Source organism: Chelon labrosus, assembly GCF_963514085.1.
Source record: "Chelon labrosus genome assembly, chromosome: 10".
NCBI classification, from domain to species: Eukaryota; Metazoa; Chordata; class Actinopteri; order Mugiliformes; family Mugilidae; genus Chelon; species Chelon labrosus.
The window spans coordinates 12,246,794-12,365,123 of record NC_140360.1 but is presented as its reverse complement, the minus strand read 5'-3'; the positions used below and the strand labels follow the sequence as shown (position 1 = coordinate 12,365,123).

Genomic DNA, 118,330 nt, shown 5'->3' with positions numbered 1-118,330 from the left:
TTTGCGGTCAGTCACGTACTGAACTGTGAATGGTTTAATGATTTATTCTGTATTAACAAGAAAACGATTTGTATTTTAGTGAATTCTTTTGTTTTTTCTTGTAACTTAGATAACCCCAAGACCCCAAGATGTCTGCCTTTTGACATATTTTGCAATGACCACCATACACCCCTGCAGTGCATGGACAGTACTCCACAAACCCCCTGAGGGCCCCCTTCTGTCTACCCTATGACAGATTTCATTTGTTTGGACTTGGGGGTATGCACATGTACAGAACTTATCTTCTTATTTAACTAACCTGATAACAATCAGAAACTTTTCATAAACACATAAGGAACCAGTAATTCAGACTGATTTCAATTAATTCACACGTAAGGAAGCAGCAGAACGTACATCTCTGTAGTCTGAACCAGCTTAAAATGATTTATAGTGTACCTGCTCTGTCAGGAGAGGGTCAGATGATGCGCCATGAAACTGTTTTATGCCAATAACAAATATCCAACACCCTGCCATACACATTTAACACCTGTCATAGGCTCCTCCTGTTAATACGCTGCCATGTTTTGTTACTTACGTCCTCCATGTATAATGTTGTAGTATTTCTTTTGATGCATCTCCACTCCAGGTAGAAAATGTTTGAACAAATTCTAAAAAATCGTGCTGTGATTAAATGCATTCCGCTATCATCCCCTATATAATAAATCTGGATAGAGCTCGAATTAAGTTCATATTTAATAAAAAATGTGACTTTTTACTTTTTTTTCATATTGTGTCTCAAAAAAAACAGCGTGGGCAGACTGTAAATCCACCACACATAACATCGAAGGTTGTCAATTCACTGCTTCAAAAGAGTTAATTAGATTCACTTCTGCCATGGCCTGCGCTGCGTCAGTGCAGAAGGGCAATTTGACTTGACCGCCTACTCCCGCATAAAGGACTGCAGATCATCCTCTCACAACTGTGGCTTTTGTCTCGATGGGCTGCTATGCCAACACCATCGAGCTGCTGTACGCTCAGCCTTCAAACTGCTGAGGTGCCTTGTGTGAGGAACATGTTGGCTAGCTGTCATATTAGAGCTCTTCATGACGAGCCTTGTAGTTTCAAGGTTTGCTTCCATTGACTGCAAATGTCATCCCCTTGTATCCAGAGACTACCTGAGGGAGTGTTATTTTGTGTGACCCTGAGTAGCAGTTTAGTTATTGTGTGCATTGTGAAGAATGGACTTAATTTCCCTGTAGAGAACAGGATATTAGTCAGCTGACAGATCCCTCACATGCCCGTGGTGTGTCTGGTGGTTTTCTGATAAATGTTTGTAACAGCGGGATGTTGCCTGTGGTGCTAAGAACAACAGGCAAAGAACATGCATGAGACAACCGAGGTGGGCGTGATTCACTTGGGTAAAATGAAGAAGGGAAGTAAAGCCTTTAAAGCTAATGAGAAGCAGCTGTTTTCGTTGGACACGATGAGCCCACACCCGTTGCGTCATTTTTGAGCTAACTAGCTACACAAACACTGATAATGGCATCAAGCATTTGGAAGGAAAGACAAGAAGTCGAGCTGAAAAGGAACAAGAGCGACATTTGGTCTCAACACAATTTCACAACTGGTTAAGGAAATGAGATTATAGGCTCATTTGCTCCACTGTGTCTTCTCTCAGTCCTCCCAGATGATCTGCGGAGCCTGGACTAATTATCTGCTCAACTGTTGCACCTGAACCTGCCGTCTCATGTTTGTGGAGGCAAGACGATAGAGCATGCGGCGCTTGAATTAATCGACCCTGCGTTCTGATTGTTGTTTGTAGGTTTTGACAATTTGCGCTGACATCAAGATGACCGAGCTCGGACGTTGCTGCTTGCTGTTGAAATGCAGCTCAGACTGTGCAGCACACGGCCTGTGGCATCTGTTTGCTCAGAAAGCATCTCATAAAAATGAATGGCCGTCCTGACATTTATACTATTTATAGTCGCAGACTTGATGAGTGCCACTCATCTGATCCGTTTGAACCCTTCTTTATTTTTCTTCATTTAGATTACAAATTATTATCATTTAGTATTTTTTTGTGTAATGCTTGTGTCCATCTCTGTCTGCAAGTCAACGCCTATAGTACAACATTCTGTACAAGTGGTCAGTAGGAGGTGTTACGTTCTTTTTATTTTAAATATTCTGTAAGATCACTGCTAGTTTAATGTGTGAGTAAAAACAGAGATTCTTTTCTTCTGCTTTTTGATGAAAATGCCTCAATGCTTTATTTTAAATGGGCTGGAAATACAATTACAGCATACAATTCTACTATTATGTGTCAGGTATGAATTTGATCTGGATTACTTTGCCTCCTTCTCTCTCCTGTTTTTTCAGAGCCTGACAAAATCAATTTGAATCCTGCCGTCAAGCAACTGTAGAGAGAACTTTTACTACGACGAAAAAGATATCACTGCTTTCGCATCAGCACCAAAGATCAGTCTCACGCCTTCCCTTTCGCGTGCTGCACATGTGATGCAAAACTATATTAAAAAAAAAAAACTGCAAGGAAGAAAGAAAGTGAGATGGAAAAAAAAACATGCCCTCTCCTCTCGGGTGCAGACTTCCATTTAGAGAAAAGTGCGGCTACATCTCTACCTCTTCAGATCCCATTTGAAGACCCCTATCTGACCACTGCGCTGTGTTATTGGCACATCTCAATGCATGGGCCTCTTAAGGAAAGAGCTGCTGCGTCTGTCTCTCTTATAGCTACCCAGTGCAAAGCCGGCGAATGCCATTATGCTTTGACTTAAAAAAAAAAAAAACAAAGTGTTAAAACGAGGAACTAACAGAAACAGTGTGATGGCTCTGTGCTATCTCTGCGTAAAAGTAAACTAATTAATGGTGTACTTTTCTGCCCTAAGAAGGTTCAATTGTGGAGGCATTACAAATAAATATTAAAATGTATAATTTAATGATCTAAAATATAAAACATTTTCACCAAAATAGTTTGGTGCATTCCCACATTTGCACGAAAGTCAATTATGTGTTATGTGTCTCATCGAACTAAGAAAATTTTATGAGACTGCAGCTCCAGTTTTAAGTGTTTATTTTTTATCGTCAAGTTGCAGGAGAATCATTTAGTTTTACAATGTCGGGATGACACTAAAGACGGTATAGCATAGCGACCATCTGGCCAGTTTTCCCAAGGCCTTTTCTTTGCCATATGGCTATGTGTTGTCCCTTTACAGAACTGAAAAGGCCCCTGTATATAATGCCCTGCACGTATTCAGAACAATAGGTGCAATATATAATGTGCATTTAAGTAATGGATGCTCTTGGTCGTCAGCCTTCATTGTCATTTATGTGTCTAAAGCACTGTGGAGTTACACAAGCTGGACATGTAACTGCATTTGAGTGCTTCCACTTTGCAGAAAAATCTGCTCTTTTCCACTAGACTGCGCTGCTCAAGCGGACCTGCTTCAGTCATCACAGCAGGACCATCTAGTGGCTAAATCGTGCATTGATACAAGACGCAGAGAACTGCGGCCAAGCTGTCCGTCCGTTTAGGAATGCCCGAAAAACGTCTTTGGGGGGACAACACGAGGGCTGTTTATTACAGGGAATCTGCAACTCTCTGGTACAAAACTGCCCTTCATCAGACAGTACAATGCAGCACCAGTCAGCCACCCCCTCCTCCTTCTGACTGCTCCTGGCAAAGCAGATTCAGCAATGCCTGATAGCAGCTCAGATGAATGGCGCACTATAAGTTTTCACCCAAAAAACGCTGAGAAGACGGTTTGTTGCATTCAGAAAGGAACAACTGTTCAACAACTGTTCCTTTCTGATGCCTGTGTGTTGCATCAGTTCCTGTTTTAACAACACTCTGTAAGTTCACTAACAAGACCACACCTCAGTGGGTACAAACAAGACTATTTGAACCGGGTTAGGGGCAGGGAAAGGTAAGAGATGTTATGAGAGGGGGTCTAGGGGAAGGGATGAGAGGGGTCAAGGGGATGGGATAAAGGCAGATGTAGAGGCCGATGGTGGTCCTTCGATGTTCGGGTGGAGGAACCCCGGGGAGTGAGATTCAGGCTGGGGGCATATCTCTGGAAGCCCCGTGTCCCCCTGGTTCCTGCTATGAGACTGTAAAGAAGAAGAAAGAACAGAGGGGTACGTTAATAATGCATTGATTGTTTTTGCAGGGTGACAGGTCTTCACTGCAGGCAGTCCTACTATGAAGCCATACTGTTGTGATACGCTCAGAAAAAATAGGTGGGAAAAGTCTGAAATGCTTCACCACCACTATGACCTCCAGGTGTACCTAATAAAGTGGCCTCATATTTGTTTCTTTTTTGGAACAGGCAGATGATGGTGCTATCAAATATTGCACAGAAGAATTTATTTATTAATCTCATTGTACATGTGTGTAGTGACAATAAAGGCATTCTATTCTATTCTATTCTTTTCTATTATTTTCTGCATATAATTATACTTTCAGTCAGTTACTTTCAGTCAACGACCTTTGCTGGTCACTTGCTGCTCCTGCGTGAAATCTATACATGTTTCCATCTGAGGATTTCTGCCAATCTGCAATTGGACAAACATTTAAGAAAAGACAAAAATCTGAATAGCAGAACCATCTTGTCTCCTTTTGATGATGATCTTGTGACCCCTTGGAATTGTCTTGTGATGTTGCGGAGGGGTCACAAGACAAGGGAAACCTTTTTACCAGATCGTTGGTGTCATTTGATCAAATATGTCAGCGGCTGTGAGAAGGTTTGAGACTTACAGAAGGCACTGAACAACCGCAACTGATCCATAAAAACTCTGCAGACGGTATGATTTAATGATTTATTGACATTTACTTTTTTCCACCATGGTTTCTCTTGATACCAATAGTATTTACCATAAAGTTTCTTTTTCATTTAAATTACATTTATAATGTTTTACTCACATACACATTTATTGTTTCATTTTTCTTATTGCAATAAACAAGAGTAGCCAGAATGAGTCAGGTATTGCTACAATTCGCCATACAAACTCTTTGTCCCCTCCGATAATGAAATTCAAAAATAACTTTATTGGCAAGACAAAATCACACCACGGCCTCTCCAACTCTCTCTCTGTCTCTGCTCTGAGAGAGACTGGGGCAGAATAAGGCTAAGGCTAGTAGCCTAAACACAGCTAACATGAAATACCTGCCCAGAAAATAGGAATCTAACATTTATTTCCCGAATGTGAACGATGAGGGGTGACTCTCTGGGAGTTACCACTTTATGAACATATCAAGGACAATATGAACATGTCAGTGGTGTTGCTTGACTCACCTACCAGGGACCACACTGCAATACTTTGACTAGGCTGCGTTATCCATCAAGTCTCGGACAGAATCCAGGATGATTCACAACATGAGCAGCTTTTTATCTGCGCTAGGCCACTTTATAGCTCCAGGTTGCCTCTGTCTCTGATTGGTGGGAAGTGGGGAGAGAGCAGGTCCCAACGCACGCTAAAATACATATGGTACACACACCAACAGGAAGGAGAGCACAAATCCTGGAATAGTATCTCACTCACAAAATGAACTCGAAGATTACGTTCAGCAACAAAAAAGAGCACAATGGTGGAAACTGACACCAAGCCAGCTTCTTCTTTAAGTAATGGCATTGATAATGTTCCCCAGGATTTTTCACTTAGACACATTTCTCACACACAGAAATAAAATAATGCAACTCAGCAAGTCCAAATAATAATAATATTAATAAAAAAAAGGCCTGTTGAACAGATCTAGCTTTAATCCCTTGATACCTGGTGTTGTACCCTGTTCCCCAAGCAGAGATTTACCATAGTAAAAAGGCCCTTTAATATGAAGGGTCGGTCCCTGTGCCCAGATACACCGCCGTCCCTCGCCGTCCCTGTCTCAACCCCACCCACCCACCCACCCTTCCCCCGAGAACGTGAACTCCTCGCGGAAGAACAGAAAAGTCAAGTCAGCTGGCGTGCTCCCAGTTTACACATGACTCCAGACAACATGTCACAACATGTCACAATGATAACAAGTCACTCTGATAAAAATTGCTCATTGCATTGCAATATTCAGACAAAGGTAAGACATTAGAGCTCATTGCTTCTCAATGAAAGGGCACAGTGTACATCTCGTTCAGAATAGGGTGTTAGTTTCAAGCTGTTTAGGTCTGCTGCTGTCTAGCTAGCTTTTGTGGCTGCCCACTGTTGTTCTGCCTGTTTATCAGTCTGTCTGAACCACTCGTGTAACCCACTATCCATCCAACCATTTTCTTCCTTTCCCTTTATGGATGAAGTTATTAACATTTGCTACCTACAAAAATATTTTTGTTAAGTTTTCTGTTTTGCTCTTTTTTTTAATGTGTGATATAAATCCAGACCAACAGTCTAAACCAAAACCAAAAACAAAAAAATCAAAGTGCTCACCAGTCTTTGTAAAAGAAAACAAATCATGGTGCATTTCATGGCTTTCAGTAAGACAGGAAGTATCAATAGATGCCTTGGGCTGGATGTCTTGGCTCCCGCTCCAGGCGGCTTCCCTAGGCTTCTGGCTTGGTTGTCACTCCGGCTCAAGATCACTTATCCAAGTATGTATTTGGCTTTCATCTTCCTCTATTTAATTTGTTCCCTTTCAGTATTACGGTTGCCGTTGTCGATGTGCCTTTTAGACTCTTTTAGAACCTTTGGATGTCGGGTAGGTGAGGAGGACGAGGCGGAGGAGGAGGAGGAGGAGGAGGAGGAGGAGGAGGACAAGGCAGGAATCGTAGAGGTCAACCCAGTGATGCAAAAGTTGTCCCTGGTGGACCTTATTGTGAGGTTGCATGCACGAACAACATAAACACAGCAGTACACAGGGTCACAGCTAAGTCGTACATGCCCACCAACACAAAGGATCCGCCTCTCAGTGAAGACGGGGGGAGATGTGAGGATGTCAGTAACCTTTTTGAAAATCTGAACTGAAGTCTCATCATATGTAACCTATGCTCTCTCTAGTACCACATTTTTCATTACTGCACATAAAAGATTCCTTAAATAAAAGGCAAATCAAGCCAAGGTTATAATTATGTGTTAAACACAGCAGTACAGTATGTACCAATGTGCAACTTCTGCTACTCCTCCTATTCTCTCTCCCCGTTGGCGAGGCTCTTCTCTGACTGTTATGGAAGTTGGCAGATGTGCCCTAAAGCAGGTTTTGTTGGTACAATCTATTTTAAACGCAGATTTGTTCAGGCCTGTGTTTGCCTGCATGCTGCCTGGGGTCAATCCATCCACTGACCCGTGCCAGCCCTCCTCTCACCTCACCCTATCAGGAAATGACAGGGGAGCGCAATCCCCCACAGTCACTTTTCTGCTCTCCCTACCCCCCCTCGCCTCCTCCAAACCCTCAGACATGTTCAGATGTGGCTACCACCTGCCTGTCAGCCGAAGTCATGTTGTATCTAGCGAGGGCCTAAGTGTCATAAATTGAAGAGCTGCTGGCCTCCGGCACGGAGCAGGACATGTACAGTACCGTGGAGGCTGCCACAGCTACACGCGGCGCACACAGCAAAGATCGATGGAAGCAGCTACCCTACTGACATAACATTATTGTCTTAGTTTTTGAGGTGCATAGGATGAGAAGAACACGCTGAGCAGTGATGACAGGAGAAAACCAACCGGGCCCAGGATAATTATGTAACACTATGTGTGGTTTGATGTTTCTAGAAAGGTCTGCGTGTGTTTCTTCTGTAGCTATTGAGGCGGCCGTGAGAGGGCCACAGTGCAAGGGAGGGACCAGGGGAGGTGAGAAATGTACAAGGGAGTTCAATGCATAATGAACATCTCTCCTCTAACTCCATCTGCAGATCACTCAGGAGTCTTTTGAAATGGAAGGAGGGTGAGTGGAGAGTTTCAGGTAAAGGGAAAAAAGAGAGACTTGTACTCTTTTCCACTGTTCCATTCCCTTGCTATTGTCTCAGTCAGATACTTTAATGATTGTATTTTTTCCCCCCATCAATTGCTGTTTGTTGAGCTTGTTTGTAGTTTCACAGTGTGCTTTTGGAGATGATGTTCCTGACTGGCAGAAGTCAGAGGGTGATGTGTCAGTAAGGAGAGAAGAGGATTGGACCATGGGTGGTGCGGATGGGCCCCGGGGCTGGTCTCAGGATGGCGTGGCTGAGATGTGGGCCTTGCAAGAGGTGATGGTGTGGGTGAGGCGCAGGGGCAGCTGCACGCAGGGCCAGCTGGTTCGAGGACGCTGCAGCGGCCATTGCTGCGGCAACAGCCAAGGGGCTGGGCAAGAGGCCTGCACCCAAAGCTTTGGTGAGATCCTTGGAGAAGGTCAAAGAAGACTAAAAACAGAAGGGAGAGCAGAACAAGAGAGAGAAGAGTGACGGTTATTAGTTCCAGAAGGTCAACACATGCAAAGGAAACAGATTCAGACTTCCTCTCCAGACTTTTGATCTGTCGTTATGCTGAGTTTAGAAAAATTGACTATCTTTTGTAGGGATCAAATCAACATGCTCTAGCAGCTCCGAGGCTTTGCAGGCCCTGTGTTCTCAAGTATCTCTGTCTATCTGATCTGTGGATCTTAGGTTTTCTATTTGTGTCACAGGAGCCAGAATTTAGTAACAGTGAAAGGTTACCGTCAGATCAGCTCCCCTGTGCTTCTTGTGTCGGCTGAGCAGAGGGTTAGGCTTCCCGGCCATGCCGTCCCGGTGCCTTCGACTTGATATGTGCTGAAAAAAAAGACCACTTGTATTGATTGCATGTAAATTATATGACAAAATAAAAAAGGGCACTATCAAACCCAGATGATCTGTAATATTTTTGGTCACTAAAACAATTACAGGGATCTTCTTCCTACCTGTTTGAGTTGCAATTCAGAGTTGACCCGCACATTGCAGATCTCACAGTGGAAGGTTCGTTCCTGAGTGTTGGGGTCCACGGGACCCCCTCCCTGCTCTCCACTGGGCTTGGGACCCAGGCGAGGATATGCCTTGATAGGCCCCAGCCCGCTCCGTGCCTCCAGGATAGTTTTGTGTTTAGTACCTGCGTGCAGAAACACAAATTCAAAAAAAAATTAAAAAACATGGGTCAGCAATAATATTAACCAAGGTGAAATTACACATTTAGAAGCTGATAGAATAGAATTAAATAATACAGTGGAGATCAGTTTCTATTTTTAGCACATGAGTCATGTTGCTTCGACCTGTCTGAAGCCAAATGAGATTGGACAGCATTTCTCTGTTGCTCAAATTACAGCTGGAGAAACAATGACAGTGACAAATGTCAGAGCATGGCAAAAAAGAATATGCACCACATGCTTGATTCTCCAGTAAATAACCACATATGCGCAACATACTGAGCAAATTGCCGTGTCCTGTGAAGTTGTAGAGCTAAGGTTTCGCCACAAGAGGGCAGCAGTCAGACAGCTGTGCAGTCAGAGACCTTGAAAGTGAACTCAAAGCCCTATCTAATGTTAACATTATAAAAGGATGATTGATAATATTTGATTCAGCAGGGTGGGTAGGAAAAACTTCATACGGTGCGTACTCCACTATATTACAACCTCCACCCTCCATGTGCCAATATCAATGATGATACTGGCTCACCGAACCTTCACTTTCACAATCAATAATTTAGATCATAAACGTCAAAGTTTGGAAAATTTAAGGGCATGTTATTATGAGATGCAGGTTTCGTACGGGCTTAGGATGGATTTGCGGTCAGATATTTGCCGGGCACAAGAGCATGACGCCACACTTTTTACCGTTTCACTAAATATTTATGCGATGCAGTTTTACAAGCTCTTAAAAGAAGCACTAACTTTGTCTGTCAAACTGGGAACAAATAGAAATATGTGATTCTTAGTGAGGTTCATATTGTACAGGCATCATGGGCATGTCATTCTGTCAATCATTAATGTAGTGCAGAGTAATCACATCAGGGGAGGGGAGTGGGGGGCATGTTTTATTGCAGGTGGCTGTGTAACACAGACATAGCACGCACACACACCAATCTAAAAACTTGGACATAAAGCTATACCAAGAAAAAACAAAAACCCAGATAATTCTGAGTCTATGTCTAGTGTTTTCTAAATATTCCTAATTTGAAAAATGCACAGAAAGTTAAGACGTCCTCTCGTACACTGCATATTGAGAATGTGCCTGCAAAGTTTCTCATCGAATAAACACATATCTTGTTCTTGGCTTAAACATCCCTCTCCTCTCAACCCACTTAACTGCTATGACTCTCTGCACGCGCTCTACAAAGAAAAACATCTTATGTCACCGTCTCTGATTTTCAGATATGAATTTGAGGCACTCTCTAAAATCCCTTTGAACAGAGTTAAGGTTACAGGGGAGGGATAAGTCATTGGGTCGGGGTAGAGGCTGTGGGCTTCACTGGGGAGATAGGGTCTAGAATGACAGGTTTTGCTCGTGGCCAGAAATGCGGGTGTCTGCTTTTTGCCTTTGTTCTATTTCAGTCTGACAATGGACGGCCCGGTGGACTTTTCGTCTTTGTAAAGTCGGCTCGCCGTGTAAACCAAAACACAAGTAGACAACGGCACAAATCCAGTCAAAAGGCGCTGACAGGGAAACTGTTAATGCAGCGAGTGTTGCAGAAATATTACATCCAAATCTTTTTCTGACTTTTCTGCGGTTCATTGTGCCACGCACACTGTTTTCATGTCTCGGTGTCTGCGTGACACATGATTTTATTTTTGAACCCCGCTAACATGCACAGTATATTTTGAGAATGAGTGAGAGTGATTGCTTCCAGATTGCTTCCCTGATAGATTTTCAGCTGTCTCAAATTTTAGTAATCCAGGGGTTGAACATCGCAGCCAACGGTGACACTAAACTGTGACTCTGGATCATATTTAGGAGCTGTAATATACTTCGTTTAATCTTTTTTATATACTTACACATGTATGTATGTAGTAAACAGTGGGCTGGTATGCAACAAATATTTATTGACATGTTATTGCAAGAATGACAAGTAAAAGTGTTAATTCAAAAGACCTTGCAGACGTTAATCCAGCTACAACGATGATAATGATTGATTAATGCATTAAGAAGTATGTGTTGGCAGCTTTCATGTCTGACTGAGCTGACTGGGGCTCAAGTTACTATACTATGGAGTCATTCATTGTGCTTTGTGTAGTATACAGATCATGTATGTGTATATACACTGATCAAGCATAACATTATGACCACCTCCAAAACAGTTGTGACTCATCAGAGAATGGACATGGGCCTTCTGAGGGTGTGCTGTGGTGTCTGGCAACAGAATGCTGTTAATGGGGGCCTTTGGGTCCTATGGGTTGAGGAGAGGTTTCAGTACATCCCATAGATACGTGATCAGTTTGGGATCTAGTGAATTTGGAGGCCAGGTCAACACCTTTTCATGTTTTTTGAGTTGTTCCTGAACTGTTTTTGTGTGTGTGCCTGTGTCAGGCTGCTGCCATCAAGGAGTGTCATTGCTGTGTGGTATGGGTGCCTGGTCTGGTCTAGGTGGGTGGTACATGTCTAAGTAACATCCACATGAATGTAAGGTTCATAAGTTTCCCAGCAGAACATTGTACTGTCACAAGATGTGTCAACGTTATTCACTTTTCCTGTCAGTGGTTTTAATGTTGTGGCTGACCGGTGTACATTAATGTCAAAAACAGAACAGAGATCCAGCTGATTCAACTGTCCTCTGAGAGACTGAGGTCACAGAGAAGCACACTCTAAATTGGTGAGGCAGAAAACACAGTAGCAAGGCAGTGGGCACCTCAGGGGTAGCTGTAACAAACAGAGAGAGTGTTGTCATGTGTGGTAGCTGTCTGACAGAACGCTCCAGCCAGTGCTGTTGTTCGTCCACATAAAAGGCAATTCTTCTTTTATTTCCTTGCATAAATCCCTCATGCGGCGGTTACACGCCTAAACCATCCTCCTATGCAAATTTCTTTTTCAAATGGAAAGCTTCAGGGCACGTAAAACATTTTTTCAGAAGATGGAGGTGGGCTGGGGGGGTGGGTGTTAGCTGTAAAATAAGTCAACGCACACACACGCACGCACACAGGTGAGGCACCTTGACGGAGTGCATGAAAGCAGGAGAGCAGTGCTCAGTTACAGAGGTCAATCATGTCAGTGTCAAACAGATCATTTATCTGCTGATCAGTGTTAGTACCATCCACTGGCTCGAGTACCATCGAGTCTGTCTCCATCCGACACTCTTATTTTTCTTATGAGAGCACAACACTGAATCTAGTCAGGTTTCATCATACGTATGCACAGTATGTATCTTTGTACAATTCATGTACGACTGCAAGGAATAAGATAATAAACGAATCCACTCAGTCCCCTGTAAAATTATAATTTTTAAATTTGTATTCAGAAAGGATAATGCAATCATTCCTGGGACACGCTGTCCTATGAATAACTTGTAAGACAAACTTTAATAGCAAGTGCAATTTCATAGCTATAGTTAATGTGACAATATGCAGCATTATCTATGTTGCTGAATTCTGTTTTTATGATTTTTAAAGTGTTTAACCATTTCCGTTTTTACACTGCTTAAAGTCTGGGGTTTCAATAAACTTAAACTGACCCATATATTTGTTTTTGTTTTTTTTAATTAACTTGTTTCTTTCTTTGTCTTGGCATTATCTAGAAACACACAAATGTTTTGAACTTTTGGTCATTTTCCCATCTCATTTAGAAAGTAATACCAACCTTTCTAGAAGTGTCTGCGTGTCTCTCTCTTGGCAGAATTCCTCAAATACACAGGATGTTAAACACTTTGTTTCTAACAACACTGTGGTTTGAGTAAATAGAGAGGAATTCGGCTGAAAAAAGGCGAGGGAAATTTCCAGAAACCCAAGGATAATAAAATCACGGTCAGTTCCATGTGGTTTGTTTTTCTGCTAATGTCTAGAAAGTGCGCTAATTTCAGGAGATCAGAGCTCACAGATTACCCACCTTTGTTGTGGGCCTCCAGCTGTGATAAGGAATTGACAGCCACCTTGCACAATGAGCAGTAGAGCAGCTTCTTGGCCTTGTCTTCCTCCGTCTCTGGGTTGGAGGGGCTGGTGGAGGCCGGGGTGCCAGCGGCTCCTGAAACCGGGGGACCGGATCCCGGCTGCTCTGAGGCGACGCTGCCACTGCCGCAGCCTGGGGAGGAGGAGGTCGGTGGGATCAGGGGTGGAGTGGGGGTGGGAAGGAGAGGGCACATTGAGGGCATGGGGGAGTCCATGGGTGGGGTGGGTGGGGTCGGAAGAGGGGGAAGTGGTCCCGGGGCCAGTATGGGCCCGTTTAACTGCGACAGAGGCCGTGTTTCATCTGCGACAACAAAAAGAGAGACAAGGAAAGAAACAAAATAAATGTTAGAAATTATGTGTTTTTTATAGTACGCAAAAACGTTCACAACTCTGAATTAGTTGTCTTAAACAGAGGAGTAAATATCCCTTAAGCAAAACTGTGCCATGTCTAGCCACTAACCACTCCCAATTGGATATGGACCACATGGTCTGCTCTATAGATCAGACAAACCAACATAAAGCGCTTGCATTCAGAAGTGCTTTTTACTGCATATGCTGTCGACCATAAATGGTTAAAAAGCCCCCTTTAATTTTCATCGAGGCAGAAGACGTATTGTGACCCATGTGTATCAAGGGACAGGCTTGTGTTTAATATGTTTCTAGGCTTTTTGAAGTTTTCCAGCCATTCTTTCTCTGATGTGGTTTCCTCTCATTGAACTGTTTCTGAAGGGGGAAAAAGAGGAAACAGACACCTCGGCCCACGCTCGTGTGTCTTTGCAACACACACCTGTTGCTTTTGGCGGCGGTTGAAGCAGTAAAGGCACTTTGCTCGGACAACACGTGAAGTCCAAAGAAAACGTAACGGAGTGAGCTCTGCGCTCGCTCTTCGTCTAAATTCTTGTTGTTGCATGCGTGGGAGTGCATACTGCGCATAGAATGGCTACATGCTCTGTTTTCATCGCAGAACATGTTTATATATACGTTGCCAGACAGATGTTTTCAGTCAGCCACTCCCATACGCAAGGCCATCGGCATTCGCTAAGCAGTCAGGGTTGGCTGAAAAAAAAGGCCCCCTAAATGTGGATGGGGTTATTCTGAACTCCCCCTCATCAGCAGCGACTGGGAGGCTTTTCTTCAAACTCTGCAGGATGTAGCGTCAAAGCTAGTCAGCAGAAAAGCCTCTCTGGATTATGGCATTAAAGGGATAGCGTGCAGTATTTCTGGAAGAAAACAAATATTGACTTAATTTCCATTTAAAGATTACCGCATGCATTGTTATTCTGTCACGTGTATATTTATGCTTTTGCTCCACTCTGAGTCTTAAGTGACTATACAGTATGACAGTGTGTGTATTTTGGTCTCCATGCAACTCCATTGCATCATCTCGGATGAAGATGCCATAGTGAGTGCTTTCCATTCCACTGCTTTCCAAGACCAGAATTCCTTGTCTTTCCATACTGGAAGTTTCCAGCTGTTGAGCTTCAAGCTGCACAGAGCATTTGTCAAACAGATGTTTTGTTAAAAAAAGAAAAAAGAAAGAATATTTCTTATTTTAACTCTACATGCCACTGTGAAGTCCATAAAGAGGCCCTGGATCAAAGCGCTGTTTGATGGTATGTGGTCTCTGGAGAGGTTTACGGCTCATTATATGCCTGTTTGATGCGACTGAGCAGGTTTAGTTGAGCACAAAGCTTGTACCTGCAAGTGGAGCCGGATAGAAAAGTGGCATTCTGCAGTGTTGTTGATGAACTTTGCACGCACACACGTTCTCATGACATCTTTACAATGCAGACAAACGAGCCCTGAATGCACAAATTTCACAACACATGGTTTGAGTTCAAATCCAGGGGGAAAGAATAGAGAGGGTTGGCCAAATAGTAATGAGGGATTTCATGATCCATGGTGGCCTGGAGTCGGGCCACACCAAACCAACATCCAGGCTCTGTTTCACCTCCGACTACACCACTGACTTTCTTTTAACCTCCTCGCAATGTGCTCAGTTCAAGGCTGACCCCCCCCCCCCCCCCCCCCCGGTGTCTGCGACTCAAAATCACAGATTTCACACAAAGTATTTTTTCTTGGCATATTTCCCGACTAAAATGAAAAGCGTGAACGATTCATTCTACGCGAGGCCTCCTCTCTGAGTAGAAGAGACAGCAGAAGACACAAAAAATATCTTTTTCTTTCCCAGAGAATCCCACTGTCACTTGATTCCCCCCAAACTCAGGATATTTGGTAAGTCCAATTAAACATTGAGGAGGCAGTGAACTGACCCTCCTCTCTGCCAGCTGACCTCATAGTCCAACAGAAGAAGGTATTATTCATGGGGACAGGTCAGCAGAGAGAGCTAACGCAGTCCAGATGCTTTACACTTTAGCCTGGCGTTTCTGCACTGCTTTAATCCACTTCAGGAAATTACAGCCGCGTATCGGATGTTGTCTGTGGGGAAAGGTTTTGTTGACAAAGCTGTGGGATTTAATACAAAGTTCATCTCCGTTCATTACGTGTGAACCCATTGTGAAATATCGTGGAAGACAGTATATTAAGGAGTGTCTATGTGAGCAAATGTTCATCTTTGTACACATAATGTAAGTGATCCTGCAGGACTCGAAACCAAACAAAGAGCTTTGTTGTTTTATAAAATACAAAGAAGAAAGCAGAATAAGAAAGTAATTGCTGTAATAATGTCTGCATGTGGCTGGATCATTACACAGTGCTTATGCTTTGCTTATATTAAACTGTCGCATAAAACCGATGCTATTTAAACCGAAGTAAACTGATTATAATATTTTGAGTTACAAGTCATCATCCTCACGTCCAAGAAACAAATTCCAGGGGCTTTACCACGGGACTGTGGTGGTGACTAGGTGTGAGAATGGCAGCTTGAGGATGACTCCGTCTGCCACAAGTGAAACCACCGGGCCCAATCTCAATGATTAACGAGCTACGAAACCCAACGCCGGCCTAACAAGAGCCCAGCCACATTCATAATACATCTGTGTGCCTTTTCTCAGTCTGGCCCGCATCCAAACCCTGACTGACACGCACATGTGTGGGCATGCAAATTGTGTTTATCAGGTACTGTTATTTCAGCTAGATTTGATCAAATAGGCCAGTGGGGAGAAAAACAACAACTGGCAAATTCCATGAAAATCCAGACTCTGAGGCAAACAACAACTAGACAGAGTATGAATAGTACGTCAGCTGTGTGTAACTCGATACTACAGTCACCTCATAGACATGCAACCCGAGCCCCCGCATGAAAGTCATCTATTTAATTGACCTTGGGTGTGTGTGCTCGTCTGTGAGCGTGTGTGTGTGTGTGTTCTAAAGAGTGCTATAATACCACGGTGGTTTAAACAGGGCCCTTCATTAGAGTGGGAGTGTCACACAGCAGAGGGATAAAGAGGAGGGGAGAGCTGAGCTCCTCTCCAGTGTAACAGCTGCCTCTCCATCACCCACAGGGCCCAGCCAAACCCTCAGCTCACCACTCCAAGTCCCCCAAAGCCAAGGGCCTCCTCTTTGGGGGCAAGGCTAACCTCAACCCCTCTGAGGGGCTATAAAACTCATGACCTGCTTTGAGAGCTGTTGAAGGAGCAACAACGTTCAAACATTATGCCATAACCTTTCGCTGTTTTAGCCCTCAGCAAGGTCTCAACATGTCCTGTTTATGGTCATCACTGCTGACTGCATTTGACATGTTGATGAGAAATGATGTCGTATGAAAGTGAAGGTCATAATACTAATGGTGAACTGGGCTGCTACAGCATATCTTATCCAAATTTTTCAGGAGGCCGTGGCAGTGCGTAAAAAATCCAGTATTAACAATTAGCCAGTTTGCAGGAACAAACACTCAACAGCAACAACAAATGCTGCTTTATATTCTAAGGGATTTGCACTGTGGGAAATGATCTCCTCGTACTTTTATTTGTGCTTGCATTGGCCGGACCAGTTTGTTTGTGTAAGTGTGTGTGTATATAAGTGTGTGCATGAAATATGTGTCTGAAACAGCCCAAACCACACTATATGTCCCAGAGACACTGCTTTCCCAGTTGGGACAACATGCAGCTGCTCTGCCTCCCAGAGATCTGCCCCCCCACCCCCCTTCCCTTCCATGGACCAGAGGACCCCACTGAGGACACACACTCACACTCACAAGCAGAGAAGCATGCAGCACAATCAGGAAGAGACGGGGTTCCAGGGTCACGAGAAAGAGGCTTGGATGGAAAAAGGCATTCTTTCACATGTTGCTACTTTCAGATCTCAATCGTGGCCCGTTTGTTTTGGCTCCTCGTGCTCTTGGACTTCACCAGAGGAAGTCTCACTATTGGGGGCTGATCTCTCTCATGAGGGAAGAGACGAAAAAGGACGAGCCCACTTACTTCTTTGAGATGCGTAGTAAAACCTAACAGTTATTTAAGTGGGTGGAAAAAGAGAGAGATTTGCCTCTGCTCTAGCCGGCTGCATTTTTGGCCTTTATTGGACCCCAGTTTCATCTTTTCATTCATAGTGTTTGCTCTGTGTCCTCCCATCAATAAGGGGGAAATGTCTGGTAAACAGTCAGCTACAGAAACCTTTGTAAATGTCACCAAAAACATGCCCGGTCTATTCATTGCCTGGTGTTTGATCCAATGACAGAGCGGGGTCACTGAGGGAATGGAAAATGAAGGGTGTCGGAAGGAGAAGGGCACACGGTACCCAGCCCCTGAATTATAGCTTGAAATACGAAGATGAGCCAGACGGGGAGAGATGAAGTAAGACTGAGACAACAGGGACAAAGCTAAGGACACCGCGCTAACGGAAAAGCTAGAATGCTTTGATCCTGCAACATTACCAAGTAATAAATTAATCCGCCAACAGTGAATTACTTTTTTATTAAAGTCAGATCAGCTGCTGTCTCTGTCCTTTAAGAAGCTGGCTTAGGTTTCCAGTCACTCAGACTCATCCTCAGTGGTGTCATTTTTATCTTTCTCAATCAGTCTTAGCACTCATTACCGCGATGTGGGGGCTCACGCAGTGTGGTCTATTTTGATTCTGTGGCAAATGATGTGCTACCTCCCAGTAGCTCGATCTGGAACGCGCAAAGACACACATGGACGTTTGCACACACCACAGCGGGGTTCCTTGAAAAGATGCCAAGAAACTGCCACGCTGCTATTCCACGTTTCATGCCAACTCACTTGCTCGAGGTCTAAATTAATGGACGCCAAAACAGTTTTACATTGCTCAGCGGAAACAAAGTATGTCGGCGCTGCATGCTCCGACTTCAATCCAGCTGTCATTCAGAAACCCGATGTCTGATGTCTATGTTTGTAAATGTACTTCTCTCTGTGTTGTTACATAATGCACATACACTATTTTGGGTTAAGAGGATGCGTTTAATTCAATATTAAACTTCTGATTTATTAACCTCGTTGGAAAATGGCGTCAGATTTTCTATCAGCTTACTTCCCTTCAGTCGCGCGATCAAAGGCAGTTTTCATCAAACATTTTCCAGCTAACTGTAGCTACTTGCAGGCTGACACACTGCTTTGAAGTTAAGGCGCCTTTTAATTTAGTAATGTATTTTAATGCGTCCAGGGCAGTAAAAGGAGAGGGAACATGTAGCCTAAAACGTGTTCCACTTTTAGTAGTATTAAGTTGTCCGTGTTTCAATAAATTTGAAGCTTCATTATAATTCATGTGACTTATTTATTAGACTCCCTACTGTCTAGCAGTTGTCTCCCGCTATCCGTCTGAATTCACTTTTCATTTTCCCCACATAATGAGCAGTACTGTCGTTACGAACGTATGTAGTTTGTGGGGCTGTGTTGTCGGTCATGAGATATGCTGAAGCCAAATCCGACCACACACGGAGCCTAGATACTCGCAAGAACTGCAATAAAATGCGAAGCCGCTGCGATTAGATGTCTTTGTTATTCTTGCATATTTTCTCTTTCATTTTCTGGAAAAACCATAAGCCTCTAAACATCCTGTGTGGATTAAAATGTTTATTTCTACAACAAGATGCACACAGACCCATTTTTTATTTATTTTTTTTTACTTTCTGTTTGTACACCTCGTAGCATTTTTCTGTTTTCTCACCGGCTTTGCTGGGCTCACTGTCTGAGGCAGTGCCGGGGGCTCCAGGCGGAGATGGGGAGGAGGTGGGGGGCAGAGGTTGAGGCTTTTCCCCCTCCTGAGGACGACTCTTAGATGTCTCAATGCCTTTGACTCTCCTGGCATGGCGGTTCCCTTTGTAATGGGCTTCTGCTTGACTCTGTAGAAGGACACGGAGAAAGAAAAAACGGATGGTTTATATTGCAAGTAAACACCACTGCCAAAAGAGCAGACGACAGGTTGGCTTAGAATCACCGTGACACCTGCACATGCATGCCTCATCGTGATAGCACGTTATTCAATATGCTCAGGGGACTGGAGTCTTGATGGGCAGCAGGCGGGTTTACAGTGGATAGATGGATTACAAGTCAGACAACGAAAAGGATGCAATGAGGCGGAGATGTGGACATGTGAGACAAAGACCAGGCTACTCCCCCCGTGTCCTTTAATTATCTTTCCGTCAAGTTTTCAAAATAACAACAAGTTATGACTGACTACACTCAGACAGTGCATCTGTTTGGGGATCATCAGCTTGTCTCCATAGGACATAACTGCCGGGCTCATAGTTTTGACATACATCCTCTGCAGCCTAAACCTCACACCACACATGCAGTATGACAGCACTTGGCTCCAGCTTTCATTACTGCAGCCATTGTGACAGACATGCCAAGGGGAGTTGAACCCGGGGTCAGTGGGATGTCACATCTGCCTGAAGGCCCCATTAGTCCATTCCCAACACCCTTCCTCCTGGAACACACAGACTTTATTATAGTATACACATTATCAGCGTGAAGCTGGAATAACGTAGGTTCCTATAACATAAATACAGCTGCTGCCTGGATAGGGTCGGGCACAATCTCCAGCGTAATTCCTCGCCTGTAAAGTGGTCAAAATCTAAATATACATGCTAGGAGGCGGCAAAATCCGTGCCTCTAATACCTGACCGTGAAGATAAAATGGGGATCTTTGTGTCCGGAGGTTTTCAGGCACTGAAGATCATCCTGCTGAAGCTAGTGCGGCTAATCTCCTGATGAAAGGATAGCTACTAGCTAATGTGTTTGTTCAGAGAGTAAATAACAGTGAGTCATCTATCAGGAGACCACTGGGACATCAGGGGAGTCTGTCTCCAGCCTCTGCGTGTCTGCACAGAGGTATGTGAGTCAGTGACAACATGGCAGACGAGGTGCTCGGTTGCTATACTGAGCCGTCGCCAAAAGTCTGGGTTCGCAGTGTGGTGATTATAAAAGAGAAAGCAAACATCAGTTCACCCGCACATGCACGGACGTGGGAGCGGCAGGAGAAACATGCAACTCTATCTGTTGATTCCGTCCTTGTGTCCCCTCTATCACAGTATATACATCCCTCTAGGAGAAGCACAAACAGGATGATACTGTAGCTGATACAAACACAATATGCTTAGTTTTGCAATTGACTCCACAGGAGTGAGTCGATGTGCCATGACATGGCCGTGTCGGTCAAATAATTGCATCAAGCGGTCAATGATATTTATTAAGTGGCTGGATTATAGTTGGGTGCCAGAGAGAGACTTTGTCTTTAATGAGTGGCTGACAGCTGCCATAGGTGCTGAAAGGAGGATTTGACTGACATTTAGGACATTGCAAAGACCAAAGGCTCAAGTGTGGAGATAGACTGGCTTGGCAAAGCGGGCAGGGGGTAACGAGTATTGAGGAAACTGAGTTCAGTTTGTATGTTTCCATTGTGTGTAAGTCTAAATCTCTATTAGATTGCATGTTTCCTGTAAATCACGATGACACACCAGGCTGCAAGTGCACCTAGTCAAACGGGGGTTAAGGTGCTGCTCCTGCAAAGCCTGCACATCAAGGTGGAGAGAGGTGCGGGGGGAAAGAGGGGTGGGAAGACATGGAATGCGGGGAGATAGAAAGGCATATGGTGGTGCATGGCAAAGCAGCCACAGAAGCTTTAACTTCTCCCACCAAGCCAAAGGGATCAACTGCCAAGCAGCTGAGTGTCAGGGTGGATGGAGACGAGTGAAAGGGAATGAAACAGACATGGTGCAAAGCCAGGGAACTTCAAGAAGGTGATGTAAAGAGCTGCACAGCGAATGGGAGTGACATGAAAGAGACTAAAATCTCAGACAGAGGAAAGGCTGCACTACATCAGACTGTGGTGCCTTTGCTGTATTATGCAGGGGGTTCGAACTGAACAAAAGCTTTATAGCATGATAATCATTCTGAGAGGAAAGCTATAACGTTAAAACATAGCTACTGTGCCGCTGGAGCTTCATGTGAAACAAAGAGAATTAAAAGAGAATAGGGGACAATAAACCAGCAGGAATCAGAGTGAAGGGGGTTGAAAAGAGAGCAGAGCAGAGGAGGCAGAGGAAAATAAGAGATTCATATCTGCCTACTTCTGCTGCAGCAGCTGTGACGTTGGTCAATGCAGCGCCACAGAGCCTGTGATGTCAGTAATGCAGCATGCCACCAAGGTTATTCTGCATGAACCACCGTTTAGCACCTCACTCACCACACAATGCAGGGACAATGGGGCACAAACCCTCCCCCCATCCTTTCCCCCTGTCCTTCCCCTCCAAGTCTCCTTCCTACTACTTTCCCAAGATGCACTGGGGCTGTCAGAGGCAGACACTAATCCATGCCCTTGACGAATGCATCTTATAATAAGTAGTGGCAGGCAATTTTTGGCATTTTCACTGTAAATAATGCAGCATGAGGGAGGGAGACAGACGAAAAGGGGGGGGGAGAAGTATTGCTGAGAGAGAGAGAGAGAGAGAGAGAGAGAGAGAGACAGGCAGAGAAAGAGAGAGAGAGAGACGGGCAGAGAAAGAGAGAGGCACAGTATAGAAAGATCAAATGGGATGTGTGAAATGAGGGCGATGAGGGGTGGGAGCAGGAAGGCGTAGCTGGATCTTTAGAAGACAAATGCAATGATCATGACATTACATGATAAGCCCCTCCACTGCTGCCTTTGACCTAAGCAGCCCAGTCAGCTCACAGATGGCAGATAAAGACAGGGAATGTCAACATCAAGGGCAGAGCCTCGGAAAACGAGGCTGCAATGCAGCACAGACTTTCAAAGCGTTTCCCGCTGTATTATTTTCAACATGAAATATTCATCCTCACTTGACATTGTGTAAAAGAAAGCAGTGTGGGTAGGGAGCCATTCGATGGCAGCGAGGAGGACAATCCTCAAGCCGGGCTTAGAAGGAGAGCACAAACAACACACAGCTGCAGGTTTGACATTGCCGAAGCACTGCAGTGTGTTTGTTTTTCTTGTGTGTATGGGACGTGACAGCTAGAGCGAGAGCTGGTGTAGTCCTGCTCGTCACAATCCTGATCATACACAGGTTTGAGCATATAAATAATGAGCATGCACGAGGAGGCTGAATTCTGTATGTCTGTATGTTTTGATTTGACTTCATTTTAGACGGTGTATGCATCTTATAGCAACTGATTCTCTCGTCTGGCTGTTGTAGCTCAAATCACTTGCCAAATCCAGTGATACAGCACAGCAAGGAAGAGTCCCCGTTCTCCAGGGGGACCAGGTCGGGGCCAGATATCATTCTCAGGTTCATGTCAGCGAATGACAGCTGAAGGAAATCATTTTTTGACAGGCATCCTGCTGCTGTACACAATATTCCTCACCCCGCTCTGCACATGAGGTAGAAATACTCTCCCTTGTACCACAATGCACAGTTACAACTCCAGGTCTTTTCGATTTAGCCGTCTTCATTAAAGGAGCACTCTAAATAAATATTTCAAGAAATCCCACGCCGGTATACTGTCCTAACTTAATTCAACAGGACACGTCTCAAGTGAAGAAGCCAGCATTTAATCGCTCAGCCGTGCGTCCCAAAGTATTTCATTATATAAACATCTCTGTCTGACTGTTTCCTGTTGCCTGTGAAGATATATAACAGAATTCTGCAAAGAGAAGTCCCAAGATTATAGCCCTGCAGCTCCCTGACCACATGGAAACCATGATTGTAGATCTGAGGAGTATATATAGCGCCGATCCGCTCCTTAATGTTGTGTATTGTGGATGGATGTACGCCCTGGCCCTGAAGTCTGCGCCACGGAATCAGGAGAATCACAGCCAAATTATACACTGCGCCCATAACGTTTGGATCGGATGTTGTCATGCGTCCATCCTGTTTGTTAGGAATAGTTTGAGATCACCACTTTGAAAGTGCTACCACGTGATTTTGGCTTTCATTAATTTGTCATCAGTCATGTATGCAAGCTGCCCGTGGGTATGACGTGCCATTAAACTCCAGTTATGAGTTTGGACTGACTGCACCATATGGGCAAACAGATGAAAAAGCGAACTGAGGGTTCTGCACAAAGTTATTCTGCATTTAATTTTAATGAGGCCTTTATTTCATAGCTTCACAGCATTGATGTCATGAGTTCCCATATGTTGAAGATCTCAGACAAACTGATCTTTGATGAGAAAGAGAAGATAAAAATCAGCAGCTCTATTTGTTGCTTTCAGCTACAGCAACAACCTTTTGCACTGCAGCGACTGTTGCACTGTCGCAAAACAAATCACATTCCAGGGCGGCCGCACGTGCCAAGACGTAGCCCAAACAAATGCACGGCGTCTTCTGTGTCAATATCTGCTTTTGGACGAGCAAACCACATTACAGAGAGCTCTCCAGCACATTCCAAGGGAAAATACTAAGTACAACATTACACATTTAATGCCAAGTGGGAAATGAAGACAATATGAGCGTTGGAGAGATTGATGCTGTGTATGAGTTTATGTTTATGTTCCTGTACCTCTGAGTTGAAGCGGATCTGGCAGACGTTGCAGGAGATGATTGGCCGCTTGGTCTTGACCAGAGGAACGCCAAAGGTGTGGTTGATCACAGCCTTCTGCACTGGGTCCATCTGCCAGAGGGAATGACAGGGGAGCAGACAAAGAGGGATAAGAGAGAGAAGAGACGACATCTGAGAGCTGTACTTTGTGCTGTTATTTGTGTGCGGGTGTGTGTTCCTGAAATCCGTGTGCACTACGAGTCGATATGCCAGTCTATCATAATGATAAAAGGGGAGAATTTACTGTGACTTCTCGCTCTGATGGTAGAAGTCTGGGGAGTAGTTTCTTTTCAACCCGAGAGATTAAACCTAAATGTCTGCAGAGTGGATAAATTACACAGACCAGAGTGTTAACACTGTCCGTCCAGTGTTTACTATATGTCTGTGTTGTCTTCAGCAAACAATAACCAACACTGTTGACAGCATGTTGCTACAACCCAGACACCTGTTGTATCCCAAAGCTCAGGCATTTGAGTGTTCTGACCCCGAGGGTTGCAGCATCAAACGGTCACTGTGCTAATTGTTTCAGCTGGGACATCCATCATCTGTGTGGTGTTAAGCACCTTGTATAAATTTAACTAACTCACTTAGCAGCCATTCAGCGTATCAGCGGCTAAAGCTCCTTGTTCCAGACACAGAAGAGCCTCCCTGCGCTGATCTAAAAAAGATTCTATTCCAATTGTTTATCTGTGTTTGAAGCTGAATTTATCCAGGAATCGCTGCTGGTTTACCTTAGCATTAGTGTGGACCCAGTGTCTGGTGCAGATTTCCACCACGGATAATTATCTGGCGCATGTCTGCAGCTACATCAGACATGACAATGAATGCACGCAATGGACACAAATAGACTAACAAGAAACACAAATCACGGCCTGAAAGCTGTTACGACTTGCGTTCTGAATTCACAAGGAAGTGAGGGAATGTTCCAGTGCGTCCTCCAAGTCTAATGCAAGCCTGTCAGTTTGGAGAGCCCAGCGGATTTGAAATGAGTTTGGTTCATCACTCGGTTTGATTGGGCTAATCACCAAGCTTTCCCTTAGGCTAATTTACACCAAAAGCCTGGGTCTGATCTTGGATCAGGGGACCGAGGGGAGAATGAGTATTCTCATAAATCGTGCACAAACAACCATAATTTTTTTTTTTTTTTTTTTTTTTTGCACAGTGCTTGTTGCTCGGCAAATGCAAAAGCAAAAAAAAAAAAAAAAAAAAGTCTGGGTAATAAAACAAGACCCAAGACATTTAGCTGTGAGGCAGGATGATACAAAAAGAACACCATCTGAGAGGAGAGGAAGATGAATTGGGACAGATAGAGAAGGAAAATGAGGGAGAACACAAAGAGGCAAACAGAGCGAGAGAGAGAGAGAGGGGCCCAGGCCGGACATCCTCACATCACACATTCTTATCTCATTTGGCTCTCTTTGCCATACTCCACGTTCCATGACTCCCCCTGTTTCTCTCCCCAGAAACTGCCGAAAGCAACTCTCTGCTGCTGGTGCTGCCATGAATTCAGATGGATACACAACAACAATATAGCTCGGCCTGTCGTCGTACGCTCCAGCCAGCTGAAACCGCCGAAAACAACTTGAGCACAAGGGCTGCAATAAACCATATCATCAATCAACCCACTGTTTGATCAGACCCTTCCATCGTCCATCAACCTCGACTCCACGCTCTGGCTGCCCACTAAATGACCCATTTTTCCCTTTTTTCTGAGGAAAGTTTAACCAGAGGTTGAACATGTCTGGAGGAGGAACTGCGCTCATGACTCATCGGCTTCACCCCAGCCTGTCGGTCCAGTAATCTGGGTGTGGGTCAGCCGTGATCCATCGAGTGGATTCAGCTGTTAAAAACGCGTTCCAGCTGCCAACAAGGCTTTTTGGAAGGCAGCTCACATGGCCTCTTACCCAAATTCTCCCCAAAACATGCACTCATGAAATAGGAGCAGAGCCCTGTGATGTAACTGGAGTGGGGTTTTCCAAAACTCACTCACACAATTTTGGCAAAATGAGCCCATGTGTTTCAGATGGGTCTTGTTTCCTCCATTAATGTCTCTAAAATTGAGTTAATGAGTGATACACATGCAGTCATCTTGAGGAATAATGGAGTGTTCATGTCGGTTTGTAGTGGTTTGAATGGAGTGACACTTCTGGCTTTAGCATCGCCGGGCGGCCATGTCAACAGCTTCACGGGGCTTTGAAACTTCTGAGCATCACAACATAATGGCATACACTTAAACTCATCGACATCCTCTTTTATGGTTTTTATATCACTTCCTTTTCCCCTACACTTTACTGTCTCTCAGTTCCTTTGATCAATGAAACAACATGTGTGGAAATCCAACAATAAAACCACTGCACCGTATAAAAACAGCCTTTGAAGCACTACTTCTACACTTCTTTTGAGTTGTGCTATGAAGACACGGCCGGGTGGAAACTCCCAAAAAGCTCCAAGAGCTTAGGTACTCACCATCCTCTCCTCTGTTTCTGTAGAAGCCTGAAGCTGCATTGCTCCTCCTGAGTGTGTGCTGCCGGCCGAGGCGTGTGTTTGTGCCTCAGCATGTGCGAGACTGTTTGGTGCACCTTCCTCACCCATTCAGCCTGCTGGTGGGTTGTCAATGCTGAATACTCACAAAAAAACAACAGGGCTTGTGCCTAGTGGTGCATAGCCACGTTAGATTTCTTCAGTTTCTCCTCTTCTCAGCACACTAACTGCCTTTCTTTCAGATGCTGCGAGAGAAATCTTTCCTTTTAGTCTTTTTTCCAACACATGAGCTAACAAGTGCCTGTCCCCTTTGTTCAGCCTCCTCCTCTCCTCTCAACTACTTTTGCTCTTCTTGCCTCATGCTTCCCTCAAGTGCATTACCCTCTCTTGGCTTTCCAGTTTTCCCCTCCCCTTTTCACTCTGTCTCTCCCTCTCCGTCTGTCTCTCTCTCTCTCTCTCTCTCTCCGTCTTTCTGTCGCTTTCTCCCCCTTTCTTCATGCAGTCTGCCCAGATGGAGACAGGATTGTGTGTCCTACTGTCCTCCTCCCGGACTCAACCCCGAGTTCACGACATCTATCAAATGTCATCATCAGCCACCAGAGCTTTTTCACTGCACACCAGTCCCCTTGCCAGTCATACAGGAATAACACTCTCTGGTTAATTGCTACAGTGTTTGCAGTCATAACTGCACAAAAAAAGGTGACATGACCACACAAAGAGCAGGACAAAACATATTCTAAACGGTTGCTGTTTGGATTGCTACTCTGCAACCTGCAGAAGGGAAGATTTACAATGACGAAGTGCTGCACTACAGGTGCTTTGAAGCCGGCTTTTTGAAATTCTATAAGAGCTGAGTGCACACAGCTTTACACGGTTAGGCTGCGAGGAAATTCCTGATTTTGTACCCTCAGCATGCCTACATAAGGTCAGCCCAGATGTGTGCGAGCATATGTCTGTAGCAGGAACCAACTGCACAAGCGCATGAAAAATGATTCAGTCTCGTCCCTGTCTGCATGCACACCGAGCGAGACAGGCAGGTAGAGGGCAAATCACATTAGAGGTACATTAAAGCTCCATATGGCTTTAGGAGAGGCCATTTCTCTGCTATGGGGCTAATAACCCTCATCGTGAAGTAGAGTCTCATTAAGACTGTACAAACTCAGCACAGATCACTTATTAAGACAGAATGTTAGAATAACTAGCTGTCGGCTCGGTGCAGGGGCATTTCTCCGCGTTATTGCTGCCATTATGTTGTGTCTTCATTGAAATATTATGCACATCCTAATTTGTCACAGTGGGCTGGCGCAGACGGGCACCAGGAAGCATCTAAGACGCTGGAAATGGTACGTGAAATAATCCTAGCTCTTCCCAGGCTCAACCTAACAAGCAATAAAACAAACAGTCAGAAATGTAAACGGAGCTGCACTCTCTTACCCCATGTCTTCCTGCACAAATTCACCCAACACTAAGTTAAACACAGAACAACTCTGGGAATGCTGAGGGCTGTGACGACCTCCATGGCAAAACAACAAGACAGAGCATTCGCTTGCAGAAACCTATCTTTTTGTCTACGTTTATACGGCATGCTATACATGCCACAGATCACAAAAAAAAAAAACTGAGACAGTGTGATTCACCTCAGGCTCCAAAAGCTCTTCTCCTAGACCTTTAAATCAAATACCAAATGTGCCAGCAGGGTGAGTGTGCCAGTCAGTCATTTCTCAGTTGTTTTTAATATAGTGCAGTAAAACAACTGAGTCCTACCAATGTGTACGTATAAAGTATGGAGTAAAAACTAAAAGGTCAGAATGTCCTCCAAGCCTCTCCTATGGCCCCATCTCCTGGCCACAGAGCTGTAAAACACCACTCGCTCAGGGCCGCCTCACAGTCATCAGCTGCAACGACTATTAACATTCCCAACGTCCCCGTGGACATTCAGACGCAGTTAACGTTCTGAAGAGGAGAACGAGGAGACGGTACAGCACGAGCGAGAGAGAGAGATTGTAGAGGCGGCGAGTCGGAATAAAGGACAAGCAAGCTAGAGTGATTTCAGGGGCCGTCCTAACAGAGGCAAGAGTGGAAAGCGAGTGCCTGCATAATTTCAGTATCTCCATTAATCCATGTCTGCTGGGTGTAGCGCAGTTCGGTGGTGAGAATGTTTCCATTGTCATGGTCCGTTGAGGCCTATTAAAATCACTTTATTGTAAAAATGTGTTTAACAGTGTCTGGACTCCTGTAACTATCCCTCTAGTACCATGCACGGTCAGAGCACATGCCAGATATTTCCAATTAGTGAAAGGAGTTTTGCTTATGTTGGCCCTTTGTAAACTGCAGCCAAATACACCAGGCTGACAGATGCGGAGAATATAACTCCGTCGCAGACAAGGTCAAATAAAGGACCAGAAATAGCACGGCCTCACATTGAATACATATAAAGTTCAATGATTTTACATATTGCTGACAAGAAATGTACTGTTCAACTGAGTCTAGAGGAGCACATTATGCTGAGCGGGTGAAATGGTAAATGTCTGCACAGTCCAATCTAAATGATAAGATGTTAGCTAGGGCCCGGGGAAGAAGGAACGGGAAGATCCTGCTCTGTTGAAATAAGTACCACATCAAATAAACTGTAGTGTTTGAAGTAAACAGCCATAAGGACGGCGTTAGAATTGCTCTTTAAATTCTCAGGGCTTTGATTTAAGGAACGGGGCCGAGTGTGAGTACATGACAGTCTTGGGAATGCCCTGCTTCTCTAATATGCAGGTCTGTCTGGATCACCATGCATTTTTAATGCAGATGCAGCAGCAGAGCTGGACAATTTAAAGGCACACTTTAAAGCCAGTAATGCGTTTAAAACTATGGAGCACACGGTTAACAATAACACTGACAGTATAATGGAGGCAGTCACAACATGACCTCCTGCAGACAGTTCTCAGTTTTCTCTCTTGCGTGTTTTCGACGCCGCAATGGATGAGTTAAAAGACTGCAGTGTGTGTGTGTGTGTGCAGGTGTGTGCATGCATGTGTGTGTCGACATCAACTCTCACCGTGTTGAAGTTGTGAAAGAGGCTCATGCTGTGCGGAGGAGGGGCTGTCTCCATGGGGAACTGCAGGAAGGGCTTCATGTCCAGGTGGGGCTGTATCATTGCGGGGGTCCGTAGGAAAGTCGGCACTGCCGCCCCGGCCCGGTTAATGCCTCCTACGCACAGAAAAAGACAGAGATACACAATCATACACACAATTCGTATGTATAAAATAGAATGAAAACACTTTCTATGCCATGTGCTGGCAATGCAAGGTTATATACTTACAGTATAAAAATAATTTTTAAATGTTTGGTGTACGGCGGATCGTCTGCTGCTATTTTCTGGAATGTGCAGCTGAATTCCAAAGGCACAATGAACCATAATTGCACTGCGAAAGCAATTATTTCCCTTTGGACAGAGCAAAGCTACGTGGCACCCTAGAGAAACGTGCAATTTCTAAACTGTGAGGGGGGAAAAAGGCCGGCATTTAGGCTTCAGTGGCTGGTCTGGACAGATATTCTGGTTTTCCTGACAAGTTGTCAAGAGCGAAGCGTGGAAGTGAGGCATTTCTATGCACAGAAAAGGTTTGATATATTTTTTTTTTTTGTAGAATTTACCTCAGTAAAGCATTTCATTGTACTAAAACATTCACATCAAATGAAGCAGGAATGCCACGGAGAAGGAAAAAGAATGCCAGAGAGGTGTTAGGGATTCCTCTTATCCACCCGCCTGCCAGGCTGCTCTCCTCTCCTCTCTTCTCCTGAGAGACATCTGCAGCTTGATGATAATGAGTTTCATCTCGGCATGTGTTGCTTTATGTCGCCCTGACTTGTGCACTACAGTTGAATCGCTTAGTTGTGTCTAATTATAGTATGAATGAATAATAGACTCTGATTCTACTCACACCTGACACATGCTCCCTGGCTTTGACTGTGGTTTCAGAAGAGCTAATAAAACTAATTATGAACATTTGCTGCAAGCGTATACACACACACACACACACCCACACACACAAACACAGATAAAAGACACACACACACATAAATGTGCTCCATACCAATGTTTAATTCTCCTATGAAAGCTCGCGTGGCTGTCTTATTGATACACAGCTCCCTATTTTCGTTAATGCCCCCATGTGCCTTCTCTTCCACTCCTCCTTATCCTCCCTCGTCTCCTCTCTAACCTCTGTCAAGGATGATAGTGATGGGGCCCACACAGCAAAACTCAGCCTCAGCAAGCTCTTAGATTAAGCCTCTTAATATCCGCAACTGGATTTCTGTGGCTTTCAAATTCCTCCGAGACTTAAAGCTCTGCCGCTCTCCTTTTTTTGGGATTTCTCTAAGCTACTCCCTCGCTCTGTTACTTGCTGTCCCTCGGTCCGCTTCCTACTGTAATGCATTTCCACCTGCCGCAACACTTTCACATGGTAATTTGGCATTATTTGACACCCCTGCATTTTCCGCGAGCTTTGTGTCAAGCGAATGTGATCACAGAAAATAATATGACTGCTGCATGGAAGAATAGGATGTTACCAGATGGAGCCTCCGAAGTTTGGATTAGAGAAAGCGAGAGAGAGAGAGAGAGAAAGAGAGAGAGAGAGAAATAGATGGGGGGGTTGACTTTGTCAAACTGGAGTGAAAGTGCTGTCTCAGCTGAAGCTCAGCTGCCTTCTGCTGCGCATCTGTAGGCCTCGAGGTGGAGAAGACTGCCTCATTACCTCTAGTTAGCATGTACGTTTCCTCCACTGAACAAACCGCAAATATATACATGCAAACACATGTTCAAGCGCACAAACTCACGCTCACACACAAGTATCTTACACTTACAACACGTCAAACAAGTCTGAGGTCTTGTGCCTGTTGGGTTTTTGCTGCCCACGTATTGTACTTGTCTCAGCAACACAGGCTGAGTCAGCAAACCTCAATCTGAAATCTCTGCAGTGCATCATACAGCAGTTTGTGTTCACATTTAGATTTTAAACAGAAGTGATTTGGGAGTTGTGCGCCGTCACAAATTCCTCAGAATTGCAAACATGCAGTTTGCCATCTTTTAATCTGGGCTCCTCCTGAATGTTGTTTGTTATGATGAGAGAGGTAGCTGTTCTCTCCTCCACCTCTGCCTCCCTGACTGATGAAGACAGCTCGTCCTGTGGGGCTGCGCCACTGAAAACACGACTAATACACTACTTCTTTACTGCATTCATCAGGACGCGGTGCCGTGTCTTGAGACATGTTCTGCGTTCACACCTTTGTGCATATGTGAGTGTGTGTTTTGCTTGCATTGACACTCTGTTAGCTGAAAGTGCACAGCAGTAATGTTTGCAGCTCCCCAGTGAGTCTGTACTTGAACATGGAGGCCGTTACTGGCAGTGGGTCAGGCAGTGTCTGGCAGGCAGACAGAGAGACTGGCCGACCGGAGAGGAGAACGTGTCTTTGCAGCAGCAGTAGGAGAGAGCCGAGGACCAGACAGAATTCAGAGGAGCGTTCGTCCTTTGAGCAAAGACAGACTCCGTCCTATCAGGGACGCGCACATGTGTGTGTCAGCGTACATAAATCAGAGTGCGGCTGCAGTGTATGATTACCCCATTCATTTAATTTCTCTTTGGGGATCTTCTTACACTGTAAATCAAACAAATCTCTGTATGGTGCAGGAGGGAGACTGTGAACCTGGACAAGTTTTTGTGCATTGATTGTGCAGTGTGTAAATAACTGCACGCTTGTGAGTCCTCTCACTTGGCCGTATTGTGTGTAATGAGAAAACCTTGCATTACAGTAGGACCTAATAAAAAAGATACATTGTAGAAGTTTCCCAGTTATGAAAACTGCTGCGCAACAGCAGAACAAGACAAGCACAGGACGCAATAAACCACAGCCAGAAACCACAATGTTGCTTCTATGCACACGTACACAACCACACGTACAGCTTCTTTAGAAAAAACATTCAATTAACAGCCAGAAGCAAAACATCCACTTGTTCCTGCTCTTCAAATGTGAGCATGGATGCTTTTCTCTATTTTGAAACAGATTAATGAGCTGCAGACTGTTGGACAAACAGAGCGAGCAATTTAGAGACATAACCTTTAGCTTCAGAAAATCGTAATGGATATTTTACACCACTTCTTGGCGTTTCAAGGTCTAAGTCAAACTCAATCAGAGAGGGGGCCAAAATTAAGAACTGACTCCAAATCACGGCAAACCAGAAGGGATATTTTTGTAAAATGAGACACAATTTGTCTTTTCAGATGTCTTAGCAAAAAGCATTCATACAGAAATATGACTATAACTTTTTCCAAGCCATAATAAAGAATTTAGAATAAAACCAAGCTCACTGATTAAACAAGTAATGAGAACAAATTTCACATAAAAGTCACATATGTGGCCTTTTTTGTGTGTTACTCTGGAGATTTCCACTGACTTATTTCAAATGAATTTTTTTATTTTTTTCTCTCTCACATATTCAGCAGATTTAAAGGAGACATGAAGGGGGACAAAGTGGATGAAAATCTCACTTTTTGAGCGTTTTCTACATTTAGTAGGGCGTGTGGCATGTCTGCCAGCTCAGAAAAGACGATAAAAAGCCATGCATTCTGTTTGTTATTTTTCACAAGACATCGTGGATTAACAGTCCACAGTATGAATGTTGTATGAATTTGCTATTAACGACGCTTTGAATTGACGAGAGAATAAATGAGACTAGCGGGGCTAACGTGGTGATTACTATACAGTGGAGAGCAGAGCTAACCACGGGCTAAGTTAGCATGCTAAGGCCGTGTTAAACACATAGACCGTATATAAAAGATATATAAAAGGTTAAACATGCTGCTGTTATTTGGACACGTTCAGTGTGTCTGTGTGTTAGTATGTATGTTACTGACTGGTGTTTAGCTATAGTGGTGTTGTCATTTATATTTTAGTAAGTTTTCTGTTTGCCGTGTGTGCCACCGTAGAACAGTAGACTAACCGATTTAGCCCTTGTCTGCTAACTTGAACTGCGTTACTACGTCTTTGTGTAAGAATCTCTGTTAATATATTTTAGTATTAAGTGCTCTAATGCTCGTGGCTTGAGCTTATATGGGTCAACCACATGGACCATAGATGGTATGGACTGATGTAGCTTCAGAGCCCCGCACTGCCGTCGGCCTACTCTACCAATATGCTGAACGGTTGCCGAGGATAGATATAAAATATTATCTTGCGGGCCAGATACAATTGTCCTGCAGGCCACATCCTGCCCGCGGGCCTTGAGTTTGACATGTCTGATCTAAGTGATGACTGATGCACTGATAAACCGAAGCTACTGAAGAACAGACATCGGTGAAAATCCGTAATGAAATAACTGTTTGCCGCTGTCCCACGTACACTGCTACATAAATGAAGACAAAACTGTATATTTTCTCTGTGTATTTTGATATTCCTTCCCTCTGTTCTCTCTACCGGCTGTGAGAGCTGGATCTGTGTGAACGTCAGTGTGAGACAAATTGACAGACAGGGAGGTCTGGAAGAGCTGTGAGTATTCAGACAGTGATTTGGATGCTGTTAAACCCTCTGACACGCCAGGAATCCTACCAGACACACAGGGGGCAGAAGCAGAGCTCTTAAACAGCCTGTGGGACACAGCCAGAAGGCTCGGAGTTGCAGCCAGTGGCTTGTCTAAAATCTGTGTGAGCTTTTGTGGGTCAATCTTTGTTGGGATCATAATGAGTTTTGGAACTTGATTAGAGTTTTGATTTAGGCTGAGATTATGTTTGGCACTGAGGACCAGTGAGTGCTTGTTGATAAGGGGTCTCTCCAAGCATGGAAGTGTTTACTGTATGCTTAGACCTTGTGTTTATGCATCTAAATTAATGTCCTTAGAGATAGGAGAAAGAAATATAAACACTAAACAGAACATGTTATGTGCAGGTGGAGGCAGAGCAGAAATAGTTAAAAATGAAAGCCGCAGCAGGATAGACAGGGTGTAGAGGGGTACAGGGGGAGGGTTAAAATTAGAGAGTCGGCAGACGAGAGATCAAAGGAGAAAGCGACTGATTCTTCTATTTGGAATAATTCGCCAGCCTGCGTGGCCCTGATAAATCTGCTACTGGCCACTTTCCCACCTCCACTTGGGAAATACATAGGCTCTACATACACGGCCGCGTACACACAAGTAAACGCTCCCCAATCCTATTTCTCCATGTGACACATTTAATTTCCTTACTTTATGTGTGTGTGTGTCTGTGTTTGGGTTTTAAAGAAGTGGAGGCAACATATAAATATGAGTAAAGTGCAAATAACAGACAGAGCAAAGCATCTTCATGTAGTCATATATAGAACTAATCAATAATCAGTGAATCAAAGTAATCCATCAGTCCATCAGAAGACATAACAACATATGGTTTAATTAGGTTTTCACTCGATAATTTTCAGATGAGATGCGTAGGCTATATGTATTATTTACTGCAGGTTATTATGCTCATGCGGGGTTTGTTCACTCCAGTTAATGTGAACTCTTGCAAAAGCTGATGTAGGACGAATCTTATGAGAAAACACCATCGGGTGTTTTCCTTTCCTTTGCTGCAAGACAAAAGGCTGTTTCTAGAATCTAGGCTAAGAGAATCTTTTCATGTCTCGAGATTATCTAACAGGCTGTGTAGGTTGTGCCACACTGTGTTCAGCCTTCTTTCCCATGGGCGTTGGGTGCATTCAGGGGAGAACAATGGGAGCAGGGTAGCTGGCACCAGCCACGCTGGACAGGCACAGATGTGCCAGGGCTGTTGGCAGCGGAGGCCGGGAGAAGGAGGTGGTAACGGTGAGGCTGCCAACTTGCCTTTCTGCCGGGCTGTGAAGCAGGCACCTGTCCTCCTCGTGGCCCACGGGGAAGAAAGACATCAGGACTACATACTTGATTTATAGTCAGCGCTGTTGATATGTTTGATGTTGGAATATTACCAACAGACGCGCTGATAAGAGTCAATATATACTGTAGCACCTGTGTGGGATTAACATAATGAAACGACAACTGAGAAATATTTTTTGGCATCTCAAACGTTTGCGCCAAGCAGTGGCTTTAGTGATTAACTGTGTAGCGTTCATAATTTACTTTATGGACCTAGTGCGTGTGGCGCGTTGAGATTTCAGACTAACTGCAGGCCCTAAATCCTGTGAAAACCTGCCGTCGGCTTATGTATACATTATTGAGAGAACTCTGACTCAGTGAGATGATTTAAAGAGACCGGGGGCTGCTCTAGGAGTTTCCTCAACATAACCTCCGACATAGTTTCTCATCAAACTTCCTTTTTCACTCTCTCTCTCTCTCTCTCACACATACAGAGCCGTTCTGTAGAAGCACCATTAGCAGCTCCTCAGTCTCAGTCTGACAGTTCAGAGGATGGCTAGTGCCTGCACGCTGACTAACTCATGCCAGATATACATACTGGATTCGTCAGACTATTGCATAAGTAGCGAAGCGGAGAGTTCTGGCTACCTGAACAGACTGCCTTATTTTAATTTCAGTATTTGCAGTCAGGCAAATCTGTTATTTCCATCCTGGTAAGTTGTTTCATGGGTTGTAGTGGGAAACCAGCAGCTGACCATATGTTTGTCTCCATTTCTCTTACCTTCTCTCTGCTTCATCTCTCACTATGATTCCTCCCTTGTCTCCCTCATGATCAGCTCAGTGGGGAATCTGTGCTGTACACAGCTGTGCCCAGGTCTAAAGGAATAGCCAATTTATTACAGCTGTGGAGGGAGCATGATGGTGTGGACATAGGGTAGCAAAAAAGGGGGCGAGAGAAAATGAAAATTTGACCCTTTTCCATTCAGTATTCTCTTGCAGTCTGATGCCCAGCAGGACACTCTGGCTCCTTTCACCTGTTCACAAGTGCAATCAACGGGAGCGCAGGCTTGGCCAAAAGCCCTGCACAAGTGCACAAAGAAAACAGCGCATGCACGCTGAGGTTGGATGAATCATACACACACTGCAGCTAAATGCTTAGGCATCAAAGACACAAGTATGTGTGTACACACACAATGTTCCAAAAGGCTGAATTTACTCTCTCTCTAACACTTTCAACTCAGTGAACTCCCTTTTACACATATATAGAGGATTATCCAGTCAGGCCCACGAAAGACAACAATCCCCTGAGTCACATGTCTCTTTGGTTTTATGGCTGAGTCCATCATAAAGCAGGTGACTCTGCTTCAAATTCACATCTGCACAACCACACACACACACACTCATTCACACACATTCGTTTAAAGCGCAGGATTAACCTGATGTTTCACCTCAAGATCGTCCAGTACAAAGCACCGTGCAAGTTGTTAGCCCCAAGTGTTTTACTGCTGGCTGCATCCTGAGCCGCTCTCCTTCCTGGATGCTCCATCCTAAAACAGCTGTGACAGAAGCATCCTCCGTACAGATGGCTGCCTCGGCCTCTGCTAGAAATGAATTATGGACGCACAGTCTCTGACTCACAAGCAACAAGGCTCACATAGTGCCGCAAGACACACAGTGAAGTTTTCCACCTTTAAACCAAGTATGCAAAACAATCCAAAGTATGCAGCTTTAACCGTATGTGACCACAAGGGTGTGCTGTTAAACCCCTGTGAATTTAAAAGCGGTCCCTTTAGGTTCTTAAATTAGCCTTTCAGAAGATTATAAAACCTAAAAACTGCAAGTTCCTATATCACACTTTATCTTCCGCATCTTTTCTAATCATGGTATGCTAATTTCTAGCTTGCTATGAAGGTTAATAGATGCACACAAGGTATGTGGAAGGAGATAATGATCTGTTTGATTTGCTGCCTGGAACTGCTGGTGTTATGCTTTAATGGGAGGATTATGCAGGGGAAAGCTGGGTAAGCTCAAACTTGCTTTATTGCCACGAACCACAGTTGTGGGCTTCTGTGTTTTGATTCGTGTTGCGTGTAAGGTATGTGTGTGTTTATCTTTGTGACTGTAGACTAGTGTGTGTTAGGTGGTGCAAAAAGCCTACGAGACTCAAGTTAACTCGACTGACACAGTGGTCCCAGACTTTAGTACAATATTAGTCAGAACATGCCTGAGCCCTTTATCCAGACAGACATAAGAACACACACATGCAGACACATAGAAATCTGAAAATAACTCAAGTGGAAATTTGAAAAACTGAATAGTTAAATAAACTGTTGTTGTTTCTAAATTCTTTGGCTGGCACCAGTGCAGACTAACTGCACAGTGTTTGCGTCGGGGTAAATTTTTCTGCATGTGTGGCGGGGGTTAAACTTTCTCTAATTGCAGGTCTTTTGGATTTTACAAAACCTACCAATTTGGAGAACAGCTATTTGACTACTTTATTGTACTGTAAAGTATGAGCAAAGTACAGGCTGCGGCATGTACGGCATTATTCTAAGTGGCTAGAATAAAACAAATTAAATAAAATCACGCCTGCAACGTGAAGGTCAAACAAAGTTAAAGCACGAACAAAGCTTTCGCAGTAACAAAGACGCGGGCACACGCGGCTTCCACTTTTAGGTGAAAGTACAAACAAACGTGAGGTCATCATCCCCATCTTAAACAGACGTGCTTATACGTGCACACACAGACAATACACCCAGTCCATTGTCTTTTGCAATCTGATCAATGAATGAGAGATTTTCTTTCAAAATATCACATATAACAGATGACACCTGACACACTTTAGCTACTCAGAAATAAAGGCTACAAGCACTACACACAGTTCATATTAGGGTAAACCTTCTGTCTCGACTAAAGGTGAATACTGTGCTTAATGACAGACTGGCTGGGGTGGTAATGACACCCTAGTGAGATAATATGACAGTGGCAGGGCCTTAAAAACTCCCGAAAAGATCCTACCTTGATCTCTCTTAAGTAGCTGAATCAAGGCTGGGAGGATTTAATTGCCAGTCTGTCTCTTTGGTAGACACAGAGGGGTTGACTGGGGATTCCAAGAAACATGGAGAGAAGAAAGATGGGGGCCGGGGAAGGGGGTATAATGCAAAAATAATGGGATGAAATGAGGAGAAGAAAGACCGCCTTTGATAGCCCTGCCTGCCTACCTACCCATGGCTGTCACCCTGCAACTCTACAATACACACTGTCCAGAATAGTCAGAAATACACAAAAGGGCCGGAGCACGTGCTTGAGCCGCAGAAGCAGATGCACGCCACTTTAATCCTTCGGATAAATCTCCTGCTGGCTCCTCGTCAAGCAGCAGCTGAACTTTCAGAAGCTGTTGGCTTTCGTTACTTGTGGGGCGAAGGACCGCGTCCCGGTGCAGCGCACAAAACAAAGAGGGTCGCTCACATCCTGGCATGCACACACATGCACATGGATGTGGTGCGCTTATCTCTGCAGGCTATCAGCTTCCTGTTTCATACCGTAAATGTGATGCAGAGCTCTGAGCGTCTTTGCATAGTCAAATACTGAAACACAGATTTCTCCTTTTACTTTTTGCACTTCATCTGTATTATCTTTCCATCCAGAGGCGGTAAAGGTGGTTGGATAAAATGATATATCTCTATTACTTCCCACATAATTGATGTATGGCTTGTCTTCGGGTTCCACCTTAAATCAATGACAGCGCTGATAATGATGCTCTGCTGGAGTAGCTGTGTGCTTGGCTTCATGTTACAACTTGCACCATTCAGGACAGGATTAATAGACTTAATGAAAATACGAGTGGATTGGCATTATGACTCATTCTGAGGTGATGTTCATCTCCATAGCAGCTAGAGTGATAACAGCATACCATGTAAATGACTCGGAACTACAGCGGAGATGCAAAATTATTTTGCAGGGCAAGACTAAGCAAGTGTGCAGCCTGCGTACACGTCTGCATGCCTGCACGGTGACAGTGAGTGTTTGTGCTGTTTTGAGGTCAGTAATGACAGACAAATAACCGTCAGGGTTAATGGGAGGGGACAGCCAGGGATGATGAGGACACACAGAGAGCAGAGCTGCACAGCTCAGCACAGGCAGAAGCTGGAGACGAGGCATACAGCATCGCTACAGCGCTCACACAGAGAGAGGAAAAAACAAACGCAGATAGGAGCAAACATACTGCACTAACTCTGACCCACATGGTTACATAGCTCAACATTTATGTAACCTTATGTTTATGTATTTATATACACCGATCAGCCACAACATTAAAACCACAATAACATTCACAATATTGTGACAATAAAATGTTGATGGGGAAACATTTGGCATTTGTGTGGGTGTTACTTAGACATGTACCACCCACCTAGACCAGACCAGGCACCCCCACCCCATAACAATGACACACCTTGATGGCTGGCAGCAGCCATCCCCAGCAGGATGCAGCCTGACACAGGCACACACACAAAAACGGTTTAGGAACAAAGTGTTGACCTGGCCTCCAAATTCACTAGATCCCAAACTGATCAACCCCCTGCGGGATGCTCTGGAACAATCCTGATCCACAGATTACTGTCCCCTCAACCCATAGGACCCAAAGGCCCACCACTAACAATATTCTGTTGCCAGACACCACAGGACACCCTCAGAAGGCCCATGTCCATTCTCTGATGAGTCACAGTTGTTTTGGAGGCACAAGGGGGAACCAACAAAATATTAGGAAGGTGGTCATAATGTTATGCCTGATCACTGTATATGGAGCCTTAAAGGAATACACCACCCTCTCATGAGTTTCAAATATTGCCAGAGTCCTTGAAAGGTAGCTTCCTCTTCACAGAGAGTTGAAGCTGTAGAAAGTTTGTTTTTGCTGTCGCTGAGTTATATGAGAAGCTTCCATGCTTCCTTTGATATTTTTTTTTTTTTTTGGACTACCTCACCATCAAAATACACTGTAACAGCTTGGGAATTTGAGCTGACAATGTAAGTTGCACCCCCCTCTGTGAATAAGGTGGCATAATCAAAAGTCTTTCCATGGAGGATTCCTCTTTCGTGCTTGAGGCCACTTAGGGAGCACTGAGGTGAAACAAACAAATGCAGCAATAAATGCATAAACAAAAAAAAAAAAAACACTGCACACTTCCTTCATTTTATTTATGTGTTTTGTCAACTGTAACTATTTCTAAAAACCTGCAGCTTTACTGCATTAATAGGGAATAAACTGCGTGATGACCTGCAGCTAGAAAGACAAAAACATTCACTACAGATTACATGTGCCCTCTCTGTCCTCCTTAAATTCCCAGCTGTCTGTTCTCTTTATTCCTCAGGTTTCAATCTTTTTATGTATTTTCCTTTTGTAATGAATGCCTCTCCCTTGGATTACAGCCAGTCAGGTTAGTAAGATGATCACCGTTGCTGTCCAGAAGAGATGTGTCTGAATATCACTGGCTGTAGGCGATGTCTGAGTCAGTGACGGAGGGACGGTTGGAATGCTACGGAGGAGGAAGCAGAGCATTGCTGTTGAAAAGACGGCAATCCACCACACGGAGAGGAGCTTAGGCTTGCGCAGGAAGGGGAGCGAATACGGAGTCTGTACATCAGTGTACTGCAACGGGAACAGGAGGATGAAGAGCCAGAGAGAGAAAACCAGAAAAGAGAGAGGGACAGGAGGAAAGAGAACAAGGTGACATTCTTTGTCGGAGAAGGCAGCACAGCGGAACATGCACCCTCTCTACCTCTTTCCACCTGTCCTCTGCTGTCCGCTGTTTTCCTCCCCGCAGCCTGTTCAAATCTGCTCCAGCTTGTTTCCTGCCACCCACCCCCCACTCAAGCCCACATTTATCCGCCATCCCCTCCCTTTCTTCCCTTGTTCAAGGCTGTGGTCACACGCCCAGGTGGAACAATAGCCAGTGACTTTATTCCCATGCAGCTCCCAGAGACCAGCGCCCTCAGGTATGGAATTCTATCACTCAGCGACAAACAGGTGGATCAACCCATAGACACTGTGGAGGAGGCCAACAAAGGCACCAGATTCTCCCTGAGATTAGACCCCCAGCCCGAAGGGGAGAGAGAAGCGGGAAGAACTGTGGTTTGGAGAAGGAGGGGGTGTTAAGTTTAAAAAAAATAGCCCAAGCCATAATGTAGCCCTGCCAGTGTTTACCATTCCATTTCATTGACTTCCATTCCCCAAGGAGGGTAAAGGGTGGAGGGCAATATGCTATCAGACTAATAGAGTGGAGGAGGAGACGCTCTGTGGTTGACAACCGCTGCTTTCATTTCAGCCCTGCAGTCCATTGTCTATGAATATGGAATACCCTAACAGACGAGCATGTCCTCTAACATGCTGCCCTCACTCCATCCCTGGGCAGTCGTACCACAGCCCAATCTCTTTAAGTGCTGAGGGTGGTCCACTCTGTAATGTCACTTGTCATTGGTGTGACCACAAATGACACTTTTGTTCAAATCAGCACCCACCCCCTCTTCTCCAAGTGCTTCTGGCAGCTGCGGAGGTGTGCACACGAGCCATGGAGCATTGTTAAAGGTTAAACCGAGATCCGAAACTTACTGTAACAGTTTCCCAACACATTTTATTTTGTGAATATGAGCGTGTGCCCAAAATGGTCCTCCATGGATGCTGATTCCCCCGGCTCGTTATATGAAAAGGGGAACCCTCCTTGAACCAGACCCGAGCTCATTTGTCAAAGTGGAGAGCAATATTTTCCCTCTGTTGTCTCATGCACAGAAGCTAAGTCGAGAGCCCGCTCCCACCTCCCACACCTTTAAGCTCAGCTGAGGTATATTCAGCATATTTTTCCAAGATAGCAGGTGATACATTATTCAGCGAGCTCTGGTTGATCTTGGCTGTAATAAATCTCTGTTCTATAGACACGAGAACCACAAAGAGCACACACACGCACTAACACACAAACACACACAAACTTGCCTTCTCCGGTGTTGATGCAAGTAGGAATAAAAGAGGAACTGAGCATCGATGAATCACACCTCCATGGAGAGATCTTAAACAAAGCGCTCCGTGGATGAAAGGAGCGCTTGGCTTTTGAAAAGCTATCCAAAGCAGCATGGTAATGAGAGTAATGAGGATATCAGATGCTGAATGTCTTGCAATATGCTTGTTTAATGCGGCAGCTGAATTACATCAGAGTCCAGCCACGTGAAGCGAAACACAGAACGCCGAACAAATATTCTTCTGATGCTCAGTTTCCTCCTCTCAGAGCAACTGGGTAGCAGGGACATATCGTGATTGGCAACGCAAATTTGCAGCCAGAGGGTCACAGAATCACTAAAGGGCAGCTCCAAAGAATCTATAAGTCGAAGCTGGATGGTCAAATGAAAACAGGATTGAGCTGTATTGTAGGAAACATACATTTTTGCTTCATACCAAGAACTAAAAGCAAATACACTTGAGCTGCATCAAGTCTGAAAGAGGGCGATTTTTAACCTACAAAAAAAAATCATTTGTGAAGCTGGACAATGTGTCCACTTGCTTTTTGACAGAGAGTAAGAGGAAAATACTTCTCACACATCAGTCTCAAAGCTCTGGTCAGCTACCGGTTCGCAAAGACTGAAAAACCGTGAGTGGGGGTGGGGGGCAGCTAGCTTGGCTGTGTCACAACAACATCCACCTACAACTTCATTTAAAGCTAATTAACAATTTAATCACTACAAAAACAGAAGTGAAAACAGCAACTTGCTGCGTTTGCAGGAACCTAGCTGGGACATTTTCTCGGCTATCGGCATCTGAAGGCAAACCAAAGACCCTTCAACACCCGGGGTGTAGCTGATACAGATTGTCGGTAAACAAAGTAAATTTAACAGGTTAATTAGAGAGGTTTAGAGGGGCTGGTAGATGGCCAGACCAGCCTTTTTCCTATTGTTTATGGTTTGTGTGCTAAGCTAAATTAAACAGCTGCCGGCAGTAATTTTATAGCCTATTAAAAGGCGATGTAAATCTTCTCGTCCAACTTTACACCACAAAGTGAATAAATGCATTTCATGACATGTCAAACTATTTGTTTATACTTATATAACTCTAACTTTAACTTGTGACTAGGTGCATGGGTAAAAAATAAACTGCTATTAAGTCCTATAATTCTCAGTCCAGAGATTATCATGGCATTGACCTTATGTAAGACCTGAACGCGACAAAGTAAGAACACAAATTAGCCATGTAAAATGTGTGTGTGTGTGTGTGTGTGCATGAAAGCCCGAGGCCTTATTGGAGAGTGAGAACAGAGGGAGAGGGATTGAACGCGCTTGATATGACAGAGCGCTGACTTGACATAATCTCTTTCTGTTTGTCAGATGATTCAGGGACTCCGCATCCTCACGCACGCCGCCACACTTCCTCCACCTGCCCGCGCCGTCCCCGCCATTCTCCCGGTCGGGAGGGAGGACGTGTTAAACAGAGGGACCGGCGGAGTTCCCCGGGAGAGCGGAGAGGAAGAGAGGGTTCAACGCGGGCGGCTTAGGTGCTGCTTGCTTTGCAGCCCGGGCCTCATTGTTATTATGATTTATTTTTTAATGAGCAGTGCTGCCCTCCCCTCTGCCACACAAAGCCCTGATTGAATCTGGCATTCCATTAGCATGTTAAAGAGGCCCGGCTTCATCTGTGAGCTGCTGACTGACAGTGGATATCATCTCTGTAATTGCCCCATATACTGGACCAAGAGCCAGCCAGAAAGAGAGAGAGAGAGAGAGAGAGGGGGAGACACAGAACGAGGGAAAGAGTGTAGTTAGAGGGGGGAGGTGGAAGGAAGATAAGAAGCCAGGGATTAGGATTTAAAAGTGGGGATGCTGGAAAGTGGGGGAGAACTGATGAGAGAGGCGGCTGGATTCAGCTGCATCTCTGTATATCTCAATTTGGTACGGTTGGGACCTCATGCAGAGAGCTGGGAATAGACTGTTTGAATGTGTTTAAATTTTTTTTCTTTCTTAGAGCTACACTTGCAGCCCGTGACACTTACCAAAGTAGCAACAGTGTTTCATAACCGAAGCAGTGCATGTACAAAGCTGTTACACAAGGACATTATGCTGCACGGACTTGGTGTTTATTAATGATCCAAGCTAAACACGCAGGAGATTCTAGCGCGTACTGGACATGATACTGTACCTGTCACACATCTATGTGACAGTGGCACAACATCTCACCTCTCATCTCACCTCTCTCCTCCTGCATCTGTGCACAGAACATTTTAGCTTGTTCCTTCACCCCTTCTCTCTCCATCTCTTTCACATCTACTTCCTCATCCCCTGCATCACTGAGCACATCCCCTCCTACTCCTCCTCCTCCTCCTCCATCCCTCTTGCTATTCTCTCTCACCGTTCCCTTTCGCCCTCCTCCTCTCTTTCTCCGTGTCCCTCTCTTCGTCTGCAGTAAATGGTAATTGAACTAACCGTGTGCTGGTAGAGAGCCGCAGTAGAGATGGTTATCCTAACTCCACATGCCACGCATCTGAAAGTAACCCTCTGCTCTCTCTCTCTCTCTCTCTCTCTCTTGCGCTGTCCCTCTTTCCTCTTGCTCTTGTTCTCCCCTGTCCTGCTGTGACAGCGTGACATGCTCGCAGTCCCACAGCATCACCAGCCTTGCTTTAATATCGGAAGACGTCCCAATGGTACCATGGTGAGTGACTGTGCATGTGTGTGAGACAAGCGCGTGCAGCGCCAGCACATTTCCTCTCCTGGAGAGGCCAGGTGACAATGAGAGGCGTCAAGTACGCTGAAGTGCGCGAATCTGCACGACATTGAGATAGAGAACTCTAAATTTTGCCAACATGCCACATCAGAACCCCTGACTCATTGCTTTAAATGCTATACATTGCCACCATTTGTCCTATCATCATAATGTGATAAGTGTTGAGTAAACTGCCCAAATAGAGCTGCTGCATAATGATATTTTATGTTTGACATCGACTCAGGACTCAAACAGCCTTCCAGGTCTGAAACACACATGCACAGTGCTCCTCATGTCACGTCTGTTTTAAATAGATACGTATAGATTTACCGGCGACATGTGCTAGGTTAATGCTTTCAGGTTTTACCATCAAGCAAAACAACCTAATCCATCTATTACAGGCTGCACCTCCCTTGAATCAGAATGGGGTTTAATTTATTAAAAATTTATCCCAAAACTGCACCTGAACACTATGAACCCTGCACACAAGCAAAGACGGACCAGACAGGAGCACGCAAACACACACACACGACAGTCCTCCTGTACCCTCCAGGCACTGCCTGCACCGCTAACACACCATGAAATCTCTAACACTCACAACACATTTGCATGACATTACTGCTGAAGTGCTATAAAATTGGCGCCTGAATACCAACTGCTGAGATGCATTATTTGTTTCTGTGTACGTGTGAGCAGATGGGATAGCAAAGCACAACAGGATTTCCAGCACCAAACATCGTTTTGTTTGATGTCCGATGGCCTGTAAAACACATATTATTATCCTGTGTGTGTAAAAAAAATTTAATTTGAGATGAGGCAAATTTAAAGTCAGCTAGTCCGATTGATCGCATTGGGTCTCCTGTGTGTTGCTGTGGGATTAGCACGGTAATCATGGTGCGTGTTGACACACACTGTTAGTCAGATTGATATGTTTGTTTGAGTGGCGCAGGGCTACACAGCTTTACACAGCGACCGACTTCATTAGCCACTTGCTACTAATCTGAGACTTAATGGCTTTCCCCAATGATGTTGTTCCCGTGCGCAATGTTTTATTCAAATGCTTGCTGGGTCCGTTCGTAGGGTGTTGAGATCTATCACTGTTACGTTCCCTTACACAAACACTCTGTCCAAATCAATGTAGCCATGCCTGAAGAGGTAGTTTATCACCAGCAATTATCCTCCGAGTAATGCCCTCTATCATCTGTCTCAAACCAAACAAATGGGATAAGTCGGAGTTTCAGATTAAATGAATATTGATGCAGCTCCTGAGGCCAATGCTGACATACAGTATGTGTGTGGGAATGTTTGCGGATTTGGAGGACAAAGCGGATCAGCTGGCAGCAGGAAACAACTGCTTTCATTTCTATGTGGCTCCGTACTTTATGCCTGGTTGCTAGGTTGCTTTATTCGGAAAATGTGTACTGTGATAAAATGCCATGTGTGTATCAAGGGACGCTATTGTATGACCACTGCTTTATACAGTGATGGATTCAGAAATATAATGATTTATATTTTTCTTGCCTCGCTCCTCATTATTCTGCCCGGCCTTCAGAACCAGCGTGGCCGTGACTCCACTGAGCGGCAGTGATGCGTTGAGCGCATGCAGCTTGCTCAGGTTTACATGTCACTCTGCATGTACAGTCTGCGTGAGGCCACTGACACTGGTAACGCAGACAGCTTGCGTTGGTGTGCTAGCCGCAGCCAAAACAACAGACAGATGTGACGCTACAGCGACGACGGCAACAAGCCATCATGTAGCGTTTCCTGTTTGCGCCGTGCCTGCTGCACACCTCCCATGCCCTCCCCCTTTACTCTCATCTCTCTCTCTCTCTCCATCTTGCTATCAGAGTCTCAGACTGCGGCAGCGCGGGGCAGTGAGACGGAAAATACAGTGATTGTTTCTGACGAAAATAGAGGGGCTCAGTGAGAGACTCTGAAAGAAAGGATGAACAAGGGGAGAAGGAAATGAAAGAGAGAGAGAGAGACAGAACATCTGAACAGACTGCTGGTAACATCGCTGTGTGGGAATACAGGCATTGGGAGACTGTAGAGAGTAACGGCTCCACTGAGAGCTCCTGATTATGTGTATATTTGTGTGAGTGAGTGGGTAAGAGAAAGAGAAGGAGGGAGAGAGAGAAAAAGGAGGGAGAGTGCTGGGATGAACCATAAAGAGTCTCACCTTGTTCTGCACCATGCACACACAGCACCCCAGCTGTCATCCAGCTTCGCTCTCTTTCTCCATCAGGGCCAGTGGGGACATGCATCATTCATGAGCAGAGACTTATTTGGCTGCGTCATCTCCTCACATAAGTGTCAATAACTTTTTGTGACTCTGGCTTCACCTTTACTTCGGCAGCAGGGTGTACTGTACGCATACCGTATGGCAGATTGTAAACGACAAAAGTCTACCTTAGTTTAGAGGAATAGAACCAGATGATGAATGATTTACTTTCTGAAATCAGAACATATCCTTGAGGCAAATTACACTTTAATATTCATCATATCTGCTGCAGCAGAAAGAGAGCAGCCACATGTCCAGAGTGTAATATGAAAGGGTAATTATCTAAGAACTGTCGTGTCCTGCCCCCAGCTCCCCTTTTTGTCCAGCCTGTCCTCTTCCCTGGGTGCATGCGCCACAGCCTGCTGTGAGGCTGCCTGCTGTGAAGGTCACCCTCCCTGCAGCTATAGATTACACAGGCGCGCACAGTCAGGCAGAATACGATACTGCCCTTGAGGGGAGGTCTGAGGCTGGGGCCGGCTGGAGACGAACCCTCTGGAACTCCTGGATCCAGGAAGGACCAGTCGGTGTGATAACGTATCTACCTCTAGCGTTGAAATGAGCAAAATACGCACATAAAAAAGCATCCATCCATCCGTCAGTTTCAACCTTTATAACTTTTAAGCACACACAAGCACAAAGAATAATTTTACAAAGTGAAGCTAGGAAATCAAAAACACAGAGCGGCATGAAGAAAAACAGCATAAAACCCCCAAGCAGAGAGTTCCAAAGCTAAGAAGCCTTGACAGCCAAAATCAAGTCTCCTTTGGTCTCGACGAGCGTCCTAGCGACAGCCACAAGAGCACAGCCTGAGGATCTGAGGCTGCACTCTGGCTCAGAAGCCTGCAGCAATTCAGCAAATATTAGTCGGAACCAAGCCACGGAGTGCTTTGAAAGTGATCAGTGAAATCCTGAAACCAGCCCTAAAAATGATCTGCAGTGTTAAAGGTTGAGCTGAGGTCGAGTACAATTAGCCCTAAACAGTTGCTTGCATCGGCTGTTTGTGAAAGGTAATTTACTTTTGACTTGCAGAGGGTTGTTGCAGGACAGGAGGGGAATGTTCTGGAGAAGTTGGTCGACTATTGCATGTTTAGGGCAGTAAATCTTTACAATGGATTAAAAAGCGAGGCTGGCAGAACGTCTCTTCGGAGAAAAATTGCAAAATATCTTTCAGGCGACTGACAGATATGATATAACTCTAACTGAGTTTGTTGGTGAAGGATAAATGTTCAGATGATAGAGGAGGCATCCAATTTTCATTTCAAATGAAACAAGCATTTCATTTAAACAAGACAAGGAGAGAAAGAAGAGGTATATATTTGTAGTGTGTGACATTTATCAGATTTTAGCCGGATCTAGCACTTTGAAATGTTATTAAATAAAGACATGCCTCAGTACAGGTACATGGTAGCTACCCACCCTGGATAAACACAAATCTAATCTGATCCTTCTGTATCAGATGATATCAAAGATTCGTCTTGAAAACATTCATCGCTACATTTCTCGTCCTATTTCAACGATGGGGGATGGCGTGTTTCTGCAAAATGGTGCAATGGGGGTTAGTGTCCTTTGAGTAGGACGGGAGCTATTTGACAATGACTCTCTCTGGAGTTATGCCACTGTTTAGAGGTCAGAAGAGACAAAAAAAATAAATAAAAAATAACATACCCACACACATACACACGGGCACACTTGGCAGACCGTGTTTTCTTTTGCTGGCTCGGCTCTCCCTGCTGTGACCTTAATTTGTTCTGTCTTGAGTATGAGTGCCCACCGGGCAGCTGATGCACCTCAAGGGAACAAGCTGACAGCATGTGTGAGCATTACATACATATGGGTTTTTTAGATAGACGGAGGAGGCGGAGGGCCGAGACGAATGAGGAGGTGCATGTAGAGGTATGCATGTCGCAGGCGTGCGTTTGCGATAGTGTGTTGTTCTCAGGTGAGCCGCGGCCACGCTCACAAGTTTAAGCAGAGGAGACGGGGGGGCGGGGGGGGGGCGGCGGCTGAAAGCGGTGAATGCAGGGCCACCAATAAAAGCAAAACAACACAAGCTGTCTCCCTGCAGGCTAATCCTCTAATGAAGATTTGTGGCAGCGGCTGGCTGGTGATTATTGGCCCAGCGCAGAGACAAAAACCATCTTCGGTGCTACTGTAAATACAATCTCTCACGTTTACACAAGCCATCACACGAGCAAATGAGAAAATTTTGGATGGAGGCAGAAACACTGCTGTTACAGTGTACATGGGCGACTGGCGACCGCTGTGCTCCGACACGCTGTTAAAAATCATGATGCTAAATTAATAAGGGACACCACTAAAGGTCCGAACATTAACCAACATAATTCAGACGCGAGGAATGCAATGTGAAGTTGATTATTTTTATGCTGTTATTCGAGTCTCATTGGGCCAATTGCGCGAGTCCTGGCTATGTTAATTTTATGGTAATGCTTGCTTCCACTGTTCCCCTCTGCCTCCTATTTGTTATATTTCATCAGTGCTCTTGTGAACCACATTGCAGCCACTGTGTGAGTTCCAGTTTTCGTTGAGTGCTGGATTGAACATGTAAGCAGGCGTTCATCCATCCGTGCATTCCATAACCGGGGCTGCGACTGCATTAGTCTGACAAAACTGGCAGTGGGAGACTGAAAATTCAATCCAGGCCTCCATCTCCACAAGACTTGCACATCTTCACATAAAGCAGTCGTACTACCGGTGAGTTATTTTTTCTTATAAAGGTCTTAAAATAAAGCAGGCAAAAAAAAAAAGACAAAACAAATATACAGGGAAACATAAATGAGTGACCTCAGATACCTCACTGCCTCAGTGTCCCTTATAGCCTCCTAATCCACACCTCTGGTACCTCGTGCTCCCAACCCTGCCCCTACCTTTCTCCTCCCCCCGCTCACCCCAGGCAGGGGCAGGGAGCTGTGGTGCAGGTCCTGGCAGAGCACCTTTTTCCTCCCTCCCCCTCTAACTGAGGGGTAGGGCCACTCGTTCAGGGGAGAACTTGTTTGGAGACAGGTGTGCATACCAGACGCCTGCATTAAGCTCTGCACCACGCAGATCGCGTATCTACCTGCAAGTGAGGCTTCCCCTTTGCTCCAAGACTTATCTAAACCTACTCCAAAGAACCCTTCCGTTGGCTGTAGCTGCAGTAGCTTTCAACAGCCCAGACGCCAAAGAGGGCACGTCTGATCTCATCCTCCTCCTCCTCCTCTTGCCACGTTTCTATCATCAGACCTTTCTGCATCCAATAAACTGTTATATACGCTGTTATATAGAGTGGAAGAGATTTAGCTGGAAGGAGGAAGGTGCATGGGTGGAGATTTAGGCTATTCTGAGCTGTCCGGGTGATGATAAGGATTAAAAGTTAGCTTAAGGCTTCTTGGAAGCCAAAGCCAGTACCATTCATTCAGTCTGGGTGCCTGGCAGTGAGGTCATAGTAAAGCCAGAGCAGTTCGGATAGATGGGGTCATATAAGGAGGAGAATGTGGCCTCGTGGCTATAAGTAAAGTTCAGGCAAAGCTGTAGGATGACATTCCCAACAGTGTGTCAGATATACTGCTCACACTTCCTCTTTGCATGAGTCAGATGATACAGAGAGACGAGGGCTCAGTGCGTGCTGTCACAGGAAAGCATAGATTTCTCCCTGTAGCCGAGCTGTAACCAAAAAGATTGCCATCCCACCCCATATCCAGCCTTTCTCATCTCATTGTTTGCGCATTTCCTCTCTCTCTCTCTTTACGCCTTAAGTCTCTGCCCTCCTACACTATTCACTCTCTCCCAATCCATGGTTGCTTCATAGACTTCCTCCGACTCCCCCTTTAGCTTCCTCCTTGCTAGCCATGCCCCTATGAATTGACCTTGCCGCAACTCAAGGAGAATTGATTTCTCTTTTGGTCTTTGTGTGAAACCCTATCTCAACAGCACTCTGAGGAATTTCCTCTTCCCCCCAAGAGCTGGATGGAGCTAATTCTCTTTCATGAGGACACTTTTCACTCCATTTCATCTGCCTGCCTTCCCCTCTCTCTTCTCTCTCTCCCCCTCTCTCTCTCTCTCTTCCCCCTGCTCTTCCACTCCTTGTCTCTTCTGAGCACACAGAAATAGAGCAGGCATGATTAATGCAACATCTATTGCCGCCAAACATTAGCTTTGCTCAACCTTTTTACGCTCGGCTGCTGTTTAGGAAATTGTTACTCATGCACCTTCCGACATTATCACCGAATTATCACATTAGCTCGGCTTGACGTTTTACTTTTGACGAGCATAGACGGAAAGAAAACATGAGGGAGGGCTGAAACATTGACTGAACAAGCGTTTTCATGTTTTCCTAATTCCGCCCACTCTCTCTGCAACAAAAATTATTCATGTGAAACCAAAATGAACCTTGTTGAAGTGGGCAACATTCTTCCAAATCTCTAAAATGCTAGAAAATGTTGCACACTTGCAATGAACGCATTTAACAAGCAATACTTTTTCTTGTTTGTTTTGTTTGATATGAATTGGAAACATCGTTCTGCTTATTCATAGTTTCCAAGCTCTATATTATTGCAGAAAGGAAATCCTAAAACAATTCCTAAAGAAGCGCGTTACAGCACACGAATCAAGACATCAATTTGATATTGATGTCTTGATTTGAGACGTTGACTGCAAGTGTTACAAAGTGGATGACGATAATAAATATTCTGCATGACAAAGGCAACAGTACCTCGCTGCAAACACTAGAGAGCCGCAGTGTGAAGAATCATCTGTGCCTCTTTCCACTTTGTGATCAGACTGACTGCTGAAGCATACAGAACATTTTCCAGGCTTCAACTCCCAGGTGTCTTGTAGCCCGAGGATTCCCAGTAAGCAGTCAGCCAGGCTGCCTTCGTGAATGCACTAATGTGACACCATAATCACACACAGGTGCATTTTTGTGCTTCGCAGAGCATCAGCAGCAGCAGCAGCAGCAGCAGCAGCAGCACCAGGCTTGTGGTGGTTGCAGGTGCCCGTCCTGGTGTGTGTAGCATAAACAGTACATTTGACTCTGATAGGTGCAAAAAATAAAAGAAAAGCGGCATCATGTTTACACACAGTGTTTGTTTGGCGTCATTCCGGCCTTCACTTTTAGCAAATGGTGTTTGACTGAGGGCACTGCAGTGAGGCCAGTGGAGCTGTGGGAGACAGAAGAGCAGACACCTCCACCTCCCTCTGCTCTGCAGTGCTACACACATTGATGCCCCCCACACGCACAGATGCACTCACAGACACAATGGGTTGCTTTCCCACCAGTCCAATAACAGGCCTATTCATTAGAGTCTCTTACAGATAGTATTGACAGCCTGCTGACACACAGTCACTCCAGCATAAACAAATGGAGCAACAGAGAAGAGAGGGAGGAAGAGACCTGTTATAGTGGCTTTTATTTATTTTTTTTTGGACTGAGGAAGGATCGCCACAAAGCAGCAGCCAGACTTCCATTACTTCTACAAAGACACACATCATCTCTCTCCCACACACACACACACGTAATGCAGTCTCCCTCCTGGTAAGTGTCACATTAATCTTACATCCTTGGTCACTCTAGAGATATGAGGCCTATTCTAATTACAATCATGGGAATAAGTATTTTATTCAGTGCCTCGCCGTATACAGTAGAGAGAAGCTATTGAAAGGTGAACTAGGTCAAGTGCAGCAGGCGACTCATCACACAAATCACACAGCGCTATTTCACGGCTATCTCCCTACTTGTCAGAAGAAGAAGAAAAAACATTCCCACTGAAAGGATATCCTGCAAGACAACATGGCGAATTTAAGGCCGGTGGCCCACTTGCTAGGAAGCTTGCACAACGCTAGAAAATGGCCCTGCAGAAATCTCAAGTTTCAGCTGCGCTAAAGTGTTCCAGTTATATCTCAGATATGCAAAGAACCCTAAAGGGACATACTGTGCTATGCATACCAAATATCTGGCTCATTAAGGAGTTATAATTACTATGTCACTTTGACATAAACAAAGAGGGGAGAGGGGTCATGGAGAAAATGAGGAGGAAAAAAATGCTGATCGTCTCAAAGACATATTCCCCGGTGTCTCTTTGAGTTGACCTCTGGAACCAGGTGAGTGTGTGCAGACTCTTAGAGAGGGGAGGGGGGGTGGAGAGATGGGTGAATGGAATGAGCAATAGCTATGCAGACAGGTCAACAGAGAGACAGACTTTATGAAGACAGATGAGGCCGGAGTGGGCACACGAACACAAAGACAAAGAGACAGATAGACTGCATGGCCCAGAGCTCAGGAGGTCAGCTCTGACTCAAACAGACAAGACAGATGAGAAATAAAACAACACCCAAACATGAACTGATCGTGACATGACTGAGAATCCCCCCCCCAAAAAAAACTTTGAGATGGAGCAAACTAAAGTAGATTTTCCCAAGAACGCTTGTCAGTCAGTCATCGTGCAGCATTTTGGGTGACAGTGAGGGGACGTTACAGACAGTTCTTATCTAAATACGGATTCCATACCAGGAGCTCCCTCCAGGCATCTGTGAGAGCAAAGGGTAGGAGACAACATGGCGGCTGATCACAATGACACCAGAGTCAATCGAGAGGATCTACGTCAACAGGAGCCCGGTGATCATGTTCTCTTTTAGCGCGCCATTGTTCTCTTCATTCTGTTCCAGCACACAGACGCACTTTAATACACAACAAGAGGCAGCAGCCCCATACCCATAACTTGGTGCAGAGCCCATGTCAGGCAGACAGCACTGCCGGCTGCCTGCAGCTTTGTATGGAGCAAGCTATACAACGCAACCACACATCCGTTGCCATTATCAACATCAGGACTGTCATCACTATCACTAGTAGCCAAAGACCTCTGCCAGGGCCCCAGAATGCCAACAAAGCTGGTTAACATAGCCTTGTGAAAACAACGCCAAGGACAGCGCGGCACTGGTAAAGGTTATTTGCTCAAGGTCATAGAAAAACAAAGGACAGGAAAAGACTAACAGCCCTTCAGACGCGGTTGCCGATGCATGCGGTTCACACAGACGACCCGCACGCGTGCCGCGCACATCCTTTGAACCGCATTATAAAAATGATCGTTTGCCAGAGATATGTTATCTCAACCTGGCAGATTTTCATCGGCGAGCTGAATCAGGAAATTTTAGCTGATCGGAGGTCGAGATCCACCAGCGCCGGGCTTGTAAAGGTCATTACAATGACATTACCCTTTTCGGGGGAGGAAAGCAAGAAATGTCAAATCACTCAGTAGCCACATCATCATGCAAATGGAGCGGAATGTTCAGACAGAAATAATGAAAGATAGCTATCTGAGTGACAGCTTAATAGGGACAAGTCGGCTTTTTTTGGCAGGTGTGAGGGGGAAAGATTTAACAAACCATTAGATCCAATGAAAAACACAAGGATTTGGTATTTCTGAGCTACAGTTCATTATCATTATTTAAATACAGTTCAGTCTGTGTCATATATATATATATATATATACAACGAACGCTGGCAGCATTCAGTGTTTCTGCAAAGGCATAAGTCATTGCCACCGCACTACAGAAGTTACATTCCATGTTTTATTGCCTCTGCCCCAACTGCAGCGGCTAAGAGTTAAAATAGATACAAACATGCTGTAATAAGTAGCCTAAACCCAAACCACTTGGCGAGCTTGCCTGCTGTTTGTTACAGTGGGATAGCTGTGGTTGATGGGTAATGCTGGTGTTAACACGTTCTGGCCAGCTATCCTTTACAGGAGCTGCCTCCACCTGCAACCTGATCAAGACGGTACTTGTCTAACTGTTCCACGAGGCTCAAGTCAGGTAATTGTTCACCTCTGACCAGCTGCAGAAATTCAACTAAAAAAAACAAACTTAAGAGTAAAAAGTTTTCAATTTAACATCAATTCTTATAGTCATAAACTTTACCAACTTAGAGGCTTTAGCTCACGCATTTTCATACTCCCCAGTGCTTCAAACTCCCACACCTCAGACTTGACTACACGACTCCCTATAATCATTAAAGATGTCTGCTTGAAAAACATGCCTGCCGGGAGTGCAGAAGAGCAGAGCTGTGCCTGAATCAGCCCAGGCATGCGTTAAAACAAAGTGGCCTCTCCGGCGGAGCACATAGCAACACACGCGTTTAGAGCAAAGACACACACACAGTTTCGCAGACACGGCCGTACACTAACTAGAAGACTCTAGAACACTTTCACACACTGACACGCACTGCATTGCTTATTACACAAACACTCTATCCCATCCACAGGGGAGCGCGCACACAGGATTGGTCATATCATTGCAAGGGGACTTGCTGCATGAACGTACAAGCTGACTACGTAGAGCACATAGACCACACAGAATCTCCTCTCTCAGACATGGCCACTATGAGACCAGCATACTAAAGAAGAAATAGCTGGCTGACTCACAACAGACCAACACTGTATAATAAAGCTACCGTCCTTGCATGCTAAGGATACTTCTTCTTTTAAAAATGCCATGTGTCTGATGTGGAGTTTGCTCATCACTGATCAGGAGGGAGAAACTACTGTAAAATGTGACCAAAAGAAAAACAAAAAAAAAAATAGATTCTCAATGAATTATGTATTAACTGTACGGATAAAAAGGCATATCAACAGTTATCAGTAAGTTGAGGTGAAACCATGTTTATCACCTCACCTCTCCTGGCAGAACATGAGAATGGTGGAGTCTGGTCACGTGACCAAACAGCCCATAATGATACAGTCCAGCTCCAAACACTTTGACCTTCCCTGTCATCACTCACACCTGCCATATTAATGGCAGACTATTATCGTAATTACAAGTGCCATCCATGATTTAAAGGTTTGTCCGAGCGCTCTGCGCTGACAGATGTCTGTGTGGAATGGTAACCAAGCAGAACACACTGTTAATAAAAAAAAAAAAAAGCTGCTGGTGGCCAAGTTTAAGTAGGGATTAGTGATACAACAGCGCGACTGACCTCTCCAAAAATCCCATGCACCAAAGAGCGACAACTCACCCAAAATCATGCTGTGGGTTGCCTTTGGTGTCCCTGGGTTGACAAGTGTTCCCTCACTGCCCCCCGTCTCTCCTGCTTTCGGTAAGGGACAATGGCTCCAAAAATCTCTTTTCAGAGTTGCTCTCCACTCTCCAGAAAGAGGCAACTCAGAGAGGCAGCACTAGATGTGAGGAGAGACTGCTGCTGCTGCTGCTGCTGCTGCTGTACATGCCGTCTCTTGCGCCTGCCCTCTCCAGGTGAAAAACTGAGTGTGTGTGTGTGTGTGTGTGTGTGTGTGTGTGAAAGAGAGAGAGGGGGGGTGTGTGTTTGTCTGTGTGTGTGGAGGTGGGGGTCCAGTGTTTCTGCAGTGGTGGCTCAGGTAAGCCTGAGGACAGTACGGAGGTGGAGGCAGAGGAGGGGGAGAGAGAGAGAGAGAGAGAGAAGAGGGGAGAAAGAGAGAGGAGGGGGGGAGCCTAAAGTGTGACAGCCAATCACAGGAGGAGGCTACACAACCAAGATCTTCTTCTCCACAGCAGCCAGGAGGAATTGCAGTGGTCTCCAGCAAACAGCTGACAAGCAGTTTCCCCACAACTGTATCGTTTCACAGGGAGCTTTCAAATGGAAGGTCTTCGCTGTACAGTAAAGTCAGCGCCTGCTTTGGTCTCTCTCTCTCTCTCTCTGTGTAAAACACACACTCCCTTCCCCACTCTTTCTCTCCCTCTCCCTGCTCCTTGTTTTTGGGGTTGGGTATAACCTAAAGGCACCTTACATGCCTCCGCTCTGATTGGTGGCGGGCTCGACCAATGGGAACGACGGCAGACACTTGTCATCATGCAGAGTGGAAGTCATGAAGGAGAGACAGAGCTTGACTGAAAATGCTGTCTGCCCACTGTTTCTCCCTTTCATTTGCCACATTCTCCTCACCCATCTCCCCCTCACCGAGAGCGTGATAGTCACATCTGTTTACTGCATTTGTTGTTTATTACCCCTCCCCCTCTCCGTCCTTTGACTCCATGTGCATGTAGACTTGTTAGAGGATTAACCTTTTATCTCTGTGGGGTTGTCCTTCCCTCTTTTTCTCCCTTCATCTCCTTAACCTGCCCTGTGTGCACAGACACACGTTTTATCAACCTGAGGAAAAACAAATCTGCGTTTTCTGTGGACTTTTGACTCGGAGTGGAGTGGGAGTGGGGGGAATTTGGCGAGCGAAAAAGGAGAGATGAAATAGAAAGCGACAGAGCGGAGGACGCAGGAGAAGGAGGGGGCAGAGATTAAACTAAACACAAACTGACAGACGGATGAAGAGACGTGGAGTGACAAGAAGAGACGACCAGAAGGAAGGACTACGGAGACAAAGACAGAGTCGGACACAGGAGACGGGCTGCAGAGAATTAAACTGTGAACCATATAGCAATGCCGCCACTAATTGAAGAGGAGCTTCACAGCCAGCTTCTTATGGTCCACTTCCTCCACACCAAGAAGCCACTGAAACAATGTCTGCTGTCACGCTCGAGGACTAGCCCCTGCCTCTGTCTCTCTCCAGTCTCCCTTGTGGAGAGGAATCAGAGGATAGCTAGGGAGAGACGTTTTGAAAATCACACAGCGACGATGTTATTGAGAAGCTCAGGGCTTCAGAGTAGGCTTAACAAAGCTGTCAAAAAATTAATCCCCTTGGGCGGGCATGCTTGCAAACACACAGATATAGACACGTGAGCCTGGGGCTACAGAAAATGCTTCCTGATGTTCATAGTGCCTCCTCTTGTCCTGCTCTCTCTTTCCCTTTTCCTTTTCTATCTCCACCCCCTCTCCCCACCACCCCCCTTCTCACGCTCTAAGGCTGAGGCTGTGAGTCACTGGGTGCTGGAGTGAATACTAAGAAGGCTGGCTGACACCTCCAATACCTCTCTGCACAGCAGCACCACTGCATACGTTTAAGACACTGTATGTAAACACTCACAGACGTGGATGCCACAAACTCCCACTCAAATCAAACTGCCGGATTTAGAAAACAAACGGCAGCTCTCCCTCTTCCAAGAGTGCTTCCTGAGACCAAACACATTCAACAAGAAGACACTAATATATGCACAGAATAATGAATTTACAGATGCGGAACAAACACTGCGGGATGCCAAAGAACAAACAGGCCGACTCAAAAAAGGAATCTGAGCCTTTGGGTCCTTGGATCAACCGCACAAATGCACATTGTGTCTGCAGGAAATGGACTGAGCGCTGAGAATATTAGTTTTTGAAAATGGGACACTAGCAGCTGGAACAATAGTTATTATCAATATAGCGGTGCGCGCAAGTCGTTCCGTAAGCATTTGTGTGCGTGTGTTTGTGTGTCAGCAAAAGGGCTGAGATAGGGTTTCCTCATTAGTTGTGTTGGTATCAATAATTCAGAGCCGGTCCTTGTTGGCGTTCAATGGTCCGAGTGCTAATGTGCTGTCGGGCCAACGGGGGCCCAGGGCCCAGCGCCACTTTAATGGATGTCATGATGAGAGGGTGAAATTGGAGCATGGTGATCCTGTATCATCCATAGGCAAGAAGGAGGAGGGAAGACAAGTGAGAGGAGAGGACTGAGGGGAGACGGGCACAGGGGGGAGAGGACAGATGGCAACCCTGGACAGGTATGTGAACGAGGGTGAGAGGGAGAGAAACGGGGAAAAGTCAGAGCAAGATGGAAAGAAACTGGGACTATTATGTCCCTCTTTTTACCAGTGGCTACAGATTACCATTGTGTAGCTGCGGTGCTGATGCCTGTCACCTCTGGAGAGGAAGGACACGCATGACAAGAGGACACCAGAGGACTGCTGTAAATCATTATTTCATTTGCAACCCACTTGAGTTGTTACAGGTACTTCATGTGTCAATAATCTTTCCAAAATTGAGTGGAGAACGTTTATTTCATTTGTCCAATTACCTTACTTATAATTTTAAGTAGAAGAATTTTGTTCCTCGAAAGAGTCAGCCCATTCAAACCTAGATTAAACAGATCAAGATCAATAAAATGAAATAAAATAAAATAAAATAATGCACAAAAAAAAAAGTCTGGATGGTGATTAGTAGTTGACCTATGCTGCCCTCTGTTGGTGTAATCCTATCAATACAGGATTCATTCCTTGTGTCAAAGCATGGACAGATTCCCACCTCCGGTACTAGACAGCAGTCTGGGAACGAGCCATAATGTAAAATGATCCCATGTAAACTGAGAGGTTAAAATGTTCCCACAGCCATGTCAACACACATGAGTAAATAAGGGAACCAAACAGACAGTGCACACACCTGGTTACTGTACTGATGACCTGCCAAACAGGATATGATATTTCTTACCGCAGCAGAAAACTATCTATAGAACAGACTTATCGTATAGATAACGCTGTCGTGGGCACTGGCGGCGCTTTTATCTGCAAACTGTTGAACTAGGTAACATGCACAGAGCCCGGGCGCAGCAGGTCAGATGTGAAAGGAATGACTGCTGCGTATGAAAGACTTACAAGGATTCATTCAGGCTGTGAGAGATACACTGACCCTGAGGGAGAGAGCGTGTCAAACTCAGCCATTCAGATAATACTAAGATCTATCTCTTTCATTCTTCTCTGCAGCAAAACGCACAGTAAATCTACACTCGCGGAAACTTGCCAGACAGACTATAACTCACTTCGGTACAACGGCTCAAAGTCAGTGTCAGAAAACAACCTCTGTTGATCATGAATTCTGGTCATATTTCATGAGCCTGCCCTCGGGCACTGTGCAGCTTTTCAGAAATGTCATTTTGCCTTTTTTTTTCTTCCTGCAGGGTTTGCTTGCACAGCAAAAATAGATAAATAATAAAGAGAATTCTGTTCATACACAGTCCACACCTTAGGCTTTGGGTGTCTTATGGCACCGTGGTGGTGAATTTAGAGGCTGCCTATGAAGGTCAAAGGTGAGTTGGCCAGGCATGCACCAGGCGTCAGCATACTTGAGCTTTGCCTCACAGTGTGGCAAAGCAGCAACTAAAGCTACCAGACAATATATCACTGCTTATTAGTCTATGATATGTTAGGTGGCTTCAGAGCAATGCCGTGATGCCTATGGCACACCCTGTCTAATGCATAGCACATCAGTATGAACAAAAGGACCTCTGCATTCCCCTTGAACTGGCCTGAGCCTGCAAGTCTGACAGGCATATCACTTTGCAGCTGCGAGGGATAATCATCGCACTAAATTTAGCCTATTGATCAGGTTTGGATATGTGCAGGAAATGTGGCCAGCAGTGTTTCTCGCATATTTTCTTTTCCTCAGGAAACACTTGAATAATTCAGAACGCGTTTGCTCAGTTTTGATCGTCTTTGTTGAAAACGCATTAGAAACCATATTGTGTGGAACAGATGGAGTGGAAAAGTTTTTCATCAATTCCCCAAGACAGAAATACATTTCTAAATGATTTTTTTTTTCTCCAATTTATGGACCCAAAATCTATTATTTTATTTCCACTTCAGAAGACATGCTAATGCTCAAATCATGAGACAGTAAAGGCGCGCCTTGATGCAGGACATTTATTCTTTCCCGTTTAATTTTACAAACAAAATGAAATCCCACTTTCTTGATTCTGATTCTGGGCTTCAGTTTCATGTATTCATCGCACATGTAATTCGATGTGTGATGCTTATGCTTTAGCACCATGCTTTTGATCAAACCGCCCTGTCAGCGAAGCTTCACAGACTGTAATTGAATTTGCAGAGAGAGGAGATGTGTGTGCACAGGTGGGTGTGCCCGCCCTGTGAATCCACACTTGCCTACAGAGATGGAAAATGTTGATGTTGACTGTCACACTCTCACACGTCCCTGACATTTTTACACCAGCACCAGAGGACAGGATGTCTTTCTTTCCAGCCCAATCCCACGTTTACACCACAACCACTCGCGGTTCGTACTCGCTGAAACTTCGCTACAGTCATTTTAACTATTCTATTCTCAGCGGACACAATCCTGATTGTGATTGCAGTGTATTTAAGCAATTTGAATAATAATTTTCCCCAGAGTCTATTTATAAAGCTCAGAAATTCCACAGCCTGGAGTGAAACTACAGTCTGCAAACAGCATTTTATTTTATCTTAGCTGGTGCTGCACATATTTATTTCACACAAACATTTAATCCAATCCCTGCAAACAAACACACACACACACTTATATTGTATGCAAGCACACAAACGCACATACACGAGATGAAATCAGATTTCTCCACATGTGTTGTGTTCAGACCGGAGAGCAGCGGCAGACAGGTGGAGCTGTCAGGAGAGTTTTCAGCTCCACAGACATACAGTATGTGTGTTTGAGACAAGAATGGAGATCAGTGATTTTCATGCATGCTAATGCACATACACATACCTATCCAGTCCTAATTTGTGCAGCATTAGAGATTATTAATAGCATCAAAATTTTACACAGTGATCATCATACATTTGCTACACGGGAGAAAATAAACCTAACCGTACTGGATGCATTCCTGTTCTGCTCCCCGCAGAGACAGGAATGCATCATTTTATATGGAAGCAGGCACAACAGCAGGAGATCGTAACAGGTTCATTTCTTACCTGTGCTCCACATTGACCTCTATTCCTGCTGCTTCACTGACTGAGTCCAGCCTCCAGCTCTAGCTATATATAATGGGATTTCCTCTGTTAAGTCCTTCCCACTACAAAACTAGACATGCCACTTCAGGTCGGAGGAAAAAGGAATAAACTCTCGTGAATTTGAAAAGCTTCGAGGAGCAGCATGGGCAGTCGGCATAAAGTGAGGCAATATAAGGGACATGTGGACACAGAGGCAGCATACGCATTGCCCGTGTCACCTCCCCTCCACCTCCCCGGAGCACATCTCCTCCTACTCAGTCGCAGCCCCGTGTGAAAACAAAGCTAGAGCAGGAGATTCCACCCGCTAATCTTGGCAGACCTTAATAGGTGAGGGCAGTTGTGTCAGAAGACGGGGAGAACAGACTGCTGAACGCCGTAGCAGGGAGGCAAAGAGGGCATTAAAGGGAGTCAAATGTCAATGAAGGCACGAGGAGTAAAATGAGGTCAGGTGCACAGAGGGAGGAGGAATATTATCCTATAAAAAGAGGATTTGTGGTGCAGCAGACATTAGGAGTTGGGGTTGGGGAGAGCAAACTGTTATGTGTAGGCCTTTATTACCGGATCGCCTCACACCAGCAATGTCAAGAGGAAGTTGAGAAAAACAGCGAAACTTTTGGACGTACAGAAAAATGCTGTGTGACAACAGTAACACGCACATGCAGAAAATCAGGGGTAAATGCTATTCTGCAGCACTGGCAGTATAAGCTGATACCCACTGAACAGGTCAACTGAAGCCTCCATATTGTAACGTGACATCCAGTGCACAACTCTCTCCATGTCTGCTGTTCAATATGTCCTTACACAGCATCACCTCTCAAAAAGCGGCCAGCTATTAGAGCGTGATACACGCGGCGCGCGAAAACTCTCAGCCTCGTAAACAGGCACAGTGCGCCTCGCTGCCCATCCATGCAGTCTGCAGAAAGATAAGGTTAGAAGGGGATAAGGACAGCAGTTTACAGCTCTAAGCACATTTCAGCACCCAGAGGCCCGAGGGGTAACGTTACAGACAACTGCCCCCGACTCTCCCAGTGATAAACACGCTCGTAAAGGTTACAACACGAATCGTTAAATTTGACAATTGGCTTTCTGTCTGTGTCTAGCTTTAAAGTTCTCAAATAAATTAATTTGTTTCAACTACACATCTGGGACAATGCATAGCGATTAATATTAATAACATTAGACTGATTTAAGAGGGACATTTTTGTGGTTTTTGTCTTAAAAGTAATATTGAAAGGCCGTAAAAATGTTACTTCCTAAAAGGAAATTCAATTGTAAGTGTTGAGGGCAAAATCAGTCCTACACAGAAAATATTTTCCAAAGTTAAGTGAAGCTAATATAAGGCTTAAGAAGACTGAGTACAGGATTGCCTCATTTTGTTAAATACAGTATCACCATGAGTTTTCCCATGACATGAAAATACAAAATATAAAAAGTTAAGGGGTGGCTGCACAATACAAATTTATACTTTAGTGGATTTAATCTGTAATTCAGTTGCTCCAGATTAAATTAGGAAACAACAATGCTCATTAAGAAAGTATGCATCATAACTGAGACACTCTTTATTAGATGAAAGCAGCTCAAAAAACAAAATGAACACTTCTTTTGTGTTAATATTTGAACACTAAGACGGACTGTGTCAGAAAGTTCTTACACACTTTCAACAGTTTACATTAACATCCTGGTGCTATGGCTCGTGAAAATACTTACTGGCTTTATAACTCAACTTTGTTTACACGGCAGTTATCCCACAGCCTTTTATCCCGAGCTGTGACAGCTTGTGATTTACAGTTAAGCAGGTGCCAGATTCAGTTTCATCATGTCTCCAATGCCCAGACTCTTCCTGTTACCCACCCTAGTCAAGCCATGACGGACGATCTGCCGACAGCCACCCTGATGAGCAACGCTGCGTACCATGTTACCAGTTCATAACTCCTCCCACGGGCCCAAAGATGGCCATCGTCCCATTCCGTTCTCGGAAACTAATCCCGTGTCAATTTATTTCCTTAATTAGCAATCTCTAGGAAAAATGTAGCCACTGTTGCAGTTTATTTTCTCTGTGCAGATGGCAGGTTTGTGCTCGGCCTCGGTGAGAATGAGCCTGATGTTGTTTGCTGTTGTTGAGAGTTGGGACTCCTGGCAAGAAGAGCATGCCGACTTTCTACGGGTAACTACCCTGAATAAACTTTCTGCCACAGATTTTTTTGTGTGTGTCATGTTTAGTTGTTTTGGCCTAAATAAATAGTAATATATTATCAGAATCGGCTGAAACAAGTTAAACCTCTCCCCTAACTGTGGGTTCTTACTCATGAAGGAAAACTGTGACTGAATTCTATGACATGGAAACATAAAGAGACCAATGGTCTACTTTGTAAGTGTCTGTACTAATTCTATAGACTACAGGGTTTGTCACAGGAAGATGGCAGATATACGGGACACAGACCATAAGCCTGGGCTAATTAAATCTCAGTTGGACTCCACAAGATTATTTCATTATGTTCTTTTGGGCGGTGTGATGGGCAGGTGGCAGCAGGACCTGTGGTGCCAACAAACCATTCAAGCTGGTGAGGAAGGCCAGCACTGTGGTGGGGATGGTACTGGACCGAATGGAGGCAGCCGTCGACAGCTCATCTCATCCTCCCTATGCCAAGCTGAGGCAGCTGAGGAGCACATTAAACCTCATAGCTACACCACCCAGCACCTCCAGCCTCCGGTTAGTCAGATCTATTTATATTGTATACAAATGCTGCAGATATTGCACATAAACACATTAAGATACACAGCGCGGCTCAAAATGTTTATGCACCATCCAGAATTTTCTACATTTATGAATAAAAGTTTCTCAAAAAGACGGTGGATTTTCACATCAGTCCTAAAAGTAGACAAAGAGAACGCAATAAGACAAATGTGCATTATTATTATTTTTTTTTTTTTTCTGTGAGGTGCCAAAGTATGTGAACCCTGGTGTGAACCCTTATACAGAAACACCAGCAACTAAAGGTTTCCAGTAACTGCTGATCAGTCATATACAGCGATTTGAAGGGATTTTAGCCCAGTGATGTTTTGAATCATTTTTATACAGTAATGTTAAAAATTCTGAAGGGTGCAACACAGGCATGTGTTTTTTGCCATTTATTTTATTTTGCTGACTCTTGCACATATTTGTATGAACTTTGCAAATGCCCCATATGCTGCTCATGTACATATACAGTACGGTATGTATACATATTCCACATAGCACATGTACAAAAAGTCATCATACAATATGTACTGTATGTATGCAGTGCATGCATTTGAATGTGTCCACAATGCCACAGATATTGCACATGCAAAATCAAACCACACTTTTGCAGATTCACTGTACACATGTCAAATACTTTTGATTAATGCAAATCTTATCTGTGTATATATTGCTATTGATGGGCTTTTTACTTTTCTTCTAAGAGCTCAAAGTCTTCACTCCACAGTTTGATGGAATGGCAGTTTAAAATATCAATCCATTACTTTGTAGTATTGTCTTTAACCACAAGATGGTGCTTTAACACCAAACCTGCAGTTACCCCACCTCACAGATAAACTTTCTGGAATTTCCAATCTAGACTCAAAACGCTCACAAATGCCATCTGAAATGAAAGAACACATTGAGCAGGATTACAATGTGGTCTGTATTCCCTCTTTTCAACCAAATACTTACCATTTCCCTGAATGTGCCACCATCTCTACCACCTCTTTTCAAACCTTGACCCTGGACAGATGGCCTGAAGCCCCTCCTTTTCAATACCAACTGTTGCCCCAGTAACATCTGTTACATATAGGGGGACAGTGTGCACCGAGAGGGCTCGCCAGGACACTCGTCTATGTGAGGAGGGCTGAGGTTTCACAAATACTGCAGGATGCTGCAGCTGACAATGGAAAATGTGGGAAAGGTGCTCGTGCAACAAACACTCCTAGAAGTCTACTTCACTGCTTATAGATCGTTTCGGGGGGAAAAAAAGAAAAAAGTTTAGCCGTATAAGCTTATTTGCCAAAAGTTTGTGTAAAGTCTTGAGATTTTACAGGTTTTATTCTTGAGATTATGTAGCAGAAACATGATGCTGGGCTCAGTTTGTGTGTGTGTGTGTATGCCTCTGTGGATCTGATAGGAGGGCTGGCTGGATGGAGTGCAGGATTAAAAGATGCTATCTCTTCTCCGGCCTTCCACTGTTCTGGATTAATGTCTAATGTAACACTCTGGCCACTGAGCCCAGATCAGCTGCTTAAATCTCTTTTATCCGCTCACTGACTGCAGAGCAAATTGAAGAGAGAATATATTTAGACAAAAAAAAAAAGTAAAATACTCATAGGTGATGTAACATTTCTAATGAAGAGGCTTGGCTACAGATTTTCTGGATTCGTTTCTACAATGCTGCTGTGAAATATTTCCTCAGTCTTTCATAGTTTTTACAGTCAATGCCAAAATGAGTTTATTCGATCATTTTCAATTTAAAGTACTTTATGTAGACAGGTAAATTAAATAAATTCATCAGATATAGACAATACTCTTTAGGTAAATTCTTTTGCATAAGTAAACAGATCATAAGGAGCATGTTGACAGTAATTGCTAATGTAACTCTAATCAGGGCTTATACCCACATCCCGAGTCAATCCACTTATTTATCTGTGCTCCAGAAAATGAACAAAGAGAATAGCGTGGTGTGAATCCTGTCGCTGGGCAGCACAGATGTGATAGATGGGCTTATCCGTGGGAATGGTGAAAAACTGTTGGGAATTTATTGGATCAGAAACTGCGGTGGGGGCCCGGCCTTATGTTTCCCCCCACACCATTTTTTTTTTTTTAGCAATTATATTGTGAATCTGTCAAATGAAACTGTAAAATGAGTCATTAAAATGAGTGGGGACAGTGTTGCACTCCTACATGTATATTTGGCACTTTTCTGATCTAATTAATATTCTGTGACAAAGGCTTAGCACCGCTGACCTCGGCTGCAGTTTCCCAATTAATGAGTTTCTGCTAAACAAACTGTAAACAGCGAGTGTAGCAGATGGAAAAACGGACAGATGTTACTAACAGAAACTTTATAACCTGAGCTTTCCATCAGGCCCCATCTGTTGCTCCTGCAGCCGGTACCTCCCTCTACCCTCCTCCAATGCTTCTCCTCTCTCCTCATCAGCATCTATCACAGGGCGCTCTCCCCCTGAAGCTCCGCACACTGCACTGCCCTGAATGAATGAAATCAGCATTTACCCCCTGACCTGGTTCAGCACTTCATAAACAAAGGCCAAATGAGACGGCATATTATCACATCACGTACTTATGAGAGCCTGGCGTGAATAGAGGCCAGTTGACTTTGCAGTGACTGTGGATGGAAACCGCGTCGGTGTGTCTAGATCATGACGGATTTACTGATAGACTGCCAGAGAAAGCAAAAGACACTGCTCCTTGCATCATAATTAGGTAAAAACTCCTCCACCTCTAATGTCCTGCCATGTCTCTGGCATTGAGGCTGCTTGCTCTCTCAGACACCACGGCCCTCCTACCTTGGCTGTTTTTTGGTTTTTTTTGTGCCCTCTTCCAAAGGGACCTCCATCTGTCCCTACACTCGGCCCATTGTGGTGTCCCTGAGCCCAGCAACTTCCACAATGCAGTGGGCGTGCGGAGGGGGGCCAGGGTAAATACGACAGCATCCAGATCCCATTAGAAGCTCTTTAACTCCTACACCCTAATACTCGGAGAGAACTCTGGGTGGGGAAGGTCCGGCCCTTATCCTCGCGTGCACAATGTCACTTTTTATACCCACTTCCATAGGTACTGAACCTGCGAGGTGTCCTCTTTCCTGCCCTATAACCTACATCTTTGTTTTTTAATTTCTCAGTTATTTAAAATCACTGGGAATCGGCGTTGATTATTTATTAGAAAAGATGCTAATTAAGAGATTCAAGCCTAAAGCTGGAATTAATTGTTTTAATGTGGTATAGTTAATACATAATATTCTAAACCAATGTGATTATTTATATTCAATGTATTCCACCGTGCTGACCATGACCAACCCTAATCCTTTCAAATTACCCCCTCCTCCAGTTATGCCATCTTTGCCACAGCCTCGCCAACTTTCATTAGGGTCCTCTGTCTTCGCTCACATCTCTGTCTCCATCCATCTCCTTGGTCTTTCTTCCACCAGCTGCTCCTCTGAGTCTGGGGCGTCTCCATTTCCACCTCACAACCTGGGCACCCGTATCCCGATGCACCCCACGGAGGCAAATGTATGTGAGTGTACATATGTGTGTGTGTGTGTGTGTGTGTGTGCATGCGTGCTGAGGCCCAAGAAGAGGAGGAGGAGGGGGGATCACTGTGTTCGCCCCCAGCTTAAAGGCAGAGGGATTAACGGCACACAGACACTGATTAAAGCCTTCCAGCCTCCTATGGCCCCATTAATACAATCTTAATCACAATGCTTTATCCCTCCATCGAGCTCCTATGGCTCGGGACCTTTTCATTTTAGCGTGAGCTACTCTTGTTTGGCCAGTGGATTAAGTGCACTGTACACAGAAACTAAAATACAAGCTCAAGAGAATGAGAGGAAAAAAGAGGGGGAGAGAGATTCAAGGTAAAATCGTCCAAAAGCTCAGTTTGTGATTGTCTCGGCCTGTGATTTCAACTTTGTCTGCCAAAATGAATTACCTCGAAGGGTATAATGATGTTGCCAGTCATGTCATCGGCTATAATGTGTATAAAATAAATACCGCAAAGTTTAGGAATCAAGAGTTAAAGAACAGCACAGTTAAATGTCTGCAGGCTGACATCTGAGATGACCTTTCTCTCCAGGGGGTTGAGCTACAGGTTGTGCTCTGCTGCCTCAGCCAAGGTGGCATAACAGAGCATGTGGTTCATTCCCATTTATCACCTTTATCACAGATAGGAGCCACTTGATATGTCTTGTCTGTATTGTAAATAATAGCAAAGTTAAGTTTTATTGCTTTTATTTGAACATGATACTCTTTGCATATCATCTGTGGATCTTCCAAAAAATCTAACCAACCAACTCTCCATCCCGGAGACTGTCCCGCATCGTCCTGTGCGTTTTGTAATCTTGTATCCAAAGTCAATTTATGGGGATTATTTCCATATCCGCCCACTCATGTATTTGGACTCTGGAGGATAATTCACAATCCCCCCCCCCCCCCCCCCCCCCCCCCACCATCGCCACCATTTTTCGTCGTAATAAAAGCAGCATAGACACAAAGAGGTTGTGCGCCAGCTAAGTCTGTCCGTACTTTCTCACAGGCTGAGTGTTTGATTGTGTGTAAAGCTATGTGTCATTCCTGTGCCAAGGCCGACACACAAGAGCAGGGAGGACTAACTTGTGAATGAGGAGCCGGGACCTCGGTCACCTCTGCTGCCCTCTCCCTCTCCCTCTACTTCTCCTTTTTTTCCACAACACACTAATTCCCCTCTCCCTTTCCCTCTCTCATCTCTCTCTTTCTCTCTCATGCTCTCACTCTCTTCTCTCCCCAAAATTGGCCCAGCTGTCCATCAGCCCCCCGCAGTTCCCCCAGCTGTCTGCCCTCCCCAAACGAGAAGCCCAACAACAATACGGGTCACAGGTCAAGAGAAAGAACAGGCTGCGTTCACAATAGACCAGTGGCGCCCACTAAAACAATCGTTCCCTTTTCTCCTGCAGCCTTTCTCCACTGTTGCCAGGACTGGAAAAGACAAACCTTTGGAGAGGAAGCTGAAGAGGAGGGGAGTCCACTTGGACAACAGCCCTATGAAAGCACCTTCCCCTTTCTGACAACTGGCTAAAGGACCACAAGCATAAACACACTCATGCCACACCAGCTCTTGTACTCACCACTCCATCTTTGCGCTCTGCCACCCTGTTCTTTGTCTATGTCGAGAGCCACGTCCTTCAGCGCGGTCGTTAAAGTCAAAACCGATACTTTTGTCGTTACTTGTGATATAAATGTTTTAAGAACCTTGCCAGCTTGAGCTGATCTGAAAATGTGTGGTGTGTGTGTTTTTTCAAAATACATCTCACTTAATGCATACATTCTCCACATGCTGCTGAAATCTCAGGCTTTCCTTTTCTTTTAGTAAATGTGGATGAATTATTTGAAAATGGGTTCTTGCCCTACAGTGTTTTGGCATGAGCTGGATGGGAAAGTGGGACATGTGGGAGCGAAAGCGAGCGGCACAGGCTCAGAAAGGCCTCTGTGACATATTCACCTGTTCCCCAGAGCAGTTTTCCCATGGCCCACAACAGCCTCCCGCCTGACCTGAGAGAAAACCCCGGAGCAAGCCTTTCAGTGACATCATACACAGACGACTCGCACACACACACACACACACACACACACACACACACACACACACACACACACACTTGCACCCTGCAACAGATCTCCGTTACACGGCCACAAAGTCCTCCTTTATCTAGCGACTTCGTCTTGCACATTGTCACAGATTTTTGCGCCGTGTTAGCTATTGTGAAATTTCTCTTGTAACAATGTGCATTTATGTAGAGACATCTGCGTGCAATCATTGTAATATTATAAGCGAATTCTGAGCAAACAGCTGAAGCTGGAAGTTATGAAGGGAGTTCTCCATGAGTTGCCAGTCATACACATGTTGTATTGACTGGACCTTATATTAATTAATCTAGATTTTGTTGCTTTTTATTTATATTTAAATTATAGAAAATTCTCTGCTTTGTATTTAAGTGGGGCCTGGTGATCTTGTCAAGACTTCATCAAGGGTTTAATGCATGTAAATGTAAAGGTATTGTGAAACTTCATAGATGTGCAGTCTAATTTTTTTTGTTGTAGTGGCAGCTTCACACATAAAGTTCTAGTGAGAACAAATTATTGGAGCCCGGGGTAATGTTTCTTGCTAAAGTTAACAATAGGGAAATGCAAAATTATGCAAAACTAAGTATGTTTCAATGAAAACCTTCCCATATTTAAAATTCAACTGGTCTAAATGAAGTGATGTATGAAGGTCTTTCTGTTGAACTGAAGTTCAAGCATGAGATGATCAGAAAACACATGGCACACATCGTTACTATAGAAATAGCATATAATATAAGAATATTTATTCAATTAAGTGCGAAACAGCAAAATATTAACAGTACAGTATGACAAAAAAACAAAAAACAAAACAAAAACGTGACACCAAATGAATGAGTACCTGAAAGAACCTTGAAATAAATAAATTAAATACAGTACAGCTGCCAGAGACTGGCAAGAAACCGACAGGGAAACGAAAACTGTGCTGAGAAGAATATAAAAAGGACGAGACATTATCAAAATAAATATTAAATACAGGTATAAATAAATGCATTGCTTTCCTAAGAATGAGGAGGACATTGGCTGCAGGCCTCAGTACACAATTTTAATCGGATGACTATTGGATCAGTTTCTTTTGACATGTGAACATGCAGTTTTTGTGCATATCTGGTTTGGTAAATTAATCTTTAGTTGCACAGAGCAGTTTAGTTTAACAACTGAGGGGCCATCGTGTTCAGAAATAATAATAATAATGACAAAAAAACAAAACAATAAATAAAATAATAAATGTTACGGGTGCATGTTCGTATCAGGTAGATCGAGTTGAGGTCATGAGTCTCTTTCTCTTTCTCTCTGAGCATTCAGCGCTCTCCCAGAGTACTAGACAACATATATGCAAACCCTTCCCTCTATACAGTCATCACCATGGTCGTCATTTGTACAGCAGTTTATACAGGAGCAGCGTTTCAGAACAGTCACACACTGGTCCCATCACCTTTCACATGGTGCCCAAATGAGAGCTGACCAGATGAGAGGGGGTGAAGGAGTCAAAGGCTACATCCAGGGGCAACTCGTAACGAGAAGCCTGAAAGAGCGGGTGGGCCTGAGGACCCCCTGGTAGGCTGCCAGTCGTGGGGTAATGGTGGGATGAGAGGTAGTGGGCATGGTGGCTATGGTGGGGTGTGTAGTTCCTGTCGGACTCATGGGGTGAAGTCTCCGGCTTTAGGGCAAAGTTGCCACTGATGCTGAGGGGGGGAGTGAGAGGCCCGTCGTATGGTGGTGTGCCACTGCTGCACTCGTTAGGGGAGGGGTTGTCATACACAGGCCCCTTGAAGCCCTTCATATGGATGAGGTGGGATGCCTCCAGGGAGCCGTAGGGTGGACTGGGAAGGCCTGGGGACGGGTAGCTGAGAGGATGACCAACCAACCCACCGCCCACTCCTGGACCTCCACACTTGTCCTCCAGTTTGTTAAGAATCATCGGGCTGTTTCCCAGCTGCAGGCAGCCGGCCACAAGGTTACTGGTGGGCTGAGACAGACCTTTACACAGCATATCCATAAACCCATGGCTCTCTGGGGACTGGCCACTCTCAAGAACCTCCGACAGAGCCCAGATGTAATTACGGGCCAGCCGTAGAGTCTCAATCTTTGACAGTTTCTGTGTCTTGGAGTAGCAGGGCATCACTTGGCGCAGATTTTCCAGAGCATCGTTCAGGCCGTGCATACGGGATCGTTCCCTGGCATTGGCCTTGACCCGCCGGGCACGAAACCTCTCCTGCCTCGCTTTGGTCATCTTCTTCTTCTTAGGGCCTCTCCTTTTGGGAGCGCTTTCTCCATTTTCTCCAACTTCCTCCTCCTCCTCCTCTTCCTCTTCTTCCTCCATATCCTCACTGCCCATTTCTGTGCAGGAGTGGGTGAGACCATGGTGCCCCCTCATCTCAGGGCTTTCATCTCCATCCTGTGAGCTTCCATCCTCCTCTAGCCAGCTGAGGGAGCTCACCAGCTCACTCATATCCGCAGTCTTCCCAAATGGTTTGGTCATCATTTTTTTATATCTAAAGAAGCAAAGCACAAAAAATGGTCAGTAACTCTAGACCTCATCAAATGTTCAGTACATGTAAATGTATGTGCAATCGGATTTTTTTTCTTAACACAACCTAGTGGCAGCTTATGACTGAGAACACGTGTGCCATGAAATTCAGAATGGGTGCTCTCATTTCAGCACTGCAGCGTGGATAGCTCACTCGTGTCACTCAAGAGCCAGTTCCTCTGTCATAGCAAATATTTGGAAGAAGCCCTATAATTATTAAAAATAAACCCTCATTCTGTGACGCTCAGGTGGCACGGCTGGTTTTAGGGCAAGACGGGTGAACTGCCCCTGCTGTTATGCTGCAGTCTTTTCAGAGACGCTGTCAATCTGGGACACGACGGGATTTACTCAGCATATAAAGCTCAAAGATTAAATAGGCAACATACAAATCAACAAACAGTTGGACAAGCCGCCCACAAACCGTTTATAACGTCACAGATCAAATTTTATTTTAATATATTTGTACATTTTGCAAAAAAAATACATATATAGCCTATGGGCCTTAATTCTAATGGATTAAATCAGTATTTTATTTTCATCTTGTTGTTAATTAAAACGAAAACCTGGCACAGATGACTTGCTATTGTTTTGCAAAGAAACTGCCCCAGTTAATTATTGTGCACTAATGCGTAAAAGTGGGACGGATTACTGTTATTTATGAATTCAGAACTTTGGGCACGCAATTCTGTCGGGGCTATACTGAACATAATTAGAAGAGCTCTGTAAATAGAATAGGTTTATTTTATTTATTTTATCATCATGTTCAAGCTTTAATGTTATAAATCAGATATAGTTTTTTCCCTACTCGTTGGTAAGAATGTGCCCAAACGTGCTTCTTAGTTTAAATAAGATTTAAATGAACTTGGACATAAAAATGGATAAAATTGTACCTGTTTGGGTTCAACGCTGGTCCTGTGCAGAGTAACTGAAAACTTGGCGAATTTCAAAAAAAGTCTGGCCACTGAGTGATAAGTCCCGGATCACTGTGTCTTTCTTTGCGCGTCTGCCACTGTCCAAAACTCTCGTGCTCCTTCAGATAGCCATAAGTGCGCCTGAAACTTTCATCTCCAAATGGCACGACCGGGGTGGATGTGTCGCCTTTAGCAGGGCTGGCCCCTCCCTCTGGCGCCACACCCACCCACCATCAACCCATCCAAACGCGCGTGGCGGGCTCGTGACTTCAAGTTTCACCATGCAAATACGTGAAGAACAGAGAGAGGGAGGGAGAGAGAGGGGGGGACTCTGAATAGGTGGACGGTCTTGCGGGTCAGAAAATGCATAATGAAAAACACGTATGGCCCATATTAATTAAAAGAAAGTTGACATTACTCGAAGGAAGGAGCATATGTTATACTGCAATATACAGTTCGGATGCACATACAATATATCTGCTATGGGACGTTCCAGTTTTCATTATCTATTGACTCTTTCTCTCACACTGCACGAACGTCAGCTTGCTTGGCTGCAAGTCCTGCGTGTACCAGACAAAAAATATATAAACACTAACAATCTACACAATTTTCTCACCCACTTGTCAAACTAATTCTACATCATTTATATAATAATGTGCTTTTGGCCTGATAAGATTCCCAGTTTCCAGACATGTTTGGCCACAATTCTAAATGTGAGTGAAGAAAGTGGAGGTCAGTCTATTTTAGACTTTATATCACAGAATCTAACTGGTCACAGACACCCGTGCAAATCTGGGTTTATATTGCTTTATATATGCAGAAGAATTTTCATCTTATAATGAAACGTATTGTATGAGCAATACACCTTCACGCGCTGAAACAAATCCCACTCATTTGTTTCGCTATCGTGTGTGTGTTAACTATATTAATCGATTGTCTATCCCTTCATTAGTCGGTTGGATTAGGAATTTTCCACTTAATTAAACACAGTGTAGGTCCGTTCGTCGCCGAGTTAAGAGACGCTCTTCCCTGTGTGCGTATTTAAGTGATTTTGACAGCTTGGTGCGCAGAGAGCAGGTGTGTGCGTTGTTCAACCAGTCGTTCAATTGTCTTTTTCCATTTCTAGCGTCATATTCTTCCCCCGGGGACTAGCCTATCTGATTATTGAATCGATTGGCACCATGATGGAGACACAGGTACTTTAGGTTACGCTTGTGAGCCCATCATGAATTGGGCTCAATATATAAAAGTTATACTCAACAATAAAATATATAGGCTATAAACAAACATTGGGTTTATTGTCAAGACACAGGTGGGCTACTGTTTCTTAAGACATTTCTTCTCATGTAACTGAATAAAGGCTCATCAACCTTCACATCACATAAAACTTAAGTTTTAGACTCAATATAACCCTTTAAACGACTTTATATTCTTTAAATGCGCTATAATTGTGCGTCAATATTGACCAGTTTGCACAGTTTCGACTACAAATGCCGCGGCATAATGAACGCCCGCCAGTCCTCGTGCGTGGCGAGCCGCAGCGCAGTGGGGGTCTATTGTCATCGCTGGCCACTGACAGCCGGGGTCTCGCGACTCGCACGTGCCCCCGCATTGATCCCATTGTGCGCGCGATTGCGCACAGCTGTGCTCGCGAGGGGAACTTTGGCAACTATATATACACCGTGGGCTCTCTCTCTGTCTCTGTCTCTCTCTCCCTCTCTTTTCTGCTGCTGCATCTCCACGTCTGGGAAACAAGATCTGGTCACGTGGCTAATCGGCAACGCCGCGTAAAAACAGGCACTTATCTAACGATTTATTGGACACGGCCTAACAGATGGCCTGAATATAGGAAGCGTTGGGGGGGAAGGGGGGCATCTGTTGCTTGGATGCTCACGCGTCACTCGCTTCACCCCAGGATGACGTCTCGTGCTGAAACAGTTTATCCATCTAACCAACGGCCCTCATCACTCCTGGTCAGCACACTGGGCCACAAAAGCATGTGGACAGAGAGAAACACGAGCCTCCCCCCCTGTGAGTCAGTCTCTCTCTCTCTCTGTGACATGATGTGCCCAGAGGTCCCCAGGTACATGCACTTCTGGCCCCCAATCGCGTTCACTCCCCTCCCGTCCCATGAGTGAGAGCATGGCCTCACCACACCTGCAGCCTGCATGGGGAATTGGAGCCTCGCAGTCTCCCACAATCCCCATCGGTTTCCCAAATGACTCAATGACTAACGGAAAGGGAATTGCCCTGCTCCCATTTCTGCCATAACACAGATAGCCAACCTTCCGGAAGAGGTCATGCTGAACACATCTGATCTGAGCCAACTTTCGATGAGTTTGCATGATCTCAACGTGGGGAGTCCACGAACAACCAGCATCTTACTGACTAATCTTGTTCCTAAGATGCATGAAGTATGTATGGAGGGGAAAACAATCCTATAGGGGATGTTGTGATTTGATTTTGTTCATAGCGTTTGTGTTGAAGAATGGTTGCGAATAAATGTACAGACATCTAAGGCATGAGCTGTCTGAAATAGTTTCTTTTTAAAGACATGACCAAAAGAAGTACCAGTCTTACATAAGCTATTTAAGTGCTGTTATTGCTTTTAATGGGGTAACCCCTTTCCTTACAAAAAAGAAAAAAAAAAACACGGCCACAAGTGAGTTGTCTCGCACTCTTGTCCCCTGGGACTCCGAGTGGAATGGGAGGGATTCGTGCAGTGTGCTGACAGATGGGTCCTTGTTCCTGTCTTTTTCTTCATCTCTATCTCCCTCTCCCTCTTTTGCTAGAAACACAGACACACTCACACGCACACACACCAAGACTGCACGAATACAATAGGAATTAAAGCTCTACACACATGCTCCCTGGTCCGCTCCTGAAAGCTGAGCCCCTTGTAGTGATCATAAAAGATGGAGGGAGCTTGGATTTGTGAGAGGGGTTGGCGTGCTGAGGAGCGGGGGGTGATGTGGCACGGGGTGGCCAGGCTAAGGAGATGAAACTGTATTGTTGCCAGACTGAAAAAAAATAAAATAAAAGTTTGGCAAGCTATACATTGTTCAGAATGTTTTAACTGCAACACAAAAGTCTGTCAAAAGTTTCAGCAAATATTTCCGATACCCAAAACATATGCACTGGAAATGGATATGTGATTATTGTATGTGTTTGCATGTGTGTGTGTGTGTGTGTTAAGAAATCCCCAGGCTCACTTCTCTTCATTTGGTGTTCACCAAAAAAATTACTTTTCACGTTAGTTAAATCTCTTCATAAAACTTTATGCCTAATCAAGAGTGCCAATTTCCTAAATCAAACTCTATTATACATTAAAATATAAAAATAGCTTAAAGTTGTACGTTTTCCGCCTGCAGCCCACTTTGCACGATAACTCTGCTCATTAACACAAAATACACACGATGGCTGTAGACTCAAGAAAGGCGTGGTGTGTGTGGATAGGTATCTTTATCTCCTTATGTCAGAATATAGTCCCATATTTGACAGATATATTTTAAGAAAGTGGTTGGTCGTATCCATAAATCCACGATGTCAACAACTAAGAGCCTCCTGGATCACAAAGTGAATTTTGATAAGATCTAGCAGCAATTCATCCCGGCAACATGAGCAGATTGTTCGCAGCTTATTCCTCTTCCTTTGGGCTAATGGATTTGGAAAACATTCCAATCGAGGAGCGATGTGGCTACAGAATGGGAATCAGGCCTGAGGGCAATTCTCACTAAGTGGGGAGAGAGCCATTAAACAAAGGTGCCTGTGGTTTCATATTCAGGATACTTTACAACCTCCGTCCCAGGACATCAACAGTGTTTTTGGGCGTGCTGTTAGAGGGGGCAGAGGAGGGGGAGGAGGATCCATCTGCCACGCCAGCGCTCCTCAGGGAGACGGGCATATCCCAGGGGTGTTTTGGAGAGAGAGGGTCTGAAAGGATTACACCCAACCACTAATCAACGACGGTAATCTGTGGGCCCCCATACAAAATCCCCTCCGATCCAAACAACAATTTGGGATAGAAGATAAAATCTCTGTATACAGGGACAGGGACATCTAACTGATACTGAACAACCTGACAAATAGGAAGATAAATGCAGGTGATTTTTTAATTGGGAAATAGAAGTGTTAAGGTGAGATTGGCAGAGAGCCATAGTGTCTCTGTGATCAGGTGCAAGTGTCCCACAAGTGGCCCAGTCTGAATCCCAGTGTGACCATTATGCAAATCCAGCAACTAGACAAGCCTGCAACATAAATTTGTCTAACGGATAAAAGCACGTTTCTAATCAAATCCAATTGAAAGAAGGTTTTTCTTATAACGCATTTGGTGATTGTAACCCAAACCTTTCGTCAGTTTCTACATTTTAATGAGGGTACGGCATTTGATTTATAAATAAAATGAATAAATTTAGTTCTATTTTTTAAGAAACAACGGTCTGTACACTGTTAAAGATGTACTTCTAACAGCAGATTACGTGGCGTCATAAAGGTGAGCCCTGCAGAGTAGTGGTCCCTGAGCCTCATCCAAATACTTTGTCACAGCAGGAACCTACACAAGGTGCAGCTGCTGAGCTGTTGCCTGGCAGGTCTCTCTATCCGGTGAAAGAATAGCAGGGAATCAAGTTGCCACTAGTTTCATGGTCCCCCGTCAGTGTGGTTTTGATGTCTTGGACCTGGGTGGGGTTTGGATCTGGTATTGGTGGGTTTAAAGCTCCACAGGACGACAGAACAAGCAGCCTAATGATGGTGCCAGTCCTCCAGGGCATGGGGAACGGGAGCATCCTGGCCCGCACCTCCTGCAGAATACCCACTGGCTAGGCAGCCTCTAAGCTCCCTATCCCCATTGCCTCATTGTTTAGTGGGCCCGGCACTGTCAATATTAAGCCTGGCTAATGTGATCTAGAGGCAGCTGGAGCAGCCCCGATTATTACCATGACACAGACGACTAAGGGGTGTAATATCATTAAAAATAAATCAGGTGGTTTGGAGATTTGCTGGAGCAGGGGGGACTTTGAATGGCATTAGGTGGGAGAACTGCCATAATTTCATTAGTCAGTTGGGGCACCTCCGAAGATCTGTTGAAACATTTCCTTTAAGTTGGAGGTAATTTAATTTTCTTTCACAACACTCCACACAAAGCGGAAGATGGGGGAACTGGTGATGGTAATTTTTCCAATTAAGCGTCTAATAATTTGGAAAATTAATTTCAGACATGTATGCAGACACCTGGATGGGATAACATTTCAATTTGCTAATTACAGCACATACTGTAGGTAATCTGTTTGAAAGCAGATGCAGCCTATGGGATATTCCTGAAGTTATTATTAGCCTCTTGCGGTGGATTATATTGGAAATGATGAGGAAAACGTGAGGCCCTGGTAATCTTCTTAAACTGTTTGACACTGAGCTGTCTGCTCGGCAGACTCATCAGCAATCAGCTGGCCAGTGAATAGGCTGAAAGCTGACAGAATCTATTAACATTAAAAAAAATAAAAAAATAAATAAAATAAATAAAAATACATTCTGAGTTACTTTTTTTATATAGGCTATGATTTATTTTTTTCTTATTTTGATAGTGGACTTGATCGGATAGTTTTTTGTTTTTTTGCGTCCTCATTTTGCATATTCGATCCGCTATTGCGACCACCAGAAGTGCCGTTGGTCTCGCAGCAAGGGTCTTACGTTTCTATTGTTTTCAAGCACAAGACACATAAACGGTGATTTCAAGGCCCATTGAGCGCGCGATGGATTGTGCCCAAAATCTTCTGACGAGTGGAGACCAATGATTATTGGATGAGCGCGTAGCGTGACGCCAGGAGTTGTAAATCTGTTTTCCGATCCGCACAATGACGTTGATTTCAATCATTCAACAGACAGACAGATAGATAGACAGATAGATAGATAGATAGATAGATAGATAGATAGAATGAAAGGTAGATAGATAGATAGATAGATAGATAGAAATTGAGAAATCATAATTTCTTTATGTCGTTCATCTTAAATATGTGTTGTTGTTTTTTTCTGATTGACAAGATCTGTTGTCTCAAAACTTGCTGCTGTGATACACTTGCTATTCAGTTAACTGAGTTTTTTCTTTTTTTGTGTGTGTTCAGATGAAGCCAAACACTTTATGGCGTCCCGTGGCACGTTGTACAATGGGGACATCTAGTGGTACACTTTAGTACTGCTCTCCTCTCTACATTTCATTCTAACGGTGCTTTAACTTAGACTGCAAGGCCAAAGGAAAAAAAAATAAAAATAAGTCGCCACCTGGATTTAACTAAGCAATTAGATAAGAGGCTCCTATTGGATAATTACTGCATGGGTGATTATCTTTCAGCTGGCAACAAGTTATTTAACCCCAGCTGATGCAATGAGTAGCTTCACATTTTTTAAACAACCATGTCTAAAGACACGTCCTGTTAGTCTGTTTGAGAAGGGTCAAATTATTGGCATGCATCAAGCAGAGAAAACATCTACGGAGGTTGAAGAAACTACTAAAACTGGGTTAAGAACTGGCTAACGCATTATTAAAACTGGAAGGATAGTGAGGAACCATCGTCTTCCAGGAAGAAATGTGGTCGGGAAAAAATCCTGACTGATCGTAATCGGCGAGGCAGATGAAGTGATGCACCCATCATGCCTAGTGTACAAGCCTGTGGGGGCAGTGCTATGATCTGGGGTTGCTGCAGTTGCTCAGGTCTAGGTTCAGCAACATTATGTGCCCAAAGAATGAGGTCAGCTGACTACCTGAATATACTGAATGACCAGGTTATTCCATCAATGGATTTTTTTCTTCCCTGATGGCGCAGGCATATTCCAAGATGACAATGCCAGGATTCATGGGGCTCAGATTGTGAAAGAGTGGTTCAGGGAGCATGAGACATTATTTTCACACATGGATTGGCCACCACAGAGTTCAGACCTTAACCCTATTGAAAATCTTTGGGATGTGCTGGAGAAGGCTTTGCGTAGTGGTCAGACTCTCCCATCATCAATACAAGATCTTGGTGAAAAATGAATGCAACACTGGATGGAAATAAATCTTGTGAAGCTTATCGAAACAATGCCACAGCAAATGTGTGCTGTAATCAAAGCTAAAGGTGAACGAAATATTAGAGTGTGTGACCTTTTTTTTTGGCCAGGCAGTGCATGATACAATTGAATGTACGTGCATCTTAAAAATAAAATATTAAACAGTAGAATAAACGTCTTGATCACACCACTATAAGAAGCTTCAAACTGTTGCCATTTTTAGATTCATTGTTCTTTGTTCGGTCAAAACAAATCATGGCAACCAATATAACACAGACACAAACGCTGCACACAATATCCACATATGGCACAATGGATAACAAAGGTCACTCATATTTCACTATGATCCGTTCAAGTAATATACTCTGTGTGAATCAGTGACATTCAGACACATTCTCTACTTTTGCCTCAGGTCACGGTGAACTGCGCAACACATTAGTCTGTTTCTGGACTTGCAACATCAGCATCAATAACTTCTCAGACTATCTGAGGAACAAAGACAAAGGAACATATTGAATATAGAACAATCTGTTATTGGCTGTATGATGCTGTTACAAGTATTATAGTATCTCTTAAAAATCTTTCTTTAAAAAGACTTTGTCTCTTAGCTAATGTTTGTGTGTTTTGACACAGAAACCCTTCTTACTGCTGCTATGGCCCCCACCCACACACACACATTTCTGACCCAAATAAAGCATGTGCTTAGAGTCAGCCGAGCTCGGTTATTTCTATATCTGTCCCTTCTTTATTCTGCACTCCAGCTATCATCTCCACTCCTCCTACGCTTTGCTTCACAAACTCACTCACATGCTGTTCCATGCATCCACCTCTCTCTCGTACACATGCCAGTCCCTGATCATCACCATCATCAGCAGCATCAAAAACCTTCTCTCCTCCCCCTTCTCCTCCACAGGATACACACCACTGGCACACTTTACTTCACAGCTTGACACTTCCTCTCAGCAGTCACACTGGCAGCTAGCGCAGTGACCGGACTTTAGGTTGTGCAGGACATTGAGAATGGCTCCTAAAAGAGAACCCTCTATTAAGAAGTCTCCTTCGCCTGTGGCGCAACCCAGACTGGGTCCTCCCTACCCCTGCCTGCCTGCAACTCCTGCAGCTCCAAAACCAACTCCAGAGCAGAAGCCTCGGATGCTGCGTCCTTCAGATTCACCGTTTGACCCCAGTACTTTGGAGGTGAGTGGGTTAACTGCAGCATATGTATTGTGACAATGTTGATGTGGGGCATTCATTAGTTGTGACTATATTTAAAAAGTGGACGTAAGTCTTAACTATCCAGTCTTCATTTATGCCTGATATATGGCTTATGACTTTTAGATGTGTTTACTTCAGTCAGACATAAGCAGTATTTGACATTATAAAATAAACACATCACACACTTTGATTCTCAGGTAGTATCTCAGATTATTTGAAAGGCTTTTGATGATTCTGAATCCGCTTAGAGAGACCAAATTGTCTGCATCAGTCTGGAATGAGAGCGACTCCGAGGAGAGCAAAGAAATGGGAGCACTGTGAGTACGGCTGGTTGTCAGTCAGTCAGTGGCCTCCTTAGAGAGATCAAGGCTGTTTCCTTTCACAGTATGTGCTATTTCTTTCATCAGAAAGGTGAGACCAACAAATAAATTGCCTGCACCAGTGATTTCTACATTTAAAAAAAGGGTAACACAACTAAAACTGTTGTTGATGTAAAAGTCACAGTAAGCAAAGGTTTTTTTTTTAACCTTCCTTTTAAAAATTTAGAGCTTTCACTTGACCCAGTTTTTCAAAACTGCTTGCAAAGAGAATACACATTCCCATAGTCCTGTCCCATGACTGCACAGCTGTGGCAAGTATACTTAATAATCTCAAACTTGAACAAAAGACAACATGTAATTTTATAGTCATAGTCTGTGCTTAAGCAAGGAAGAGCTTTGAGTTTTGTCTTAATTTTAGTGCCATTCTTTCAGCCTTTTGAATGACTGGATATTAAGTCTTAATACAGTAAAGAAAATGCACTGAGGAAACTCAATATCTCAAATGAATGATGCCCCACATTTGAGTTTTTTGCAATAATATCTCTTAGCTTGCTTGGTGCCTTGCAGCTTTGCTTCCATCCCTGTGCACTTTAGGTTTAGCGCTGCTTTTACTGCATGTTTTTATGGAGTGAGGCTGCCCCATTTAGCTTGTGAGGATATGTGGGCCATGCTAAGACAACCACTTATGCTCACAGACATGACAGGAGACTAGACCTCCTCCTGTGCAAAGACAGCACTTTGGCTGGGCTCTAAAGAGATGTGGCATCTCTCCATGATCTCACTGGCCTCAAGTAATCCATCATTCCTGCATGGGCAGACACCCACATCCTTAATGCAAAGCCCAAGCAAAGTCACTAAGCGCGACCATGCATTAATTTGGGGTCAGAATTGCAAATGTCACACACGTACCACAAAAGAACAAACCTTATTTATGACATCTTAAAAATATTCTTTCAATCAGATGCATCCTGTGATAAAGGGTCCTGTGACATTGACTCATTTTTCTAAGCTGTTTCAAAGCTGCAGAACCTTTGTCTCCACCCTCTGGCAGTGAGAGTAATTACACAAAAACTAACACCAGTTCTAGAAATTCCAAGACTTGTGATCAGAAATAGTTATAAAAAAAATACAAACAGATTTCCACAGGTTAAAGAGATCTATTATTTAGGTAAATGGAATAGCTACGCTGTCTATTTCAAATATTTTATAAACACCAACCTGTGTAAATGATGTAAGGCGATGTCCATGTCTGCCCTCAGTCTCTTCTCTTCTTTCAGCCTAACCAGTGGTAATCTGTGGTTGTCCTTGCTGGTGATCTCTTCCAAACATTGCCATCAGAGTTTCTTTTTTATCTGGAGCATTAAAACTTTTCTTGGATGCTTACTAGGATTATCTGCCATAGGCTCCTCATACTCCGTAACGGTAACTGCCATTATAGGTGCACCCCTTAACGGCTCTAACGAAGCAATCATTGATAGGTGACGCATCACCAAAAGTGCACCAGCACAGGAATGATGCCACAGACATCAGATTTAAAACTGGCATAACAAAATGGATAGACATTTACCTGCCACTGATATGCTTAATCAGCATTGTGTGAACTAGTCTGGCTTGATTGTTACAGGCCTACAGAAGATGAGAGATAACACAATGGACACTGGGCCCATGGCTCACTGTACTATTTGTAAATCTTCATTATTATAAAGTGTCTGAGGCGACTTTTGTGGAAAAAGTGCCGCATTCAGTTACTGCTAATGTAATCTCTATAAACTGATATCTGGATACGAACGCTAAATTGTCAGCAGATGATAGCCGAAGGGATCTGAGATTGCTGCTGTTGCAAAACAAACATTTTAAAAGACATTTAAAATAAGTTGGCACTTAAAAAAGCAGTCATAGGAAATGCAATGCTGTTTCTGGGTGAGCCGGTGATTACTACTATCGATCAAAATAAGAAAACAGTCCCTTTGGGCATTTGTTTTGTCTGACAGCAGGCCAGAGATAGCAAATCCTTTGGATGTTTCTGCTGTTTACAGGCTCATGCCAAAGCAGACTGTGAGTGCTTGCAGACTAATAGGAAAAAGCTAATTATTGGCTGGCTTCTTCTTTATTAAAATAGCTTGTGTTGCTGCACTCAGAATTTTGTGGCCTACAGTGTTAAACTGTATTTGAGGTAACCACCTGTAACTACAGGTGAGGCCAAATCAACTAAGATGCAAATCTTCCAGGATAAACTTCAAAAGAAAACTCTATTTTGCCGGATAAATGAGAAACAGTCCTCAGGTGTCAATGTCTGCACACAAACTACTGCTATTCTGCACAACAAGGTTCAAACAGCCATAGGGAACATCAAATAGCCTACCTTTACCATTAATAATAGTCACGTTTTGGGCCTCTGGCCTGCTCTGCCTGGATTAATTTCATATTTTATCCCTAGTTTATACGTTCCACTTACACGTGCGACCTCTGTCATAAAAGGAGTGTTTTAAAGTCGTGTTAGTGCATATAAATCATGTAGACTAAACAACAAAGCATACGTTGAGCTTTGTTGCTATATAAGGAGTGCGGCGGCTCGGCCTACCTCTCCTTTAGCGACGTCGACTGTTGCGTGCTGTGCGTCATGACGCAGCGCCGCTGAGTTTTTCTCACCCTGCCCTTCCAACCGATCCGTCACATTCTTTGGTTGCAGTCGTCTCGGACACACCTCAGCCAAAAAACACAGACATGGTGGGTTTTTTCGTTTCCTCTCGACCTAACTAGAATCACCACCGCTGTCGTGCAATTAAATCTTTTTTATGATAGCGTCCGTGTGTGAAGAAAATGGTTTGGGTGTTAAGAGGAGCTTAAATATTTGAACTGGCTCGCCCGGTTGTTAGCGGAAGTGCAACTTTTGATAAGCTAGCGTTAGCTTGCACGGATGACAAAGTTGACCGCCCGGTACACTTAATAATGTCGCTAAAATACCTCGGTGTAAATCACACATGACTGAATGTATAGTGTGAGACTTCAGCAGAATTCAGAGTACATCTAGCTAACCTTAAAATATGTCTTAACAGCCGCTGAAGTTAGCTCATGCTAGCTTCGCGCAGCAAATGGCTTCATTTTCACGATAATTTCTTTTTGAACAGTCTGACTTCTCGGAAGACCAAATCATGGGTGAGTTTTTGTGTTGTGACATTTCCATTATATCCTCCTTGTTTTGGCATGCCTTCACTCTTGCCTGTTTCAGATGACACTTTGCCCTGTATCTCCACACTATCACCCTGCTCTATACTCGCCTCTCGCAGTAGTCGTGGTTTATGGCTAGGTTTTCCTTCTTTATTTCCGTACTGTTTCATCACCTCTCCATCTGCAACTGCTTGTCCTTTCCAGATTGAATTTAACCTGGATCAGATTCATGGTAAGTCAGTGAAAAAGGGACCGCCTTGCACAAAACTGATGGTTATCTCGGAGTGTTGTTTAGGGTGTGATCTGCATGTCCGTTTTGGAGCCAAACCTATTGAATATATGTGCACTGTTGTTTTTTTTACGTCAAAATCAATCGTATTTTGCACATAACATTATAGTACTTACCAGCTTTGACATGTGTTGCAGTGTTTTTTTTTTTTTTTTTTTGTATGTGGTCAGTTATCAGGCAAACCCCACATCTGTTCTCATAAAGCTTGTACTGTTAGACCGTAGACATCCCTGGTTTTGTCCGTGTGCCATAATAAACTTTGCCTGTTATCTTCAGAGCAGCTCATCTTCAGTGTGCCCATTTTTGGTGCTGGATAAAAGTGGTGGATGGTTTTTGTCCGAGGGCTGGTTTGTTTAATCACCGCTGACATAATAGGCCATAGCTACTCTCACTCTCCTCCTACTTTCCTCCACTCCTCTTAATACCAAATATGGTGTTGGGAAAAGCGCCAGAAGGGAAGAGGCGCATTCCTCAGAACAGGGGAAAAAAAAAAACTTCACAACAGTGCCTGGGCTTTTTTGGTGAATAGTGCGTCCCACAACATTAGGAGCAGCCCCCTGTCCGGATATTGTGTAATCCAACACCGCGTCTCCCTGATTGCTAGATCTGGACTAAGCCTTTTGTTTGTCAGTTGAGTTTAACTACAGTGACTGATGTCATTTAAAAGCAGTCCTGCTCATTGACAGCTGATAAAGGCGAGATAACTCTGCAAAGACGGCAGCGAAAGCGATCAATGCTTGTTAGTGCAAATGTTCAGGTCTGTTGACTATTCAGCAGCTTTGTGAAATATTGATGTGCGGAGTTGGCAAACGGTGGTGGTGTCAGGTGAAGCGTCTTAAAACCTGCTGCAAGAAGTTTCTGGCAGACAAGACTCCCGCTGAATCTAGTTAAACTATAAACCAAAACGTTGTCAGCTGATAATGTTATGTTTATCCAGGGTGGCACCAAATTCACAAACTGAAACAGATATTTTGTTGCTATTTTTTTGTTGGAGATTGGCTGAATTTTTTTCATTGCATATGTGTTGGGTCTCAGAGTGGCTAATGATGGACAGGTTACAACTTGACAAAAATGTTAATGACTTTTCTACCTCTTGCATCAATACCTGAAGGGTTCTCTTTGTTAGTGTTCATCACAAAACAGTAAGGCAAACTCTGAAATACAATTAGTGTCAAAACACACCCTTACTATAACATACAAGTATTATTTATAATTCGTATTATTACTTTAATATTGATAAGATGTATGTGAACCATTTAGCTCTTTATGGTGTGATATAATTATCTTTTTCTAGTTATCTTCAGAGCTTTTTAAACATTTTCATATGATTGTATGATCAAATGTGATTGCTCTGGGGGATTCTCTTAATCAAAAACATGCATATTTAATTTAATGCAGTTGTGCTTGTAGTTAGGACTGTCACAAATGTCACCTAACAGGCTTATTATTTAATTTGAATACCCGTTATTTGAGCTGACAGCGAACATTTTGCATCATTGTCGAAAATTGTCGTTTCTTTTTCAGAAGTTTAATATTTTTGGTTTAATGGCACCAGAGGGGAGAGTTACAGTGGAGCCTGTTTATCTTGAGACGTTTCTTACAGTATGCCGGTGTACGCCCACGAAAATGTAGCTCTTCAATACACGTATTTAAAGAAATGCTGAAAAGGTGTGGCGAAGACAGTTTCATTTTTGATCGCAGTTATCTGTATGACAGTTAATCAGCAACTACAGTTTCAGGATTGTGACATGTAGTGTCTCAGTAATGAAGTTGTTGCTAATGCGTCATCGACAGGAAACGCTTGAGGAAGTTCGAGGAGTGTTTGCATTGTCACACAGCTGAGGGTACGTTGCGGTTATATGTGAAATGATGACTTCATTCAGATATAAGGAACATTACATTTTACATGTTGGACAAAGCTTAGATGTGCAAAATGAGCTAAATATTTATCATCCTTGGTAGAGTGGCTAGAATAAATTTGCACAGAGTAGTATACAAAACCTAGGTTTGTGAGTCTGGTGCTTTTTGCCCTGTTTGTTCTTTTTAGTTGTCGGTAAAGAACCAGATCGTTTGAGAGCAAACTCGCTTTCTTCTTGTTACTTAACAAAATCTAAGCTTTCCCTAGTCTGCTTGTTCTCATTTTCTTCACTATCTGTCTGACGTTTCTGTTTTCATTTATTTCCCGTTCACTCCTCCATACATGTCTGCTTATTTCTTCCAATATCTCGTGTTCCAACTCTAATTCATCGTGTGTCTGTGTATCCTGCAGAGTTTAAGGAGGCATTCCTGCTGTTCGACAGGACAGGAGATGGGAAGATCAGCTACCTTCAGTGTGGGGATGTCATGCGGGCCCTGGGACAGAACCCTGTCAACGCTGAGGTGCTCAAAGTCCTGGGCAACCCTAAGGTTGAGGGTGAGAGGAAATATGGAGCACGCTAATGTAAACTGCTAATCTCTAGACACTCTGACATGTCTCATTTATTAAGTTTTTCTTGTCTTTTTGCAGACATGAACACCAAGATGCTGGACTTTGAGCAGTTCCTGCCTATGTTCCAGGCCATCGCTAAGAATAAAGACCAGGGCTCCATGGAGGATTTTGTGGAGGGGCTGCGTGTCTTTGACAAGGAGGGCAACGGCACAGTAATGGGAGCAGAACTGCGTCACGTCCTCACCACGCTAGGCAAGTCCCATTTTTATCACCCTTTTATAGATGATTTGATCTATTTTTGGGTCGACATGAGTGCATTTTTTTTTCACTTTCAGGAAAATACTGTAATCCCCACAGATTGGCATGATTGTAGAATTCACTGATTGAAAACTAAATGTGCATCAAAAGAAGATTACTTACAAATGTATTAATCATGTTTATTATTTCTCTTATGTCTGTAAATTAATGTTTCTGTATTCCATTTTCAGGTGAGAAAATGACAGAGGAGGAAGTGGAAACGCTCTTGGCTGGACACGAAGATGCGAATGGCTGCATCAATTATGAAGGTGAGACCAAAGCAGGTCAACATGTAATGCTGGATATAATTAGGCTAATGGAAGGCTATTGAAAGTAATAATCATACTCGATCTTAAAAAATGTAAAACCTCAGTAGTGTATGATACTGAATATGTGCAATGTTGACTTGAAATGTTGTGTAATGGTGAAGTGTTCGTGGAAAAAGTAAATTGGGTGTCAGTAAATTCACAATTTTTCATAGATTCTAGTTTTTCAATGGCAACCGCTGCAACCGTTGGAAGCATCAAACAGAGAGTCACTCTGTTTGGTTCTGAGTTGGGTGTCTATTCTATGGAGTCCCGAAAGGTCACATTCTGAATTACCCGTTACTTTGCTGTAACATTTGCATTTCCTCTGACCCCTAGACATTGGCTTAGCTGCATGTAGCTGCAGTATCATGTATTATAGTTAACAACGCTGGCAGTAAACAAAGTGTGTATCTGCGCACACCCTCAGCTGTGGCTGCTCAGGCGCAAGCTACCACCGATGAGGCGGTCTGTGATTATGACCGAAGCCTTGGGCATGGCATAGCTGTCAGTCTGATTGGTGCTGGAGCCATGGCTGTGATGCATTGGTTTTAATGTGCATATCACTCTAACATGCAGTGATGTTGTGCAGACAATACATTAGATTGAACCTCCTGTGTGTGTTGGTAACTTTCATAGAACTGTCGTAGGTTCAAGTAACAACAGCTGGATACATCTACAGCAGCCAAAGTCCAAACGATTATCATTGCCAGCCACTGCTTAACCTATCCCTGCCATCAGCAGGATACTGTCTGAGAGCAGCCCCTTTAAAGTGAGTAATGAGCACTAAATGCTTCATGAGCCACATCATCCGTTATGTAGTATCTGCTTCCAGTGCTTCCACTAACTAGCAGTGTATTATAACTGCATTGGACCCGCATACTAACTGATCACACGGATTAGGAGGAATACAAATTTTATGGCAAGATAAAACAGAAGTACTTTCACGGGGCTCCATAGTGTTTATGTTTGTGTCTTCTGTCTGATATGTGTTCTTACCGTGTCTGTTTGATGTACCTCTTTTAAGAGTCCCTGTACAAATGTCAACTGCTGACGATGTGTTAACTGTTCTTCTTCCACAGCATTTGTTCGTCACATCATGTCAGGCTGAGGGCTGGTACGGGCACCATGAGATGGTACCTCCAGGCTTTCCTGCATAGGGGCATCCTAATATTAGTCAGTTGTAGCTGCACTATTATGTGCAAACAGGAACCAAGTAGATTTGACCTATAGGTGTCGGTGGGAAAGCCTGGTGGTGTCCCTGATCTTTAGACCTGAGGCTTTAACCCATGTGTAGCCTCCTGCTGTTCTCTCTCTCCCTCTCCCTCTCTCTCTGTCTCTCTCCCCCTCTCCTGCAGCCCTCTGCATTGGCCCCTGGCTGCAGCATGCTCCTCTGCATGTGTCTCTTGACCCCCCTCAGTTTAAACGGGGACATGGTGGACACACAAGGAAGAGACTGGTCTTATTCAGGGAAAGCCTGGTGGTGACAGTCGAGGCTACTAATTGGTGTGGTGTTTCTGAGGCAGCTTTTCTAATCTGATTTGCATGTCATTGGTGCTGTTAAAATAGGCCTTTTCCTATGTTGTCAGAGGTGCTGCTTTTTTATTTTTATTTTTAAAGATGCTGCACAAATTAGATGTACTTTTTCCACAATAGATGTCTTATACATGTATATACACGTAGAGTAACCACCTGCTTTTGGAGAGTGGACCGGTCCTTATTTCTACTAACCAGAGAGTTGCAATGAGTTGCTCTTGTGCTGATTATTTTTCTCTCCTGTACTGATGGAAACTGAATTTATAGCTGACCGCTGTGACTGGACTGTAGCTCCCTTGATCTTCTCCCCTTTTCTCTGCTTCTCAGCTAGAGGAAAGCATACAGCGAGGATGGCTTCTCTAACCAGCTCTTTTTGGATTATAGCAGGCCAGCTGCTTTGGCTGAATAGGAGATAGAGATGATTATCTCACCTCTTTCTCTCATTACCCCCTTACAACCCTTCTTTGCTCTTGGTGAGCAGAATAGGAGGGATCTGCTTCCAAGTGCAGCATCTCCCAGCTACACTTAGTAGAGCTGGATGAGCAAGGGTCTTTAGCTCCGCATGCTGCAGTTGGAGTAGGTCTCTGCACAAATTTAGACCGTGAATCTCACATTTTGTCTCTTTCTTTCTTTTACAGAACTGGTCAGAATGGTTATGAACGGGTGAAGACGGAGAGCAACCCACTGATATATTTTTTTTACCCTTTGAAGTGTGCCCTCTTTTTGCATTTAGCTTCTACAGTCCCCTCACCAACTTTTTTCATGAGGTAGTTGTCCACATTTAATTTAAGAAGTGCCTTTACATTCCCCTCAAAAGACCACACACGGTCCTGGCTGTTGTTTTTGGGTTTATTCACATGTATGACCAACTTGTATTCATTTAGTCATTGTGTGTCTTGCAATAACATTTCAAGATGCAGCATTCACGACAACAGAAATTGATAATGACGTGCTATTACTGTTTGGCTGGATTAATATATATATAAATATATATGTAGTATACAATTCTACACAATCTAATACTGTCAGCAACTTGCTGTATCATTGGCTCAGACTAAAATGTTCTTGCAGCGAACCAGTGCGTTCCAGTAAGCCATACTATCCCGAAGGAACATTTCAAATGGGTCCCCATGTTTTTAACTCACCCCAGTTTTATTGCTGCATCTAAATAAATGTTTTCCTGAAAACCTATGTCGGCTGATTTGAGTGGATTTATTTGATTCAGTGAAGTATATGTTGCCGTGTCTCAACAGGTTTTCCAAAGCACTGATGAGTTTGTGCTTTTTTTCCCCCTTTGACACTAGAGGGCAGTGTTGCTACAGAAATATGCCCTGTTAATGGCACCACTTTAATGTCACAATAAATACCTTGTTCAGGGCTCAGCGTGTAGTTGTGTGAGGTGTTTTGGTGTCAATATCAGCGATTAGTTGGGTTCTTTCTTGTTTACAGTTTGAAAAAAAACAAAAAAAACATGCTTTCTCAGGGTTTCTGGTTCTGTGCTGTAAATTTGCAGCGATACGCGAAGGTGACAAAACGCAGAGGTATGAGCAGTACAAGGCTTTCGGTGGCTTCCTGACCTTTCCTTCATTTTCCTCACAAGCAGCCGCAACTATTTCCCCTCATTAGGCACCACCGCCATTGAGAGTGTGGAGCCGGTGCTGGGGGTGGGTTGAGGTTCAGGCGGGTGTCATAGTCCACTGCTGAATAGGTTGTCCACTAATTACTGTGTGTGTGTATATGTGTGTGTGGTCGATGGAAGTCAAGGCTATTGATTATTTTAATCCTCCTATTTGTGAGTCTGTGATCCTCGTGGCTCTGCATTCGACAGGGGAATCACTAATGGGCCTCAGCGCAGCCCGTCTCAGACCTCTCCCCGTCCAATTAACTTTCAGCCGGAATCTGCCAGGAGAGAGAGCCGGGGGCTGGGCCCAGCCACGGTGCAGCTATACCCCCACCCCCTCCTCTATTCGGCTCAGGAGCAACAGATTCACCAAATCCTTAACGTCTAGAATGTCATCACCTCTCTACTCTAATTAGGCACTTTCCTTTCTGCCAATAATCTGAGAGGTTTTCATGATTCATTCTCTTTAACATGGAGATGATGTCTCTCTCTTCTTGATTTAGGAACTGTCAGAGTGGCTGTATTAAAAGTGGCTCACCCCTGAATATAGTGGTGAAATTAACTATGTAGAAATCAACACTTTAAAACTAAATATTCACCAGCAAAGCACATAATTGGGATTTTTTTTTGATGCGATAATGTGCTGCACAATTAATTATACATACATCCAATTACACACACAGTTTTAGTACATGTTTATGCCAGGTTTAACATCATTTAGATTGTGTTTTGTTCATAAAGGATGTGTTTTTCTGAGTTTTAACAAAGATCTAATTGTGACTTTTGTTAAATCAAATTATCTTTTTTTTTTTTTTAAGGTGAATCAGCATATTGGATGGTTCTGATGCCAATGGGCAAATGAGACTGAATGCTCAGACATTTAATAGAAAGAAAATGGAGATACTCATCATCTGTTTAAATTTTCCCAGCTAAAATGACCAAAATCCACTCAGATTTTAAATTCAGATTTCACTGTTTGCTTTCTCCTTATTAATATGAATGTATTTGCTTTGGTATTGAAAGTTTGACAACACAAAGACACCTAAACGTCAGGCTCTGAAAAATTACGCCGGCTAATTGTGAATATTATTTAATTTAAAAAAGTTGAGACAATCAGTTTGGGGATTTTTACCAATTTTCACTAAGGCACTATAAACTTACTTTAGTCAGAAATATTGTTTCACTTAAGGAAGCTGAAGACGGAAAAAAAAATGATCTTGGTCCATAATGCTAATAAATCATGTCCAGTCTTGGGACCAATTTGATTTGTTAGTGCCATTGATTACTAACTTGTTACATTTAAAATGTACATGTTGACTGGATTTAGTAGATCCTGGGTGTATTGTAAGGTGAGGTCAATATAACTGTATTAATGTTTTCTTACACAGTGTCTTAGGAGATATTGGAAATCCATGCTGTAGCTGGCGGTGGCCGGGGTCAGCCACTGTCGCTTCGATCTCAGCTGTAAGTCCGCACAGCCGTGTCATATATCCAACTCTCTAAAGTCGGTCAGAGCGGTCACTTCAAATAAAACAAAACAAGAGTCCGCTTCTGACTGCTGAATATACTCTACATCAGGACACAGACACAGACAAGGTAGGCGTAGATATTTTAATAGCAACTGTTCACTTTTCATTGATAGCCCATCCCAGAATTACTGTCTTTACATTTGATGATACTTTGACAGGGTCTCTCAAAAATAAGGTACTAACCAGATATGGCAGTGTAACTCTAGTAACATGTTTGTGATGTATTATACAACATTGGATGCAAGTAAAACACTGAACCCGTTGCCTTTTCACTGCCCGGATACCTTACATTGTCTAAATATCCACTCATACCTTAACATACCCATCCTGGCACACACAAGCACACACCCACGCACATTCTCTCACACACACACACGCAACATTGTCATAATGCACTTGGCAATTAAAACTTCATATAACACAAGTCCCGTCCATGAAATGATATGTTGCCTTATAACGTTTTTGCTTTTGCTAAGTGAAATCCAGGAGAGAAGACGAACATTTGTGTATTCAAGTGGCCTTATGTCAGTCCTAGTCTTAGATCAGGCCAAAAACACAGCAGGGTTTTAATTCGTTTCAATCGATGCACTTTGAAGCATGAGAGAAAATAACATGTGTTGCAAAAACATAGGCAGGCCATCTGATGAGAGGGCAGGGACGTATTAGTGAGCACTGTTTGGATAAAGACTGGAATATATCAAGTGTGCATTTGTCTCGGCTTCGTCGTCTTAATTAATGGCGCCCTCAACGCCATAATTGCATTAAAACAATCAGACTAACGGTGTTTTGTTATATTCTAGCTCTCACGATGTCAGTTAATATAGAACACATTATAATACTTCAGGTATTTCAGATATTTTCAGTGTGGAATTGCACTCGTCTCCTGTACTATACATATTCTTGAATTCATATTTGCACACAAAGGGTGCCAGTGAATCCGTGATGATTGGCTCAATATCACACAACTGGACTTAATTCTGTTTATCTCTGATTTCCACTCCTTTTGTAATCTCACAATGTGCAGGTATGTGCGTGTGTGTATGGGTATTTGCTTGCATGCCCGCTTGTGTGTGTGTGTGTGCATATTTTTGTGTGTACACTGCCCGTGTGTGTGTGTGTGTGTGCATTAATTTGCATACATGCGTGTCTGTGTGAGTGTCGGTGTGTCTGTCTGTGTGCGGGTGTGTTTTTTTTTTTTTTTCCTATACCACTCCTCCGTCTGCGAGTGAGGATTAGATTCAGTCTGGGTAGATGAGGAAGCCGGAGAAGGTGCTGTACTTGTTTGTGTTTCCCCCGTGGACCTTCCCTCCGTCCAGCTGCACATACACCTCATCACCTACGTCCAAATGCAAGATCACACTGTTGGCGGCATAGTCGTAATTCTGATCAGCGTCCTGAGCGATGGCGCTTGCTCTTACCTGTCACCGATAGAGGACACGCACAATTAGAACATGGGCAAAACTGCACAAACACAGTGTCACCTTCCCTAGATTTAAAACAACTGAAAATAAATAAATAAAGGATTATCTTGTCTTATCTTATCCCGTTCTCTACCTTCATCGCATTCTTTTTCAGGGCGGGTCTTGACGAATTATTGAGGCATTCAAATCAAACACTCGTGAGTATTTCATCACCTGCACATTGACACTGGTGTAACAGATGGATGGGCCTGTGACCTGTGACCCCGGAGGTGACCACAGCCACTCTGTCACTTATTGATCGGCCGTGCACGGGGGCTCAGAGCACAAGACTAGAGGATAGAGATCTGATTGGGTTGTGGAGATAAGCGGACTCACTGGGGACAGCAGGTAGCCTATGGGGAAACCAGCTCAGCCGAGAAGCAGCATCGCCATCCACATCAGCTATTGACCTGTTGCTTATGATGCTGGGCCAGCTCAATATGCATGATATTGAGTGGCTGCGCCTAAGCTAGACAGTTTTACATTTGCATGCCGTGTGTGAGTTTGGTCTTATTGACCCGGCAGTAGTGGATCTTTACTTGTTTGTTAACACATTTAATTGGGTTTACTCAGTGTGGACATAAACACACATACCTGGATTGAGTAACTGTTGTACAGGAGGCCGACTTTATAATTTTATTACCTCACCTTTAATCTTTAAAAGCAAGATGTCAAGCATATAAATGTACGGTATATTGCTGCATTATTGTTTTTAAGTTTGCAACCAGGTGGTTAATGTAAATGTATTGGAAGATGTGAATCCTGCAGACTAGTGCGACTCCCTTCTTTCAGTATACCTGTCTCAGATTCTAAACTAAATATTATTGTGTGTCTCAAATGTTTTAAAAGGAACAAAACTTAAGTATTCCCAAAAATAAATACAAATAACATATATAAAAAAAAAAAAGAAAGAAAAAAGCCATCCTAAGTGGGATGTATCAGAAATTCTGGTGTAGCAGCTCCAATCATCAGACATATGTCAGCCATCAGTGGCCTTGTGTCTGACTCAGTGTCCATCTGCGGTGGGAGCACTCAATCTATGTCAGCAGCCAGACAAGCCGCACACATCTCCATGACAGGCACAGAATATGATCTGCAACTCAACTGCCATCATGTCATTCCCATCACCGTGGCCCCTCTCTCCCCAATGAGCCTGCATCAATTTGAAAACAGTCACTCGCCGAGTAACGGAGCATGAATTACTGTAACTAAAAAAATATATATATATATATATAAATAAAAACACCTCCTTTTCCCCCTGCACCAATCCATTTTACCCTTCTCTGGACGCGCTGTTTCGCCATCTATCAGCGCTCGACTTGCGCGTGATTGCCTGGGCTATATCTGTGGCTGTCTTTAAATGAGATGCAGGCACATGGACGCTGTAGCCGACGTACAACATGCTGGTGACCAGTGGTCGGGCATGTCCCTGTCCACTCTAAACCAGATTGATTAAGGGAGCAGGGAAGTCAATCATCTGAGGGTTCACAGCTCAAAAGCCACTCGGTGTCACCATATTGTTCCGCAAAATACAACAGTCTTGTTTCATACATGGGTATTTTTGAGTTCATTTAGTAAAGCTCTGTCTATTCCGCTACTGTATATGCATTCTTATTCCATCCTATTAAATTTCTTATTTTAATTTTCTATTGGTGTCATTAGAACAACCCCCAACATGATACGAAGTGGTTGACTGATGAGCAAGCTGATTGTACTTCGCACCATTTAATTTATCTTCCTTATGCTCACGCTGTTTTCCAGAAGGTAGCTCGTGAACATTTACAGCCCGTCTACGATTTCTTTTTTCGGTAAAATCTGAACAGCACCAATAGATTTTTGTTCGGCTTGAGGATCCTTGCGTTATCAAGTCTGGCCCAATTAGTATAATTAAACACCGAGTCAAATCTGCAGTGTGTTTTTCGGGCCCTCATAAGACCATCTCTCTCACACAACAAAACCAATACTTTGTCGTCTGTAAAGGTTATATTGTTCTGCTTGACGTGTGCAGTGACAGCCAATATCACATTTGCATCGTGGGCTGCTTCTGACAGTGATGCCGTTTCTGTGACTCCCTATCGACACCAGGCATATGTCATCCTGCTCATTATTTTGGCCAAACCGTAATGGAAGGAGATGTAGGGAGATCTTTCTCCCCCTCAGGCCTTCTCGGATTTTAATGACTTTAATAGAAGTGCTGTTTAAACCTCCGCAAAAGAATGATATTTAATACTCAGCAGGAAGCATTTTCCCTTTGTGTGATGTATGAATTGGTGCGTCTGCTGTTGTCCTTGCGCTTGAAGGAATAATGCAAGCCATCCATTAGACACAGAGGCATGAAGGAGCTGCGGTGGGATTAGGACAGGAAGCCGACAGAGGAGACGGATACGGCTGGAGGACACAGACTGATCCGTGTGAACCAGGCAGCATACAGGGCTGATCCTGGTGTTGGAAGGGTTGTGAGCCGTGAGGCAGGGGCCCCCAGGGCTTGCCTCTGGCTGTCTCTGTCTCCGCCTAGCCCTTTCATTATAGGGCCTCCAGTAAACACGCCTGGGAGCAAAGGGCCACAAGCGAGGAGGAGGGAAGGAGGAGGAGGGAGGGTGGTGGTGGTGGTGGTGGTGGCGGTGGCGTGAGGAGCAGCTGCGGTGTCGTTTTCTATACAAGCGGAGCAGCAGCGCAAAAAAGACAGACAAGGATAGACAAAATGAAGGGAGAGGAGGGGGAAACCAAGGGCCAGAGAGTTGAGCAAGGGGGGGGCCGAGAGTCACAGACTGATCAAGCGAGGCTATTTTGTGAGACCAGGGAGATGTGGCGGTATATGAAGTCTTGTTTTTATCTGTGGTGCTTTGCTCCACTGGTAATAAAACTGACAGGATTCATTCACTGTGATATACTGACCTCTTAGAGCGGAGACAATAGAAAAGTAGCCGTTAAACTTACCTAAGGGACTCCAGCACATGGCAGGAGGGATGGGGAGGGGTGGGAGCGATGTTGTGGAAATAGAATATTTATTGAATAGGTTTTCCCTCTCCTTTGGGAGCTCTGGGATTACACGGCGACAAGCGACTTAAGCATTGAACCGTGCCTTAGATTTCTATTACCCGCCATTCAGTGTTATAGCCTGTGGTCTACCTGCGCACAGCATTAGACTGATTGACTTATCTTAATTATGGGGTTTCACCAGTGGCACATAATCGCAATTTATTTAGATCTTCTTTCAAGATCTGTCTTTTCTCCACAGAACAAATTGTCCCGTGTTTCTAACTCCAGCTCTAATTATATTTTCACCTGTAGCATATCTGTGTCTCCTTTCTGGGCAAGTTAATACAGGTACCGGTCATTACAGCAAGTGATGACATTTTAACACTACTGTGTGAAATAACTTGACCTTTCACTGAGCTATTAAAAGAGTCCACGACAGGGGAAAAAACAAGGGAGAGATTAAATGGGAGCCGGGGACGCTATCTATTTGTCTCCATTGCACATTGCATCAAGAATATTTTAATATTTTGCGGGGATACAGTGGGGCTTTATAGAAATGTAAATGAGTAGGTGAGCAGCTCAGCTCACCAGCTAATGAAGGGAAATGGAGACGTTGTGTCGCTTGACGTATTACCACCCTTCGGAGCACTAAGCACGCCACCATTAGCATGGGCCGTCTTAATAACATTGGCAACCAATCTGGAATATTAAGTAGTATACAACTCATATTTTATGACAGTGAATTAAGAACAGAGTGATTAAACGCTTTTATAATAGCAAAGCAGTAATTAGTAAGGACTATTAATCCTGAGCCAGACTGAATCAATGTTAAATCATCATGTATCTTAATGATATAATAAGGATCCATCATCATCTTAAATGAGTAGCCAAATGTGTGCCTTATGTCCCATAGCTGTGCAAACGGCATGAGCAGTGGTTAATCAGCTGGACGAGTACGGGGTGTAACCGTGTTGATCAAGCCTTCGTATCGTACGCTGGAATTGAACTCAACCAATTACAAACACGGAAGCAGCTGAAGTGTGACCCTCAAATCCCGTGGCTCTGAAGCAACGTCATGCTGCCATGATGTGCGAGAGTTGGATCGAGGTGTGAGCAGGTAGGCTTTACAGGGTGGGGATTTAGTGACTGTAATAGGTATCGGATGTATAGGAAGCCTCGCTGCAGCTGTCAGCACATCCTCCTGAGATCCTGGCCAGGCTCACGTCACGTGACAAAAGCCACAGTCCAACAGCGGATGCAGCGTGCCGGTTTAAACGTCATTAGCAAAGATTAAAGTGGAGTTATTCATCTGCTACCCCCAGAAGAAATCGTTTTAATGGCGTTCAGGTGTTGCTCAACTGGTGCATCAACAGAGTTACAGAGTTTTTCTTTCTTTTTTTTCCACTTTCTCTGGTCGACCTTGATCACTTGTCAAGCCGAGACGTTTTGAGTGGGTGTCCATTGGTCATCGTGCCTGATCTCATTTTGGCCTTCACCACCAGCCTCCCAGATGCCTCGTCTACCAGCCCACTGTCTCCACATCTCCATTAAGTCATCTATCTTCCTCTGCTCCACCCCTGATCTTCCCATCAACTCACTTGTCTTGTTTTGCTCTCCCTCTTCAAGAGAACGCCTCAGTATGTTCCTGTCATGTCGAGCCTCTTGTGTTTCATTCATTCTCTCCGAGTCTGTCTTAGTTAAATCTGCTGGGTTGGCTGCCTAACAAACACAAGGTTGCAAATTGCCTTATCTGTTGAGTTGCAAAAGTTATAACACAGGCACAAAAGGAAAGGCAGACGAAATATCCAATAAAGCTTCAGCACCTACGGCGATAGTAAAACAGGCTTTGATTCTGTGGTCAGGAATGCAACCTGTCAAACACAGTGCCCATTTAGTAAACCCTAGCCACCGACTGGCCTCAGGCAGAGTACCCACTCGCCTCAGGGCTTCAATAACACCAAACATGATCAGGCTTTCTGCAGAATTTCATTTACACTCCATTTTCATCCACCAGCAGCCCCGTTAGGTGAGTGCTCTATTTAACAGGACTGTTTAAAGAGGCCACCTGACGGGTGTCAGATGGACCTCGGTGAGGTTAAATAATTGAGTTGAGTGAAAAGATAATTAATGGGGAATCAATGAACACGCTGGGAAGGGGTTAGAAGAGGAAAGTATAGCGGGTGTTCGGGGGATCTAATCTAAGATGTATAAATTATTAAGCAGGCTAAAATGACTTGAATGACAATACAGGACATTAGGCAGGCAGCCTTAAACACATATTCACCTTTGCGGTCTCATGCATATACAATCAAACGAAGAACAACGATGAAACGTTTTTAAAAATCTGGTCATAAAATCAAGTTTAAATCGGTCTGTTTTTGCGAAACTATAGTGATACCGTATGCATGAGCCTGCGTTGGCTATGTGTGCGAGCAGTCCTTGGTACACCGCACAACCAGAGCGTGAGGTCTGAGCACAGAGTATTTGCATTCGGAGTCCTTGATGAATGAATGAATGAATGAATGTAAAGGGCAACTTGAAGAATGTTCCCTGAATTTGGAGTCCTCCGATGAAATCCCCGTGATTTATCCCACGTCTCCTCTCCTCTTCCTCCCATCAACCCCTCTGTCTTTAATTAGTGTCTGGGGAATGAGGGACTGGATGAGTGGACTGTCAATTTTACATTCATTATTTATTTAGCTGAGGTGTAAACTGACGGGTCTGCATACTGACAGACATGTCTCCTGTGCTCTTTTGCACTCCGGTTTAGGCGTTAATCAAGCTCTGTGTATGATACTTACTAATTAGACTGTTCCTTTTGGCGGCAGCGGCTGCATTCTGCCACTTGTCATTTCACCACAGCCCATGTGGGAATGCAAATATCTGTAGCTGTAATTTTAGACTGTATAGCAGGAATTCCCCTTAATGAGGAGACAGATTGCTGTTTCATTCTTTGGCTGTCATGTTGCCACCTGCTAAGTGGAATGTGCTCTGAATCTGAAGAGCTCAATGTTACAGGGGTGAATATGAGTCAATGGTGAGACAGGACGGGCAGCCGTGAAAGAAATCTGCTGTATGATGTGGCGTGTGTGCACACATGCAAATATAAATGTGCCTTATTGCATGCACAAACACACACACACACACACATTTTTCACCCACCTGCCCATTCTTCTTCAGGTCTGCCCACATGCTGGTCCCATCACCACCTCTCATTAGAACATGGTAGGTGAAGAAATAGATGCCAGGCAGAGGGCAGGTGAACTTTCCGGTGCTGGGCTCATAGTAGTTACCTACATTGGTCACCACGTCATCAAACTTCAGTATGTCACTGCCCTCGTGCTGCTTGCGTAGCCCAGCATAAAACGCAATTTTGGGAGTGTAGAGTGAGGGAGAATATCCACCAGGGCCCGGGCCTGGTGGCCCCTGCGGCCCTGCTTTGCCTGGCTCTCCTGGGGGTCCACGTTCTCCTGGAGGGCCAGGAGGCCCTCGAATCCCAGGCTTTAATTTCTTCCCAGCGTAATCCTGGGGCGGTGGAGACACGGCTGTCAGCTCCTGGCCTGGCTGAGACGTAGTATATGAATCACATACCAACTTGCAGCTTCCCAACATTTCAAAATGGCTCCCTGAATTCCCAGTGTTTTCCCTGTGTTCCCCTTTGGTTGTGTGGACCAGCAGGGGAATGGCCACCAACAGTATTAGAACCATTGCCACACCTACAGCAGCTCCAATGACACGTTTCCTGCGGCTGAGCCGTGAAGCGGCCAGCGTCAGGAAGTCCTCTTCCCCCTTGGCTGGAATCGTGCCGGCCAGGATGAACTCTCACAGAGAACCAGTATAAAAAGGTGAAGAAGGAGTCAGTGAGGAGTGGGGAAACTGCGTATGACTGGGTCTCGTAAGAAAGAGAAAACAAAATGGCCGTTGGCCAGGAAGGAAACAAGTGGAAGAGAAAATCCAATAAAAATTATAAAAATGTCCAGGTCACCCAAGACAAGATATTCTAAAGGCTACGTATCGTTCAAACTTAACACACCACACCTTTAGGGAGACAAACACAAAAATCTGGACGTCTCAGATTTGTGGTGACACAGTACAAAAGACATAATTTAATTGATCAAGTCTGGTTTGCCTTTTTTCCGACTTCTCCTGCCGTCGTGCAGTTCTGTTCAGTACTCAGCATCAAAAGGAAACCATGACAGATTTTGTGAAAGCTGAGCTTATTAAAAGTGAAGGCTTATGCCAAATTCTGCTCAGGGAAGAGGGAGCGGTGGTGTTATTTGTTTGGTTGGATGAGGTATAATTTACAGTTTTGTCAGAGAAAAAAAAATCTTCTTTCAAGCTCGTCTAACAGAGCTCAGGATTTCACTTCATGTGGATGTCTCACTTAATGTCATGACTGTACGTGGGGAAAGAAAAAAAAAGTTCCTCAGAGATCTTTTCCTGACACAATCATCGTATGACTCCCACTTTTTTTCTGTCCACTTTAAAAATGTGTTTTCTGGAAACCAGCACAATTTTGTGAACTTGGGTGTTACTGATCCCTCCTCTGGCTACATCTGCATCTGGAAAGGATAATAAAACAAAAAGCACTCAATAATTTATTTGTCTTTATCTATGAGCACATGCGTGTAATATCACTCTCTTGCAGTTATATTAAATAATGTTTAAAAGGGTTTAATAATAATAAAAATAATAATAAACATTACAGTTTAAGCCTAATTTTAATTGTAATACTCTTTTTTAATAAGAAATATTATAATTTAATTTTAATTTTAATTTAGAGGTGAAAATGTGTAAATTACAGAAAACATTACAATGATCATCTTTCTGGTTAAATAATAACAATAAAAAAATCTGCTAAATAAACCAAGAAGAAATGCAAAGAAAAACTCACCATCAGCTCTTTAAAATCCCCAAATATTCTTAGAGGATAAAATCAATTAACATCAGCCTACTCCGCGTCCTAATGACTGAGGGACTTTGGACCGCTGGAGTGCCAAATGGAGAGCTGGAGAGCCGACGGGCGCGCAGGGGGTGCCAAGAAAGTCATGCGAGTTTCTTAATCAGAGCGTAATCCTCTCTTTCCTTCTCCGGGTAGAAGGTGACGCCTCAAAGCATCCAACTTCAGAGGAAATGAAGCCCAGAAAACGCCCGTGTTAACACTTTTTGACGCAGTTCCAAAACGAGGAGCGCACGAAAATGTGACGCTCCAATCCAGTGTCTGACCACCGTATCGCCTTTCGCAGCGTTTGGTCCATGGGCAGTCTCAGTCTACACCTGTTAGATATTTTCTCTCTCTCTCTCTCTCTCTCTCTCTGTGTGTGTGTCTCTCTCTCTCCCTCTCTCTCTCTCCCCCCTTTCTTTCTCTCACTCCAGCATCTTTAATTTGTTCTTCTACAGTCTATAGCTACTTCTGCAGCTAAATAAAAGAAAAAGAAATAAATTGCTTATATAACTCAACACAACATTAATTCCAGGTTTCATCATTTATTTGTCAATGATCGTGTTTTATGCTGTTTATGTCTGTGTTCTGGTTGTAATGCATTTATTTTTGCTGTCAGACTAGCCTGCATTAATGCCTCCTCTCCGTGTCTTGTTAGACTGACATTCACCTGTTGTCAGAGGCAAACTCTTTGCAAGCAAAATGGTTGATAAAGCCTCGCAGAACAAAGGCAGATGTTTTCATCTTCTGTGCGCCAGGCAAGGGAGTACAGAGGAGAGTGACTAAGTAAAAGCTGCCTCGGCTTGATGTGTGAGGAATGGAGAGGAGACTCTAAATGTTCCCCAGACCATTGTCGGTATGTGTGACTCGCATCCCACAGCTATAAAGCCTCATTAGTGAGACACCCTGCCCCAGACATTGTGCTGCTCTCTTTCCTTTACCTAAAACTACACACATACACATGCGACGTCTGCACTCTCTTGCACACACACACACACACACACACACACTGGCGTGCACACAGACATATGCAGGAACACAAGACTTTTTACACCATTAGCAATGAAAGGCCGTGTTTGTATTCTTGTATCAGCATCGCATTCACCGCTGATCACATTTCATTTCAAAAGCATCTCTTAGTTTATGCCATCGTTTCCTCTGAGTCTTGTGTCACCTGTCTGACAGGCACAATCGCAGATCTGCGGGTTTAAAGTTTAATGGCTGAAGCAGTGGCAGCAGGGGGAACAGGTCCACATGCACTATTGATGACTCCCTTTTCATCAACCACCACCTCCTCGACCTCCCTCTCCTCACATATGATGACCACTGTCTGGTAATGTAAGGATCATCTCGCTTGATCCCCAGAGGGCACAGGGGGGCGGGTAATTGCCACGTTTTAAGGTGGTTTTCCAAGGAAGGATTCCGGGATTCAGCGAAAAATTGAGATAGAGGACTTGGGGGGAGCGGGAGCCTGTGATATTTCCGTTGGGAAATGTTGGTATAGCTGGGCAGCGCAGGGAGCAGGTAAACGCTGTGTCAGTCCCACTTGGCAGGTCAGCCGTCTGGCCCTCCTAGAACGGTGCTCAGAGGTCCTGAGCAGCATGGGGCGGATAATCATTGCCAGCAGTCAGAGGCAATATGCTCAGGATTGGATTTTTAAAGCCTGTTAAAATATTACTGAGGTGATTAATATTGAAATATGCGCATGTCTTTCAGCTGTCTGTCTCCCTTTCTCCCTATTATCTCCTTGCCTGGTTCCCTTTAGTATTCACACTAACCTAAAATTTCAATATCGTGCATTATGTTGATGAAATGTGTCTTCGTTTTTTGCATCGCAATTGCTTCATGACGCCACTTCACTGTGACTCACATAGACTCGGCTGTCACCAATAGCAAAAAAAAAAAAAGGGGGGGGGGGGGGGGGGCCTATAGGAGAATAGGTGCTGGGCTTTTTGAGTTATTAGTTTGTTTAATAATTAATTTCCCTATATTATGATACACCGAGAATAAATCTCTGTCTTTTGTGCACACGGCTGCATAATTCCAGCTCTAGCCTTTCTCTTCTCTGTTCTGTGTAAACAAGTTAGAGAGGAGCAGAAACTTATTTATGGCCACATTACTCATGTTATATTCCTCTGCCGCTGCGTCGGATTTGTCTGCATGCTTTCCTGAAGACATACTAATTCTTCAGTTCAGCCATCCACAGCAGCATTTAAATAACTCAACTTTTAAACAAACCAAATCTTTTCTCTTTTTTTTTTTTTTTTTGTGCAAGCAGAGTCGTAATCAAGCTGTCTCGGTGATATGTGTCGCGTGTTAAACACAGGTGTGTGTTTTGCTTTGCAGAACCATCACACTGTCCACACCGGGCGCGTGGAGAGCGTCCAACGCACACCGGGCGCCGGCTCTGACATGCATGATGACATGTTGTCCCCAAGCGGCACGTAGCTGCCGGAGGGCCGTCGCTCCCATGGGGGCCGCTGCTCACGTTTTCTGCCGTTAACACTGACAGGCATCCAGCTATCAAGCGGCCATTCTTTGCCATGTAGATTACTCTCTTGTAAATCAATTTAGAGGTCATTAGGGATATAAAAGGTGGTTTGGGACAAGTCTGAACGTGTACAGTTAAGGTACATGAGTGTTGATCACTAATATACGTCTGATGCGTGTCTCGAACCTGGGAAAATGTATAAAGAAAAAGAAAATATTTACTGTGGATTTTCTTGCCAAGCTAATTCACAGAAGAACATGATGTTTGTTTATTCCAGCCAACTAGTGCATACGTCACATTCTTTCTGCACTTCGACAGGAAATGCGTTATTTTCTTCTTTACTTACTTAAGCATGTGTGTTTACTGTACCTTAGCCTTGTAAGCAGAGGACATGGGTGTGGATGTGTCTACATCCTGGCGCTGTGCTGTTTCATTAGGCTCTGATTATGGGCCCTGATGCAGAGTGACAGCGTGCAGATTGAGTTGCACAGCCACTCTAATTCTCTCTATTAATAACAACCCTCCACACTGTCGTCCTGAACCACATTTATTAATCACAATTTGTCATCTGTCCAATGCTCCACCCTCTCCTTCTCCCTTTCTCCTACCCTTCCCTTCTTCAGTTGTGCTCTCCTCCCTCCCTCCCTCCCTCCCTCAATCCCAGCACGGCCAGTTATCCCCTTGCACCTCTCCACCTCCACCTCCCCCCACCCACAGCACCGGCCCCAATCGCCCTCAGCTCAGAGACATGGTCCAGCATACAGAGGGATGTTCTCACTCTCCTCTCTCTCACACACCACACACACACAGGCTCCGGCTCACTTTAACTGCTCTCTGGAAGGACTCTGATTAATCAAAAGCTCTCCAGCTTTAATTGGCCAAATATCAGTTAACAACTTGGATTGTGTGACCTGTTTTGGTAACAGTCTACTGAAGATTATAATAAATTACAATAAACAAACTTCAATTTTGCAATTACACATAGTTATGATGCACATTGCTGGCCTTCCAAACACTGTATAGTGTAATGCATCATTATAGGGATGTTCAACCATCCACTAAGATAGCATGCAATAGCCTTTTGGAGCGCATTGATTCTTTTTAGCATTAATCCCAGCCATGTGGAATTTTTATGCACACAAATGCTGGCATTTAATCAATATGTATGCTGGGATATGCGCAATGTATTATTGCATTATTGGTGAAAAAATACACCAGTAACTGTAATCACATTTCTGCTCATGTCCCATTCAAATGACCCTTAACCCCACTAAGAACGATGATTTATGAGTCAGCTAGTCCCCTAGGTCTCTGCTCTGCCACTCCTATTTCCAGACTATGCTTGTTATAGTTTTATTTTTAGGATAATTTTAGTGTGTTCATTTACCCCGAACTCCAATTTCATCACACAGCAGAACTTTTCTCCTAGTTTGTATCTCCAGCCAGTAGCATCGGTCTGATTGCTCAGTACAGCAGATCTAAAATTCGGTGCCTTCACTGCTGTACGGCAGCGTTCTTCTAATTGCACCACACTCAACCACACCTCCATCCCTCAGCGCTACCCTCGGCCCCCACACACACACACGCACACAGCCAGGGTCCCTCCACTGTTTTCTTTGAGCGGAACCGGTGTTTGGGGGGAAACAGAGGCGATTTTCATGCGCAAATGTCAGTCAGTCCGCTCCCAGCAATCACAGGCCTGTCTTCTCCAGAGATCGGTGCTTGAGACACAGCCTGAATAATTTAGCAGCTCTGTGCCACCGTGCTTTAGGGTCGCAACCTTCTAAAGTGATGACAGAAAGACGTTGGCTGACTCCCCCCACCATTCACTCCCATTACCACTTATTTACCGTTCATGATTCCGGGCAGACAAAGCAGAAGGCCACACCGGGGAAGAGAAATCATTGGCGCTGTATAAACTGTGTCATAAAGCAGAGCACAACCAAACAATGACATTTTCCGAGTATCCCCAAGTCGGAGGCGATCCCCTCCTGTGCTACGCTGTGAAATAAACACACGCCCGCACACACGACCAGCCGAGCCAGCAGTCACAGACAAAAGAGATGATGGACACACACGGAGAGAAAAGGTCGAGGAATGACACACAGCGGGGACAGATGTCAGAGCGAAAACCTTCCAGGAGTACAGGTGTGGATTAAGATTCAGAAAAAGAAAAAAAAAACACCCAAATCTTTTATTTTTAGAGAAGCAGAGATTACAGTGATTTTCAAGGTGTGACAGGGTAGATGTAACAGAGATGTACAGGACAGAGTGAAAGAAATTGATCCATCCCTCAATACAGACACATTCTACATTTCTATCATTCAGAGGGAGACAGACAGCGCTTGGTCTGACAAGGGTGGTCATCACTCGCCTGCAGCGGGGCTCTGACAGCAACATGACGAGGATGAATGGACTGTCCAGCTATCCCAACCAAAACACATGCTGCTGAAGAAATTATACATTTATCCGCCTCATATTTTCAGTCAGTCATTCCAAGTCCTTCACATCCCCTGTGCATGTATTCTTTTTTTTTTTTTTTGGTCCCACATTGTATATCTTATCTTTCTTTCTTTCTTGCTTATTATTACCTTCACATCTGTGATATCTTTTTATCCTGAAGAATTTACATCCATTCACAAAGCTGGCATTGATCTGTGGTCTTTATGACACCACATGCTTGGAAAGCCGAGACAGAGGATGACAAAAACAACCGTAGCTCAGTCTTAATGTCTCAAACGTACAGGACGATGTTATTGGAATGTAAGGAAGCAGCAGTGAATATTAGTGATGCAGTGGGGCGTTCCCATGGAGATGTCAATTGTGATAGCTTATTAGTTCAGCCGGGGAGATGCAGGATTGCTAAGAAACAGTGAGAGGAATGAACGACGCGTCCGGCTACTTTATTTTTTTTTTTTCCTCTCTAACCTGTTGTCATGCACAGCAGCAATACAGTCAGTCAAGTCAAACGTGGTCTGGTCAAACTGTGTTCAGGTGGTTTGACCTCATGTCATGGGAATGCATGCCAAGGGCAGGCAGAGGGGATGGGAGGACACGAGAGATCCTTCTGAATTATTGAGAGAGATTATTTGGTGACTTATGGTTGGTGGCTGTCAGGCGCGGTATGATAAATTGTGCCATGGAAGAATTACACTTTCTCATTTCTCCACTGTGTATTTCTCCGCCTGGCCACTCCTTTTCTATCGAGCGCTGATCCCTGCACCTCCTCTGTCCTTGTAACACTAAGTTTTCAGCCTGACTTTTAGGGAATGTCTTCGAAAGTCATGTAACAACACGGCGTGTATGACAATGTCCACTTGTCGGTCAGTCTTTCCACCGGTTTTGATCAGACGGAAATACCTCAGTCACTGCTGGACAGATGAAATTTAGAGTACAAAGGATCCTAATGATACTTTCAAGTGTGTCACTGACTTTCTGATTCAGAGTAAAATTTGTCTCTGTCAACGCAACTACTTTTCAACACAAGCAATAGCAATAATCAGGACCAATGTGTAGCACTGACCAGTTTGTCATGCACAAAAGATGTTCGGAAAACCGCAGTAGAAAAACACAAGCTAAATATTTAATAGGGATGAGGAGATGGTTGTAACGATGGTTGTAATGATGATGGCGTTACAGACCACAGAAGGAAGGTGCTTCCATCTCCAGGGGCCCGGGAGGGCGAAGGGCGGTGATGATTGGAAAGATGAGCAGAGAAAGGAAGGATAAAAGGTTGGCAGTGGCATATGCGTACACCTTGGCCTCGAGGCATGGGTCCCAAGCCCCTAGGGTTTAAATCTGACTGCAAAAGGCCCATGACACCCGCAGAAAGAACGACAAAAAAGAAAGGGACAACAGTGATTAGGCAGCGGCGTCTTTCTGAACAAGCAGCGGGGGTTGCCAGAAGGGTTTCTGACAGAGTAGTAGGAGCGGGTTGCAAGGGAAATGATTAAAGCTCTGACATGGAGCTAGGTTGAATCCCTCGATGCGGTGCACACTGTAGGTGGAGTTCACTTAGTGAATAGATAAACTGATGGATGATGAGACACACAGCAAAGGGACAAACTTGACTTTGGCTCAGCCCCATTAAAGCAGAGAACTCCTTTCTCGGTGAATAATAATTTCCCCAAGAACATGAAGTTTGAGGTTCTTCAGGACTTTTCATGGCGGCGTCTGTTATCGTCTCGCTTCTCCTTGAGTGGCTCTGTTTTCCATTTTATTGTGCGCATACCAGGAGACCCATTTCCCCATTTCTAATTGACATTCCCTGTTGCATAATGTTTCTAACTGACTGATCAGGTATCAGAGATGGAGTTCTTTGTGTAAATGCAGTCTGAATAATTCATACAGGGCTGTCAGAGAGAGAGAGAGAAAGGGGGCATTTTGGAAATCAGCTCGCTAGGCCCCCGACCATGAATAATTGATCTAAACTGATTAAAGTTTGCAGTGATTACCCCTCACCTCCCCAACAGATAAAACGCCACACCTGTGTTTGCTGTCTCTTTACTAATTCTCCTCCTTTTCTCTTTTCTCAAACTCAAACATGTTTCAATTAACCGCACGTGGTCACGCGGTGTGTGGCGGACTGCAGGACACTTCTGTATTGTTACTCTCGCGTGTTGTCAATAAGACTTCAACAAACAAGCTGAATTTCCTCTCCTTCATGCACGTTCAAAAGTGTACCTAAGACTTCAGGTCAGTTCATTACAAGCTGTGTTTATGAAAAGAGAACATTATTTTGTCCCTGATGAAAAATAACTTTAACCTCTCTTCTGCATTTTCAAAGGCTGGACGTTGATTAGCTGCTCTAATGGTGCTGAAAACTATTTTTTTTCTGCTCCTCTACCCTCAGGCAATGAATCCTAAGAAAGCCATAGATAAACCAAGCCTCAAATACAAGTGTAATTGCTACAGGCGTAATGTCTGATAGGCTGTAATGCTTAAAGATAGCGTGTTCCCAGCAGAGCCACCTTCCCCAGCTTGACTCCACTTGCCGCACATCAACACAAACTCACAATGCCGATGGACTCGGAGCAGGCTCATTCTGCATCTGGAACACTCCTCGCTTCTCTTAACCTTCAAAGTCCAACTAAGGATGGCACTTTGATCCATGTTCCAGAGCCAAAGAAAGAAATGCGTGACAGAGAGCGACTTGAAGGAGGAGAGGAGCGGGGAATGAGCCGGAGTGTGGGTGAGTGACAGCTAATGACAGTAGCTACAAGCTGTGACCTTTAGAGCAATCACACAAGCATGACGAACCAGGCTCAAGGTGACAGAGAAACTGTCTACTTTGGTAGAGGATATTAAGAACAACAAAGCTTTGTGTGTTTGTGGTATAGCAGTCATGGTGCAGCGCTGATAATGGAGATTATAGCTGCACAGGTGATCAATAACACTGTAATTTTTGTCAGAGATCTATGGTTACCTGTGTTATTACACTTATAAATAAAATAAACAAGCAGAGGTAAGGTCAATAGAGCACATATGCTGCTCTACATTACTTTACAACACACACTCGGAATTTGTCACTGAATTGTCTGGAAAATTGAATGCCTTGTTGAAGGGTACACCAGCGGAAAAGAAGAGGGTAGTCGTGTAGTTCAGTCATCCATCTTTGTTTAAGCCTGCGGCATTTCCGTTTTCCTGGATCAATTCCCCACTTTCCAAACACTCCAAAAATATCACAATAATATGTCAATATAATTCATAAATATCAAAGCTATGGATATGCATTATGACTAGAAATCTGTGCAGCATTTGTCACTTTTATTTTTGTCATTCCAGCTGCTCTGTTTGGCCACAACGATGCTGCAAGCTAAATGCTAAAGTTAGCATGATAACATACTGATAATGGCAAAGCTATTGGAAAACAGGTGCAACGTTTATCAGATTCAAAACCAAACTTTAGCACGTTAGCATGCTAACACTTGTTAATTAGCACAAAGTGCAGAAGCACTTGTAGGATATAGAGCAACTTTATTGTTGACCATAGGGTTTCCAACTCCCTGAAAAATAAATAAGGGACACCTCATTGGCAGGGCCAGCCAACCCGATTGCCTTCACCCTTACCAGCGTGGTGAATTTTTTTAGCCCTTTTTTGTATGTGTGAAACAATTTTTTAACTATTTGACTCGAACCTGAATTGAAATAGATGCATATTTTTTGAGTGATATGAACACATGGTGGTTGTCTGTCTCTCTGTGTTAGCCCTGCGATAGACTGGCGACCTGTCCAGGGTGTACCCCGCCTCTCGCCCGATGACAGCTGGGATAGGCTCCAGCAGACCCTGCGACTCTTAACAGGAATAAGCGGTTACAGAAGATGAATGAATGAATGAATGAATGAATGAACACATGGAAAACAAATTATTATTAAACAATTTATTTTTAATACAAAATAACAAAATTAACAGAAACCTGTCTTGCTTAACTTAAAACTGTATAAATTAATATAAAACAAAAGAAAGCAGAGCATTCCTCTTGTAGAAAAGTGCAAACAGAAAGTGTGAGGAAAAGTTGTTGCTTTGTTGTCTTCCGGTATCTTCTTCACAAGCAACAGTACCTCGACCAATGAGATGAGAAGGATTCCCACTGTCAGCTCATTGGTCACAGAGCAGGAGACGGCCTAGGAATACGTTTATACGTACATTTCCATATAAAGCGCCCTGTTATTCATTCATTCCATTGACATTTTACACACTATTTTTGATTCTCACGGTATTACGGAACAAAGTGTGTCCCGTTTCAACTCAATATGGGACGCGTACTTTTATTTCTAAATACAGGACAATTCCGTTTTTCAAGGGACAGTTGTCAACCGTAGTTGACCACGATGAAGGCCACAGGCTGAAACATTTTGTTTGCTCCAAATACCGCATTAAGTGTTGCTTGAGTTTTGACATCTTCACCTGTTCTACGCACCACGGAAGAAGGCGGATGTAACCAGAAATGCTCTCCACTAATCAGCACTAAACTCAAAGAAGAATCCATGGGTCGACTGGGGCTTCTCTGTGTGGAGTTTGCATGTTCTCCCTGTGTCTTCGTGGGTTTTACTGGTCAAGTTCACTTGAGGTTGACCAGGCTACAAATTGACACTGGTCAACCAATCATATGATGGCATCCAGTGACACCTACAACTGCCCCTTGAAGGCTTTTTGTTGCTCGTACTGTGACCTTATTTTATCAGCAATTAAATAAAACAGCTCCTGGCATATTTGGTCAATCCACGAGTCATGACTTGCATCAACAGGCTGAGATCACATTAAGGTTAGCTCTGAAGTAAACAGGAAGAATTAATACTGCGACCCCCATCACGAAGACACCTTAAAAATTATCATCTGTGCACTCATGTCTAGTCTGACAAAGAACATCCTGGACATTAGAGCCGCTGATCTAAAGGCTTTATAAAAGAAAAAAAAAGAGGGAGCGAAGGCGAAAGGGGGAGCACAGGGAGGCTGTGTCCAGTTCAGGTCCCTCGTGGAGGTTTTCAAGTGGCTGGGCGCTCTGTCTGTCCTGTCAGCGCTGTGCAAACACCCTATTCTAAAAGGAAAGAAGCAAAGAAAAAAAAAAAAAACCTCCCAGATATCATCACACACGGCTGGCCAGGGCCTCACTAGCAGTCCACTTGTCTGCTCTCCCCTCCGCAGAGCCTTCACAAGAGATGGGAGGAATACTAAGAGAGTAGGCATAGATTTTCTGCTGGGGGGGGTGGGGGGGTGGAGGAAGAGAGGGAAGGCTGCTGGAGGGTGGTGGGCTTGACTGCCCACATCAAACTCCCCTCCCTTTTCCCTCACCCCTCTCCCTTTCTCCTCCTCTCCTTCTCATCTGCCTGGCTCTGGAGGGACCCTCTGTTTGTCAGCCAGGCAGTGGAGCGTCTCCCTCTAACCCCACCTCCTCCTGGTTCTCTGTCTTTTCCCTTTTCTTTCACAGTTCCTCCCTCTCTCTCTCTATAAACCTCCACCTCCCTCTTGCTCCGTTTCCCTTGTCTTTTCACAATCCCCCCTTTTTTTGTTGTTGTTATTTTTTTTTTTCCTCAGGTCTTTTAAACAGCCTCTTTGCTTCTCTTTTAACAGAGCGTCTATTGATAGTGTCGATAAAGACGGCACAGAAAGAGGCATGACGAAGAGGCTGTTAAACTGGGTGTAGTAATTCTGATCTGTCAATCGGCTGCAAATCAAAGGGAGACGATGCAAACAGTCATTTAACACAAGAAATTTCTTTCAGTAAAGAAATAAATCACTCATTTACTGATGGCAAGGTGGACAGGTTGAGGGAAACTAGCCAAGAAGGCAATTCATTCCTAGTTTTCCTAGTTTTCCTAGCTTCCTCACTACACTAATATGCAGCACTGCCAGCAACTGTAACTATAGGTGTGTCTCTATGGAGCATCAAACATTGTTTTCAGCAATACTACACAATGTGGGACAAAAAAAAGTTGTACAAAGCTTTTTTATGGCTCCAACGGGAGCTGTGTGACATCTGACAAATTGCCTCAAAGGATGTCGCTCGAATCGTTCAGTTGGGTCTGCAGAGTTTGAAAAATCTGTCCAAGCAGAGTTAGAAAGAAGTGGGCTTACTGGACTTCTGTAAACCGCTCCCCGTCTCTGCTTGAGGCTCGCAGCTGGAGCCAGCCGCTACGGGCGCGTCCAGAATCTCCAACCTAAAATGTCAGTCGGCAACAGGGAAGGAGAAGGATGTGTGGCGTTAAAAAGGCAATATTTCTGGTTGTCGTACGTAGTTTTGGTTTGCCTGTGAGCTGTTTCTGTAATATGGAAACTGCTACCTGTAAGGTATGCCGATCAATGCCAGCATTTCTCAAAAGACATATGGCTGATCAATTTTTATGGTGTTTTTTATTTATTTATGCAAAAGCTCCCGGACAAAATTCATTTCACCTCAGTTCTGCTGAGGAATAAAGATGAATAAATCTCAAACACATGAACTACTGGACATAATAATTTAAACCCAAGGCTGCATCAACAGAGTGCAGTCTTTTAAAATAGATGGACCCATCCCTTAACTTATCTGCCCCTCGTTTTCTTCCAGGCAAAAGACCTCTTCCTCTGTCTTCACCTCTTTTGACTCTCTCCCTGCCTCTTATGCTGTTCCCTCTGTTTCTCGTGCCTCTGTTTCAGGACCAGTCAGCCCAAGCTTGCGCCACATGTGCGCCGAGATTAGAGGGAGAGCGTGGGGCTATATTGATTTCCGAAGCTGTGAGATGACAAGTTTGGTCTCAGATCGCCCTGTTTACATCGGATCCGTTGGAGGCCGCAAGAAAATAGGGAATGCGGGAGAAAATGTACCAGCGTTTCCCTGAGCAAAACTATTAAGAATAGTATTGTTCAGGTTTGTGTGCTGTGAAAATGCCACGGGCTGTCCATCGTGGCATACCACAGAGCTGCCAGGTCAGATTGAAGCAAGTGCCGAACCAGAGGAAGTTAAGCCACGGTGGCATTCGGTGACGGAGGCCCCTGCGGACGAAATCACGTCATCCCTGCAGATGTGGCCTGCAGCTGGGGCAGTTAGATCACAGACTGCCACAACAAGGGAGTCACTGTAGATGGAGCGAGTTTGTGGCATTGCCTATGCATTAGTGTGACGCTGTGTTATCTAAAGACCCCTGTCCGCTCCACACCACCAGACGATGTAAGCAGGGCACCCTAATTGTGACTTCCAAAGGGCTAGAGTTGACAACATTTCCCAATCTGCCGTTTCTTTGTCAGAAAGAAAAATGAATCCGTGTGACTATTGGCCGATTAGCGTTGTTTGCTCTCACGCTCTGAGGCAACGGACACATGTGATCTTTACAAGGATCAGTTTTTCTGAGGCACGCATGGCAAACATGTATGTGTTCTGTTTCGCTCCTGACTTGATCAGAAAGGTGTCTTGTCCGCTGGATGCATAAATCAGTCTGGGGGGACAGTGTCGCTTCAATGTGCACATTAATGGCTGACAGTCTATTGACCAGCCCGCCAAGACGTGTTAAACAATCTGGCTGCTTCCCTAACACCAGAGTCTTCATTGCGTCCTTTTTATACCAACAACAAACTTCCTTTGCTCCCCCTGCAGCTCCTTATCTGCCTTTCAATTCATGTCACCTTCCATTTCTTGCTATTGTTTTCGGCTGTCTTCTCACCTGACCCCGGGTCTCCCTTGAAAGATGCATGTGGATTTCTGGCAGCTTGCTGTTATTACTTTTTTTTTTCCTACCAATTCCACAATTGGCCCATGGAGCTCTCTTTGAAGTTGCTCTGCGTCTCTTTAAACATCTTGGCCAACATCAAAGACCACACATTACGAGGGGCCAGAGTTCAACTGAGAGCCACTGCAGTTCAAGCATCATCTTCCCCCCTCCTCTTCTACAGGGGTTCTTGTTTCACCGCGGCTCTGCCGAAGGAGAGGAATAGCGGAGCGGCGGGTTGGGATGGGGGAGGAGGGGACAACTTCTCTCCCTGCGTTTGTGTCCATCATGTGTCATGGCCGCTCTTGGCTTTCATGTTCTGTCTGGCTGAGTCTCCTGCTCCAGCAGTCTCTGTTTCCTCGCTGAAAAATCTGTGTCCCTCAGAGGGAGGAGACGCTCTCTCCTCTGCATCCATTTCAGCTGGGCTCTGCTCTCACCTTGCTGACACCAGCTCCTCAGCAGACACCTTTACCCCTGCATGGGTTCAGCTGGCTGACAGGCAGCTGTCCGTACGGATAAAGCAGAGCAGGACACACACTGTAGTCTGAATCACCATCACTGCTTACTGTTCTAACACCCTCGGTTTAAACAACTCCCTTGGAAGCATCTCGCGCTATCACGCTAAACAAAACATCACTTAAAATCATATTGGCCTAAGAGGATTTTTTAAAAAATAACAAGGGTTGTGTTTCTATGCCTCTAGTAGTTTCACTTTAATCATGTACATACTGTGGTTTTTTTGCTTATGCAGAGTAAATTTACTTACTGCATCTCCAGCGTGGATAATTGTTGAGCCTAATATAGAGGTCTTTGACTGAAACACTTGAGAAGTAGACCTTGTTTGATTACCATGGGAAAGGAAAATTCAGTCGCAGGGGCCCAAACAAGCCAGTGGCTGCTGATGAAGACAAATGTGTAAACACATGTTGGCAGAATTGCTTTTTGGTTGAGCGTGATCGGCTACGCTCAGGAGGGTGGAACCAGGCTGTTATGATTTATAGTTTTGTGCTGTCCCTCGACCACCACTGTCTGCTGCCTCCCACAACTGCAATTACAACGTGTGTCTATTAGAATAGTCCCACTGCCCACAATGCATCGCCTCAGTCCAGAGGAGAGGAGAGGAGAGGAGAGGAGAGGAGAGGAGAGGAGAGGAGAGATATCTCTTCCCACAGATAGTCTTGTTATTCAAACAGTGTTCTCTCCAGTAGCATGATACAAAGGATGAGTGGAGAGCAAAAAGTCACTGCAGATGATGTGATAAAGGTCAAAAAGAAACATGCTGAAAGGTTGAGGAGTGTATTGAAAATGTGAGGTTAAGAACACAAACCGGTATCATCACACAGTACAGACATATACGGCAATATATTTGCCATAGCCCACATCGAAATGTACCCGCAGAATACATCTGCAACTACACAAAGCTGTTCATAAATATACAGGTATATATATCTATATATATATTTATATATTTTTTTTATCTACTATTAATGTAATTTGGCTAATTAGTTAAGGCTTGCAGCGTGCTTTTTAGACAACGTTACCTGTGGATTTCACGGTATAGTCTTGTTTTGCATTACATGTCATGTTGATCAAAATCTGCTTCAGCTATCTGCAGGTCAGGATTCAGTTTGCTTTGCCTTGGGCCTTATAGCATCTCCTAGTGGGCAAACTGTTTTCGGGTGCCTGGAAAAATTAATGCGTTGTATAATGTGATTCAGTCAATACCTGCAGGTGCCTTGACAAATAAGAGAGCTCTTCTGATGTTTATGAGGCGAATTTCTCTGCAGCGTTTCCATTATGGATAGTGTTCCTTTGGTGTTTTAAAGTCAGGGTGTGTGCACTTTCCGTTGAATTTCAACAAAACATTTGAGCATCAGTTACGTCTACATACGTTTACATAAGATAATTAGATTCATTTTGAAGAAAGGAAATGAATGCCTTTTGGCTGCATAAAAATGGTCTGAATCACCTATTTTTTTTTTTTTTTTTCGAGAACTCCGAACAGATAATTAGAGCCGGCACTGAGCTCTGGTCAGTGTCATTTATGCTGTAATTGGTCTGAGGGTGTTAAAGGGCAGCCATGCATCAGAGAAGACACAGAACTAAGTGGCCTACAATGACAGAAGTGAAAGAACAAAATTTACTGTCGGTGGAGAGCCTGCACAAATCACCTCCTGCAGAGAGTTTATGAGCCTAATGATCACACGCAACCACACACAAATTATTTCATTTATTCTGAGGTTCCATGTCGTAGGATCAAAATGCAGTCACACACTAAATTTTGAGAAAAGCACCATACCACGCACAAAGTGAATATCAACTGTGTGAAATAACTGACACACAAAAAAAGCAACAAGTTTCTCTGAATACTTTGAACACAAGAAAAATCCAACTCAGTGTTCGATCTGCAAGTTCCTCAGTTTCTCATTCATTTATTCATTCATTCATTCATTCATTCATCTTCTGTAACCGCTTGTCCTGTGAAGGGTCTCAGGGGGGCTGGAGCCTATCCCAGCTGTCAACGGGGGAGAGGCGGCGTAAACCCTGGACAGGTCGCCAGTTTATCGCAGGGCTAACACAGAGAGACAGACAACCATTCACACTCACATGCAACCTAAAAGCGTCACCTTTCAGAGTAAACCAGCGTAATAATATTGTCATAAATTTAAACAGAAACCTTGTCTCGCTGTTTCTAATTCTCATCACAGATCCTCAAACAAATATTTCAACACACTTGCAGGTGTACATACAGTACAGCCAACAAACATCCTGTAAACCTAATCTCTTTATAAACCTGCTAGCCTTGTGCTATATAAATATAGAATAGTTCAGGATGGTAGTTCTGCTAAATGATTGACTCAAGGGTGACATGCATGATTGAGGTTACACAGAGGATGGTATTGTGTTGTTTCG

At 44.2% G+C, this 118,330-nt stretch overlaps 4 protein-coding genes across 8 annotated transcripts; 1 reads left to right on the top strand and 3 right to left on the bottom strand.

Annotated features, from left to right (window-relative positions):
* Positions 1-5,910: 5,910 nt before the first annotated feature.
* Positions 5,911-56,597, bottom strand: znf385a (zinc finger protein 385A). 3 transcript variants are annotated; one of them, XM_084554172.1, is made up of 8 exons: positions 56,246-56,597; positions 29,435-29,586; positions 23,869-23,979; positions 19,076-19,250; positions 12,933-13,292; positions 8,828-9,012; positions 8,607-8,699; positions 5,911-8,312 (listed from the first exon to the last, which is right to left on the bottom strand). In XM_084554172.1, exons 1-8 carry the CDS (start codon positions 56,253-56,255, stop codon positions 8,064-8,066), a joined length of 1,335 nt encoding a protein of 444 aa, XP_084410298.1. In that variant the 5' UTR covers positions 56,256-56,597; the 3' UTR covers positions 5,911-8,063. The 3 variants fall into 3 exon arrangements, with proteins under 3 accessions (XP_084410298.1, XP_084410297.1, XP_084410299.1); XM_084554171.1 differs by lacking the exon at positions 56,246-56,597 and having other exon boundaries at positions 29,435-29,688; XM_084554173.1 differs by lacking the exons at positions 29,435-29,586; positions 56,246-56,597 and adding an exon at positions 26,374-26,998.
* Positions 56,598-71,446: 14,849 nt separating this feature from the next.
* neurod4 (neuronal differentiation 4) lies at positions 71,447-72,781 on the bottom strand. Its single transcript, XM_084553321.1, has one exon. It carries the CDS (start codon positions 72,662-72,664, stop codon positions 71,618-71,620), a length of 1,047 nt encoding a protein of 348 aa, XP_084409447.1. The 5' UTR covers positions 72,665-72,781; the 3' UTR covers positions 71,447-71,617.
* A 12,023-nt stretch (positions 72,782-84,804) lies between these two features.
* LOC311494835 (myosin light polypeptide 6) lies at positions 84,805-91,407 on the top strand. Of its 3 annotated transcripts, none has more exons than XM_084554077.1 (7): positions 84,805-84,920; positions 85,322-85,349; positions 87,920-88,063; positions 88,157-88,330; positions 88,567-88,644; positions 89,763-89,797; positions 90,855-91,407. In XM_084554077.1, the coding sequence occupies exons 1-6, from the start codon at positions 84,918-84,920 to the stop codon at positions 89,789-89,791; spliced, it is 456 nt and encodes a 151-aa protein (XP_084410203.1). In that variant the 5' UTR covers positions 84,805-84,917; the 3' UTR covers positions 89,792-89,797; positions 90,855-91,407. The 3 variants fall into 3 exon arrangements, with proteins under 3 accessions (XP_084410203.1, XP_084410205.1, XP_084410204.1); XM_084554079.1 differs by having other exon boundaries at positions 89,763-89,816; XM_084554078.1 differs by lacking the exon at positions 89,763-89,797.
* A 3,070-nt stretch (positions 91,408-94,477) lies between these two features.
* Positions 94,478-101,532, bottom strand: c1ql4a (complement component 1, q subcomponent-like 4). Its single transcript, XM_084554080.1, has 2 exons — positions 100,968-101,532; positions 94,478-94,784 (listed from the first exon to the last, which is right to left on the bottom strand). The coding sequence occupies exons 1-2, from the start codon at positions 101,511-101,513 to the stop codon at positions 94,605-94,607; spliced, it is 726 nt and encodes a 241-aa protein (XP_084410206.1). The 5' UTR covers positions 101,514-101,532; the 3' UTR covers positions 94,478-94,604.
* Between the last annotated feature and the right edge of the window lie 16,798 nt (positions 101,533-118,330).

Coding starts and splice junctions, on each gene's coding strand:
- znf385a (XM_084554171.1), bottom strand. CDS start 29,620: ATGATTGTGTATCTCTGTCTTTTTCTGTGCGTAGGAGGCATTAACCGG. Junction 23,980..29,434: donor TCTTTCACAACTTCAACACG/GTGAGAGTTGAT, acceptor TCCCTCTGGCAG/ATGGACCCAGTGCAGAAGGC. Junction 19,251..23,868: donor AGATCCGCTTCAACTCAGAG/GTACAGGAACAT, acceptor GTCCTTCTACAG/AGTCAAGCAGAAGCCCATTA.
- neurod4 (XM_084553321.1), bottom strand. CDS start 72,664: ATGATGACCAAACCATTTGGGAAGACTGCGGATATGAGTGAGCTGGTG.
- LOC311494835 (XM_084554078.1), top strand. Junction 85,350..87,919: donor CTCGGAAGACCAAATCATGG/GTGAGTTTTTGT, acceptor TGTATCCTGCAG/AGTTTAAGGAGGCATTCCTG. Junction 88,064..88,156: donor GGGCAACCCTAAGGTTGAGG/GTGAGAGGAAAT, acceptor GTCTTTTTGCAG/ACATGAACACCAAGATGCTG.
- c1ql4a (XM_084554080.1), bottom strand. CDS start 101,513: ATGGTTCTAATACTGTTGGTGGCCATTCCCCTGCTGGTCCACACAACC. Junction 94,785..100,967: donor ACCTGAAGAAGAATGGGCAG/GTGGGTGAAAAA, acceptor TATCGGTGACAG/GTAAGAGCAAGCGCCATCGC.